Source organism: Carassius carassius, chromosome 4 (genome assembly GCF_963082965.1).
Source record: "Carassius carassius chromosome 4, fCarCar2.1, whole genome shotgun sequence".
Taxonomy (NCBI): Eukaryota; Metazoa; Chordata; class Actinopteri; order Cypriniformes; family Cyprinidae; genus Carassius; species Carassius carassius.
Window position 1 is genome coordinate 11,348,697 of NC_081758.1, and position 144,179 is coordinate 11,492,875.

The 144,179-nt window shown below is 39.7% G+C and overlaps 2 protein-coding genes and 2 long non-coding RNA genes across 4 annotated transcripts; 3 read left to right on the plus strand and 1 right to left on the minus strand.

Moving 5' to 3' along the window:
- Positions 1–22,443: 22,443 nt before the first annotated feature.
- On the minus strand, positions 22,444–79,956 carry LOC132134189 (D(2)-like dopamine receptor). The gene is made up of 8 exons (XM_059546983.1): positions 79,658–79,956; positions 52,641–52,947; positions 35,280–35,389; positions 33,462–33,598; positions 32,302–32,501; positions 31,266–31,352; positions 24,689–25,034; positions 22,444–24,571 (listed from the first exon to the last, which is right to left on the minus strand). Exons 2-8 carry the CDS (start codon positions 52,917–52,919, stop codon positions 24,375–24,377), a joined length of 1,356 nt encoding a protein of 451 aa, XP_059402966.1. The 5' UTR covers positions 52,920–52,947; positions 79,658–79,956; the 3' UTR covers positions 22,444–24,374.
- Positions 35,974–37,358, plus strand: LOC132134208 (uncharacterized). The gene is made up of 3 exons (XR_009429424.1): positions 35,974–36,081; positions 36,323–36,433; positions 37,317–37,358. It is a non-coding gene; the product is annotated as an uncharacterized LOC132134208 (long non-coding RNA).
- On the plus strand, positions 37,359–38,252 carry LOC132134198 (histone-lysine N-methyltransferase set-1-like). The gene is made up of 3 exons (XM_059546994.1): positions 37,359–37,400; positions 37,682–37,830; positions 38,018–38,252. The coding sequence occupies exons 1-3, from the start codon at positions 37,365–37,367 to the stop codon at positions 38,235–38,237; spliced, it is 405 nt and encodes a 134-aa protein (XP_059402977.1). The 5' UTR covers positions 37,359–37,364; the 3' UTR covers positions 38,238–38,252.
- LOC132134213 (uncharacterized) lies at positions 40,482–42,513 on the plus strand. The gene is made up of 3 exons (XR_009429425.1): positions 40,482–40,523; positions 41,799–41,870; positions 42,413–42,513. It is a non-coding gene; the product is annotated as an uncharacterized LOC132134213 (long non-coding RNA).
- Positions 79,957–144,179: the final 64,223 nt, after the last annotated feature.

Here is a 144,179-nt window from a genome sequence, read left to right on the forward strand (position 1 = left end):
AGTCCAAAATGCAGCAGCAAGAGTTCTTACTAGAACCAGGAAGTATGACCATATTAACCCGGTCCTGTCAACACTGCACTGGCTCCCTATCAAGCATTGCATAGATTTTAAAATATTGCTTATTACTTATAAAGCCCTGAATGGTTTAGCACCTCAGTATTTGAATGAGCTCCTTTTACATTATAATCCTCTACGTCCGCTACGCTCTCAAAACTCAGGCAATTTGATAATACCTAGAATATCAAAATCAACTGCAGGCGGCAGATCCTTTTCCTATTTGGCGCCCAAACTCTGGAATAACCTACCTAACATTGTTCGGGAGGCAGACACACTCTTGCAGTTTAAATCTAGATTAAAGACCCATCTCTTTAACCTGGCTTACACATAACATACTAATATGCTTTTATTATCCAAATCAGTTAAAGGATTTTTAGGCTGCATTAATTAGGTAAACCGGAACCGGAAACACTTCCCATAACACCCTATGTACTTGCTACATCATTAGAAGAATGGCATCTACGCTAATATTAGTCTGATTCTCTCTTGTTCCGAGGTCACCGTGGCCACCAGATCCAGTCTGTGTCCACATCAGAGGGTCACTGCAGTCACCCGGATCCAGTACGTATCCAGACCAGATGCTGGATCAGCACCTAGAAAGGACCTCTACATCCCTGAAAGACAGTGGAGACCAGGACAACTAGAGCCCCAGATATAGATCCCCTGTAAAGACCTTGTCTCAGAGGAGCACCAGGACAAGACCACAGGAAACAGATGATTCTTCTGCACAATCTGACTTTGCTGCAGCCTGGAATTGAACTACTGGTTTTGTCTGGTCAGAGGAGAACTGGCCCCCCAACTGAGCCTGGTTTCTCCCAAGGTTTTTTTCTCCATTCTGTCACCGATGGAGTTTCGGTTCCTTGCCGCTGTCGCCTCTGGCTTGCTTAGTTGGGGACACTTCATCTACAACAATATCGTTGACTTGATTGCAAATAAATGCACAGACACTATTTAACTGAACAGAGATGACATAACTGAATCCAATGATGAACTGCCTTTAACTATCATTTTTGCATTATTGAGACTGTTTTCCTAATGAATGTTGTTCAGTTGCTTTGACGCGATGTATTTTGTTTAAAGCGCTATATAAATAAAGGTGACATTGACATGAAGTCAGCGACACAGTATCTGCATTATGCACCTGTATGGAGGATTCAAATGGATTAAATAATCTGAGAATATTTGCTTTGAATTGGTTCATTTAAAAGTTTCACTCTCTATAGATATATTACTAATATCTGTAATAAAGCAAGCATAAACAGAGTTTCGAAGAGACACGCTCAAGTTCACAGAGTACGAGACGGCAGAACTGCATCCTGTTTGCTTTCATTATTTTACAAAAGTGCAATGTTTAGTTGTTAATCTGAGTGCGCACAAATAAACGTAGAGTTTTTACAGATACAAAAAATGAATTACTCTTATCTGTATGACCAAAAATTATGACGTTTTTTAAGAGCAAATGATCACTCCATCTATCCTGTTGTAGCAGTAGCCCAGTACCCCTACCCGATGTACTATATTACCACATAGACCAGCCATTAATGATTTGTCCAACATGGACTGTGTGACTTCACCACTTCATTTTTTTTTGACTAAGTGACAATACCAATGATAAAATGTTGGTAATATGCATATAAACAGCCTTTTAGTTAGCAGAATAATCATGGCTGATAGTAAGACATGCAAACATAAAAGAAAACCAAACTGGATGCGAAAACAGCTATATATATTAAGGATATAATAAAAGTTTTGGAGTTAGGATAACCTCCAAACCAAAGTCCATACATTTTTAAAAGCTCATTGTCAAATGTTTCTTAAAGTTTATATTCCGTGGTAGACTGGTAACAGCCATTTTAGGATAGTTCAGATTTGGTCTTATAGTGACTTGGGAGTCCTCTTCACTACTCTAGGAACTAATTTTAGCGCTAAAATGCTTTGTGAAATACTTTTTAGAACAAAAATGTAGGAGTCCTAAATTTAGGACTGACACGCCCATTATTTTTTACGATTTTAGAGTTATGAGCTACTTTTAGCCTTAAGATGTTTCGTGAATACGGGCCCAGATCCCCTTATTTTGAGCACTCTTTCACTTAGGATACTCATTTTTGGACATTTTTGGAATTTCTGTTAATAAAAGCCTCTCTGAGGCCTGACACCACACCCACTGCATCTTTCATTTACTCCTCCCACCACAATATAAAGATGTACTATTTGAGTTAAAAAAACAAACAAACAAAAAAACCCTCCAACTAATTTTGATATAAATTTAAAAACTACAATTAGACTGCACATTAAATCATTACATTTGATATAAATTTAAACATTACATCAGTTATTAAGTTATTACAATTAAGTATATTATTTTAAAATATATTTCTTCTGTTTTTTAAAAGTATGTTAAAGTGTATGTTTTTTTTTTTTATACAAAGAAATCGTTAGCACTTTAGATTAGGGAACACATATTCACTATTAACTAAGCATTTTCCTTCAGTAAACTTCTAATATGCTGCTTATTAATAGTGAGTAGTTAAGTTAGTTATTAAGTTTTGGTATTGGATCTGGTTAAGGGTTCTGGTTTTGCAGAATAAGACATTAATATGTGCCTAAAAATTACTAATAGACAGCCAATATGCTACTAATATACATGCAAACAATCAATTAGTTAACAGTGAGAATTGGTCCATAAAATAATGTTACCAGAAATATTTTTCGAAAAAATGGGTATACATATGTTTCAGTAAGTAACACTGCCCTTTTAACCTTATGTTGATGTAAATATGCCCCAGTGGGATTAAAATATGTCCACAGGAAAATCCCTTTATATCATTGTCAATGAATACTCAATAATTAAGGACAGAAAACAGAGGAGAGTTCATACAGTAGTTTACAGAGAACTATAAATAATTAAGCACAGGTAATAAATGATTAATGTTCTTCATAAAACAGTGCATGACATGACTTGCTAGTCTCTCTGTAACAAGCACAGTATGCTCCACATTACTTGAAGGCTGATAATTATAACAGGACTGAAAGAATTTCTTCTGAGGCAAGCAGGATAATGCACACTGGTATTTTTAGCCAGGAGACCAGTGTTTAATTATTTCTGAAGGAAGTGCTGTAAGGGTGCTTTGTTTTACTGAGTGTCTTGGCATCCCCATAATGAAGCATGCAGCGAACAAAAAAAGATCCTGCTGATGTATGAACGCGTGCTGAGAGGAGGAAAAAGGAAAAAGACTAGGGTTGTGTTACAATCCGCAGTCATGAGTCCATTCCCTATACTCACCAGCCCAGTCCACTTGGAACTATATTTCCCAGCATCCCCTCTTGTCAACACCTGCACTCAAGTCAGCCATAGATGATCTCATCAAACACTGTATAAGAGCAGTTACTATCCACTTCTTCCTTGTCTGGTCTTGTCTCTCCACATATGAGGACATGCCTGGCTACTTTCTTGGATACTTAGCAGTCTTCAGTATGCCTTCACTGCACACCTGCCTCCACCTGCAACAAACAAAGAACCAGTTATGCTCAAGCTAAGAGCTATCTATCTTCATTGAATTATATACGTACTCACCTGTTTACCACTCTGCTTGTCTGAAATACCTGGTAATAAAGACTTTGATGTTACCTCTGAGTCTTTTGCTTGTGACAGGCTGTCAGTAATTTAGCATGTTTTTTTATTTATTTTATATTTTTATTTTATGGAACTCCTGTTTCCACTTTAGAGTGAAAAATAAAAGATAATTGTGAATCCAAGTTTAAAATAAGAAATAAAATAAAATGGTGAAATTTAAAGCTAAATCTGTGGAAAGTAAGTTGATATTATGAAAAAAATAAAGTTATTATGTAATGTTGTAGTTATCAGAAATAGTCACATTTGTGAGACTGAGGGTGTTTGAACAAAAATTTACTACAAATGGAACAATTATGCAAGCCAGGCAAATAGTTGGTGATGTCACAGTTTTCACAAATTCGTGAAAATGTTTACATAGCATTTTCATAAGTTTGTTTTCAGGCATCCAAAGTTATCATGTAAATGAAAAGCCAAAACGTATACATTTTTGTTTGAAAAAGTGCAAGATATAAATTCGCTTCTTTTTTTTTTTTTTTTTTTTTGAAGCCTCAATTGCGGAATATGTAGTTACTGGAAAATAAACTTGCAATTTCAACTATTCATGGTTCTTGTAATTTTGATTTTATATTGTATTTGCAGCAGCTCAAAAATGGGAATGCATTAAGTGAATATAATGTGATAAGTTTCTGTAAAATGCATAAATGTAAATATCCTGAGAGCACAAGAAACTAAAAGAAAATATATAAATGTGATTTATTAGATCATTTAAATAGCATATCATGTAATTATGTTGATAACAAATTGTTCTTTTTAGGGCCATCACTGGGGTGGGTGAACCGGGGATGTTGTCACAGGCCTCATGAGGAGGAGGGGCATGCTGCGGTTGTCTATGTCATATGCTTTTCTGTACAATGACGAGAACTGTATTGGGTATTTTTCGTATCCTCTGTTGCAATCTGCTGACATTAGGCGGTTACACTTTATTTTACAGTACATGTACTTACATGTACTTATAGTATACTTACAGTGTATTTATCTAAGAACGTTCTGGTAATACAAGGTAACTACATGGGGTAAGGTTAGGTTTAGGGGTAGGTTCAGGGTTAGTACCTAGTTATTACATAGTTATTGTAATTACTATAATAAGTACATAGTATGTACATGGGGAACAGGACTGTAAAATAAAGTGTTACCCATTAGGCTCTGCCACTGCCACTCTTTCCACTGACTAAAACTAGACTAAAATTCTCGGACATTAGGCCAATTAAAACTTGACTTAAACTAAGGCCCCGTCCACATGGAGATGCGTTTCTGTGAATATGAACACATTTTTTATCGGATAGGCATTTTATCCACATGGATCCGGCGTTTTGGATGAGTGAAACCAATATTTTTTGAAACTGGGTCTCAGAGTGGATAAATCTGAAAATGCCGTCTTTGCGTTTTTCACGTGGACAGTGAATCCGTATATTTACTGAAATGATGATGTCATCATCCCACGTCTCGCCCCTAGTCAGACACCGCTACATCACGTAACAGCACAAAAAGCATGAACACACACTGAATGATTGTCTTTTTATTAACTAACATTAACACAGATTAATAAATGTATTGTTCCATGTTCATATGTGTACCACCCGCAAGGTTTATGCACACAGTCCATGTCTTCTTCTCCAGTTTTAGTGTATCTCTGTGGCAGAATTACAGCGCCACATGCTTGTCTGACATGTATACTACATAGTTTTGTGGTTTCGTGTGGACACAGATATTTCTTGAGACAAGGAAAAAAAAAGGATCGGATTGGGGTAAGATTTGGCTTTGTGTGGACGTAGCCTAAAACAGGACAAGTTGACTAAATATGATTAAAACTAAAAGTTACATTTGACACATGATTAAGACTTAATTTGTAATGGGACAGATGAGATGTTAGGCGTGCGGATCCATGTGCAAGCTTTATTTAAGGACGTGGTCAAAACACAGGAAGGGTTAAACAATGGGTATGGTATGGGCAAGACACAAGAATAATCCAAAAGCAGACAATGGTCTCCGATCAGCGAACAACATCCAGAGGGCTAGACAGAGAGAGATAATCCAGGCACATGAGAAAACTCCAGGCAGGGGCAAACCGAGTCCAAACAGCAAGATGATAGGGCAATCCAAAAACAAAGGCAGAGATCGATACACAGGAAAAAACAGACAAGCAAAGACTAGATTAAACTAGGACAATAGACTGGCTCTGTATTGCAACAGACACTGGAAGAGTTAAAAACATAGAACAATTCTCGGCGATCTGAGCAGGGACTGAACAGGTGTTATATAGTGAGTCTGAGCATCCTGTCGAGCTGCATCACTCTGTGGTATGGCGCCTGCAACGCGTCCTGCCGAAAGAATCTGCAACGCATAGTGAGAGCAGTTGAGAAGATCATTGGTGTCTCTCTCCCCTCCCTCCAGCATATTTACGGAACCCGTCTCACTCGCAAAGCACTCTGCATTGCAGGTGATCCCACCCACCCATCCCACAGCTTCTTCAGTCTGCTGCCATCAGGGAGGAGACTGCGGAGTCTCCAGGCCAGGACCAGCAGACTGAAGGACAGCTTCATCCACCAGGCTGTCAGGAAGCTGAACTCCCTCCCGAACTTTGCCCCCCCTCCCCTCTTCTGCCCCAGGCACAACTGAACTATGAACAACCCCCCCTCCCCAGATCCCACATCCCCTGGTCCTTCAAACCCCCCCCCCCCACCCCACTAATATACGATGACATGCACCAGTCACTTTGTGCAGCATTGGTCTGCTCACTACCTCATGGAACTTAAGTCATTCTACTACCTCAGTCAATTAAATAAAATAACTGCTCTTGAGCCCTTTGTCACTTTAATCAGACTTAATAAGCTTTTGTTTTTGCACTAAAAATATTTTATCTGCACTGTTGTTCACTTAATTGATTTGCACTCTATCTGCCATTTGCCTTGCGCTGCTTTATTTAACTTTATTTTTAATTTTAAAATATGTCTTTTTTTACATTCCCTTATTGTATAGTTGTATCTAGGTTTTATATTTGATGTTAATGTTATCTGTATGCACCGGGGGGTCTGAGAGTAACGCAATTTCGATTCTCTGTATGTATGTACTGTACATGTGGAAGAATTGACAATAAAGCAGACTTGACTGGATTGATTGCAGCTGTGTGTTATTAGGGCAATGGATTGTGGGATATGTAGTCTAGTGTGTAGTCTGAGAGTCTGTGTGGTGGATAATGACCTCTGGTGGTGATAAAAAAGAAGTTTGTAGACCGGATCCATTACAAAATTCAAAATAGTTGACAAAATTAACATTACTTTGGAGTCAGCTCCTGAACAGATTCTGACCCTTAAGGTGATGCACTGACTTCTATTAAATGCATTGGGGATTTGCAGGCTCTCTCTGTTAGTGAGTCGTGCATGGAGTTTGCTCCGGTCCTTGTTAAGGTATTCCTACAAACCCATCTTTTCAGAGGAGTTCCGTTGGAGGATATCTGTGTTTATCAGGTTTTATAGCTTTGATTTAGATGCGATTCCTGGTTCCCAGATTATTTCTGCTTGATCCAGCCATTTGAGGTTAGCCTGGTCCAGTCCATTATAACTTATTGAGTGTAAATTTAAATTTATTTTCAAAACTTTATTTTCAAAAAAAGTTTTCCAAAAGGCAGATTTGAACTTGGGTCGATCACGTCAAAATAAGTATGATACACTCTTTACCACCTATGCCACTGAATCTGACATCTGATGACAGTCAGACGTTGGTGGGTGGGGCTGGCATAAATAGCCTGCATTTGGTTTAATCTAGACACTGCGTTTTTTTTTTTTTTTTTTTTTGGTCCCACTTTATATTAGGTGGCCTTAACTACTATGTACTTACATAAAAAATAAGTACAATGTACTTATTGTGTTCATATTGTATTGTAAAACACTTTTGCTGCTATTGAGGTGGGATAGGCGTAAGGTTAGGGAGAGGGTTGGAGGTATCGGTAAGTTTAAGGGTGGGTTAAGGTGTAAAGTATGGGTCAACAGTGTAATTATAAATGTAATTACAGAAATTAAATACAGATGTAATTACATGTAGTTTTTTTTTTAATATAAGTACAATGTAAAAACGTGTATGTACACAATAAGTACATTGTACAAAATTATTAATTAAAATGTAAGTACATAGTAGTTAAGGCCACTTAATATAAAGTGGGTCCTTATTTTTTATTCCCATCAGATAAACAGTTGCCCACAAGAAAAAAAAAAACGGGGTGCTGCAGCACCCTCAGAACCCCCACTTCACGTGCCTATGTACATATTTAATTAAGTTTTTAAGTTCTCTTCTGCCAGGCTTGGGAGGGGGCCACCCCCAAGCACCCCCTTGACGATAGGCCTGGTCTCATCTATTCTGCATCAGGCCAGATATAATAATAATAATAATAATAATAATAATAATAATAGTAATAATAATTCCTTACATTTATATAGCACTTTTCTAGGCACTCAAAGTGCTTTACATAGTCAGGGGGTATCTCCTCATCCACCACCAGTGTGCAGCATCCACCTGGATGAAAGATAACATCTCGGGTTACTCACATAACTTATGTTTGAATAGGGAACAAGATGTTATGTTCACTGCCAAGCTCCTTGTATTGCCAACAGGACTAATTTGAGTATTAGAGAGGATAATGTAATGGCACCATACGGTGTGATTCCATACGGGCTTCAGACAATTGGCACAACCAAGGGGCGTACCCATTGGGTCGTAGCTATGTAGCATCTCATTCCCTGTTCAGAGAACTGGGTTACGTGAGTAACCCGAGATGTTTTCTTTATATGAAGTCTATATCAGGGCAAGTGCATCACCCTGACATTTTTGACTTTGTGCCCTCTAAAAATATCAACAGGAATTTTAATTCAGAAATCATGCTAATAGAACGTGTAATCAAGTCAATTTATGTATAAATGGCAAATTAAGGTATTTTTGAATAAATTGATGGATAGGACAAAATTTGGCCTTAATTAAGTTCCCAGTTCTGCTCCATCTCAATGCTGTCTTGGAGACCCAATAGAGATATTAAAAGATTGCATTTGTGATTTTTTTTCTCCTAAGGGACGCCACTGTGAGTGGCAAAGAGAAATCTAATCTCAAAAAGTGTAAAAATATACTATTCTGTGCAGTTTGTTCCCTGGAGTTGGAGGGTCTCAGGTCTCTCTTTGCTATGACACTTATAAAGATGATCTGCTGTTGAAAAAATGTATCTGGGGGCATTGTCTTATTAACTTGTGGGCTGTTTGAGAATGTTTGGCTCAATTACTGTACTAAAGGATTCATTCAGAACATGTGGACTCCAAGGGTTAGTCCCCTGAATTATTGACTGGGAAATTTTTTTTAAACCTGACCTCCTTTTAATGGTTAAGAAGTGTACAATCTTCCAGTCAAGACTCCAGCTCCCGATCAGTCTACATCTGATGCATTCATCTAAGCTTTAATCTGGATAATATGACAACTTCACAGATGGACGTCTTGGCAATCCAAGTAGTTGTGCAGGAAGCAAGGTAGTATTTCAGACTTTCATCTGAAAGGTGTAAGGTGGCCATATACGTGTGTGGGGGGAGTTTAATTGTCTGTGCAGTGACTGTGAATTTGATTATGTGAACTTGCACACTATAATCACTTTTATTTCTGGCTGCATTTTCAGCTTGAGTCTTTGAGGATAGGGCTACAGTTGATGATCTGGTTTCGGCATATTATTGAACATACTCAATATTGTGATATTCAGGATTTTTTAATTTTCCATAAACAATTTGGCACCATGATGCTAGGGTATTTTGGGTGGTTTTCAAGATGTTTTTATGCAGCTGATAATGTTTTTTTTCTGGCTGGTTACTTTCTGGTCAAGGTTTATTCATTTAAAGCCTGTGTTTATTCATTTAAACTGTGAATGAATTATATTGTGGTCTCTAGATATGCCTTGGGTCTATAGGTGACATGTAGCTATATTTGATTTGACTCGATATACAGGAGGTGATCTGTTATTTGGTTTGATTTGAAAGTGATCAGTGATTTGGTTTGATTGGAAAGTTACCACTTACTGAACTGAATAAAAATGACACGGACCATTTTTTTTCATCTTGTTAGGCTTAGTTTACTTACTATTAATAAACACAACTTCAAAGTACCTTAATGTTTATTTTTAATGTCTTTTTAAAACAATGTCTTATTGTAATGACTTATTACATTTTCTATTAACTAAAAGAAAAAGAAAGAGAAAAAAACACTGTAAATTCTGTAATCAGTAAGGCAAATTGTTTCTTTTAACATTTTCTATGGGGAGTATTATTATGGACAGAGTATTCACTTTTTTCAGTGTGTGTAAACTGTCTGCTTGGTGAGTGCATGGCTTCACGTTCTCTGAAAAAACATTCTCTGTACCTTTAGGGTCACAACATCTTGTCACTGGGTCCCTAAATGGTGCATATTAGAACCTTAGAATAGTAATATGTAGGGGAAATGGACAGTACAAAGGTGTATGTTTGCAAACTGTTGTACCTATAATTTTGCACCTTTATTGTATCACGCATAAAAGGTACTGTAGATTTTTCTTTTATTAAAAAAATTCCTACTCCTTTAATATGTAGGGCTAGGGGTTTTTGTCTTAGCTTTGATTCTTTTGATTTAATGATTGAATTTATTAAAGATTTGCAAATACACATTGTTGATCCCAATGTCCTAAAGTTGTCAATAATCAGTGAGAATAATGAGTGACTGAAAGGAATTTTAGTTTCAAGGCCTCCACTGTAATTAGCTTCAATCCATCACTGAAACGAGTGTGTACTTTTAGATGGTGGGCCGTAATTATGAGCTGTCTCGGTGGCTTGCCGCATCTCACAATCTAATCATAGCTGAGCTTCCAAAACCCCCTTCTGCCCTCATACAAGACTCTGTGACCACATTCACATTTATACGGCACATTATTTTATAATTATAACCGCTTATCCTTAAAAACCTTCCCTTTTTTTTTACCAATAAGGTTCTGATTTTAATTATGGTGATTAAAAATAATCAAAACAGCCAAAAAACAAATGGAAACATATGATCCGATGTGCATTTTCCAATGATGCCCTGAATTTGCTGGGTTAATAAAAGGCTTTCTGCCACAGTGTTTTCAGATTTCCCAGAATGCCAGTTGCTTTTCATCACCACTCTCTGTCAAACATTGACCTTTTCTTGCATTAGCCTTATTTTAAAGGAATGTCACACCATTTAAGAGCCAGCATATGATCGATGTAAAACAGTTTTGCCCCTTCAAATATTTTTAGAAGCCTATTGATACCCACTCCTACAAATAATGTAACGGGAATAGGAATTTTAATATTGACCCTTGAGGTACAACAACAAAAGACAAAAGGTGTATAGGCTCAATTTATTTCAATCTTTCAATACATAAAACACATACTATATAGATATACACACTAGGAAGAGAGATTAATAACGTCTACATACGTGTTCCATGATCACGCTAGAGATCACAGATGATTAAATACAAATAAGCATATTAAGCAAGTAGCACTACTGCTATAAAACCAGTGGTAACAATATGGCGCCCTCTAGGGGGAAGTGTAGTCCCAAGGTCACAGTTATCCCAACGCTGGTAGACACACCCTTAATAATTCTACACTCGTGTACAAATCACATCACACACACACACACACACACACACACACACACACACACACACACACACACGCATAATCACTTTCATGAAAACAAGGGTTAAATAACCATAATGTGACAAAAAAAATACACAGCATCTCACAGCAAACTGCTAGCACGTAAAACACGCTGTTTACCCGAGAAATACACTTTCACCATATTCACTGTTAAGAAAAGTATAGCGAGCAGCCAGACCTTATAACCTAACCATTGTCTGCCTAATAAAACCCCCCGTTTCTATACAAGAATGAATTAACAGCCCAGCAACCACTCACGGCCAGTCCACAGTTCAAAATCACAGTACAAGGGAATCGCCGCCGTCTCTGTCTCTTCGTTCCTTATGACGATGCAGGGTATCTCGTGCATCCCATCGACAGCGTTCCTCCACGGATGGTAACCGTGGAAACTCCACCCGGAACTGCGAGGAAGGCAAAGTGGATCAGTCAACTCTTCACAACAATATCGCGGGGTAAAGCCCACTCATTCGTAAGACAGTTGCAAAACTACTTCCCTTTAATACGAGGAATAGAGTGCGTTGGGATGATTCTTTCGCCGTCTTCACTGCATCCAAGCAGATAGTGGTCAGCTCGCGGCTATCTGGGGAATCAGAGGCAGAGCAATACCGGCATTTCCGCTCTCGTGGGTAGCGGTGAAGTCGTGTTCAGGCTCTGGCTACCAACCCAGGTTATCAGAATCCATCAGCTTTTATCCTCTCCAGCCACTAATCATGAAGGCTGCTGTTCGCCAGGGGCTTCATGAGAGGGGGCAACTGAGGCAGAAGAATAAGGTGGAGTCACTATAGGGTTGTATGGTACGATGGCTGGCTCTGGCAGTGAGGTCAATACAGGGTCGAGCCGATATGGTGGAGCTGGCTCAATTAGTACCACAGGAGCAGGAGGCCAAAAGGGTTCTGGGCGATTGGCTATCCCAGGTTCGTATACCCCATTCTGCTGACCTTCCGCGGTGTCATTATTGATCGTCGGAGGGTCCCCAGGGCATGGCCGCAAATTGTTATGGTGGAGGGTCCGACACAGACCATCTTTACCCTCTGGTCGTATGGTAAACACTGAGCGGTCGGGATGGGACTGCCTAACGACCAAAAATGGTGCTGGGAGCCACCATGGTGCAAGTTTACCTTGTGCCCTGCGACGAAAGTTTCTCATCAACACCCTCTGTCCTGGCAACAGTGGCAAGGTCCGAGTGTTCCGATTGTAATGCCTCTGGTTCCAGTGGTTTCGATGCTCTGCATTGTTATGGACAGAAGCATAGGCTAGGCTTGCAGAAGAGTCTGGTGGTGGCTTTGGACCCAACCCTCTAAACTATCTCTACACTGGGGTGATGCAACCTCGTACAACATATCTACTGGTAGCCTAGCTTGGCCGCCAAAAACAACGTAATGTGGAGTCATCCCGGAGCTTGCGTGCGTGGTGTTATTATAGGCTTGTAAAAGTGCAGGTAGCTGGCTTGGCCACTGGGCCCAAGACTGTGTTTCGATAGTACACAACAAAGCTAGGAGAGTGCGATTAAACCTTTCGCATGCACCATTCCCCTGTGGATGGTACGGGGTGGTACGCATCTTCCTACAGCCATACATCATGCATAGTTGCTGCACCAGAGTTGACTCGAACGCTGCTCCCTGGTCTGTGAGAATTCGCTCTGGGCAGCCAAAAGGGAGGATAAGTGCCGTCCACAGGGCCTTTACTGTGGTAAGAGCCGTCTGATCCTTGGTAGGTATGTCCAGTGCGTATCTAGAGAACAGATCCGTAATGATCAGGATGTACTGGTACGTGTCAGAAGGTCTCCCAAGTGACAGATAGTCTAAGGCCACAGTCTCAAAGGGGTAACTAGAGACAATTGGGCACAGGGGGGGCTTTTGGCTGAGCTTCTGATTTCCCAACTACACAAGTGGTACACTCTGTTGCCCATTTCCGGGCATTTGCACTCATCCCTACCCAGTAGAACCTCCTCCTCAACAATGAGACCATTTTGTCCCCACTCGCATGGGCTGCTGCCTTTTGATATTCTTCCCAAAGTGGTCAGACCGGGGCCTCATTGCTCCCCTTCCAAGCATGTAGGAGTTGCAAAGATACTGCCACCCCTGCAGCCCTCTCAACTAATATCATTTGTTCCCACACTCCTCGTACCACTGGGAGGGGTGGAGGTACGGGTCTCCTTGTATCAAAAGAATGGAAATTTGATCTTCAGCCATCACCTACAGGTAATGGTTCATTTGAATCACATGCCATTACCGTAACCCACCCTGTTAAAATCCACTTTGTGGTCATTTATCGTCCCCCAGGTCAATTGGGAAACTTCTTGGAGGAGTTGGATGTGCTGCTATCAAACTTTCCTGAAGATGGTACACCTCTGGTACTGCTTGGTGACTTCAACATCCACCTAAATAAACCCCAGGCTGCTGACTTCAAAACTCTGCTCACCTCATTTGATCTCAAGCTAGTGTCTACTACAGCGACTCACAAATCAGGCAACCAACTGGACCTCATCTACACGCACTGTTGCTCTGTGGACAACTCTTCAGTTGCTCCACTGCACACCTCAGACCACTTCCTCATTACTGCTAACCTAGCACTTACTCCTGAAGTGCCTCACACTCCAATGCAGGTCACCCTTCGACTGAACCTACGCTCACTCTCTCCATCTCGCCTATCTTCTGTTGTTTCATCCTCACTTCCTGCACTCTCTCAGTTTTCAGCTCTGGACACGAGCAGCGCTACCGAAACTCTTTGCTCCACTTTAACATCTTGCTTGGACAGCTTTTGACCACGGTTGTCTAGACCAGCACGCACCGCCCCATCTGCCCCCTGGCTGTCCGAGGTTCTCCGTGAACATCGCTCTAAACTCAGAGCTGCAGAGAGGAAATGGCAGAAATCAAGAAACTCTACCGACCTCAGTGTGTATCAGTCTCTCCTCTCTTCCTTCTCTGCAAATGTCTTCACGGCTAAAACATCCTACTACCACAACAAAATGAACAGCTGTTGTGACGCTCGGACACTCTTCAAGACTTTCTATTTTCTTCTTAATCCGCCGCCACCACCACCACCTCCTCCATCGACTCTTACAGCGGACAACTTTGCGGTTTTCTTCACAAATAAGACAAGAACCATCGCACCGAGAACCAAGAACACCGCAGACTAAGGACAACTTCACAATGACCGACGCACACGCCTTCTCCTCCTTCTCCCCACTCTCAGAGATGGACGTTTCCAAACTTCTCCTGTCCAATCATCCTACTACTTGTCCACTTGATCCGATACCCACTCACCTCCTTCAAGCGATCTCTTCCTCAGTCATACCTTCGCTTACTCACGTTATCAACTCCTCTCTTCACTCTGGAACATTTCCATCAGCATTCAAGCAGGCTCGGCTCGGATAAGCCCACTGCTCAAGAAACCATCTCTAAATCCAGCGCTTCTTGAAAACTACAGACCGGTATCCCTTCTTCCATTCATTGCAAAGACACTTGAGCGAGCTGTGTTCAACCAGCTTTCTATGTTCCTTGTACAGAACAACCTCCTGGACAGCAACCAATCTGGCTTCAAAAGTGGCCACTCAACCGAGACTGTTCTGCTCTCAGTTACTGAAGCCCTGCGACTAGCAAGAGCAGCTTCAAAATCCTCAGTACTCATCTTACTGGACCTGTCTGCTGCTTTTGACACTGTTAATCACCAGATTCTCCTGTCCACCCTCAGAAAGATGGGCATCTCTGGAACCGCACTCCTGTGGGTTAAGTCCTACCTCTCTGACAGATCCTTCACTGTGTCTTGGAGAGGTTATGTTTCAAAGTCACAACACCTTGCTACTGGGGTTCCTCAAAGCTCAGTACTTGGACCACTTCTCTTCTCCATCTACATGACGTCATTAGGATCTGTCATTTAGAAGCATGGCTTTTCTTATCACTGCTACGCTGATGAACTCTACTTGTCATTCCAGCCAGATGACCCGACAGTAGCTGCTCGCATTTCAGCCTGTCTAAGTGACATTTCTAGCTGAATTAATGACCATCACCTTCAGCTTAACCTTATGAAGACAGAACTCCTGGTGATTCCAGCTAACCCATTGCTTCATCACAACTTCTCTATACAGCTGGGTTCATCAACCATTACTCCTTCGAGGACAGCCAGAAACCTAGGAGTTGTGATGGATCATCAGTTAAGCTTCACAGACCACATTGCTACAACAACTCGGTCTTGCAGGTTTGCCTTATACAACATTAGGAAGATTAGACCCTTCCTGTCAGAGCAAGCCACCCAACTTCTTGTCCAAGTTCTTGTTCTCTCCAGACTGGACTATTGTAATGCTCTCCTGGCGGGCCTTCCTGCATGTACTGTGAAGCCTCTGCAATTGATCCAGAATGCAGCAACGAGGGTTGTCTTCAATGAGCCAAAAAAAGCTCACGTTACTCCTCTCCTCATCAGGTTACACTGGCTACCAGTAGCCGCTCGCATAAAATTCAAGGTACTGATGCTTGCCTACAAGTCGACCACTGGCACTGCACCAACATACCTAAACTCACTGGTTAAATCTTATGTGCCCTCCAGAAGTTTGCACTCTGCATGTGAACAACGCCTTGTGGTGCCATCCCAAAGAAGTTCAAAATCACTCTCATGGACCTTTTCCTGGACTGTGGCCAGCTGGTGGAATGACCTCCCAATCTCAATTCGTACAGCTGATTCTTTACTCACTTTCAAGAAACATCTAAAGACTCATCTTTTTCGCCTGCACTTAACCAACTCATACTAGCACTTTTCCTTTTCTTGTCTTTTCATTTAATAAAAAAAAAAAAAAAAAAAACTTGGCTATGCGTTCTATACTAGACTAACTGAGATTTGTCATGGCGCTTGTATACTGTTGTTGTTCTCTTGTTGACCGGATTGCTTCTATTGTTCTCATTTGTAAGTCGCTTTGGATAAAAGCGTCTGCTAAATGATTAAATGTAAATGTAAATGTAAAGCAGGATCATCCCTCTGCCGTTCCCCCCATTGTTTTTGCAGGGTAGGTGGTTCTAATGATGAAATGCCTGCAGTGGCGTACACAGTGTGCTACGCTGCCTTTCCTGGCAGCAGTGATAGGACATCAGCATTTCGATTGGCTGCCCCTGGTTGGTAACGTAGATTGTATGAATAGTTTGCAAGTTGGGCCACCCATCTTTGCTCCGTTGCACCGACTTTCGCCGTTTCGAGATGGACCAGAGGATTATTATCGGTAAAAACGGTAACCTCAGCTCGCCACAGATAATCTTTGAATTTTTCTGTAATGGCCCACTTTAAAGGCACTAGCTCCAGTTTAAAGGAGCTATAATTTTGGTCGTTAGGCTCGGTGGAGTGGAGGCTGCGGCTGGCATATGCGATGACCCTCTCTCTTCCACCTTGGACCTGAGCTAACACAGCCCCGAGACCATCCAGGCTAGCGTCAGTGTACAATCTGAATGGAAGCTGGAAGTCTGCATAGGCCAAGATGGGGGCACTAAGGAGGGCCTGTTTCAGATTATCAAAGGCCACTTGGCAACCAGGTGTCCACTGGATAGGGGCAGAGGGTCTATTGGCTTGTCCTTGTAGGAGTTGGTGGAGGGGGGCTGCTACCTTGGAGAAAGCTGGGATGAAGCGCCGATAGTAGCCGGCAAAGCCCAAAAATGATCTCACTTGCTTCACCCTCGTAGGCATGGCCCAATCACGGACAACCGCCACCTTGTCTGGATCCGTCGCCAATAGGTCCCAGATATGTCACTTTCCTTTGAAACAGATGGCACTTCCGTGGCTGTAACTTCAGGCCATGTTCTTGAAGACGGGTAAAAACCTTCTCTAGGTGCTGCAAGTGGGCTGTAAAGTTGGGTGAATAGACACTGACATCATCAAAATAGATAAGGAGATGATCATACACCTGTGCTCCCAGACAGCATTGCATCAGCCTCTGGATGGAGGCCAAAGGGCATACGTTCAAAGTGATACAGGCCAAAAGGGGTGGTGAAAGCGGTCTTCTCTTGGTCTTCCGGCGCAACCTCCACTTGCCAGTACCCACTTGCGAGATCGAGGGTGGAATACCGCTCACACTTGGTTAGGCTAGTGAGGGATTCCTCAATGCGCTGTAGAGGGAAGGAGTCTTTGTGGGTTATTGCATTCAGTTTGCGGTAATCAACGCAAAATCTCCATGAGCCATCCTTTTTCTTGGCAAGAACAACTGGAGCAGCCCACGGGCTTGAGCTCTCCTTCACCAGCCCGCTGTCCAACATGCCTTGTAGCAAAGTCCTCAGTTCTGGATAGAGGTTTGGGGGAACCGGGCGATAGCGCTCCCGGATTGGGGGCGCCGTGCCAGTTGGGATTTGATGGGTGACAACGGCTGTTCTGCCAAAATCCTCTTCATGGGCTGCAAACACATGAGGGCACTTCTTTAAGAGGGCCTTCAATTGGGCCTGTTGGTCATCATCCAGCCCTTCACCATACAGAGCTAGGGCTGGGTGATCGTCACTTAGGGTCCGTCCCACTTGCTGTACATCCACCTCGATGACTTTCGGGCCAGTATTCCGTAACACTAGTCTTGTCCGTCCCTGCACATCCTTTTGGTCGATTTGGGTGACTATGGCCAGGGGGCATCGCTGAGGCAGCTCCATAGGGAATGGGTTTGAATTACAGATACGCAGGGGAACCTTCCCTCCCCAGGCCCTGCTTAACGATCGAGCCACTCGCCACTCGCATAAAAGCGGTATCCCATATTCTTTCTGCAGAAGGGGGGGAACACAGATTTAAATGCAGCAACTCCAGGATGGCCACCTTTAAAAACTCCGGTCCAGCAATCTGCCACAACGTTCATCCCCAAGAGTCCATATTCAGTGTTAATGCAGTCATCGCGGACAATAACTACCCCCTTCCCCTTTATCTCTAATCCCCCAATGCAAAGGTCTAAGACGGCATAGCCTACATAGGGAATATACAGGCCATTAGCTGCTTTTAAGGCTAGCCATGATATACGGCTAGGGTCTTGTATACATTCATCACCGAAGTGGCGCTGGAATAGTGTTTGGCTAAACAGGGTGACTTGAGAGCCAGTGTCTAGTATGCATGGAATTCGTTGCCCTTGGACAATTACCTCGATTTCAGGGCATCTACCAACCATGGAGGTAGAGGTCTTCACAGTGCACCCGAGACCTGTCAACCTGGGACCTGACCCGGGTCTGTTTAACATTGTGTGTAATACCCGTGTGATCGGAGTCATCGGACTAGGAGAACACCCGGCCGTGATCAAACACTGCTTGTGTTTTTTGTAACTTGCAACTTGTAAAATTAGGAAAAGAAAAGAGTGAGCCAAAAAAAAAAAAAACCTATCTCTCTCTCTCTCTCGCTCTCTCAGAATCAGAGCGTGCAGACTCAGAGTAATGCAAGTACACGCATGGTGATAATGCTTGCAGACTTGACACACTAATATTTAATATATTTCAAATCAGCAACACAATCTGAGGTGACCTGTCACATGAATTTTTTTCTATGATGCTCAAATTACATTAAAGCATATTTTAGGTTGATACAGCTAGCATGCATGTGCAGTCTCGATCGCGTTTCATGTTTCTTTGGCAACCAGTGAGGGACACTTTGACCGCCAAACCGCGCTTTACATTTTCTTCCATTTTTATAATAATATAAATGGACCGTTTAATCTTAAAGTTTTATTGGTCAGATTCAGACTCGACGAAGAGCAGAGAGCACAGAGATGTTAGCAAATAAATAACATCAGCGGCCATGGCTTTGCACGAGCTATCGTTATTATAGTTCAAAAGGGCAAACAGTTGAAGTTATTATGCGAGTTAACTCGAGTCAGAATGTACATGTGCACAGTTGCATTTGTCATCCGTCACCGTGACATCAAGAGGACTTTTGAAGCTGAAATAATGAGTGGATTAAGCTTGGACTTGGAATAACGAGAGGAATAACATGGATAACTTTCTTGTCGGAGGATTGTAATGCATCACAGGCAGTCAGGTAGAGAGACTACGGCTCCTTAAATTAGGTAAGACAAAAGCCTTATTTTTTGCAACAGGTTAATTGACTTGTAATAGCAATTTAAGGTATAATATGTGACAATCGGGTCCAGTCGGGTCTGTGTCTTCCCGACGGGTTCTGGTCTAGCTTTCAAATAATAGACGGGTCTGGGTCAGGTCCGGGTAGGCATTTCTCGGATCTACATGGGTCCGGGTCCAGCTTTTGAAATATTAGACGGGTCCGGGTCGGTTCGGTGTAGTACATTACGGGTCTCTTTCGGGTTCGGGCATGAATTTTTGGACCCGTGAAGACCTCTACATGGAGGGCCTTTGTTGGGGGATAAGGGCCCCTCCAGGTTCACTTGCCCTGCTGTGACCGGGGGTGCCGAAAACCCATCTGGGCTGGGCATCACCGTGGGCAGAATCTCTGGATGTGTCCAGCATCCCCACAGTCATGGCAGATAGCTTGGCCTTGAGCATCCCATTGGTAGTACGACTGCCCAGGAGGGGCTGATCCCAGGCGTTGAGGGGCATTGGACTGTGACTGCCAGGATGGTTGAGGGGAAGTCTCCATCTCCGGCAGTGATTTCAAGCGTCCTTGTAGCTCCTCTACAATAGACTTGCCTAGAAAGGTTACCTGTTCTTTCAACTCTTGGCACAACTCAGCCCACAGAGCTTCCTTCATTTGCTGCAACTCTGTGACAGTGGGAGTACGCCGTGGGTATGATGTTGCAGCAATGGTTGGGCAAACGTTGGCTTCTTGCGTGTGACCCAGTTCCCGCTCTAATGCTTTTGCCTCCTCACAAGCCTCTGCAAAGGTGAGTGTTGAGGTCCTTCAGAGCTGCCTCTGTAGCTTCTCCTTCAAGGATCCCGTTCTCAGGCCCATGGCAAACTGTGTCCGTAGCGGTTCATCTGTCCCGGCGTCCAGAGGATCCCTGGCTCTCCATCTGTAATGCAACTCACGTAAATGGAGAATGAAATCCCTGACACCCTCCCCTGGTTCCTGTTTGCATTTTAAAAAAACTGGACTCGCAACTGAGCTACTGGTTGTTGAACTCCATACAGTTCACTTAGGGCCTCTAAAATTTTAATGTCATTGTCACGTTTGTCAGCCGCCAACAGCACCACCTCTCTTTTAGCATTTGCCTCCAATGCACTCAGTACAAAGTCCACCCGTTGCTCTACATTCCGCCCCTGGGCCCGGATAAAGGCTTCAATTTGTGTTTTCCATTCTAAAAACTTTGATGCACCCCTTCTCCACTAAACTTTGGGACCCAAGCTCCCCCATAAACCATGGCATCAATGCAGCTACCATTTGTGGCTGTGCACCCACTACTTGAGGCTGCTCGCTGCTATTCATATTGTGGTGTACGTCAAGGGTCGTGCCGACTACGCCAAAATGTAACGGGAATAGGAATTTTAATATTGACCCTTGAGGTACAATAACAAAAGACAAAGGTGTATAGGCTCAATTTATTTCAATACATAAAACACATACTATATAGATATATACACTCTAGGAAGAGAGATTACTAACGTCTACATACGCGTTACATGATCACGCTACAGATCACAGATGATTAAATACAAATAAGCATATTAAGCAAGTAGTACTACTGCTATAAAACCAGTGGTAACAATATGGCGCCCTCTAGGGGGAAGTGAAGTCCCAAGGTCACGGTTATCTCAACGCTGGTAGACACACCCTTAATAATTCTACACTCGTGTACAAGTCACATCACACGCATAATCACTTTCATGAAAACAAGGGTTAAATAACCATAATGTGACAAAAAAAAAATACACAGCATCTCACAGCAATCTGCTACCACGTAAAAAAAGCTGTTTACCCGAGAAATACCCTTTCACCATATTCACTGTTCAGGAAAGTATAGCGAGCAGCCAGACCTTATAACCTAACCATTGTCTGCCTAATAAAAACCCCCATTTCTATACAAGAATGAATTAACAGCCCAGCAACCACTCACGGCCAGTCCACAGTTCAAAATCACAGTACAAGGGAATCGTCGCCGTCTCGGTCTCTTCGATCCTTATGACGATACAGGGTATCTCGCGCCTCCCGTCGACAGCGTTCCTCCACGGATGGTAACCGTGGAAACTCCACCCGGAACTGCGAGGAGGGGAAAGTGGATCAGTCAACTCTTCACAACAATATCGCGGGTTAAAGCACACTCGTTTGTAAGACAGTCGCAAAACTACTTCCCTTTAATACGAGGAATAGAGTGCTTAGAATAGATGATTCTTTCGCCGTCTTCACTGGCAGATAGTGGTCAGCTCGCGGCTATCTGGGGAATCAGAGGTGGAGTAATACCGGCATTTCCGCTCTCGTGGGTTGCGGTGCGTGAAGTCGTGTTCGAGCTCCGGCTACCAACCCAGGTTGTCAGAATCCATCAGCTTTTATCCTCTCCAGCCACTAATCATGAAGGCTGCTGATCGTTCCCCATTATCAGCCGCACCTGTGCATGATCGTCTCACACACACATACAGACATGTGCACAACCCCGCCCCCCAGACAGTTTATTCGACATCTCAATTACGTGTAGCCCCACTACAATAACACTTATTTCCTTTGACTTAAATAACACTGTAGCAGATGTGTAGCAAGATTTTTGTACAAAAGATCAGTTCACAATGCGTGACAAGGACTTTTATTCATTCAATATTTACATTGCTATTACAAAATATCTGACAGACCATAAATTTACTTGGACCATAAATTTACTTACTATGTAAAAGGTGTCCATTGCATGTTTTTCTTTTTTTTCAAAGCCGAACAAGTTGATAGGACTTTATGTACAAGACCATGTTGAAAAACACATACAGCAGGAGTTGATTAAAAACTGTACAGCATTTACATTCCATTATATTTGCATGAGCACATACTGATAAAACTATTGATTAAATCCTGATTGGAAATAGGGGTCATTAAAAACAAAGAAGTGTAAAGCAGTAAAACAACATACTGTTTTTCTTGGGATGCAAATGCACATCATGAAAGAAATGCAGTTATAAATATAAAGTAAGCAAGTGAATCAGGGGTCAGCAACCAAGTTAGTAGCTATAAATACTATCAAAGTGGAGTGTCACTGAATGGAATTGCAAGAATAATGAACATTTCAAACAACAAAAAACTAAACAAACAAACATATACCCCAAACTCGCCCTAATTGTTGACCTAGTGTTGCTGTGTCTGGCTGGTCGGTGATGTTTTATAGCTTCACACCATTTATAAATATTAATAGGCTTACTTATAGTTTGCGTAAGCTGTGTCTGCATAAGCTGTGATGGCATAAACTATTTTAACACTGAAAAATTACACTATTCAGCATTAAGATGACTTACATCAATGTCTATTTTTTGAACCATATCATTTTCTTTCTCATGACTGCTTTCAAATCGATCACTGAGAAAGACAATTTTATACATCACACCAGTAATGACATTTTTCTCAACAAAGAAAATAAAAGAAACTAAATTAAAGTGCAATTATTACCTTCACAAGCAACAAAGTTAATGGTCATTATCATGTACTATATAATAAATCACTCTGTCCTGAAACTTTTTTTTTCTCTCATAAAAGATGATTTCAACATTTTTATTATTCAGAATTTTGATCCAGCAGTGGATATCTATGGCCATGTTAAAATGGAACACAGTTATTAACATGGGAAATTGCACCACCCCCACAAATTAATTGTGCTTTTTTTTCAACCACAAAAATGATCTGTCACGTCAAATAAAAACACCTACTTCAGTATAAAGATACAACTTTATATAGCTCAGATAAGTTTGTGTACTCGTAATGTACTGTACACACACACACACACACACACACACACAATCACAATAGACATACATTGGCTGCAGTGTAGTGAAGTACAAATGCAACATGCATGATAATTTTTGTCATGGGCTTCAATAAAACTATTTAAGTCCTATTTACATTGTCCTTAATAGTCGGTAAGTCAAAGGCATTCATTTCTGTTTGCTGAAAGGTGCATTCTGTTTAAAAAATAAATAAATAAATGTATTGTTCTTAAAAACATTTTACACAAAGTAATAACTGAAAAAAAATTATACTGTATGCTCTGATAAAAAGTGCGGAGCGAGTGGGTACCTAATTGGGCAGACATGCTGAGATCACATGACCAGACAAATACTAGTTTATTTTGGCTATTATCACATCATTAGCTCATGAAATAATTTATACACAACTGACCACAAACAGCACATTTCTACAAGACGCATTGTTAATTTAAACCTTTTTCTTAAAGGAATAGTTAACCCCAAAATTGCTTAACATTTATTAACCCTCAGGCCATCCAAAATGTAGATAAGTTTGTTAGTTCATCGGAACGGATTTGTAGAAGTTTAGCATTATATCACTTGCTCACCAATGAATCCTCTGCAGTGAATGGATGCCGTCAGAATGACAGTCCAAACAGCTGAGAAACAAAACATTACTGAGTGCACCTTTAATATCTTTGAGTCCTGGCTTTATAAAACCATAAATGGCATTTTCACTTTATGTATTTTTCTTTACAATAGCTATCTCTTAATTAACAAGTTCCCAAACAAATAAATAGATTGGTGATTAAATAAATACTTGAATAAACAGAGCTGCAAGCACTTTGTAACCAGTTTGCCACTAAATTGATATAATGATGTAATTACGACATTCAGATCTCTGCTTGCATAAAAGTCTTTGTGGCAAGATCCAATTACTGATCATTTCAAATGTAATTCAATTCTACAATTAATCACATTTACACTCCAGTGCCAAAGAGAATAAACACGTTCACATGTGCACTCCGCTGGCAGAAATAATGGAAATTCGCAAATAAAATTCTACGGTGACATTCATTTGAACCTCCATTTTCTGTAATGAGTTCTTCTGCTCTGCCCTAAAAGCATGGCTTTTTAAATCCTTCATTTCACATGGCGTTGAAAGATGGCACTAACCTCTTTCGAAAACCTCCATCTCCACCTCCTCTATGCGTGCAGTGAATAATGTCCTCAGCAGTGCAATATCTTTATGAAAGCCTTTCTGAACTCCACATTGAAAGTGGTATATATGATGGGGTTGACGGCGCTGTTTACATATCCCAGCCAAGTGAAGGCATTGTACATTTCCAGTGGCACCACGCAGCTTGTGCAGTGAGTTTTCAAAATGTGAGTAATAAAAAAGGGCAGCCAGCAAATAATGAAAACACCTGCAACAGAGAAGAAAATGCTGAGGTATTCTTGGAAAGAAACTAGGACTTTTATGTAACCCGTTTCGGCATACGACTGAGGAATACTTGTATAAAATGACATCATTGTGACCTCACCTAGAACAATAGCCAGCATCTGAGTAGCCTTCTTTTCTTTATGCTGCGAAATCTTCCTCTTGCTCATGGTTTTGGTCACTGTAGTTCGGGTTTTGCCATTGGGCAGTGCCTGAGTTTCAACAGGTTTGGCTTCTTTAGGGGTCTTAACCTCCTTGGTATGCCCATTTTTCTCATCTCCATTTGACTGGCATTCACCATGGGTGGGAGAGGCATGGATTGGACTTGGTTTGGGCAGCAGGTCGACGACCAGAGTGGATGCCAGTTTCTTTTTCTCAGGAGGGCTGGTGCCTGCCACGATGTCCACTCCAACATCAGCACCTTGGTGCAGGACCTCCTTTATCAGCTGCTGTTGAAGACATGTTTACCATTAGTTGTATGATTACTCTATGAATGCAATGTACTAGTTTATTTTTAATTCTAGATTTGGTTTATATTTTTTGTATATATTTTTAGTTCATATTTGCACAATATAAAATAAATATACAATAAAAGGCAAAGAAATACAATTCATGTACAATGCAGAGAGAAGCTGAAAAACCTCTACCTAAGAATAAATAAAACATACAAAAATATATAAATGTATATCGCTGAATAATGAATAACAGCATGAAAAAACAAATATAGTATAAACCAGAAACAAACATTATAAGATATAACAACATGAAATAAGTAAACAAGATTATAAGGCAGTGATAAAATGCTCTTTTAAGTATCTTTTTTAAAAACATTAAAGAAGAACTTTATTTTAGGGACCAATTCACACTAAAAACTAGTTGCTTATTACCATGCATATCACTTGCACGGTGGCTGTTTATTAGTTTTTATAAAGCACATATTAATGCCTTATTCTGCATGACCATATTTTAGATCCCTTAACCCTACTCTATACCCAAACCTATTAGCTACCTTACTAACTATTAATAAGCAGCACATTAGGAGTGTGACCTGTTTTTTTTTTTAAACCAGATTTCATAAACCATTTTAAAGTTTGATTCGCCTACATTTCATTCAGTATTGACCTTCACAACTGAGAATTTAGGAAGGGTGAAAATCTGAGAACATAAAGTTATATAACAATGAACCTGTGAATTTGCTTTAGAATGTCTTAAATTGCTCTGAAATATTCCCTTCATTTGAATAATTTTTATAACTGGATACAAATATTGTCATGATTCTGCCTTCATGTCCTGATTTTCCTCTTGTCTTGAGGCAGGATCATGACAGGCCCGTGTTTTGTGTACAAGCACATGGCCATGTGCTTGTGTTGTCTCGTTTCCTTGCCCTGCCCCCGTTGTTACCCTAGTTTTGTCATTATTGATTTACCTGTGCCACCTGTTGTGTCATTATTAGTCTCCCTATTTATATTCCCTTGTGTTCACTGACTTGTGCGGTTCATTGCTACTGTTGATGCAACTTTGTCACTCATTGTTACCCTGAGAAGATACGTTGTGAGTCCTGTGAGAGTTTCTCTGTAGTTTGTGTTCTAGTGTGAAGAGTCTCTTGTTTATTGTTAGTTCCTAGTCTTGTTAATTCAGTTTTGTCTTTACCCTAGTTGCTGTTTTCCCCCTCGTGGGCTCTGTTTTCCCCTTTTGTTTATAAATAAAACCTGTGTGTTGTGCATCCTGTCTGTGCTTGAGTTCATCCCCGCACCCCATCCTGACAGAATGAACCGCCCAAGAAGGAACTCCGCAGACGGGGGTCCTCCGAATTTCAGCGACAACTGGAGTTCCGCAAGCAATGCTGGCTGTCATCCCCTACTGACAAGAAGAGGGTCACCCTCCCATACTTGTCCGAGGGTGAGTGGATCCTGCGGAACTATGCCCGGCTATGGGAGAGTTTCTCCCAGGAGGAGCCGCAGGTCTCCCCCTCGAGGTCCCCACCTTCGGCCAAGCTGCCAGTGATCCCAGAGGGTCGTCTCCTGGCCGTTGCAACACTGGGGGATCAGGCACATCCCTCCTCGAGTCCTGAGGCACCTCCCACGGCCATCAGTCTCCACAAGAAGCGTGGGAGGCGGTTTTCGTGGGAATCTGCCTCGGAATCCTCGGCGTCAGAATCAGCCCTGCCTGAGACCGAACCTCCCCAACCAGTCTCAGACCCAGCTGTGATCTCTGAACCGCGGCCAAGGAGAAAGAGGAGGAAGAAGGGGTCTTCCGGTCCTGCGTCTCTGTCTCAGCCTGAGTCCGCAATGCCTCTCCCACCCACAGCCGCGGTGAGTGCTGATCCCGAAGCAGCTGCGGTGAGCGCTGATCCCGAACCAGCAGCGGTGAGCGCTGATCCTGAATCGGCTACAGAAGGTACTGCGTCAAAGTCAGCACTCGTGAGCGCTGAGGAGAGAGCCGCGGCCGACACTGCAGCTGAAGCAGTGTTGCAGTCTGTCTCGGCCAGTCAACAGATGCCTGTAGTCATTGCTGCCAGGACCCTGTCAGATTATTTGTCTCGCCTTGTCAAGATCCTTGAGGTCCCCGCCAGCCCTGTCTTGTCCCCAGACCCTGTTCGTAGTGATCCCGAGCCAGCCGCAGTGAGCGCTGATCCCGAGCCAGCCGCGGTGAGCGCTATTCCCGAGCCAGTTTCTGTCTACTCCGATGTTGTGGTGTGTCCAGAAGATGTTGTTGTGTGTCCAGAAGATGTTGTCGTTTGTCCAGAAGATGTTGTCAAGTGTCCAGCGATCTCTCCCCACCCAGACCTGCCCGGACCCCTCGTCGTCAGCCTTCGTCCCGTCCACCTAAGACTCCTGTAGCACCCACCCACCCAGGACCTCCCCCCATGAACTTTGTTGTCCCGCTTCCCCCCCTTCCTTGTTTGTTTTTTTTTTATTTGCCACCCTAACCCTGTCATAGTCTATTCATGTTTACCTTTATTGCTATTTGTCATGTCTTGTTGGTTTCTGTCTCTGTCTCAGTCAGTCATGTCCCGTGTTTGATGTTCCCTTGAGGAGCATCTGGAAGCCGCTCCTTAAGGGAGGGGTTCTGTCATGATTCTGCCTTCATGTCCTGATTTTCCTCTTGTCTTGAGGCAGGATCATGACAGGCCCGTGTTTTGTGTACAAGCACATGGCCATGTGCTTGTGTTGTCTCGTTTCCTTGCCCCGCCCCCTTGTTACCCTAGTTTTGTCATTATTGATTTACCTGTGCCACCTGTTGTGTCATTATTAGTTTTCCCTATTTATATTCCCTTGTGTTCACTGTCTTGTGCGGTTCATTTATACTGTTGATGCAACTTTGTCACTCATTGTTACCCTGAGAAGATACGTTGTGAGTCCTGTGAGAGTTTCTCTGTAGTTTGTGTTCTAGTGTGAAGAGTCTTTTGTTTATTGTTAGTTCCTAGTCTTGATAATTCAGTTTTGTCTTTACCCTAGTTACTGTTTTCCCCCTCGTGGGCTTAGTTTTCCCCTTTTGTTTATAAATAAACCCCTATGTGTTGTGCATCCTGTCTGCGCTTGAGTTCATCCCCGCACCCCATCCTGACAAATATTTGACAGCAATTAATATCATGTTAATAAGAATAAGCATTTTGAAGTTTCTGAAATAAAGGAACAGATGAAATATATGAAATTTGATGTTTCTGAAAGATAATTATTGGAGTAGTAAGAAAAATGCTTGAGAAAAAAATGAAAGAAATATATAAATGACCTATTATAAAAAGTAAGAAAAGACTCTGTGGTAACAAGATGCCAAACTCTTCTCATACAGGTAGATGTATTTTACTGCTAACCCAAACTGTTTGTTTACTCCATCTCTCCTAAACAAAAACCCCCAATAGTTTTGTTGTTGGCTCTTGAGGCACTCCAACAGACTCAACTGTAATTTTAGATAAACCCTTGGAATACTTGAAGTAGACCAACATGGGAATAAAGTACACAGTACAGTACACACCAAACAATATCGAAAATGATGTTACGTGTGAAAATAATAGGGCATTCAAGCTTATTTGCACTAACCTGAAAGTTCCTGACAGCAGTAATTGGTGACCTTATGACTCATTAATTATTCCCATTTAAAGTAGCTGCTAAATCAACGCTTGTTTGATGTGGTGTATGACTCACAGTAACCAAACTGTAATAAACATGCAGTTTGAAAAAGAGAAGAATCCAAAGAGAAGATTTTTCCTGTTATATTTATTCACTTACATTTATTCACTTTTTATCCATTATAAACAAAAAATGAACATGCTACTGTAAATATTTCTAATACAATTATAAATGAAAAGGAGAACATCAATGGCACATTCTCTTAACACACATGAAATAAATACTACTTTGACTCAAGTCCTACTATTCTTTTTTACAATCTGCATTACATTCCTAATAAAATGCAAATAAAATCTTAATAGATCTATACAAAATAAGAGTCTTAAGAGTCTTCCTGTTATATTGTAATATATAATCACATTGTATAGTACAGGTCGGCAGCAACACATCCAGCACCATCACACTGAACACTGGGGCCCCCCAAGGATGTGTGCTGAGCCCCCTCCTCTTCACTCTGCTGACCCATGACTGCACACCATCACACAACTCCAACCTCTTTATTAAGTTTGCAGATGACACGACTGTGGTGGGTCTCATTAGCAACAAAGATGAGACAAACTACAGGAGTGAGGTGAGCCGCCTGGCCAAGTGGTGCAGTGACAACAATCTCTCTCTGAACGTGGAGAAGAGAAAGGAGATTGTTGTAGACTTCAGGAGAGCACACACTCAGCACCTTCCTCTGACCATCAACGGTGCGACTGTGGAGAGAGTGAGAAGCACAAAGTTCCTGGGTGTGCACATCACAGAGGACCTCTCCTGGACTGAAAACATTGCAGCACTGGCCAAGAAATCACAACAGCGTCTCTACTTCCTCCGCAAACTGAGGAGAGCCAGAGCCCCGGCCCCCATCATGTACACCTTCTACAGAGTCACCATCGAGAGCATCCTGACGAGCTGCATCACTGTGTGGTATGGCGCCTGCAACGCGTCCTGCTGAAAGACTCTGCAACGCATAGTGAAAGCAGCTGAGAAGATCATTGGTGTCTCTCTCTCCTCCCTCCAGGACATTTATGGAACACGTCTCACCCGCAAAGCCCTCTGCATCACAGGTGATCCCACTCATCCATCACACAGCTTCTTCAGCCTGCTACCATCAGGGAGGAGACTGCGGAGTCTCCAGGCCAGGACCAGCAGACTGAAGGACAGCTTCATCCACCAGGCTGTCAGGAAGCTGAACTCCCTCCCGAACTTGCCCCCCCCCTCCCCTCTTCTGCCCCAGGCATCACTGAACTATGAACACCCCCCCTCCCACACACACACACACACACACTAATTATATGATGTCATGCACTAGTCACTTTGTGCAGCATTGGTCTGCTCACTACCTCATTCAGCATGGAACTGACGTCATTCCACAACCTCATCAGTCAGTTAAATAAAATAACTGCTCTTGAGCCCTTTGTCACTTGTCACTTTAATCCGACTTAATAAGATATTTTAATAAGGGATTTTTTTTTGCACTAAAAATCTTTTATCTGCACTGTTGTTCACTTCATTGATTTGCACTCTATCTGCCATTTGCCTTGCGCTGCTTTATTTAACTTTATTTTTAATTTTATTATATGCCTTTTTTTTTACATTCCATTATTGTATAGTTGTATCTACATTTTATATTTGATCTAGATTTTTTAGGCTTTAATGTTAATGTTATCTGTATGCACCGGGGTCTGAGAGTAACGCAATTTTGATTATCTGTATGTATGTACTGTACATGTGGAAATTGACAATAAAGCAGACTTGAACTTGAACTTGTGAATATATATGAACTAAGTATCTGTTAAGCATTATATAATGTTTGTTAATGATTTATAAATGAAAGATATGTTAAAGATATGAAATATATATATATAAAAAAAAAAAAAAAATATATATATATATATATATATATATATATATATATATATATATATATATATATATATATACATTTTTTTGACATTTTTTTTTGTCTTATAACCCGGCCTCAGTGGAAAAATTACCAACATTTTTGCAAAACTCCAAAAATATACCTATACATACATTTCCCTGCAGGTTTCGGCTGAAATAAACACTCGAAGTAGTAAAACACCAGCAACTTTTCAAGCAACTTTTCAAGCAAATCATGATTACAGGACAGATGATCAAGACTCACTTCTGCGCGGTTCCTTGCACAAGTTCCTTGCATTTTTTAATTTTTTGGTGCTACAGAAGCAACGCAAATTTAAGGTCAAAAAGGTCCCCATAGGCACGTGTTTTTCATGAATTGATTATTTAGTTGTCTTTGTATATTAAGCTGAGATACAATTTTTTTTATGTTATATATAAACTGTCCTTTTAAAATAAAGGATTAATAAACAAAAACTATGTAGACTATATTTAGACTTCCAAATGGCCAGCTCCTTTTTCTGTACAGATTTAGTTTTATAACTGCACTTCTCTCCCCATAATGAGGCAAAGAGCACTGATCTATATTGGATGTAACAGTGCAAATAACTACATACATATATCTACAGAATAACATGATATTTTACACAATTTTTATGACTTGTTTTATAAGCAAAGCACACTTACTGCTTTCTTGTTTTTGGCAGGTAAACCCCCGTTGGTCTTAATGATAACTGTGCACAGTTTCACATCTTCAGGATGAGTGCACTTTTCCTGTGGCAAAGGTAATAAGAATTTGATTCAGCATGTGGTCGACATTAAATTCCAAAGACAGCATGGCGCTTTGAACATCATTTACAGGTATATTTGGTGCCTCTTCATGACAGACAATACAAATAAATCCACTGAACACAAAAGAGCCTTTCTAGCACTAAAAGCCAAATGAAAAAGAGATTGCTTCGGTAATTTATAAGTACCACTTAAAGTCATTGGGAGCCTTTAAAATTTGATGGCTTAACTCATTGATCCAAAGTGGTCACTGAAACCAACTGGTGCAAGAAATCGATGATAAAAGAGTGCAAAGGTCAGAAGAATGAATAAAAAAAAGTAGCTCTTCTGTATTGTGGTGAAAATAGAATATGAATAAGGGGTAACCGATATATCATATTCGCTTTATGCTCTGACACATAAATTGCATAGGGAATTGTGTTTAAAAACCTTACAGCTTAGGAAAAATGGCAATGGTTTCTTTTGCTTTAACATATTTACTTTCACAGTTTCCAGTGGGTAATGCATATTCAATTAAGGCTAAGGCAATGCCCAAATAACCAGATACCAAATATACATTGGAGATGCTGAAATAAGACTGTCTAAAGATCAAACCACCATTAATTTTTATCAGTATACCTATACGTATATTAAGATATATATCTGCCATTGACCACAATCATGCATTAAATTAATCTGACAACTGACCAGAATATTGTAACACAATACTGATTCCAGGGGCGAGTAAAGATTTTGGGGTCACTGTATTTCCGGCAGTGTCCTGCAGGTCCTGGCATTACCTCAGGAATTCTATAATTAACACTGACAGCTGCTCCCCATATTTTCTAGAAAGAGGGCAACTCCATTTTTAAAACAACACTGACACCAGTGTCTTGTCCAGTGGGGAATGCTGGGTAGTTTCCCTGAGGCTACTGTCTCACATGGTGTATATCACCTTGAGAGGGGGCTGAGCATCAGAGTCTGTCTTCTGGCAGCTCCGTTTAGTGTTGACCCGTTTTCGCCGCTTGCGAAGAACCACGTAGATCTGCACGTACACGAGAAGGGTGACGATGAAGGGCACATAGAATGACATTATGGAGGAGTAGACAACAAAAGCGGGGTTGGCGATTTCACATATGGTCTCATCCCGTGTAGCTAAGAGAGAGAAAGAGAATATATGGTTAGACAATTAACAAATTAGATTAGATTGCAAAACAAATTATTTCATTGAGGCTCAAAACCTTAATTAACTCAAAACTCAAAACTGAATGCAAATTTAGAAAAAATTTTAAAGTTTGGGATCAGTAAGATTTTTTATATTTGGTCATGCTGTTGTAATTGCACAAAGGAGTACTTATAGGTAATATTAACTAAAACGTACTTAATATAGATTTCGGTTTTGGGGTTAAGTTTTATTTTAATTGCAAGCAATAATGCTTGTACTACAGAACATTTGAATGCTTGATTCTGGTTGGCTGATGAATGTTCTAAGGTGTGCAATTATTTTTCAGGGAATGCACAGCTAAAGTAGTTTCAGGCAGGTCTTGACAGTAATACAGTTCAATTTTACAGTAGCACTTGGCCAAATGATTTCAGTTAATTCAAAGGTATTTACAATCTACAACAGCAAAAGATCCAAAATCTGAAAAGACATTGATCAAGAAACTAAATATATCAAACAACAGGATAAAAATGACAAATAATTTCCTTGTTTTTGCAATTAATTTACATCTTACTATCTACGGAAAGCACATTTTGTTTCTTTTTGAATTAGCAAAGGAGTCTTATGATGAAATTATTAGAAATGTATCCTATGGAGCAGAGTATTTTAATGACAAAAAGCTGACAAGTTTCTTAAAATAAAACACCTGAATGATGCTTTGAGGTGTGTGACTTAGATTTTTAGTGATTTTGTTGCATAACATAGACATGTTGTGTCTGGTGTGGACAAACAAATTGCTTGTCACTGGAATCATACTGCATGGTGTTTAAGTAAGACATGGTTTAATAATGGAATTATAGACGTTGGGCCATTGGACATGGCATTGGAATTACATTTTTTGTGTGAACTGTTCCTTTATGAATAGTAGGGAAATGAAAAACTCACACACTTACCTGTGTTATTTAATCCAAACAGCAGGGGGCAGGAAATAGTGAACGAAAGCACCCAAACCACCGAGATCATTACCGTGACTCGTTTCTTGGAGCTGTAGCGTGTGTTGTACAACATCGGCATGGCAACAGCCGTGTACCTGCACAGGAAGTCCAACGGAAAGGAGATGAAGAGGGGGTGGATTTGCATTCAAGCAGTCAAACAAAGAAAGAAACAATGATGGTTACACCTGACCAGATGCCTCTGATACCAGCTGCCATTATTGTGCTATCATGTCTCTTGCTATTGTAACTGTAATAAACCTAAACATCATTATGATCATCACCATACTTTCCAAAGCTTTCAGGGGTCTTCCTACTCTCACAAAGAGTTTTTAAATTATGGGGAAGTTCACTAAGCTTGAACTACACAGTCTGAAAGTATTGTTTGATAGTGATATCTGATTTGTTGTAGCACTGAACTCAACACTGAATCGAATCTGCATGGCAGAATCCTCTGTTTGCAGCAAACTACTGCACACTTCTGCAATCTGCCATACTTCACTGGGATTCTTCAGAAAGCCAAAATAATTCCAACAGTACCTGTTTATATTGTTCTTTTCCAACAAATAATCATGATTAGATGAATTACATACAGTACATACAACCTGCTTTCTCTGGATGGGAATAGCACAGTCAGTTTAGCACCCGATTAAACTGACTTTCATGTGCAGGGTTGCCAACTTTTAAGTTCATCTTGGAGTTAGATGTGTTTTTTTTTATGGGGGATGGTTGGGGGGGGGGGGGGTAATCAACATCAATTCATGTGTATATACTGTAAAAATAAGAGGATAAAAATATTTTGTTGACTGCAGTTGAATGCCTTTTTCAGCAACATTTTAAACTTTAAATTCGGTATTTGCTTGCATTTATTGTGTGTAATCATGTGAGTATCATTACAAAAAATCTAGTGTTTAATCATGTCTAAATATATATATTTTTTTAATTAAGCAGGTATGACTTGCAATATTTTAGATATATTTAGTAAAGAGCCACACAGGTACCTAGTGGGTAAATCATGGTACTATAATGTTTTTTTTATGACAACAAAATGACTCTAATTTGCCTCTTGAATGGAATTTAAAACCCTTTTCTCTATTTTAACCTTAAATACTAAACTAATTGTAATATAAGTAATATAAATATTAGAAAAATATTAGCATTTTAAGTCATTGATGGACCATAATTATTGCACAAATAGTATTTAGTACCAATAGATCTCCTCAAAATATTAAATAAATATTAGCCTATTGAACTAAAATATACAACACTTGTTTAACTGAAAAATAGTTAAGCTGTGTGGTCACATTACAAGTAAGCAATATAGAGACCTTATACAATATATAATATACCTTATACAGACTACTTTCTTCTGCGGAACATAAAATATTATATTTAGAAGAATGTTGGTAGCCAAACAGTTTTGGTGAACTTTGACTTCCCTCATTTGGAAGAAACATCTTTCTTTTTGTTCCACAGAAACAATTAAGTCAGGTTTGAAACAACACGAGAAAGAATCTTCAATTTTTTTCAAATATCCCTTTTGCTGTCTTTCATTTTCCTCTGACTATTTCTAACAGCTGACTCAACTGATGGGTTGAATGGCATTTGGAGGCTAGCACATCTGTTTAAATCAACAAAATACAAGATGACAATTTCATACAGTACATACAGCACCCCCCCCCCCCATTCCACTGCCCACAGAGATATGTGATTGATCTATGGTATTCTTGCCATTTAAGAGAATCATTAAAAATTTCCTGAACTGACAGCAGAACCTACCTGTCAATACTAATAGCACACAGATTAAGAATGCTGGCTGTGCACATCATGACGTCCAGGGTGACGAACACGTCACAATGGATTTTACTGAAACGCCACTCCCCCACCACCTGCAACACAATTTAATTCCAACATTTACTGATAACTTTTTTGTTGTTTGTTTTAAGATTTAATGCATTGTGAATGTGAAGTAAAATGAACATTTTTATTAATGAAAGGTTAATAAATGATTTACAAATATATTGCTCGTTAACTGATGTTCAGTAATGCATTACAATTGTCAATGAATGAAATCTTATTGCAAAGTGCTACCTGAATATTTTATATATAAGTATATGAAAGTACAAAAAAAAAGAAAAGAAATGTATATATATATGTGTGTGTGTGTGTGTGTGTGTGTGTGTTGGTTTTTGTGGTTTACAAGGACTTTTGACCTGAATACGCACCAGCATTACAGGGACATTTGGGTTTATGAGGACAGGGCCCATGTCCTTATAATTCCGACAGTGTAGATGCCTTTCTCTATGTCCCAGAAGCTCCCTCTCAAATTTTCGCGCCATGTCCTAATATACCATAAAACCCTGAAATTTTACTATACACTGTGTATCCTCTGAGCTCGGGAGTGCGCCCCTGCAGCCCGGACCCGGTACTGCATCCGCGTCATCGAACATTTGCATATTTTACACTTGTGTAAGTTTGGAGGCCGCTGATTGGCTAGATCGGCATCGGAGGGCGGGAAATCTCGAAAACAAAATGGCGGCGATGGGCGGGGCTACATTCTGCCGCTAATAGCTCCGTACAAGTAAGTTAATAATGTATCGATTGTATATGATTATATCAATGCATAATGATCGTGCAATTAAACATATTCCTTAAATATCATCATATAAAGTATGAATGTGACCTCAAAGCTGTAATTACTCAGTTTAAAATCAGTATATTAATGTAACGCTATTAATGTAACGTTTCATATATGGTTATTTAAATATATTATTATTATTATTATTATTATTATAAATCCCGTATACTCGTGCTTTAATCAGCGAGGCAAGTGTGACGGTTTGTAACTTCCTGTTTGGACCGGACGCAATCTGTGCACCTGAAGCGAAGACATCTGTGGTGTGAAGCTGTTAGAGACAACTATTATATTAAAGGTTAGTAATACTGCTGTTAAATCGTTTCTCTGAGAGTTTGTGGCTCAGTTTGGCTTGTTCGTGAGTGTCTTCAGTGCTCTTTAGAAAGCAGCTAGCGCATGATGCTAATGGCGCTAGCGTGTTTACACTAAGAGTAACATCAGACGAGAATCAACAATGCTTGTTAGTTTAACTTCACAACTGTAAATGTAACCGAACAGTCTAGCCATCATAATAATCTGTTGTCATGGCCACAGTCTGTGAAGAGGAGGGGCAGTTCTGTTTAATATTATTACTGTTCAGCTTGCTTTCATTAATAAAGGCAAGGCAAGGCAAGTTTATTTATATAGCACATTTCGTACACAATGGTAATTCAAAGTGCTTTACATAAAAGAAAGTAAAATAATAATGAAGAAAAATAATAACAAGAATAAAACAAGCAGTTTTAAAACTTTTAAAATTATTAAAACTGTACTTATTTAAAATGAATTTAAAACATTTAGAAAATGATTTTACATAAAATAAAATAAAAAAAAACAATCTATTGACAATATATTATATTGCAATTATATATTTATAAAACAATATATTGCAATCAGTTCTGACATTGCAGAGTGCTCATTAAATAAACACAGAGATGTGCTCCTTTCACTTCCTAATACTTACTGTATAATAAGTAAAGTCACCTTTATTTGAATAGTTCTTTGTAGAATACAGATTCTGTCAAAGCACTTTTACTAAGATAACCAGTCAAAGTAGTATATTCAGCATATGCTCAGAATACATCATACTTACCATATATTCTGTTCATTAGAACTGTCATTATTAATTTGCATATTAAGTTGAAAACAAACACGTAATAATGTCAGATGGAGGCCAACAGTTCTTATTGTTATTAAAGCAGACACATGAGAGGATGGCTGAAGGTGCGAGGCGAAGGAGAAAGAGCAGAATGGGCTCAAGGGCAGGTTCATCACTGATCTTAAAGGTGAGTTCATTTATTTAGTCATCATATAGTCACCATTTAGTTGTCTCAGTCCTGTATATCTTTTGTTGGGCAAAATAAGACATTACTAACCATTTGATGGTTTGTAAATGATTACAGACTTTTCTTCCTATGCCTTTAAAGTGTCTCGTGTATTAAATCTGTCTCTGGTTGATGACGTGTGGTTCTCGTGATGGTTTCACCTCTCTGTTGTTTTAAAGTGTCTCGTGTACTAAAGCTGTCTCTGGTTCTCGTGATGGTTTCACCTCTCTGTTGTTGTGTAGGGAGGGGTGTGTTCAGCTGTACTGACTTTGAGAAAGGAGATTTCCTGCTGGAATACTGAGGAGACCTCATCAGCAAAGAAGAATGTGAGCGGAGGCCATGCACTTAAAGTTTTCATGTTTGAGTTTGGCTACAATGGAAAACTCCTCTGGTATGTACACGTGTTTGATCTACATGTTTACTGATAATTAAATTACATGATTCTAAATGTGTCAGTGGACATGTCAGTGGTCATGTGTTTTCAAAGCTTGGTGATGAGTGTTAAATGATTGGTGATCACAGAATATGACATCTGCTGGTCCTAAGGTTTCAGTGCTGATATTGTCTCTCTTGTTTAGTGTCGATGCAGCTCGAGGTGACGGTTCTCTTGGGCTTGTAAACGATGACCATATTAACCCAAACAGCAGGATTAAGACGACTCGTGTGGATATAAAACCTCACTTATGTTTATTTGCCACAAGGAGCATCTGTCCTGGTGAAGAGATCACATACGATTATGGTGATTCTGAGTGGCCATGGAGATGCACGGTACTGACACCTCTATACTGTCAATTCTGATTTATTGGATTATAGTAAAGTTATTAAACGTCAGTTGCTACCAATTAAGTTAATGTTAATTACTCTGTATGTATTACATTCCATGCATATTCATTCCAGTATGTCAGGATGTGTGTATGTTTACACCTGTGTTACGAGGACCCTGTTTTATGAGGACCATCATAAGAACATAGTCTTAACATGGTATTGATGTCACATTGTGTGTATATTTACACCTGTTTTACGAGGACCCTGTTTTATGAGGACCATCATAAGAACATGGTCTTGATTGAAGAATCTCAAGGTGTTTCTCAATGTCAAGGAAGGATCCTTGGAAGCCAGAATTTCAAGGATGCTACGTCATCTACATCCGTCAAAGGACTGTTCCAATGTCGAGGATCCTCGGAATTTCAACCAAGGACTGAGTCCTTCGTTCGAAGAATATCCCATACACAGGAAAGGATGCATATGTTTAGCCTTCGCGCTCTCAAATCACCCACAATCCTATGCGCGCAGCTTTGCTATCTTGTTCAAAAATGTCGAATGTTAGCAGAGTATGAGCGTTAACGGTTTTTATTTACGTTACCAAACATTTGTTATAACTGTAGTAAATATAAGTTAAGTTTGCCAGTACAAATTACTACCATATTGATATTGTAAATTATACAAATACAAATTACGTTATTGATGGCTAACTGAACCGGACCTGTCATTTAACAATTGTTAGCTTGGTAACCGGCATTTCTTTTATAAATAACTAGTTAAGTTGTCCAAAGTAATTTAATGTTAGTATTATACCACAGCATTATTCAAACTGACCTTTTCACTGACGTAATGAATCAATGACGTGCACTTGCTAGCCTGTTCCATTTACGTGTTCTCCGAATGCTAAAGAGGAGCCTCACCTAGCCTCTGAAGGAAGTGACTTGAAGGACCAGTCCTGCCAAGGAAGTATCCTTGACATTGAGAAACGCCTTCAGTGTGTCGTTTGTTTGACAAAAGCCAGGTATTTGAAGACCCTAGTTCTCACCATGACATTGGGCTGTGTGGATGTGAATATTAGGCTAAATATGGATCATTCACATCTCATTGTGGCCGTATGATATTGAAAACGTCTAATTGTTATCTTTAGATTAAGTATATTGTAATATAAGTTGGTAAAAAGTCGGTCCCCTTGTTTGAAATTGACTTTCAGGCAGTATACTACTGTATTCTGCAGTTTTATCATATTTGTGTCATCATTATTATTATTATTACTATTTTGGCTTTTTTTATTTAAATAACATTCTCCAAGATTGCATATTATTTATTCAAAACGTTCAGTATTTTCAAATGATAACGGAGTAGAATCAGTGTCTAAAGAGTCTAAAGAACTCTGAACAAGGCACAGCAGCTATAAAGGTATCCAAGAAGTTCTTGAAATAATTGTGTTAGTCCTTAAAAGAGTAGAACAGATTACGTTGTCCACATGTGTTTCTAAGAGACATTTGTTTGCTGCATTATTGTGGGTGTTAAAAGTGAGGCTTGGTTTCATGCTGTATAACTAACACAGACACTGTGTCTCAAATCACCAGTTTTTCTCATACACAGAAATGCTTGAAATAAGCTGTCCACATTTGTCTAGTTACCAATGTCCCGGTAATAACAAGGATACAAATAGACCAGACGTTTTTCAATCTAACACACTGAGACTCTTCAGTCAAGTCAAGACCATGTTCTTATGATGGTCCTCATAGAACAGGGTCCTCGTAACACAGGTGTTAACGTGCGCACAACCTGACACACTGCAATATACATGCATGCAATGTAATACTTACAAAGTCATGAACATTAACTTGGGTAACACTTGAAAATTTAAATATTGATTTAAAATATTGTAATCTTACTTGTAAATTACATTGATAAAATAGAAGCAAGATTATAAAATAATTTAATGTTTTAAATCAGTATTTTATGCACTCATTTATTGTCACAGATGTCTAATTTGATGTTCTTTTCTATAGTGTGCTTGAACCGTCCACTCTTGAAGTCAACACTCTGTCCCAGTCAGAAGACACAGACGTATAGAAGGTACTACGACTGATTGATTGATTGATTAATTGATTGATTTAATTTAAAATGTATTTTTTGATTTCATGTGTCAGTGATCAGTCAGTGTTTATGGACTCCAGTATACGTGCATTATCAATTTGTACAGTCCCTGAATCCTTTGTCTGCAGTAGAATGTTTTTTTTTTAATTTCTGTTTCCTTAATTTCAGGTGACAGAAGAAGGACCGGTTACTATTGGATGATCCGGACTGTGTTGAGTAGGTAATAAAATGTGCATTGCATATTTTGTGAAATGTTAGATTGATGTTGTAAGTAGTGCTGCAACGACGCGTCGGCGTCATCGATTACGTCGACCACAAAAATACGTTGACGTGCGTGAAATGCATCCACGCGTCACACTATTTACATCTCGTGTAATGGCATACTGGGAATGGAGAAAGTTGCATTCCATCACAAAAACAGAGACCACTGTTATCAAAAGTATGGGAATACTTCAAACAGAGGCCAAATAAAATGGCCATTTGTTCCCTTTGAAAAAACGATATGGTGTACCACGGCAGCACAACTGCGATGCACGAGCACCTCAGAGGAAAACATCCTGGTGCTCACCGGTGTTACGGTTTAACTGGTTACCGTGTGATCTGGTGACCAACTTCCTGGTTCAGGTCTCTGCTGCAGATGTGATGGAACGACCGCAGCAGATTCGGCGATTCTAAAAGCACAAACTGATGTGATATTATTAAGTGTCTAATAAAAGCAGACTTGCTCATTGCATGATTCTGATATTCTTGTAAAGATTACAAGTTATTGGTATGATCACCTGTAGCGGCTGAAGTAAGGATAAAATAAAGTAAGTCTGTGTTGGTGCGGGTTTCGAACAAGCGACGCGGTCGCGACGCGCACGCACCGCTTTCATTATGAGCGCGCATACCGCGCGCCTACATTGGAAATAACGAACTTGAGCGCGCAAAAGACGCGATATGTGAATGGCCCCTTAAAACACAGCGCGCTGCGAGACAACAGTCACAGACCACCGAGCTACCCAGAATCAGCTCCAGATCTCTGGAAACCATGCTAATCCATAGCAGAACCCTGACCACATTTTATGGTTTGTGATGCTAAAGAACATTTCATGACGTCTCAGACAACTGTAAATTTGTGGCTACTGTGGTTTAATTAGAAGCGCAAATGTAAACTCATATTAACCATAGTAAAATAATTTTCTTTGCCTCTTTATTTTTGTATACTGTAAAAACTTCAACCACATTGGTTGAAAATGAATAAAGGTTGAAATATTATATTAGAAGTTGTACTTATAATTTTTTGTAAAGTTATCCAAAGGATTCATTATCTAATCAAAAAAAGAACATTAGATAAATTATTTATTGAAATAAAAATAATCGTTAGAGTAGTCGACTAATCGCAAAAATAATCGTTAGATTAGTCGACAGAAAAAAATAATCGTTAGTTGCAGCTCTAATTGTAAGAAATCATCTCTACATGAGCCTTGCTTTTTTTTTCATTGTTTTCAGATGTCACCTGTCAAAGAGCATGTGTTGAATGAGGAGCAGAGCGTTTGTGCCCCTGCTGAAGGAGTTAAGGAGGTATTCACATGTTTCGGATGAACTGTTATTTCAGTGCAACAGTGAATGCTCTGAAGTCTGATGTCTTCATGGGCTGTGATATACTTAGCTGTTACCAAATGTATGTAATTTAATGACCTGTTTTCACTTTCAGTAATATTAGTCGATGTCTGAATCAGGAGTGTCCAGACTCGGTCCTGTAGGGCCAGTGTCCTTCACACACCTGCCTGGAGGTTTCTAGTATTATCTGCTTCAGGTGTGTCTGGGGTTGGAGCTAAACTCTGCTGGAAACCGGCCCTCCAGGACAGAGTCTGGACACCCCTGCTCTAAATACAGATTTGTAGTAATATATTGACCAGTACCTTTTAAGGTCTGTAACGTAAATGTTCTATTATGATTGTAAGTAACTCACAGGGAGGTTTAAGGAAACTCTTCTCTGAAATATGTCTTGTGTTCACTGTAGAATGTAGTGTCATTAGGTATGGTTTATAAATGGTGTGTGATCGTGTTTGACTTCTGAATGCATATGTTTTTCATGTTCTGAGTTTTATTTTTCATTGAAGAGGAGATCAACATGACAGATTCTGATGGTGATCCTGAAGAAAGTGATTCTGATGATGATGATACTCTTGCTGGAGCTGCAGGAGACTCCAGTAATGCTGGTATGTGTCAGCTAAGTGTTTTTTAAAAATAATCAAAGTTAAAAATATTATTGGGTAATGCTCTATTTTAGAGTCTCTAAACTACAGTGGTGTGAAAAAGTGTTGGACCCCTTCTGGATTTATTTTTTGCATGTTTGTCACACTTTAATGTTTCAGATCATCAAACTAATTTAAATATTAGTCAAAGGTAACTAACATAAAAGTAAACACAACATGCTGTTTTTAAATGAAGGTTTTTATTATTAAGGGAAAACAAAATCCAAAACTACATGGCCCTGTGTGAAGAAGTCTTAGTGGACTTTGCTATCCTAGGAACTACCAAAAGTCCAGCGTTTTGTGACCTTAGGGAGCGTGATGGGTTGTAGTGTGAAGGCTAGTTAGGTACGCAGGAGCTAAACCATTTAGGGCCTTATAGGTAAGTAATGATAATTGATACAGAACTTAATAGGTAGCCGGTGCAGAGACTGTAAAATTGGGGTAAAATGGTCATATTTTCTTGACCTGGTAAGGACTCTAGCTGCTGCATTTTGGACTACCTGTAGCTTGTTTATTGAAGAAGCAGGACAACCACCTAGAAGTGCATTACAATAGTCCAGTCTAGAGGACTAGATTGTCTTAGACGAATTTAATAGGAAAAAAATATTGGTCATCCAATATTTTACATTTTTAACACACTCTGTTAGCTTAGATAATTTAGAAGTTGAACCTGGTCTCGTTGACATATATAGCTGAGTATCATCAACATAACAGTGGAAACTAATCCCGTATTTTCTAATAATATTACCAAGTGGCAGCATGTATATTGGAAATAGAAGGGGACTTAGGACGGATCCTTGTGGCACTCCATATTTTACTGGTGATAAATGAGATGACTCCCCATTTAAATAAACAAAATGGTAGTGATTGGACAGGTAGGATCTAAACCATCTTAGGGCCTGCCCTTGAATACCTGTATAGGTTTGTAATCGATCTATGAGTATGTCATGATCTATGGTGTCGAACGCAGCACTAAGATCAAGTAAGACTAGAAATGAGATGCAGCCTTGATCTGACGCAAGAAGCAGGTCATTTGTAATTTTAACAAGTGCAGTTTCTGAAATTCTTCATACAGATCATTTTTTTGCAGGAAGGTGCTCAATTGAGCAGACACAACTTTTTCCAAAAATTTTAGAAATAAATGGAAGATTTGAAATAGGCCTATAATTTGCCAGTACACTAGGATCTAGTTTTGGTTTCTTAATAAGAGGCTTGATAACCGCCAGCATGAATGGTTTTTGGACGTGACCTAAAGATAACAACGAGTTAATGATATTGAGAAGCGGTTCTTCGGCTACTCTTTCAGTAATTTACTGGGTACAGGATCTAATAAACATGTGGTTGGTTTAGATACAGTGATAAGTTTATTTAGCTCTTCCTGTCCTATAGTTGTAAAGCACTGCAGTTTATCTTTGGGTGCGATGGATGAAACTGAAGTATTAGACGCTGTAGAATCTACATTCGCTATTGTATTTCTAATGTTATTTATTTTATTAGTGAAGAAATTCATAAAGTCATTACTATTAAACGTTGATGGAATATTAGAATCGGGTGGCGTCTGGTTATTTGTTCATCTAGCCACTGTGCTAGATTTGTGGAACAGCACTGGAGTGGCTGGCCGACCAAAATTACCCCAAGAGCACAGTGACGACTCATCCAAGAGGTCACAAAAGACCCCGCAACAACATTCAGAGAACTGCAGGCCTCACTTGCCTCAGTTAAGGTCAGTGTTCATAACTCCACCATAAGAAAGAGACTGGGCAAAAATGGTCTGCATGGCAGATTTCCAAGACAAAGACTAAAGGCTCGTCTCAGTTTTGCCAGAAAAAATATTGATGATCCCCAAGACTTTTGGGAGAATACTCTGTGGACTGACGAGACAAAAGTTGTGTGTATGTAATGTCTGGTGTAAAAGTAACACCGCATTTCAGAAAAAGAACATCATGCCAGCTGTAAAATATGGTGGTGGTAGTGTGATGGTCTGCTTCTGGACCTGGAAGACTTGCTGTGATAAATGGAGAATTCTGCTGTTTACCAAAAAATCCTGAAGGAGAATGTCCAGCCATCTGTTCGTGACTTTAAGCTGAAGCAAACTTGGGTTCTGCAGTAGGAAAATGATCCAAAACCCACCAGCAAGTCCACCTCTGAATGGCTGAAGAAAAACAAAATGAAGACTTTGGAGTGGCCTAGTCAAAGTCCAGACCTGAATCCTATTGAGATGCTGTGGCGTGACCTTAAAAAGGCTGTTCATGCTTGAAAACCCTCCAGTGTGGCTTAATTACAATTCTGCTTAGATGAGTGAACCAAAATTCCTCCACAGTGCTGTAACAGACTCATTGAAAGTTATCACAAACACTTGATTGCAGTTGTTGCTGCTAAGGGTGGCCCAAACAATTATTAGGTTTAGGGGCAAACACTTCTTCACACAGGGCCATGTAGTTTTGACACTTGTTTTCCCTTAATAATAAAAACCTTCATTTAAAAACTGCATGTTGTGTTCATTGGTTTTCCTTGACCAATGTTTAAATTTGTTCGATGATCCAAAACATTAAAGTGTGATAAACATGCAAAAAATAAGGAACCAACACCTTTTCCCACCACTGTATTTTCTTATTAGCGTGCATATTATTAGTAGTAGTAACTAAGCACTTATTAATGCCTTATTTTAAATGACCTTATTCTACATGCCTAATCCTACCCAATACAGTAATGTAACAACTGCCTTATTTACTATTAATAATCAGCAAATTAGGAATTTATTGAGGGAAACGTTGTAGTTAATAGTTCATAAGTGTTCCCTATTCAAAAGTATTACCTTATATTGTATTAATCCAGCATTACTAACAGAATATTACTAAAATTAGGGATGCGTCAGTGTGTGTGTGTGTGTGTGTGTGTGTGTGTTACATTAAAGGTATTTTTTCATACTATGAAAGTCAGTAGTGACCAGCAGCTAAGGGGGAACTATTCCTTTAATAATGCTGCATATTGAGAAAACATTTCACTGTATGAAACCATATAAAAACAACATGAAATTATTTTCAAATAAGATTACTCATGATTGAAAAATACCATTAACTTGTTATATTATGTAAGGAAAATTCCAGTTTTTTTCCATAAAACCTTTCATTTAGGACCTGCATGTGCTTTTGTATGGAGAGATATTTAACACCACACAGAGCCTTAGCAATATTGCTGGGAAGCCATTAATACACACAAATCAGTGTGACGATAAACAGCAGTATTTCTATGAAATATTCAATTTAGCAGTTTAACAAAGAGATGAAAAGATAGCTCACATTTATGCATTTAGCAGACACTTTTATCGAAAGTGACTTACAGGCTATACATTTTATGTTTTTATGTGTGTTCCCTGGGATTTGCGCTGCTATCGCAATACTCTACCACTGAGCCACAGGAACACCTCACATAAATAAAAAGAGGTGGAATATATGAGTATATGATATACTCATGCCTTATTAATGTATGAAAGGCTATTTTCTCAATAATACACTCAACAATTTAAAAAAAAAACCTTCTATGGTTATTTAGCATTGGTTTTACATTTTATCTCTTAATATATGCTTTAAAGTCCACCATCTTTTCATTTAAGTACATTCAACAAGCTTTTAGTGGAACTCTTCAGCTCTTAGTATGAATAAGAAAAGAGGTACTTAAACTATATTTGAAGTATGTAGTAGAAAGATAATACACTAATAACTGGCTAATTGTGCATTATACATTTATTTAATTTTTTTTTCTTAATCTTTATTCACTTTCAACTTTCCATTTTCTTTTAACTTAGTCAAAGACTTACAGAGTAATCGGTTACTGAAGGTGTTGTTTTTCATTGGAAATATAAAATGAAGAATAATGTTAAATTACCTTCAGTACAGTACAATCCTCAATTCCAATACCTAGAGCCATGGGCAAAAGTTTTGGCAATGACATCAATTTTGTGTTTTGCAAAGTTTGATGCTTAAGCTGTTGTGGTGTTCATTCACACTGTTTCAAGATTATTGTGTAGAGTGCTCAATATGCATTTTCAATAATTGCTAAAATCTTTATCGTAAATAAATAAATCACTGTTTTTTGATTCTGACACAAAATGACAAGCTAACATTAATTGACTAATCATATCAGCAGCACATGTGAACATGTGAATGAGTATTAGTCAGGTAAAATCACTATCATACTAATTATACACTAATTATACATAAATTAGATTGTAAGAGCAGATTGATCACTATAAAAGAAGGGAAGATGTGCTTCCAAATCATTGTGTTCTTGTTAGCAATGGTTACCTCCAAAGAAACACGTGCAACCATCATCTATTTGCATCAAAATGGCCTCACATGTAAGGTAATTGCTACTAAGAATATTGCACCTGAAAGAACCATTCACCGGATCATCAAGAACTTCAACTAAATAGGTTCAACTACAGTGAAGAAGTCTTCAGGATGTCCCAGAGTGTCCAGCAAGTGCCAGGACCATCTCCTTCTGAGGAATCAGCTACAGTCTCCAGCAGTGCAGAGCTTGCTCAGGAATGGCAGCAGGTTTGTGTGAGAGCATCGGCACACACAGTGAGGCCAAGACTTTTGGACAATGGCCTTGTACCAACAAGGGCAGCAAAGAAGCCACTTTTCTCCAAAAAAAAACCGTCAAGGACAGACTGAAATTCTGCAGGAAGTACAAGGTTTAGAGAGCAGAGGACTGGTGCAAAGTTATTTTCTCTGATGAAGCTGCCTTCCGACTGTTTGGAATATCTGGAAAATCAATTGATTGGAGAAGAAAAGATGAACGCTATCATGAGTTCTGTGTTGTGCCAACAGTGAAGCATCCTGAGACCATCCATGTGTGGAGTTGTTTTTCAACCAAAGGAGTGGGCACTCTCATAATTCTGCCACAAAACACTGCCAGGAATAACGAATGGTATCAAAACGTCCTGCAAGAGCGATTTCTTCCAAATTAAATTTTGGATCCATGGCCAGGCAACTGCCCGGATCTCAATCCCATAGAGAGCCTTTGTTCAGTCCTCAAAAGGTGAGTGGACAAGCAGAAGCCCACACATTGTGATCAACTCAGAGAACTAATAAGGTCAGAATGGATTGCCATCAGTCAGGATTTGGCCCAGAAGCTAATATCCAGCATGCCAAAGCAAATTGCAGAGGTTATTAAGAAAAAGGGTCAGTACTGTAACTATTTTTGCCAATATATATATATATATATATATATATATATATATATATATATATATATATATATATATATATATATATATATATATACCACAATCTGTGCACCATGCAGAACTGAATTGAGAATTAATTTTAAATTCAATTCCTGAACTAAATCTGAATTCAGGTAGTAAACAGGATGTTAAAATTGAACTGGAATTTTAATGTAAAGAATTAAAATAAATTGAAATTCAAACACAATGCAAAATTTGAACGTTGACTTGATAGCCTTGCTTTATTGGCCATGGATAGATAGATGTGATAGAAATGTGTATTTATCTTATAGAATGTGATAGAAATGTGTATTCATCTTATATATTTTATCATATTTAACAAAATAACCTTTGTAGACCAGGGTGAAAGAACATCCCAGAATGTGTTGAATTACTGAAGAACCCATTCTGACTTGATAAAATACATACAGCTTATTGTTTGTGTGTGATTGGTGATTTTTTTTTCTACCATACATGCAGTAGTGACACAAATGTTGTTTTAAATTAGTCCAAGTATTGCCTTCCAAACCTGCAGGAAATTTTTTATTTTTTTTTACATTGCAATTAATATTCCTATATTGTCCTATATTATGAACACTATATTTACTCATTATTCAAGAGTCAAGACCTTTATAAACTCTCTAGAGAAATATCTGTTATGGTAGTCCCTTTCTGCACGAAAGAAATGATGAAAGTTTTCACTTGGGAGAAGTCATTGATTTGGTATTATCTCACTGCTTCAGCCTAGCCATTTACAAATCCCTACTGTGAAAACACAAAGCAATGAACACTTTGTGCAATATCATCACTATTTTTAAATCCTAGTAAATCATGTCCTGTCAGCTTGAACTGTCAACATAACTCATAGCATAAATTTGTTCCAATATTTTTCCGCTCGTCACTATATCTTCAGTTCTTCTCAACACCGATCCTATTACCTAGATGTAGCTTCCTAAATCGGTACTGGCATAATTTATCAGCCTTCCCTTTCTCCATCCTATCCATCATTAGATGCAGAAATCACAGTGAGAGCATTTTTGCCCAAGCACATCTTTATAAAGCCATTGATTATTTACAGGTAAAAGGTGACAAGACGACACCGTCTAGGTCGACAGCTCAATATAGTGTGTCTGCAACACTGCCAGGAAAGTGATTGAAGACATCTACAGTATCTAAATTTAAGCCTTAAAGTAGCTGCCGCAAAAAAAACCTAAAAAAAAATAAATAAAAAATAAAATGCATACACTGTTGTACGTTGGATCTAATCCAGAATCTGCCAAATACTTTTTGATCTCAAAATATTTTTTTATTCAACCATTTTCAACCAAAGCTAAATTTTAGAAGCTGCAGTTTGAGTTTCATTGCCCCCCCCTTACACTATATCAATGGCAATGGTAAAGAAAGTGCTTTTTGGTATGTGAGACTTTAAGTGCCAGTTTGTGACGTGTACATTGTAGTGGTCTACTAAGGAAGTACAGGTAATTTGCCATATTCGCTACTAGGTGACAGATGAGTATATAAAAGATGAGTATATTTTGCATGGTAAATCTAGTTTTTTTTAGACTTATTGTCATCATACAAGACTAAAAACTATTTTTATGACAATATGTTGTCATTTAATGGCAAAAGCATGCTTTCTCTCGCCCGTTTAAATGCCATTTTTTATTATGCTAATTATGAATGACTGAATGTTTCTGTCCTCTTGGTTTTTGCTGATGCTTACTGATGTGCGTATTTGCATCACGTGTTGTCAAACTGATGAGGATGTTTTCTTAATTTGCATGTTTTTTTTTACTTTTTACATGTGTTTTTTCACTTGCAGCGTGTTGAGTTATCTTGGCCAAAATAAATAGAGCATTCTTTCACTGTTCAAGAATGTAGGATAACATCATTCATGTTTTCAGTATGAGCTATGAGCTACTTTTGGGCTACATTGTAAAATCTCCAGAAAGCATTGCATAAACCCTCCTAATCATTAATAAGGTGGTCAAATTTTTCAAGGATGTTGAAAGAGCAGCTGAGCCGACCCTGCAAAGTTCAGCAAAAGGCTAGTTTCACAGACTGATGCGGATTGAGATGGACATTGATAAGCGACATGACGATGCCAAGTGGGTCTCTCTTTTCCGTTGACCTGCCGGACATGAAAAGCCAATTGTGCAGGGCCACAGAATTTCACAGTTACCACCGGATGAAAATGTCAACATGCCTTCATTTTAACCATGAAAATGCTTCTCATGTATCTTTAAAAATACTGTGCTACCAATGAGGTTTTTCCACATCTGATGTTAGACTGAAAATTTATATGGATGATATTTCAAGGCCCCATGAACATTTCTGCAGAGAGTTTGTAAGGTTTGAAATATGCTGGCACATGGTTTATCATTATTCAATTTGTTTTATTTTCATAAATGTAAACACTTTAGCTCTGTTTTGATGGTCTTTTCTGTAGAGCAGGATGCCTGATGAGTTTGTTTCATTGATATCTCAATAGTACTGAATGGACTGAATAATGGACTGCACATTAAAATTCTCAATTTGTGCTACGAAAAGCACACATTCCTTACATTCCCAGTGATATTATCATTATTTGTGGTTAATGGTGCAACAGAAAAACAATTCAACAGAGAATGCCCGTCACATTTTAGCAGTTCAATTGTAGGCTTTTGAGATAATATTGCCCTGAGCACAAACACAGTTTTAATAAATCCAAGAGTTGGCTTCAGCTACAACTATATCAAAAAGGTAAAAAAAAATAATAATAATAATAATAATGATAATAATAATAATAACCTCAGCTATTTGCCAAGGCAACGTTTCTCTCTTTATTTAGTATAACTGGATGCACTAAAACTAAAACTGAAATAAACATTTATAAAAGCTAACAAATTAATTATACATTGAAAATATGAAAATAAAAACAAATTCAAATTGTAATAGTATCTCTTTGATACTAAAATAATTGCTGCCAATCTGAATGAATCAAATGATAATGATGGCATACTCGAACTAGAACGACAACGAAATCAAGGCAAAATATTAGTCAATTTGTTGTAATTCTATGTCACTGGATGTCTATCAATCTATCAACGAAGGTTAATATATCATTGTCAAATGATCCCTTTACCATTATCAAATGACCTGCAAAAGTGATCCATTAGAGGAGGGAAGGACTTCAACTGCTACCTAACCAGCAAGATTAAGATTTACGAACATTATAATGTCCACAAGGAAATTATATAATCGAGTGCAATCGGTTACCATGCACATCAGTTTTCTTCATGCTCAAAACCATGGCAGAGACCTTTTTTTGTGTCACAGAGGAAAACCGAATGATATTGCATCTATACAAATGCATGGTTGATTGACAAATTTTTATTAACTGCTGTAGGCCCATCTTGTCTCATTTTAATATTGAACAAGGCTGCTGATTTGTTAATGGTTAAGTTCCCAGAGTGCACTGAAGCATGCATAAATTATTTTTAGGTTTACATGTTAGGTGTTGAGAAGGGGGCATAATATACTGGTACCAAATCTGTTAACAACACTGGATATACAGTATAAGCCAATATTGGATTTTTAATATATATATTTGATATTTAATTGTGCCCTTTTACATACTTTTTTAAATTTAGGTGATATTTTCTATCATTAAAATTTCACTTAAATCTTCTGAAAATTCCAAAATAAATATCCATTTTCATACAGTACACAATTTCACCATGAAAATGAGACAATGACTAAAAACCAGTTTGACAAAACTATGATATTGAACATTTTTTGTGAATTGAAAATGTTAGGAAGTAATCAGAACTAATCTCCTGCATAGTAGGGAGGTTAGATGTGGACATTTGAATTGCAATGTACTAATCTACCAGCAGGACATAAATTGGCTTACACTTGATTTATGTCTCATAAAACATTAAAAATGTCAACGTGTGGGAAAAAGACAAAAGCAGACCTATGGGTTAATTTGAAAAAGTGTGACAACGTGAAAGAGAACTCAATTTGGTACAGCTGGCTGTGCTACACAAGCCCAGAATAAACAAATTAAGGCAAAACTATGCCAATATGTTTGTTTTGTTGAGCATTCACATAAACAGTGTCGACTATGTCTTAAGTTAATATAAACAGCTGGGAGAATATTGGATGTGTATCAGTGTATTGGATCTGTGCATTAAGTCTTAAAGTGACAGCAGCCTAATAAACCTGCTACTGTGTGTGTCCATAATGTTAATTCAACAACAAAAGAAAGAGACAAGATCACTAACTGCTCTTGACTGAATAACTTAAGTAGTTTTAAGAAGGATTCATCTATATAGAATTTATACAAATAAATATGGGTCAAAATATATTGCATCACAGTCCCACAATGCATACTCTATTGGTGGTCTTATACGGAGTGTAGTACCTAAGGACATAAGGAGAAAATGTTAAATTACCCTACTGATGCATTGCTGCAGCTCAATTAGTCCTCTATTTCCTAGGAAACCTTTGTGGTGCTACAAATTATCTGAGGTGCAATATGTTTCAAGGACAAAGGACAGATCAATTGACTATCTGTGAGTTGGAAATCACACAGCCGACACAAAAGCTGTTTGGTGCCATGTGCATTATAAACCCGAAAGCTGTAAGGCACAAGCTTACTGCAGCCTCTGGGACATGTCCTAAAGGTGTAAAGCTGATTATCCTACTAAATTAATTTAAGAGAACATATTTAAACAATAGTGAGGCACTTTGAATCATGCCTCATATCCTTAAAGTGTTTCAAAGGTAAATGTTGAGGCTCATTTTTTTTTTATTTTTTTTTACATATAATCTCAATCCAGAAATGTGGCTCCATTTGATACAATTAAAGTTTCTTACCTCAAGGTACACCACCCAGGGCATAACTAATGTAGCCACAAGAAGATCTGCCACCGCCAGGCTGACAATGAGGTAATTAGTGGTGGTCTGCAGCGCTTTCTCTCGGGAGACAGCCATGCACACCAACACATTGCCGAAGACAATGACAAAGATGAGGAGAGTCAGGAGCATGGCATAGTAGTTATACTGATGCTTGGCCTCACAGCTTGTGCTGTTGAGTGCCCCGGTCCTGTTGTCATAATAAGTGTCATTGTAGGGATACTCCGTGAGGAAATCCATGAGCTGTGGCCAGGGAAGAAGCCTGAAACTGAGAGACATAATTCACTGTCAGTGAAGCCACAAACATGGAATGAAACCAAGCAGTAGTACACCAACACAAAGGAAAATATTATAGATCAGAGGTTGTGATCATATCACAGTACAGTTTTCGGGTATGTTTCATTTATAGCAGAAGTGTGTAATTTACAGATCATGTTCATCACCAAATGGAAAGAAAATTTGAATTTTCTTTTAAACGTCTTACCCAAACACTCCTAGGTCATAAGTGTGAGATATAAAACTGAAAATTCTGACCGTTTTCTTGCAATTTTGAGTTTGTATATTACAATTCAAAATTTTTTTGGTTCCTGCCATGGAATACAAAAATCTCACAATTCTGACCTTTTCCTTGCATTTCTGAAATTATATTTTACAAGTCTGACTCTTTTCCTCAGAGTTCTGAATTTACATCTTGCAATTTAGCTTTTTGGTTTCTGACACAGAATAAAAAAAATGAGAATTTTGAGATAAAAAGTTGGAATTACTTTTCTTATTAATTCTTTTTTTTCATGAACTTCCATGTTCCTAGAATTTAATGAGAAAGTTTTGAGTTTATACAGACTTCTCAGACTTGTAATAGCATCCTGGCATTTCAAGTTTGTGATGTTGTCAAAAACTCCTAAAAAAAGGAGAAGTGTTTTTCTTAGAACCAAACTGAGAAGCCTTCATTTACATTTAATCTCAATGCAATCTTGGAGAAATAAGTGAGATATTGAAGAGAACTCATTTAGCCTATGTTTTTTCCTTCCAACTGGAAGCTTGGTGTAAACCGTGGAACAGGAACAGAACTAAACTTAACAGAATTAATGGATTAAACAGTCATTTAATGAGAGATAATTTATATTCACATGACTGTATGAGGACAGATTCAATATAATACAGTTATAAAAGCAGCAAGACGCTAAGGGAAATAAAATGAAAGAGAACGGGGAATCTTCAGCACTCTTGCGCACTATGGGTAACACTGAGCATTGTAAATGAACAATCAGCACAATCACAGCATTCACCTGACACTCTCGAAATCACACCTATCATCATTTCCTAAGTAAAATATTTGAGACACACACATTACAGAAAATATCTTCTATCCTTCCTCCAGTTTCTCCTCTAAGCTCCATAACATTGGACAGCCGCTGAAACATGGTTGATTTGTTCTGTGTGAATAGCGGCATAATTGCCGTCTTGTATTGATTTGGAATTTACACAGCAAGATCTATTCCAGTTCCAAAATCAATATCTCAAACCGACAGGAAATAGCAGTGAGACTGAGGATACAAGCTACCAAAGCTTAGGGACAATTATCATATATATTATAAATATATAATATTTATTAAAATAATGTTTGAATGCCTCCATTTAAAACAAATTTTCTTAGTATGCCCGGCGCTGACTGTCACAAGGTAAATTATGGTTGTCATAATCAAGTCAGAAATACAATATATATATATTTGTTTGTTTTTATAGAATTAAGTAATGTGAACACAATCAAACACAAGCATACATGAGAAAAGAAGCAACTATACAATAAAGTATAACTGTAAAGTTCTTAGAACAAAAGCCAATTTTCATTAATATCATCAAATCATCAAAAATTAATATAATAGTTTCTTTTGACCAAAAAGTATTTTAGTATACTATTTTTCTATTTTCTTTCATATTTTTGCTCATTTATGAATTGTTTTGTGTTTTATGACTCTGAGCCTTCTTTCTCGAATTTTGAAAAATAGACACATACTGACAAATATTCATTAGAGTATAAGAGTGTGAAGCTATAATATACTACTCGTAACGGTATAAACCAACACACACCATGCTCTTAAATCTCTTGAATTAGATAATGCATTTTGGTGTGAAAATTCAATCTGATCTATGTTCATCGTCAATCAAATGCTTTGCACTTGTGAGTGACAGTTTATCTAATCTGGCATGTCAATGCCTCCATGCCCTTATCCACTCTGTTACACAGGATTTCTCATGTTTGCCCTCTTTAAGTCTGAATTGATGTTGAGCTTTAGAATACTCAGCTCCTGATTAAAGCACTGAATCCTCCAGAGAGTCATCATTTTATCTTTTGTCAAACTCAGTCAATCAATAATTAAACACATTCTTGTGATGACAAGTCAGCACACAGATGGACCATATGCTGCACTATAAGACACTCACAAATGATAATAGCAAAGTCTAACAAACCAATAAAAACACAAATGTTCAAGCATCAAGGCAAAAACAATTAAAAAGAAAAATCAATATAGAATCTTTTTCTTTCCCAATGAAAGAAAAATTACGACAAAACCACAAAGAAAGAACAGGCAGTAAAACAAATGCCCTTTCATAGAAACAATCTCCCTGCTCCTTTATAGCATCAATCTATATTCGCTGCCCTCTACCCTTACCCACAATCACTTCTGTGAATGTGTGTGTGACGGTGGCGCCACAGACTCAATGGAGCAAGTGAAGGCCACTGATTGATGCAAACTGCCTGACAAAATGATGTCTTTGTCAAACACAGCAGAGAGGATCCTCCATCCAGCTTTGATCCAACAAGAATCAATGAATACCTTCGAAGCACTGAGCACCTTCCCTTTGCTCAGGATTGCCCATCTGAATTGCTTGTCTCACTTATTTCAAGTCCTAAATGACTAGGATGCTAATTTTATGGTATTTTAATTTTAATACTTCTAATGAGTTTTATTAGAAGAAAATAACGTTATTCAGGCATATTCAGTCAGTAAGCAGTTCTTTCATTGTTGTGGGAGTTTATTTTAACTTTAATATTCCTCAGAGAATGTTACTTATGTAAAAAAATATTAAATATACTCTTGACTTGAGACTGAGTTGAAAGGTAAAATCGTTCAGTAAAAAAAAACAAAAACAAACAAAAAAAAAATCATAATATTTAAAGTTTGGCTACTGTAATATTTTGGTCATGTTTTTGAAACAAGTCTCTTTCCAAACCTGCTTTTTTTTTGTTTAGAAATGAAGTAAAAGATTACAATTATTACAATTTAAAATGTTTCTATTTTAATATGTAATTTATTTCTACGATGGCAAAGTTGAACATTCAGCATCATTACTCCAGTCTTCAGTGTCACGTGATCCTGCAGAAATCATTCTAACATGCTGATTTGGTGCTCAGAAGACATTTTATTATTAATAGTGTTATTATTGAAAACAGCTGTACTGCTTAATATTTTTATGGAAATCGTGATACATCTAAGAGGAATTATTTATTTATGTATTTATTATTATTATTATTATTATTATTATTATATATTTATAGTTAAAAGAACTGTATTTATTTGAAATGGAAATATATATATATATATATATATATATATATATATATATATAATATATATAAATATTTTAAAGTAACAATGTAATGCAAGCAGTTAAAATAGATACATTATTGATGTAACATCCGTTTACATCAATAATACAAATATAAATATGATAATCCAATATCCTTGATCTAAATTATGACTGGCAGGACCATGTATTTTGGTGCTCCAGGACTAAAGTACATCTGTTATCAGGGATTGACTGGCGGTCTACACTTTGCCTCTTGGGAAATCTAGGCGAGGGCAGAGATGTATTAAGCTTTTGAAGCAAAATTAATTCTGGGGAGGAACAAGGTGATTTCTGCTTCTGCTAGGTAACAATAGCTGCATTTACATGGATCCAATTCAATCGTAATAGGACTAGAAGCACAATCAGAACAAAAAAGTCATATGTAAACACATCAATTGGACTGAATTGGCCAGAGCAAACTATAATTTCGATCGGATTGTAAGGGTTAGTTTATTCCTTTTGGTAATCCGAGTGAGAGGACATGTAAACATTTGATCCTGTAAAAGTACTGCATATGCACAGTGACGTAGAAATAGTGTAATGACGTATTAGGCGTGGAACGAGCTGTTCTTCCTGGTGAATAAAGTGTCATAAATAAGTGTCCCATCATTTTAAAACTCCCCTTTCACTCAGTGTCTGTGAAGTGGAGGACAACATTCCACCAGAGTCCTTGTTTAAGACTCTCATTAACAAATGACTGGTTTTGGGTGCGGGAAGGGGCACTTTTACTAATTTTTTAGTTCATGTGTTGGTCGTTACCTAATAAGGTTTAAACAGGCATATCCACCCAATCTCTTTATTTAGCGTTAATGTAAACACTACGTTCGGATTCATCAATCAGAATGAATTCATTCTGATGGAAGCAAAAAGTGTCCATGTAAACGCACCTAATTAGCCTCAAACATCTTTCACCAATCAATAGCATGTGACACTTTGATTTGACTGAATGAAGATTTCCTGCAGCAGAAGATCTCTGATATTCTGTTGCTCCCTGATTAGCTGTCTAGTTGGATACAGTTTTTGACATGTTTTTCATGGCCAAAGAGCTGTGTTTCTGTCAGTGTATGATAGTGATCACAAAAATGAGAACTGACCCCCCAGACAAACCAGTGGCTGGTAGGATATAACAAAACACATAGGGACTCCAGCAACAGGACAGTGTGGAAACTACAGAGAAAGAAAAAGCAATTTCAGTATCATTTTCTTCATATCCACCCCCACCCACAATAAAAGGGGTCTTTTCGTGATATGTACTTGAACATATGATGGGGGGAAAGATTGTATTGCAGTTTCTGCAGGCAAAGCATCATTCAACTCTATCTCACAGCAACCAATATGTGTAGTCCGTGGCACCGAGAGGAGGGAGGATATCGTGGACATATATATATGGACATATATTTGTATTGAAAATTAATCGAGAACGTTTCTTTTCAAAGCCCCAGAGTGAAGATCTTTCTGAGTGTTGATACAGTTTAATCAATTAACAGTGCAAATACACACACACACACACACACACACACATATATATATATATTATAATGTCATAATATATGTATTATATTATAATTAGCAGACATTTAAAAATATATTTATCGTGGTCATGAATTAAGAATTAATTTTCTTTTTTTTTAATTCCCTCAATTAAGTAAATCATGACACGTTGTACTGATTCGTTCCCTTGTTTTAATTAAATCAAAATGACGGAATTAATTGGTACAATGTGGCCATGATTTATTAAAACCAGAACACAAATTAAACATGAGAAAAAATTCTTAATCAATGGCCATGATATAAGAATTTTTCTTCTTCTTCTTCTTTGTCAATTGGAAGCTGCATTAAAAAGCCCCCTCTGTTTGAATGGGCATGATGCCTCTTATAATTATCTTTTGCATTCAGTCACCAGTCTTTTCTACCCAATATAAGCATTAGTACGTAGCCTTTAAGCAGAAAACACTGTGGCAAGGGAAATGTGTGTTTTACTCAAGATATTACCTGTCCAGTAATTGATAATACTTGAAACATGAAACTAATGAAAATGTAATGTGATGAATGCCGTTATAAACTAAGACATGCTCATGTCGAATCACAATTTTTCAAGTGTAATACAGTGTTGCACATTATAATCACACATGATACTTCGGAGTTCATAAACACAATGACCAATCAGAGGCATCCACATTAGTCATCCGTGAAACCTCTGAGTTTTTGCGTGAGAGTACTAAATGAATGTCACAAATTTTCTCATCATAAGCAACAAAGTGCAGATGTATGAATTATGCAAGTAAGAGATGCATTTATCATACAGTGTACGGACAGATTCATTATTTTTAACAAGAATTTTGTGTGCTTAATATCTGGCTAGAATATATTCTTCTATGCCAATGTTCTTTGCTCACTTTCTCCATAATTTACTCGCTGTTTGAATAATGTAAATTTGAATATGTAAAGCATTATCATTTGTAACTTTGAATGTTTTTACTGAGTTGTGATAACTTTAAATACAAATTCAGTTGTATTCAAATATTTCCTGATATCATATCAGGTATACTTGTCTAATCAGTGTCCAAACATAATGTTAGGTTTTCTGAGCGGAGGAAGCCAAAATAAAAGAATCATATTTAATTTAAAATGATTATTTATTATAACAACTATATACCATAGACAGAGCTATAAGCTAAAGCCAATTATAGTCAGGTGAGCTATAATATGAAAGTAGAATTTTGATTTAAGATAAAACTAAAAACATTTTGTTAGTCAATGTTTAATTTCGTGGACTTAGTATAAATAAGGACAACTTCAAAAGACCTTAATGTTTGCTGTGATGTCTTCTTATATATATATATATATATATATATATATATATATATATATATATATATATATATATATATATATCATGTTTTATGTTATGCACTAAAAAAAAGGAAAGAAAGGAAGTCGGTTCTTAGTGCTCCTGTGGCTCAGTGGTAGAGCAAAGGTTCAATTCCCAGGGAACACACATACTGGTAAAATGAAATGGTATATCCTGAATGCACTGTAAGTCGCTTTGAATAAAAGTGCCTGCTAAATACATAAATGTAGATGTTTTCAGTTTATATGTCTTTCCAGTGTATTTTAAGTCAGTTACACAGCAAAATTAAGAAACAGTCTAACATACTTATTTTGGGTTTCAAGTGATGTGTTTACACATGGAAACATAAAGAGACCTCAGCTGAACTTAAAAGTTGAACGCTAAAATTAGAAACATGTTTAAGAAAATTAGTAATTGTATATATAGTATAAAAATTATATTACAAGTTTCTTTTAAATTGTAAACCAAGCTCACAGCACAATTTGTTAAGTCCTGTACTCAGGGGCGAACTTACCCATTAGGCAGGGTAGGCGACTGCCTTTGGCCCCCAAAAGCCAAGGGGCCCCTCTAAAATGCTTTTCATATACGAGATGCGCATTAAGCACAGACACGTGAACGGTTGCTGTTTACGGTGTTTATTACCACGACAACCGTCTGCGTATCCGAGCTGAACGTGCTTCTTGTGTATCCTGCTTGCAAATGAAAATATTATGTATCACGAGTGCGAGGTCTCTCTTTCTCAGAGCGCACACACTTCTCTCTCTGCATCTGCTCAGTTCAGCGAGCGGCTGAAAAGAGCTGCGTTTTCAGTTAAAACACAGATATGTTGTTTCTCAAATTTTACATGCAGAAATGCCGAAATCACAGCACAGCTATTGTCTTTATCTTGTCTGTAGCCTATTTGATTTCATCAGATGATGGCACGATTATATATCAGGATTTCTGTACAGATTAACATCTCTTAAGGGAGAGCTGGTTAGTCTAAATGCAACGCGTTTCAGTCACTATTTCATATTCATCCCGTTTTCTGACAACAGTCAAATATATCAATAAAAACAGTTTCTAGAATTTAGCTTTATAAAAATACAGTATGTGGCACAAAGATGCAAACAAATAAGTGTAGTAAATAATAAATGTACATTTTGCATGTTCAGAAGAAGTGAGCTGCTCTGTCTTGCAGAAATACAAACAGTTTGTGTGTGTGTGTGTGTGTGTGTGTGTGTGTTTTTCATGAGTCTAATAGACATGAACAAGTTCTTTGAAAAACATTTATGACCTATGAAACATGTCTACTCCTTATGATCTGTTAATTATGGTTTCACTAATAATAAAAATATATTACATAAAGTATCCATATTTGTCCATGCCCATGTTGATTAGATTAAAAACTTGAAGGTCTGGTTTCACAAACTAAGATATTTAAGCAACTTTTACAAAAATGCCTTAGAAGAAAATGTTACAGGTGTGCATCTTGACACAATGACACTGACATATTTTAAGATATGTTAGAGCAAGATATTTTCAGTTGAGACAGCTCAAACCTGTATTTTAGTCTGGGACTAGCTTAAACCTTGTCTGTGAAACCAGGGACAAAGTATTAATTTAAGGTACATTTAGAACAGATAAAAATGTGTGATTAAATTAACTCATGATAATCATTTGATAAGTCACGATTATATATTTTAATTAAATGACAGCCCTAAGTTAAAATTATTAAAATTAAATGTAGGCTGATGCTGGTAACTCATCAGTGGACTTTGCTGTCAATATAGGCTATATTTTTTAACACTTTTCTCATTCTTACGAATTCAAGTTTTTATATGAATGAACCTCTGAAGGGAACTGGTTGTCTTCAAAATAGTTTTGATCACATTTTCATTTTACCTGGATAGGTGTCTTTTATGAGATGAGCTGCTTTGTTTACAGCCATTACCAGGGAAACCCCTATATTTCTGACGTTCCAAAAGCACCTCCTACTGGCAGAGAATGAATGTGCATTTTCAATAATCCAGTCTGCAGTTTTTGTTCAGACCAATGCAAAATAAATCCGTTTTAAATGATATAATGATTTATATTTCTGATTCATCCCTTTTCTTAAAAATGGTTTATGGTTTTATTTTATAATTAATTTAGTTTTTTTTTTTTTTTTAAACTTGTATCTCAATGGTAAATCAATTACTATTTCGTGGTCTACAACATTAAATAATAAAAGTGTCTGCTAAATGAATAAATGTCAATGTAAATGAAAGAATCCCATTATAACATATACATTAAAATATAGATACATTGGACACAACAATGTGGCACCATTGTGCAGCAGCAAGCATCACAACAAAAAAGGAACCTCAAGGTTGATCTAGGTAAATGTGTGCAAATGTATAGGGCCACATTCCTATATTTCCCTGGGGACCCCAATTCACTAAATCCACCCCTGGCTGTACTTGCTGTTTAAAGGGCGAATTTGTATAATGATGCAGTGACCTTTGCTTATTTTTGGTCCTATAGTGTGCCGGAAGTACATGAAGATGTGCAATCCTCTGGGGACAGCAATTTTCATATTTCTCTCAGAACTGTTAAGGTCAACAGAAGGAAGGTAGTTATTAGATAACTACAAAAGGGCACTTATACCTGAAGAATGTTGTCACACATTTGTATCTCACTTGCCATATTATGAGGGAAAAATCACACTTAATACTCGAGGGAAACAGCTGACAGCTTCCCAGGGTCTGTTTGCAGTAATGACACTCAGTGTTTCACTCAATGTACCACGTAAACATGCCAGTTTGTTAGGTCATGGTGACATAATGTATGCAAGGATGTTGTGGATTGCTAAGCTTGTTAAGGCTGGGTAAAGTCAGAAAATGAATAGCACACCTTTGTTAGATGAGCTACATGTCAAAGTTTAGAGACTCTTAGGCATAATTCAAATGGAATCTGAGAACTACCTATTGTAACTATTTTTGATTCCGTCAATTTAATTTATTTGATGTTTGATTAATTGCGGCTTCCCTCTTACATCAAACTCTGCAGTGTAAATACAAATAAAATATAAAATTTGAAATGTATGTATAATTAAATGCAATGAAAGATGTAGAATATACTGAATATTAGCAAAGAGCATAATCTGTTAAAAAAGACTCTATGCTTTTAAGTACAGGTCGAGAGCTGTAGTTCCAGTCACACAAATTTGGTTTCGGGAAGTATGTCAGCAACAATGGAATTTGCTACCATAGCTGCTTAACGATGGTTTTGGGAAACACACCTCCAGACAGTTGTTGGTTCAGTGTGCTGACTGCCTGTCTTAATGTACTCACAAATTAATAAAGCTGAAAAAAATATAGGAGTCACACTTTATTTTAATGTGTCCTTGTTACAGTGTAATTAAACAAATAGGTAATGAATAATATTAATTAACAAGATTGACTTACTATAGGTTTAGTTTTAGGGTTTGTTTTAGTTGCGTGTAATAACACAATTATTACATAGTAAATACACGTAGCACATGTAACAAGGACATTAAAATAAACCTATTTAGATATTACTTGTCAGGCTAAAATACACTACATTACTCTGGCCTAGATTTTTGCCCTAGAGGAGCTGGCACTAGTTTCTGAAGTCAGATCAAGTCTTCAGATTATAAGCAGGCGCAGTGGACAGATATCACAGAAAATAACATTGTGTGTGATGGGCAAAGACCCCCCCCCCCCCCAATTTTTTTTACTTTGAATTTTATTTTTGGTCGAATTCAGAAATTGTTTTCATTTGCCATGCCTCTCCTAAGAGGATGAAAGTCTGGTGGTGTTTGATCCTCAGTCATTCAGTATTTGATGCCCATTTTTCTTTGTTCTCTTTACAAAGCCAACAAGTATATGATAACTATAGAGGGCATCTTGTGTTTCTGTCAATGACTGGCTACTAGTATACAGGTTATTTGTGAGAAAATTGGTTGCCATGGAAACAACACTAATGATTTTTTTAAATAAGGAAACATTATGCGATTCTTAAGATCATATGATGAAAGACAGCACTTTATTCTAAAACGCAATTATTACTATACAGAAAAAAGTTTCCTAGACATATACAATCCCTCTGCATATTGTTTACTGCAGTTAAACAGTGTCCTCACCTCATGTATTGCCATTCAAAGGTGCTGTACAATTTATATTATTTCAGAAATCTGTTACAGAAACCTAAATATATACTATATCGAGTAGCATAGAGTAAATTTGAGAACTCATGTCTTGCTGTGTGTTGGCTCCAAAAACAACCCATCTGAGACCTCATGGTCGACATCCTCCATCCAAACATGATAATGCACCTTCTCTAAGTTCTGTGCGCATGTTGTGTGTCTGGGGTCACATCACAGATTCTAGCCATGGAATCGCTCACTGTCTCTCTCTGTCTCTTTGAGCAGTATGTTGGAATATTCTAGTGCCCCGGGCCACTGGAGCTCTGGCTTTGCCCCACTGACGCCCCTGCTCTGTCTCATCTCATTAGTTAGCTGGGGTGCAAACGAATGGAAGGAAAGAGGGAGAAGAGGACAGGGGAGAATAAAAGGATAGGAAAAGAGAAAAGAGATGGGATACATAATTATCTTTCACACAGACTCTGATTCAAATGAAATGTAAAACAATTAAAAACATATGAATTTAAATCTTTTACCAGTTTCAAACCTTTCACCATCTTTAACCTAATTTAGATCGGTTAATTCAGTTCTCGATCTACTTCCACTTAACACTCAAGGACTTAGAAGTAATATTCATAATGTGATTCATGATTAATGATTCATGATTAATTACGAAAATATTATATTATAATATATTACATTAATAAGAAAATAATAATACAATTTCTGAAAATACCTTAAAATAACTTTCTGTACTATTCAATGAACAGTTTCTGTTTGTGAGAACAATACGAGAAAGTCTGACCACTAATGTTCAGTGTATTTTTTCTGTGTTACATATATTTGTGGAACATTTATCTAGGGGGCAATCTGTGGAAGCAGTATGACAACATTGGGGATTCCTGGCATTGGCAGCGACAATAGCACTCTCTCTGTTTAATTTCATATATGATTTTTCTTTGTGTGTGTGTTTTTTTTTTCTTCTTAAATTCTTTAATCAGTGACGGGTAGTGGATTTAATTGTTAGTTCATGGATTGTCTATTTAGTAAGCTTAGTGAGGGAAGCAGAGGCCCGTAAGACTCACCTGTTTAGGTAAGACTTGCTTGTGAGAACAGCTTTAAACAGGCATTCTTTGTTTCCATAGCTGCCCTACCTGATATGTCCTTTGCTATTATTCATTAAAATATGTATGTTAATATTTTGTGTTGTGGATCGTTATGCATTGTTTATTGATTGTTAGAGTTATGTTTCATTATTGAAGTAAACAAATGCAAATGGGATCTTGAAACTAGCAACAAGTGTCTGTGACTTATTCATGTGTTCGGTCTGTGCCCATTATATGTGTTTTAACAAGCTGCTATTTTTGGTTATGGGCCATAACAGCTAGTCTTAGGAAATCAGTCTTAAATTTATGCATGTTTAAAATTTGAGAAGAAAAGAGAAGAGAAGAGAAGAGAAGAGAAGAGAAGAGAAGAGAAGAGAAGAGAAACTCTTCTTTCTTGGTTCATGTCAGATTTCTTATTTAGTCCTAATCATTGGCTGCTCAACTCCAAAATCCTCCTTTAAGGTGTTTTTTTCTTTCTCCACAGCGAAGGACAGTTAGAAAATAAATGGTATAAAATGAGAGTTTGCAGCCCTTCCTGGTGGATAATTCACAAGATACATCCTCAGGTGGCCTGATTAATTAGTTTATAAAGCCTGGATTCAGAAGGCCAAAGCAGGCTGGTCTTATATCAACCTAAAGTAATGAAGCACCATCAAACATCACACTTTATATTTTTAACCAAGAGGAAATTTTCCCTTTAAAATCTAGCCAGGTAATTTAGCAAAAATATATTCAGGTAGGCAATTCACTGACAATGCTTGTTTCATAGGAGGTGCACCAAAATGTTCACCCAGATGAGAGATACTCAAGGGAAGCATAAACAACTAATCTTCAGTTGTAAATTGGGTTTAGATTGACATGCGGGAAATCATAACCATCCAATAATTTAACAACTCCATTCAACCGATCTCTGCAGACTGCATTTAATTTTCTCTCTAACAGCCAGAAAAACTGTTATTCAGAAAAAGGTGGGAAGCTGTCAGCAAAAGAGGTACCTGTAAAGTGAAACTTGCTGTGAATCTTGTAAACTAATCTTAGATTACTGCTTTTTTTTTTTTCAATCTAATCTCATGGGAAAATATGACCATGTATATATTTTTGCAAAACCTGAAAATGTTGCCACTGAAAATCACTACAGTTTTATAGGTGAGTTTTATTTTCTGTGATACATTAGAGGTTTTAATAATGTTCTATCAATTTTTAAATCAACCAACAGAAATGCATTTTTTTTTATCTAGGTCTGGACCCCTAACCCTAAACCTATCTACATGGATTCAGAATCTATTTTTAGATTTAAAACTCAACCTCAGAGGAGAGCACAGCATTTTCTGATGCATTTAAGTCACTTACAGAGCATTCAAGGTTTGTTCTGTGATCTGGGAGTCAAAGTCATGGCATTTTTGTTGGTAGTGCTATGCTCCATTAGCACAGCTACAGGATGCCCTTAAAAATAAGTGGACAACAACATATGTATATGGGGATAGTTCACACTATCACCTGCTTACTCTCAGGCAGCTCTTTTTCATATGACTTGCATGGTATTTTCAGGACTTCTGGATCCATTCTAATCCATCTTTTTCTATTATTATTATACAAAGTTGTTATTAACAAAAAAAAAATTCTCTAATCTTGATCATCTCAGTCAGACACCTCAGTTTTCAGCACCACCAGTGGTAATTTTATATGGAAACTGCAGCAATGTATTTTATTTACCACCCCCCCCCCACCCACCCCAGTATGTTTACATATACGGTATGTAAAAGCAGTCTATAGTATGAAATGTGTCACCTTGTCCCACATACAACCTTTTACCGCAGCAAGAAGATACCCTGATATAGAAAGTCACTGAACAGATTAACCTTGATTCTAGACATTTCATAGTGCCTTAAATTACATCAGTGTGGACATTGCCAGGTTCTATATTACTGAAATCTAGTAATCTGCACTGAGTCTACCTCCAGATTCACTATTCAATATTATAGTTTCAAAATAAAGCTCTAAATGAATTGATGTCTTTTGTTTTGTACAAACTGAATACCAATGCTAGTAAAATCACATGGTCCTGATACCAGTTTGTGTACCATAGCAAAACTTTTATTTCAATATTTTTTATAATAAATTAATAAATAAATAAAAAGTTAATTATTAATGCTATTAATAATTAGAAGTAAATAATACATTAAAACATTAGCATTTAGCCTTCAAATATTGTTCAATTATGTAAGCATTTCATTAAAAAGGTCAAATTAAAGTAATAAAATAAAGTGCAAGCGCACATACTGACTGAAAAATCTGCCTATAATCAATAACCAATCAACAACTGGTGTATAGAACCAAGTCCCTACCCTACATTTTTTTTTTTACCGACAACAGCACAGGGCCCAGCTCCCCGATAATGCTCACTCTTAGCGCGCTAAGAAGACTCGAAAGATATATCTTACCAAAGTTGTTTATTTTCCTAAGTGTGTTCCCCGAAGTGTCCCGTAGGAAGCTTAACACGCTGCCTTTTATGTTCAACGTTACAAAGGCGCTGTCGTAAGTGAAGGTGCTGAATTAGTTGGCCTCGATTGCTCAGGAATCAATTTTCCACTTCACGCGAGGGTGCATTATGGCATTAAGAAAAACAACACATTCTATGCAAATGAAACATTCCTCAAATTATTACAGTAACATTTATTTTAACATAGTTTAAGTTAAATTAAATTATCAAATTGTGAGTAATATGTTCACACGATATGTTGTGACGGGTAGACAAACCGGGTATCCCTCGCTAATCATCCACCCTCCTTATCCCATTGTGCCACTTGTGCCACTTCTTGACATGGGTTTAACGACTTCTAAAAATTATTTAATACACTTTTATATTAATGGTAAGGTACTTTACAATCAGAATTGATTGGCAAGCAGCTGCAGTTACTCCTGTTTAATGCAGTTGTGACAAGTGGGGCAGGGCCGAGAGACGTGGGAACAGGAGGAAGGATATAAAACAGGAGCGACGATAGTGACGGACAAGAGAGGACCAGGCCTGGGTTTTATATCCATCCATCTCCTCCGTGGGACTCGAGACCGGTGGGTCGAGCAGGTGTCACTCATTTCCAATCACTCCACCGGCCTCGCTCCTGTTCCCACGTCTCTCGGCCCCGCCCCAGTCGTCACAGCAGTATTGATTGCCATTAGTTAATGTTTTCAATAAAAAACAACCTATCTACAAGGAACAGAGAAAGAGAGAGAGAGAGAGAGAGTTAGATACAGAATATGGTCGGGAAGCAACGTATAAAATGGCACCTAGCTTAGGCCGTAGCCCTCTCCCATGACCTCAAATGAAGCTCCCTGTAGCAAAAAACCTTAGCGCTGCAAGCTTAAGCCTGGCTCACACTACAGGATTTTAAAAATCCTAACCAATTATGAAATCTGGATGCAGCACACACATTAGGAGAATCTTCGCAGATTATCTTCCCTCAAATCTTAAACATGCACACACTACAAGATTTGAACATTGTGGCGCAATACACATGTAACAATACAACCTTCACAATCATCGGGAAGTAGGAGGCGGGAACCGGCGGACAATCAAAATTTAATTACAAAATAAACACAAAACAGCGCGTCAGCCCCTCACGGACGACTGACGCGCACAAATGAAAACCAAACACAACTAAAACCCAGGCCTGGTCCTCTCTCGTCCGTCACTGTCGTCACTCCGGTTTTATATCCCTCCATCTCCTCCTTGGGACTCGAGACCGGTGGGTCGAGCAGGTGTCACTCATTTCCAATCACTCCACCGGCCTCGCTCCTGTTCCCGTCTCTCTGCCCCGCAAACTTGTCACAACACACTACAAGATATCATTAAGATTATCATACCATAAGGAGCGCGTCACATGATCTCACGCAGCAGTTCGTCACTGATATTTGTTTACATATGTTAGCTAGCGTGCTAGCAGCTTTTTGCACTCGCCCAGTGCATTCAAAACTGAGGCGGTTTTTACTCCAGCGCTTCTCTTCTCCTTACGGTTGTGATGCGTTTTCGACACATTATACAGACTGTCGTGTTACTACAAAATGTCAAGAAACAGTTTCCTCTGTCTCCACTATCCAATGGAGCCATACATCAGCTGTTTTGCGCATTGGCTGTGAAAGTACTGACGTAATCATATAGCCATCATCATCCCGATTTAAATCCTAAATATCAAACATGTTTGATATTAATCGGGGCTGCCCTGATTTGTGTGCGAGCAGATAGGGAGGTGCAAGATTCGATCGGTGAACGCCTCACATTACCATATAATCCACGCCAAACATCGGGACCGATCGAGGTGCTTGACAAGATGTTTGCTCCGATTCTCAAGAGGGGGAAATCGGGGCTAAATCGGGCAAAAAATCCTGTAGTGTGAGCCAGGCATTTGCTGGACTTCAGGGCTTAAAGCGAAATTCCGCAGGTCTGAGAAAGTCCAGCAGCTCCATAATGAGTCTTTTTGGGAGGCAATTTTTTTTTAATATAGCCACGTCAGGCAAAATGTAAAAAGGGCTTAAGTTTTGCCGAAATTATTTTTTGACATGGACTAAATGGTTCCGCGGCCGGCGCTGTCTTTGATTCAATACAAGGACACGTTCGATCGCTGCCATAGTTGGTCGCTTTACTGGACACCACCATGCATACCCATTTATAGATCTTAGCCATTTAGAGCCAAATAGTTTGCCAGATTTTAATTATCAAAAGTGATTGCCAATTTAAACACTATAATGACATTATGAAAAATCTTAGGCTAATTACCACCATATTAAATCTGAAACCATACAAAGTCAACTTCATAAATAGGCCTGTATCCATTGCGAACATATTTTATTATTAGTCTTAAAATGCCAATAACATAAAATCATTGTTGAGCCACAACATTGTCAACATACCATAGTTTGACTTGTACTGTGCTGAGCTGATTTCTTAAGACTGCTGCACAGTGATGGCGACTAGCGTCTTGAGATCAAACAATGCTAAGAGAGAGCTTACGAATGGTCCAGACCAACATTGCGAAAGTGTGACTTACAGAAGATATACTTAGCATACGGACATGACGTGAATCGTGCCATAACGTTAAGAGAGAGGTTAAGGAATAGGTTAAGAACTACTTTGCGATAAGAGCGTTTTGGGGAACCGGGCCTGGGACAATATCACGCAATCTGATTGTACGCATAACAAATGCCAGTTATGAATTACACAGATGGGGAGCACAGCATTTTTTATAAAAATAACGACATAGCTGGTATCATGATGCCTTCGTGTACTATCAAATTATGAGCTTGACAAATTCAAGCGGTCGACTTCATATTGCTTTCATATGCAATTTTTAACTACCACATTCCTATTTACGATCATTCTGATAGCACATGAAGGCAGCATCAGTGAAAACAGGCAGAGACAATGGTAGCTTTAGCAATATTAGCCTTACAGAGAGCTAGGAAGATTTTCTGTTGTTGTATTTTTTTAAACTCTTATTTTGAAGTTTGTTTGGTTCTGTTGTATTTGTATTTAAGTGTTTTCAATTAATAAACAGTTATTGATTGAAATGTTATTAAAGAATCATACATTTAGACTGGTATACAAGTATATTACTGAAATAATGAGAAATTTATTTTTTTTCTTTTAATTTTTGAAGCTTGACAGCCCCATTCAAAACCTTTAAATGGAAAAGTTCAGCATGTTTTCTATAAAGCTAGATATAAATGGGAGCCATCAGTACTGAAAAATCAATAAGCAATTTTCTTAATATTTAAGTATGAAAACATCCTTATAAATTATGTACGGTAAGCAAAGAGTTTCTGAAAAATAACTGACTGCACCATTTTCCCCTGTATGTCCTAGGTGGATTAAGTTACCAGTCCACATTCAATATTTAAGGCTCTTGACTGACAGTCTTTCCCAATGAAATGACAAGGCAAAATTCACTGTATCGATATGCCTAGACATATCTGTAGGTGCTAAACCCTCTGTTTAGCTGATACACATTGTACCACAAACACACAGAGATACATAAAAAAGTCTGTACACGGATGCATGAAATTTGCTCCAAAACTGTGTGTACAAAAAAAAACCCTTACATACTGTGTGAATACAGTACAGCTCCAAAAAAGCATCTAAATTTCAAAAGCAATATAGAAAATTAGAAAAAGTGGGAGGAGGTCTTACATTTCAAGAAAAAGTTACAAAATAGGGCACCCTTATTGCTAAAAAACATATGATGATACACACTACAAGAGAAATGGATATTGAAAATGGGTCCTTTCATCCTACTGATATTAAACTAAAAATTGAAAAACCACCTGCACCTCTGACATTAAATCACACCTATAGGCATCTGCACAAGAGCTGGATGGCTAAATTATCAAATTCATTCTATAGACACTAAATATCTCCTTTCACTGCTACTGTTGAACCAGAAGCTGTACCTGAATCTACAAAGAAGCACAGTGACCTGTGTGAAAAGGTGGAAATCTCTTAACATTTAACCACAACCAGTCAGTTTGATTCAATATAAAAGACATCACCTCTGCTGACCCTGCACGTTAATCTGAGACATAATGGCTCTCTATTTCTCTGCTGTCACGGGATCTTAAGGTGAATTGTTTTTTGAAATGGTTGAGAAATTTCCAGATACACCCCAGCAACCTCGACACAGAAGGTTAATGTAAATGGATTTTTCATTTAACAAGCTGTTGGAAGAATAAGATTATAATAATGGTTGTCGTGCCATAATTTTACATGCGTTTAAAAAAAAAAAAAAAAAAATTTTAAAACAGATTTTGATCTACTATATTGACATGAAAAGATCTTTAAATTATACTTTAATGATAGTTCAGTGTATATTCAATTCAATATAAGTTTATTTGTATAGTGCTTTTCACAATGCAAGTTGAAAAATAAGATAAGGTACATATAGACTGTAGAATAGGGTAAGATACATCAGTTGAGCCACAGGGAAATATATAATTTTCAAACCCATTTATATTTAAGGAATATTTCTTATAAATAGAAATTATAAACAAACATCTCAAACACAGTGTCATATAAATGTTCCTAAAAATGCTGGGCTACATTCTTTCCAGAAATGTACTACGATAACCATAATTTAATAATCTAATACAGTTATTACAGATACATATAGAAATGGAGGGGGGGGGGGGGGTAAATTTACATTTACAAAAGAGCAAAAGAATAAAAAAAATAGCAGATTTTATAATGTCAAGAAATTTTGACAAATGTGTAAAAATCTTTTTTGTGTAAAAATGTGTAAAGAGCTTTTGTAAAAAGCAATAAATTCCAATAAGAAAAAAAGTCATTATCTTTGGACATAATTGTAAATTAACTTTCAAGGTTTTCAAGGTTAACTTTCAAGGTTAACTTTTCAAGGCGGAGAAGCACTATAACAAGCCTCAGATGAGCTCATTAGGACTCTGTGACCATGCTGTATCCTAACAACCATGTCTTGAGCAGCCCCTGCCTGTTTCCTATATTGGAGGGTGCCTTCTAGCCTCAAGGGTCAAGCAAGACCTCTCCTGTTACAGGAGTTTGGGAAACAGCATGAAACAAACGATGATTTGGGGCTGAAACACCCCTGATGATTTCCTGACCAGTGTTTAAGGGAGTTTTTTTTTCATGGTAAAGCAACTTGATCTATTTATAAAAATAATTGTTGTACAGCATTTTAAATTATGCAGCGTTTATTCATCCGGGGCAGGCAGTGTGTAAAGTTCATCCATATTAGAAACATGAGGATGTGATGACGAGTGTGTCCTAAGTTAATTTGCTATATGCCATTAACATATACTGTAACAGATGTGACACATTAATCAAGTATTTAGTGGACAGATGTGTATATAGCATTTTTCTTCTGTGTGTCAAGTTTGTTGGTTAAAGTAATATTCAAATCATTTTACATTTACATTTAATCACTTAGCTTTTATCCAAAGTGACTTACAAATGAGAACAATAGAAGCAGTCAGGTCAACAAGAGAACAAGAACAGTATACAAGTGCCATGACAAGTCTCAGTTAGTCTAGTATAGAACGCATAGGTAGGTTTTTTTTATATAAAATTAAAAGACAAGAAAAGGAAAAGTGCTAGTGTTAGTTGGTTAAGTGCAGGCGAAAAAGATGAGTCTTTAGATGTTTCTTGAAAATGAGTAAAGACTCAGCTGTACGAATTGAGATTGGGAGGTCATTCCACCAGCTGGGCACAGTCCAGGAAAAGGTCCGTGAGAGTGATTTTGAACTTCTTTGGGATGGTACCACAAGGCGTCGATCACTTGCAGAGCGCAAACTTCTGGAGGGCACATAAGATTTAACCAATGAGTTTAGGTAAGTTGGTGCCGTGCCAGTGGTCATCTTGTAGGCTAGCATCAGTACCTTGAATTTGATGCGAGCAGCTTCTGGTAGCCAGTGTAACCTGATGAGGAGAGGAGTAATGTGAGCTTTTTTTGGCTCATTCGAGACAACCCTCGCTGCTGCATTCTGGATCAATTGCAGAGGCTTGACAGTACATGCAGGAAGGCCCGCCAGGAGAGCATTACAATAGTCCAGTCTGGAGAGAACAAGAGCTTGGACAAGAAGTTGGGTTGCTTGCTCTGACAGGAAGGGTCTAATCTTCCTAATGTTGTATAAGGCAAACCTGCAGGACCGGGTAGTTGTAGCAATGTGGTCTGTGAAGCTTAACTGATGATCCATCACAACTCCTAGGTTTCTAGCTGTCCTCGAAGGAGTAATGGTTGATGAGCCCAGCTGTATAGAGAAGTTGTGATGAAGCAATGGGTTAGCTGGAATCACCAGGAGTTCTGTCTTCGTAAGGTTAAGCTAAAGGTGATGGTCATTCATCCAGCTAGAGATGTCACTCAGACAGGCTGAAATGCGAGCAGCTACCGTCGGGTCATCTGGTTGGAATGAGAGGTAGAGTTGGGTGTCATCAGCGTAGCAGTGATAAGAAAACCCATGCTTCTGAATGACAGATCCTAATGATGTCATGTAGATGGAGAAGAGAAGTGGTCCAAGTACTGAGCCTTGAGGAACCCCAGTAGCAAGGTGGTGTGACTTTGAAACATCACCCTTCCAAGACACACTGAAGGATCTGTCAGAGAGGTAGGACTTAACCCACAGGAGTGCTGTTCCAGAGATGCCCATCCTTCTGAGGGTGGACAGGAGAATCTGGTGATTAACAGTGTCAAAAGCAGCAGAAAGGTCCAGTAAGATGAGTACTGAAGATTTTGAAGCTGCTCTTGCTAGTCGCAGGGCTTCAGTAACCGAGAGCAGAGCAGTCTCAGTTGAGTGGCCACTTTTGAAGCCAGATTGGTTGCTGTCCAGGAGGTTGTTCTGTACAAGGAACATAGAAAACTGGTTGAACACAGCTCGCTCAAGAGTCTTTGCAATGAATGAAAGAAGGGATACTGGTCTGTAGTTTTCAAGAAGCGCTGGATTTAGAGATGGTTTCTTGAGCAGTGGGCTTACCCGAGCCTGCTTGAATGCTGAGGGAAATGTTCCAGAGTGAAGAGAGGAGTTGATAACGTGAGTAAGCGAAGGTATGACTGAAGAAGAGATCGCTTGAAGGAGGTGAGTGGGGATCGGATCAAGTGGACAAGTAGTAGGATGATTGGACAGGAGAAGTTTGGAGACGTCCATCTCTGAGAGTGGGGAGAAGGAGGAGAAAGAGTGTGCATCGGTCATTGTGAAGTTGTCCTCAGTCTGCGGTGTGGAGAATTGGTCACTGATGGATCTTGTCTTATTTGTGAAGAAAACTGCAAAGTCGTCCGCTGTAAGAGTCGATGGAGGAGGTGGTGGCAGCGGATTAAGAAGAGAAGAGAAAGTCTTGAAGAGTGTCCGAGTGTCACAACAGCTGTTAATTTTGTTGTGGTAGTAGGATGTTTTAGCCGTGAAGACATTTGCAGAGAAAGAAGAGAGGAGAGACTGATACACACTGAGTTTCTTGATTTCTGCCATTTCCTCTCTGCAGCCCTGAGTTTAGAGCGATGTTCACGGAGAACCTCAGACAGCCAGGGGGCAGATGGGGCGGTGCGTGCTGGTCTAGACAACAGTGGGCAAAAGTTGTCCAAGCAAGATGTTAAAGTGGAGCAAAGAGTGTCCGTAGCGCTGTTCGTGTCCAGAGCAGAGAACTGAGAGAGTGCAGGAAGCGAGGATTAAACCACAGAAGATAGGCGAGTAAGTACTAGGTTAGCAGTAATGAGGAAGTGGTCTGAGGTGTGCAGTGGAGCAACTGAAGAGTTGTCCACAGAGCAACAGCGCGTGTAGATGAGGTCCAGTTGGTTGCCTGATTTGTGAGTCGCTGTAGTAGACACTAGCTTGAGATCAAATGAGGTGAGCAGAGTTTTGAAGTCAGCAGCCTGGGGTTTATCTAGGTGGATGTTGAAGTCACCAAGCAGTACCAGAGGAGTACCATCTTCAGGAAAGTTTCAGTGCAGTGCAGTGATTTTTTTTTTTTTTTTACTTTTAAGGCATAGTTCGCCAAAAAAAGGAAGTTTCAGTCATCATTTACTTACCCTCATGTCATTCCAAAGACTTTTGTATTGCGAAAACCAGTGAGGTTTGTTCTTGCATGTTACGTATGTTTGTGCTTCAGTTTACCATATTTGATGTGCTCTATGTATGTATGTTGATCAGAGATTATGTGAATAAAAGTCTAATTTAAATCTTTTTAATTATATAAAGTTATCATGTTTCCTCACGATAACAACTAGATAAAACTTCTCAACGGATTACTTTTATGGTACTTTTATGTACTTTTGAAAGTTTGAAAATTTTGATTACATAAAGGGGGTCATCTGATGCTGCTAAAAAGAACAATATTTGGTGTAATAAAATCTGTTTATGTGGTTTTATTACCACATAAACAGATTTTATTAAAAATCTGTTTATGTGGTTTTATTAACATATTTTATTAGGTATTTTCCACATACTTGTTCATTTTTATTTCCCCGCCTTCTGAAACGTGTAAATTTTTAAAAGGCTCATCGGACTGAAAAGCGAGGTGTGCTCTGATTGGCCAGCTATCCAGTGTGTTGTTATTGGCTGAATACCTCAAGCGTGTAACAGAAATGTTACACCCTTAACATATTGTGATGCCCTGTCTGGCCAGAGTGACGAAACATAAACATAAAACCCATTATAATCATGATTTAAACATGATTTCTAGTCGTGTCCTCTTTTGGAAGGCAAAACAAAGTTGTTTCACTTTCTCAATGAAACTGTGTCACACTGCGGCCTTGCGTGAGCAGAGGCTGGAGGCCTAGAGTGAACCAGCTTGAGTATGCAGAGGTGGGCTTGAGAACGGCGTGGTCGGCTGGTTCTACGAAGGAGCGTCCGTTTGGCTTGAGGCGTTTGGTTGTGACGACCCCGGGCTGGACTCTGCTTCGTTCACAGTGAAACCCGATCCGACAATCCACAGTGCAAAGTTGATGTTTTTCCTCAGCGACCAGCATGGATCAGCTCCAGGCATGACGAAGCGGATACCATCCCTTTTTAGGAAGGCCGAACAAAGTAGTTTTACTATCACAGTGTAACACACAGCGTGTATACAACATGGCGCGAACATTTGGGCGACGTTATGCAAATCTTCCCACATAGTGATGTAGATATTGTGGGGGCGTGTTAGAGCGAGCTATTTAAGGGGGTGTGGACGAGTCTTAACTTTTATAAAGATAATCTCTTTGGATTTGAGACTTTAGTCTTTGCAACTTCACAGATCTTCTTTATGCACCAAGAGCTTGTAACACTCCAAAGAGAAAGGAAAATTTTAATTGCATCATATGACCCCTTTTATTTATATTAGCAAGATAAATTAAGTCTTGTGAGTTTGGAATGACACTAGAGTGAATAAATATTGATAGAGTTTAAATTTTTTAATGAACTAACCCAATAAGGAGTAGAAAAAAACATTTTTTTCTCTATTCACAAATAGAACAGAGCAGCTGCAATGTTACAATGTCAGAAATATGAAAATCCCAGTATATAAATGCATGTTTAAATACTGCAAGAAGTGCAATTTTTTTTATTTAATATAATTTCTTAAAATGTTCTATGTTTACCTAACACCAAAAAGTTACTATGGTAAAATAATAATACAATAAAACAAGATATTTTTTTAAACAGTGTAAAAGTTTTTTAAAGACATTTATGTAGTTTAATCTCATAGTGACTATACCTGTGTAGCTCCAAAAAGGACACAAAAGCACCACTGAAGTAGTCAGAATGATTAGTAGACTTCGTTTCAAGTCATCTGAGGTTTTTTTGTGAGAAACAACATGACATTTCAGTAGTTGTTAACTGAAAATATGCACTGATGTCAAATGTCACTTAAGTAAATAACACTTAAGCCCATAATACGGCATTTTTTCTTATGACATATATTTGTCGTTATCATTATGCTATTAAATATATTTTTTTATTATTATAGTTTAAATTAAAATAATAATTATACTTTTTTTTGCATTCAAAATTTCCTCCAATGCAACTTAAGAAATGTGCATCTTAGTTTAGGGTTTAACATGGTTGTAAAATGTCTGAATGACTCTCCAGCTGGGCCTGCACTTGCTGAAGCATGCATATTTTTGAGACAGCATTTATTTAAGTTTGCCCATGGTTATGATCCATAGCATTAGTCATGGTCTAAAGCCCCTTATGTCTCTGCCCTGTCCTCTAAATTAAACAGAATCACGTAGTGGACAGCAAGGTAAACAGAAAACAAGAAATGTCTTGAAAGATTCAAAAATGTCTGTTAAAATTGGTCTTCCTATGAGTTAGATGTCATGTCCGATATACAGAGGTATAAGGGTATAAAGTCTTTCATAACACTGTGACCCTTGAAATGCTTTCACTGTAGTGCAATCTGTAAATAGCAATCTATCGTGAACTGTATAGTTAACTAAATCACTGTGGTGACATTTACGAGACACCGATTTTCTGAGACGACTTGTGTTCAGCAATACTAATGTTTTTTTTCACCATCTGCTATCAAATATATTTAGACCATAATGTGCTGTATTCAGATCTGCTGATTTTTCACAATAGGCTGAGTTCACTACTTCCAAAGAAAGGACATAAAATGAGAGACTTATTTTTTTGCTTCTCATAAAATCTGTGAAATCCATGGGTATATTTTCAGTCTGTGCACTAAAACCATATAGTGTACTTAATTTTGCTGTGAGAGCCTATCGCATCTGGTATAGAGATACGCAACATGGCCGACAGCCCCTGCTATCTGTTGTCATATTTTTAATTATAGCTGAACCTTGCATCAATACCAGAAACATTTTTGATCAATAAGTAATTGTCACATTAATGCGGCTCATTATCTGTTCTACTTGATCTCAAAGGTTTAAAATGTTCTTCTTGATAGCTGTTGTGTAACACTGCCCCCTGTTCTACAAGCCCCTAAAAACAGGCTCTGTTAAATAACAAAAGGGCAGTCTGTAGTGTGTGCCTTTTCCTCCATGGAAATGTCAAGAAAATGCTCTCAGGGCCACGCCTCTCCACGCAAGAAGCCCCAGGGTTAGAAAAATCTCCTATAGACATTTTCAGTTACTTTTATTTTTCCACATAAAAGTAGTTCTCATGTGCTTTATGCCTATACTGGCATTCTTCAATGCACGCTTGTTCTAAACATGAGATCAATTTTGAAGCAGAGGCAGACCATTCCATTCATCATATTTTCTTCCTCATGTCAAACCGAGTCAGTTTCACATATTGCACTCTTGCAGAGATTAATATTACTAAAAAATCTGCAGGTACTACAGAATACTATTATGTTCTGTAAACAGACAAGCACTCCATTAACTTATGAACACCGTCTCTCCTACTTGACTGGATGTAAATTATTTAGGACAGATTATTCTTGGCAGTAAATAGATTCACTTTGCCAACTGTCTAAGATTAGGGAACTTGGTAGATTAGTAAAAGAAGGAAAGCAAGCGTTTTTTAATTTACTGTAGTAAAGGGTCCAAAATGTGAAAAAGCGCAAACTAAAATGGTGCCAGAACATGTTTGTGGCTAATCTAAAATGATAATTAAGAAGTGATTATGTAAATGACCCCCCCCCCCCCCAACCCCACACCCCAAAACCTCTTGGAATAATGCCTGGGTTCACATAAGATGCTCTTCACCTCTCTGTTTATTAAACAATGTTTAATCAATTCTGTACTCACACATCTATTTACTCAATAATACCTCAACCCACTATGTCCAAATACAAAATACTGTTAAATATAGAAGTATATATATATATATATATATATATATATATATGTGTGTGTGTGTGTGTGTGTGTGTGTAATATTATAATTATAATTATTATTTATTTTTTTAATTAGACAATTAATTTAATGTTTTATGAAGTATAAAGTATGAATGATATAATTTACTGTGAAATCTATACTACACTCAAGTGCTATCCAAAAGCTTTACCCACAGTACATTTCTCAGTGTCAAAGGGGTTTAAGTGCAGTTACGCCCTTTTGGCACCAACTGGTTTAGTGTTCAGTGTTAAGTCTTTTGGTTTCTAATGAATATCTCCAAAGTTATTTAGAATTTACTTGTGCCCTTTTGGCAGTAAAAAGAGCTCACCAAGAGCTTTCATTATATATATATACATATATACACATCTCCATTTCACCCAAAATGTCACTTACACCCTTCTGGTTCTCACCCCTCATTTTTGTGAAACGCAAAATCATCATGGCTATATTTTGATACATATTAATATTTATATTTATTACGTTATGTTAATGATGTTATGGCATAAAAGGCTACTGTTGTGTTTAGCAATATATTTTAAGATACAAAGAGATTTTAATAGTTTGAGAAGGTTGGAATATAAACATTATATGTTGTATGCGTTTGTGAACTTTAAAATATACAGGCAGCAAATGCCAAATGATAATATGTGAATTTCTGGCAACCACAGCTGGTCTTCCCTGTAAATCTGACATAAGTGCATTCGGGCAGTCTAGCCTACTTCAGTTGCTTAAGTAATCAGAAAACGCATTTTTATGCATGGCAACCAAAAAGTTACGCTATACTAATTATTATTATTATAATTAATTATTATTATTAATTTTTTACGAAGACTTAATTAATTTTTTACAAACAGAAGCAATAGCAAAACCTGTCTAAAAACCTAATTCATTTAACTGATAATTTCAAACAAGTAGACTCGTATTTGTTTTTAGAGGGGGAAAAAAGATCGAATTTAATAGTTTTGTAACATGCACCTCACCTTCAAGCCATAGGATTTTACGAATGAGCACAGTTCTTCTGTCCTATTATATCCACAAGTTCTTGATGTTTATCATCTTTTCCACGCACATGCTGAAACTGTCCATACTCGTTTGTGCCAAAGCGTTCTGTGTTCTCGAACTATGCAAGATGCTAAAGAATTTCACTTGACTGAATCAAAAGTCAAAGTTTATTTTTTTTATTCTAATTTATTCTAGTCTTGCATCTGAATTTAAGAGCCAGTTTTAAATAGTTACATCAAGTGCGTGCTGTCAGCAGCAGAGTGCGAATGCCGGGCGCAGCTCCTCTCTCACATCCAGCAGTATGAGCGCGTGGCAGGTAGGAGGCGGAGTTAACTGATCTCAACACGAGCGCGTGTTCAAATGCCCAGAGGATCCAACGACAGACGAACACAAAGTACAATACAAACCCAATTCCGGGAAAAATATAAAAATAAAATAAAAATAAAAAACTGTCAAATGTAACAGCGGGAATGCATGAATGCCACTTGGGAAAATCAAAATACTATTGTAATAGTACAGAAACAATTCTACATTCCCAGGAATAAAGGTACAAAAAGCTGTTCCTGGAGCTGAATTATAAGATTTAGGTACTAATAGGCAACTGCAAATAAGGTAAATAAGTATATAATATATAAACATCACTTACAATATCAAAAGTATTTCTCTTATGAGTGATATTCTGTTAATTATGTTCATCTGTTATTTTTGGCAGTCAACTTATTGTCGGATCATCAGTCATGAAAACCTTTTTTTGAGTGAGCCGATTGCTCACATAAAAAAATAAAATAAACTAATAATAAATATATAGTTTCATTTTAAAGTGAAAAGTGGTGATATATTTGACATATGAGTGGGTATGTTGTTGACTTAATTTTTAATTAGTCTTCTCATTATTACCATCATTTATTTTGTGGGTGTTTACACAACACAAAAGACAACAGACTAATATGTTTGCTTACATGCTCATGCACTACAAATCATCTTGCACCATTCCCCAGCCAGCTGGTTGACTTACAATGTTTATCTTTGCACATGTACAGTACTATGGGAAGCATTCATATTGTCTATATATTTTTCTTTTTCAGTCTATGTATAAGTAAACATTTAGATATAGCATATTTAAAGTCAAAATCTGTCAGTAGGTTAGTTGTTTATAGGTGTAGTATTATGTGAAGCATGCATATAGTTTGTATTTGTTAGCTTATGAAGAGGTAAACATTTACTGTATATATAGTATTTATAGTCAAAATCTTTCAGTAGGTTAGTTATGTATAGGTTTATACTGTTTTACTTAATTTTTGTATGTCTGTATTTATGTAGCACCATGGTCCTGTGAGGAACGACATTTCATTCCACTGTATGTCCACACATGTAGCGGAATGACAATAAAGCTCGACTTGACTTGAACACATTTTTCAACTAAAAACAGAAACAATTTTGTGCATGTTGGCCATTCATTTACACGACAAAGGCATTTTGGGGGCCTGAAAATGCAAACTTTTTAAAATAGGTTTCAAAGTGCAAATGTTTGAAAACGATACCGTTATTGTCTCTGTATAAAGTACGAAAACAATAATATGTGAAAATTATTTGTTCTATAGGAATATTTTTGTTTACGTGTGTAGGTTTTTTTTCTTTTTAACAAAGTGACATCCCCAACTACTGGTCTGAAATGCATAATAAAACATTTTCATTCGTTTTGACAATGTGGCCGTCTATGCAAACATTTTCAAATATGCAAAGGAAAAATGCTTCCATTTTTAGTCCTAATATTGTCACGTAAACGTACTCTCAGACTGATTCATGAAGGCAAAATTTATCACCTGAACCAATCAAAACCAATCATAGCACAATGGAGACAGTGATTTTTTCTCACATGACTTTGCCCATTCATTCTCAATTACCCCCCCTCCCCCCCTCCCCACCACCAAATGGTTGTCATATATTGAATCATTCTCAAATCATGTGATGAGCTATACCGTGTTTACACTGCTTCATACAGTCACTAAAAATCTAATCCCCTGGACACTATTTGGTTAAAAGTCACAAAAAAACAAACAAACAATCAAACAAGCAAAAACATCTTCAGAGGAATTAACCTGATTACTGTATATTAAATCGGACTCAAAAAAAAAAAATTGTTACCGGTTAGATCATACATAAAAGATCATTAAGGAACCAACTGCACGTCAGCTTTGCTGTTATGTTACCTTGTGTGTGTGTGTGTGTGTGTGTGTTGATGACAGCACAATAAACACAGTCATGCGTCTCCTTTGACAAAAATGTGCTAGTGTTTATACCACATCTAGAGAGCACACTTTGCATTCATGAATTTTGTTATTGTGTAGGATGATTGCTGAATTCATTTTGATTGTATTCATCACAGCATGTCCGGAATGTAATCAGGGCTCATGCAGTGCTCCCATCCATCATGCAAAATTCATAGTATGCGGGTATTGTGTTTCCAAGCCATGTAGTTTCCCCTGAAACACTGTATACTGTAGATCACTGAAATTGTTGTTCTTTGTCCTTGCTATTTCTGATAACCTTTTATCTGAAAAATTATCATTCTTTTTACTGTAAATAAGCTGATAAATTTTCTTGGATTCTCACATTTTTTTCATTTATAAGTACAAAAGTACAAAGGCAATTTGATTTATTCATTAAGCCAGCTGAGAATAGACCACTATAATAAGATTCACATTATGACACCCATGATATTCACATAACAAAACTCAGGCATCAGGGTCAAACCTTTTTAACAGTTTACCACAGCTGGAAGACTGGCTTTAGTGGATATCCTTTCACCATTTCCTCTTTGTCTAGCGCTTGAAAATCCCCAGAGAGCAATTTTGTATGTAGAAAAATAGCTTTTAAATTAACCTTGCATAGTAACTAATTAAAAGATGAATGAGACTCCTATCAGATGCTAAAACTGTTCAAGGTTGTCCGGCACTGAGTGAGGAAAACAAGTTCATGGTAATTTTGGATGAGTCAATATCATTTAATGTGTCACTCTAATTTAGAGACCCTTAATGCTACTCATGGGACACCATGTTCTGCATCTTCACATCTGGATATGTCCTTGCTTAGCACTGTCCTAAGGAGATTAAAACAAATGAGAATGATAGAGATAAATTAATTTGTTATACTTGATTACACAACTCACTTTTCCATTATTCAAAATAAGTCAGTTGCCAAATTTTGGCTAAAAAAAATAAATAAATAAAGGTCTAGGTTCTATAGCCACTAACTATATTAACACATCTCTTTTAAATTAAACTACAATCAAAATGCTTGAATGTCTTTTAAAAGTTGTGAAGTTTAGTTAGCGTTTAGCACTCACTGATGCAATCCTGGAACTTACTTTTGTTTCTGGGTGGACTTTTAAAGATTCACACAACAGACTCCCTGAAAACCTGTAAAAAAAAACAGCCAATTAGATGTGTTTCCATATTTGTTTTCCATATGCATCAGATGCTCAGTAAATGGAGCGTGGTCAGCCCATTAGTGTGACATCTGAGGCTAGGGATCAGCAGGCTAGGACCTCCAGGACCACCAGAGCAGGTTCCTCAAAACTTTTCCACATTTAATGGTAAAAGACAAGGATCACTTTTGTTACAGCTGTAGCACTTTAAAGAAAAATTATTGTATGCCTACATTTACTTTTAAAAAATGTTAAATAGATGAAGACTAATTTATAATTATAAAACACTCAGCTTTTTTTAATGACCAGGCAGGAATAATGGTCTATTCACAATAAACAAAGAGAAAGAAAATTAAAAATGTACCAGCCAGAAGATAAAGAATGTGAACTATGCACTTTAATTGTTAAAGTGGATGCTAATGTGAATGTACAAGTAGATAATGTGCCAATAGATAATGGCAGTTTAATCTTCTAGGAGGAGAGAAATATTAAGAGTTAAGGTGAGACACTGCAGGCAAAAACATTGTTTTTTCAAGCACCTGTCAATTTTGAGATTTTGGGCTTTTTGGTTTTTCATAAAGTGCTTTTTCAAACTAGTGGAAGGAAAACATCCAAAAAACACTGTTAAGTGTTTCTTTTATAGCCCTTTATCTGTTTGTGTCAATAGATTTCAATTACAATACATATTTTTAAAGGCCGTTTTCTCAAAATGAGTTTTTTCTTCAACACTGAGCCATAAATCTCCGCTTCAGTAGCACTTACACACACCAAACTTGACATTTTTATTCCTGTCTATATTCTGAAGGTTTTTACATAGGGATTTGTTCATATATATTTTCTTTGATTATATACAACATTTTATTCCCCCCAAAATTGTGAAAATATATTGTTTTCTGGCTGTTCAAAGTATTTTCTGAATTATGGAGTGACAAAAAAAGATAACCAGAATTCCCTCTGTAAAAACATTTGATTCTAATATGTCAAAAAAATTAAAAAATTTTTTGAAGCTGACTTCATCTAGTGTTCAGATTTTTGTACTAGACATTTATGCAAATTAGCACATATTTCATTAAATAATGCCTCATTTGCATATTTAAACATAACATTTTTGAAAACTTGTAATACAAAAAATGTTTGCAATAATCAATGTAATCAATCAACTGGGTAAGTAAGGTGATAACTGTTAGTTATTTTTTTTGCCCTATTCACCTGCAGTGTCTCGCCTTAATGCATGTAGCTAAAAAATAACTTCCATTTTATGAAATAGAGCAGCTTGAACATTTGTCTAAATAGTCATAATGCAAGTGCAAAAAAATTAAAAATAAAATAACCTTGTTTACAAAATTAAGATCAACTCTCCCAATGAGATCAACATATAAATCAGAAGATAAGCACTTAAAGTAATCTGTATGTTTTTTTAATTCCTTCCTTCCTTCCTTTTATTTCTTTCTTTCTTTCTTTTTTTCTTTCTTTCTGTAATGCTTACATTTGCAACCTTCAGCTAGTCTTTGTTGAAAGCATACTTTAAAAAAATGTTTATTACAGAACTCAAATACTTGAACTAGTTGAACCTAAGAGTCAATTTTTTAACCGCTGATGTAGGACCTGAGTACATTTTTATATGTGTTTTCATAAGTAGCCTACTTCTATTGTTTTTGAAATATGGCTACAGTGTGCACTTTTTAAAAGTATGCCAAAGTGTTTTAAGAAACATACTCATGAAAGTGTGCTCTTTAAGTAAACTCTTTCGTTCATATTATATTGTCTGCAAGTACAGTTTTTTAAATGTAATTTCAGTATTTGAAATAAACAACAAGTGCACATTCATTACAATTAAGTACACTTCTTTTTCACAAGGGTATGACCTAGAATGTTTTTATCATTCCCCACATCATTTTGTCCACCTGATTGTGACATGTCAATTGTACTTCGCCCTTGACCTCAGCCAATGCAAAACATGTGGTGAAAGATGCAGTATTTAGGTCAAACACGTGAAAAATAGAAATATATAGAGAAAGCCAAGATGTCTACATAGTCAATAATGACTGACAGGTCAACACTAAAGGTGAACTGAATATACTGAATTATCCACTAAACTGTTTCAGATTTGATCATACAATTTCATATATATTTTTTTCTTTACTGATTCAGTTAAACTTATTAATAGGACACTTAAGGTGATATCAGATATTTATGCAGTAAAGAGAATGTGTGCTGTTACTGAAAATATTAAATCAGATTTTTATTCAATTCAATTCAATTCAAGTTTATTTGTATAGCGCTTTTTACAATACAAATCGTTACAAAGCAACTTTACAGAAAATTATGTTTCTACAATATTTAGAAGTAGCTAGTAGTTTGTGCACGTTTGACAGGATTTTAGAAAAATAAAAATAATAATAATAATACAAGACGTAGTCAGCTAGATGATGAACTATCAATATTATTAATTAATAGTAATTATAGGATGCAGTCACACATGTAGCAATAATTGTTAGTTCTGTTTGTTGATTCAAGGTTAGCATCATCTGGGGTCCTCTGAGGGTCAGCATCATCTCTTCTCAGGTGTTCTGGATCCAGACTCGAGCTTGTGTAAATCCTAGTTACCACGGGATGTAAATCCCGTGGCAAAACATAGAAACAAAATAGAGACATCATTAGCATAGCTGCTGATCCAACAAAGTAAAATTAGTTTAACCCAAGCTAAAGAATAAAAATGCAGATGCAACTACACTCACAATTTAAGAGATACATTATTCGAATGCTTGGCGAAAGAGATGCGTTTTTAATCTAGATTTAAACAGAGAGAGTGTGTCTGAACCCCGAACATTACCAGGAAGGCTATTCCAGAGTTTGGGAGCCAAATGTGAAAAAGCTCTACCTCCTTTAGTGGACTTTACTATCCTAGGAACTACCAAAAGTCCAGCGTTTTGTGACCTTAGGGTGCGTGATGGGTTGTAGCGTGGTAGAAGGCTAGTTAGGTACGCAGGAGCTAAACCATTTAGGGCCTTATAGGTAAGTAATGATAATTTGTAACTGATACGGAACTTAATAGGTAGCCAGTGCAGAGACTGTAAAATTGGGGTAATATGATCATATTTTCTTGACCTGGTAAGGACTCTAGCTGCTGCATTTTGGACTACCTGTAGCTTGTTTATTGATGAAGCAGGACAACCACCTAGAAGTCCATTACAATAGTCCAGTCTAGAGGTCATGAAAGCATGAACTAGCTTTTCTGCATCAGAAACAGATAACATGTTTCGTAGCTTGGCAATGTTTCTAAGATGGAAGAATGCGGTTTTTGTAACATTGGAAATATGATTTTCAAAAGACAAATTGCTGTCCAATATAACACCCAGATTTCTGACTGTAGAGGAAGTAACAGTACATCCGTCTAGTTGCAGATTGTAATCTACAAGATTCTGTGTGGTGTTTTTTGGTCCAATAATTAATATCTCTGTCTTATCCGAATTTAATTGGAGAAAATTATTTGTCATCCAATCTTTTACATTTTTAACACACTCTGTTAGCTTAGATAATTGGGAAGTTTCATCTGGTCTTGTTGAGATATATAGCTGAGTATCATCAGCATAACAGTGGAAGCTAATTCCGTATTTTCTAATAATATTACCAAGGGGCAACATGTATATTGAAAATAGAAGGGGACCTAGGACGGATCCTTGTGGCACTCCATATTTTACTGATGATAAATGAGATGACACCCCATTTAAGTAAACAAAATGGTAGCGATCAGACAGGTAGGATCTAAACCATCTTAGAGCCTGCCCTTGAATACCTGTATAGTTTTGTAATCGATCTATGAGTATGTCATGATCTATGGTGTCGAACGCAGCACTAAGATCAAGTAAGACTAGAAATGAGATGCAGCCTTGATCTGACGCAAGAAGCAGGTCATTTGTAATTTTAACAAGTGCAGTTTCTGTGCTATGGTGGGGCCTAAAACCTGACTGAAATTCTTCATACAGATCATTTTTATGCAGGAAGGTGCTCAATTGAGCAGACACAACTTTTTCTAAAATTTTAGACATAAATGGAAGATTTGAAATAGGCCTATAATTTGCCAGTACACTAGGATCTAGTTTTGGTTTCTTAATAAGAGGCTTGATAACCGCCAGCTTGAATGGTTTTGGGACGTGACCTAAAGATAACGACGAGTTAATGATATTGAGAAGCGGTTCTTCGGCTACAGGTAACAGCTCTTTTAGTAATTTAGTGGGTACAGGATCTAATAAACATGTTGTTGGTTTAGATACAGTGATAAGTTTATTTAGCTCTTCCTGTCCTATATTTGTAAAGCACTGCAGTTTATCTTTGGGTGCGATGGATGAAACTGAAGTGTTAGACGCTGTAGAATCTACATTCGCTATTGTATTTCTAATGTTATCTATTTTATCAGTGAAGAAATTCATAAAGTCATTACTATTTAACGTTGGTGGAATATTTGAATCAGGTGGCGTCTGGTAATTTGTTAATTTAGCCACTGTGCTAAATAAAAACCTTGGATTGTTTTGGTTATTTTCAATGAGTTTGTGGATATGCTCTGCCCTAGCAGTTTTTAGAGCCTGTCTATACCTGGACATACTGTTTTTCCATGCAATTTTAAAAACTTCCAAGTTAGTTTTTCTCCATTTGCGTTCAAGACTACGAGTTACTTTCTTGAGAGAGTGAGTATTACTGTTATACCATGGCACAGTACGTTTTTCTCTAACTTTTTTCAATTTGATGGGGGCAACAGCTTCTAATGTATTAGAGAAAATAGTGCCCATGTTGTCAGTAATTTCGTCTAATTCATGTGTATTTTTGGGTACAAATAGCAGTTGAGATAGATCAGGCAGGTTATTTGCGAATCTGTCTTTGGTGGCTGGAACAATAGTTCTGCCCAGACGGTAACGCTGAGACATATAGTTAATATCAGTTATACGCAGCATGCACGATACAAGGAAATGGTCTGTAATATCATCACATTGGGGTACAATATCTATAGCAGTAAGATCGATTCCATGCGATATAATTAGATCTAGTGTATGATTAAAACGATGAGTGGGCCCGGTGACATTTTGCTTGACTCCAAAGGAGTTTATTAGGTCAGTAAACGCAAGTCCTAATGTATCATTTGCATTATCAACGTGAATATTAAAATCTCCCATGATTAGCGCCTTATCAACTGTAACTAGAAGGTCTGAGAGGAAATCTGCAAATTCTTTTAGGAATTCTGTATACGGCCCTGGTGGTCTATACACAGTAGCCAGAGCAAGAGATACATTAGATTTCTTTTGCATGTCTGACAGTGTAACATTTAGCAGAAGTATTTCAAAAGAGTTAAACCTGTATCCTGTTTTCTGTGTAACATTGAGAATATCACTATATATTGTTGCAACACCTCCTCCACGACCAGTCTGACGGGGCTCATGCTTATAACAGTAGTTTGGTGGAGTAGACTCATTTAGACCAAAATAATCATTTGGTTTTAGCCAGGTTTCAGTCAAGCAGAGTACATCAAAACTATTTTCTGTGATCATTTCATTTACAATAACTGCTTTGGGTGTGAGTGATCTAATATTTATGAGCCCAAACTTTAAAAATTGTTTTTGTTCATTTACTTTACATTTTTCTGGTTTAATTATGATAAGATTTTTTCTAGATCCTACATTATATTTTGACCTCACTATTCGGGGAACAGACACAGTCTTAATAGTTTTTACAGCACAAGTACTTTTATCATTTAAGCGGGTGGAACAAAAGTCATCATAATAGTTATTAGAGAATTGTCTTACTAGTCACATGGAGCGAAGTGTCCTGGAGATGTTGTCAGAGAGCAGCTCCGCTCCGATTCTGCTGGGGTGTAATCCATCAGCGCGAAACAGCCTAGGACGCTCCCAGAAAAGATTCCAGTTATTAACAAATAGCAGTTTCTGTTCTTTACACCATGACAACAACCATTCATTTAAAGCAAAAAGTCTACTGAACCTTTCGTGTCCTCGTCGATACGTGGGCAGTGGTCCAGACACGACGATCGTCGCCGCGGGCGTCATGCTGCGAACCGTCTCGATCAGGCTGCTGAAGTCCCTCTTCAGCGTCTCCGTCTGCCGCAGCGTGGTGTCGTTAACCCCGGCGTGAAGCACGACCGCTCTGGGGCTCTCGTCGACCTTCAGGATCGCGGGTATCTGCGCAGAAACATCGAGAACACGAGCACCAGGCAAACAATGAGTGTGCACTTTACCTTCGGCTAACGTAGCACTTACGTGTCGGACGATGGAGTCTCCGATGATCACAGCGTCGCGTCCTGTCTCGCAGAGGGGAGTGAAGCGGTTCCGGATGGAGATGTCGAAGGCAGGAGGGGGAGAAGTCGTCGCCCGGGACCCGGCTCGCGTCCTCCGCTGTGGATGCACCCAGGGTCTGTGGTGTCCCGGCGTCGCAGTGAAGGACATCTGGGAAGATCGCGTCCTGGGTGCACCGGGCCTGTGCAGAGAAACACACGGAGTAGACGTGGTGGGACTGTTAGCAGATCGCTGTATACTTACCCCGGACTTGTGAGCGTCAGCCCGGGATGATTCCAACGCGGCTCTCCGCTCTCTCAGCTGGGCCTGCCTCACCTCCAGGTCGCGAATCTGCTTTCCCACGGCCTCGAGCTCGAGCTGCACAGAGTGGAGACATTCATCCGCCATTAAAGCAAGTAACAGTGAGTACAGCAGTGGTAATGTGTGTGAATAGAGTATTAGCAATGTTAGCGCAGTTAGCTGCAACCACGCCGCTGATGCTAATGGGCTAAAAGCTAATAGCGGACCCGGGAGATCAAAATAAAACTAGTGATAGAGAGGCGCTCTGATTGTTTTTGTTGTAGAATACAATAGAGGATATATTCACACGTTATATAAACGGAAACGATGATGTATAAAATTGATTTTTGAGTTAAAAATAGTCAATGAAAAGAATATAGTGACGGAGCTCAAACGCAGTACAGCCGCCAACAACAAACAGGAAGTGACGTGACGATATTTTTATGTCTAGCTTTAAACACTCTGCTGAGCAAACTACTGTGGAATACTAAACATGATGTGATAGACAGGGAACAACTAATAGCTAATTCAGATTTAATGGTTTTTAACTTAAAAAAGTTACATTCCTGCACAACTGTTGTCTATTAAATGTTTTAGCATAATGGAGTTTTAATCTATTTTCTATCATGGTTGTGCCTTAGATAAGAAAGGACAAAAAAAAACAGCACAAATGCAAATAATTATGAGATTTCAAAACGTGCCATGTGAACTACATAAACGGAACTATGTTTGGTTATATTTTGTGGAAACAAACAGTACAGACCAAAAGTTTGGAAACACCTTCTCATTCAAAGAGTTTTCTTTATTTTCATGACTATGAAAATTGTAGATTCACACTGAAGGCATCAAAACTATGAATTAACCCATGTGGAATTATATATGGAATTATATATTGTGACGGGAGGAGCACAAGACAGACACAGTGGGTGTGGCGTCAGGCCTCGGAGAGGCTTTTATTAACAGAAAATCAAATAAAACAGGGGATGAAGGTGGCCAAAGGGGAAGAGCGTCCAAAATAAACAGGGAATCTGGTGTCCTCGTCGTGCTGCGGGGTTCGTGTAGGTCGGGCACTGTTCGTGGAGGAAGGGTCCAGGTAAGGGGCGGAGTCCGGCGGCCGCTCGCGCTCCCCTCTTCGGTCCGGGGCGCGTGGGGCGGCGGCATCCACATTCCCCCTCCCAAGCGACATCCCCTTCATCAGGGCGCCGCCCACAGGGGAGTGCTACCATCCTCAATCAGGCTCCAAACGGTCGGAGTGGGCGGGGATTCCTCTCCGGGCAGTCCTCCCTCTCGCAGTGCACCGGAACAGGGACAGAGAAACCGGGTTTTAGTGACAGCCTCAACCAACCACAGGGTAAAATAACAATAACAGAGAAGTCACTTACCCCTTTTGTGGCTGGGAGGCTGTCCCCGGTTTTCCTCCATCCCAGTCCGGGTTCTCACGAACGTTTGGAAGCAAGAGGGAGTGACGTCACCAGATGTTTCCCAACTGCGCTGTCTAGGCTCCGCCTTGCCCGCATTCTCCACCACTGTGGCGGGAGGAGCACAAGACAGACACAGTGGGCATGGCGTTAGGCCTCGGAGAGGCTTTTATTAACAGAAAATCAAATAAAACAGGGGATAAAGGTGGCCAAAGGGGAAGAGTGTCGAAAATAAACAGGGAATCTGGAATCCTCGTCGTGCTGCGGGGTTCGTGTAGGTCGGGCACTGTTCATGGAGGAAGAGTCCAGGTAAGGGGCGGAGTCCGGCGGCCGCACGCGCTCCCCTCTTCGGTCCGGGGCTTGAGGGGCGGCATCCTCTAGTGGCCGCATCAATCTCGTTGGCCGCGGCGCTGGCAGGGGATGGACGGCCTGGCATCCTGGCCTGACGGCCTTGTAAAAGGGTGCGGTTCCCATCTGGATCGCGGGTCCGGCAGCTCACGTCTCTGGTGGTGCGGGAGTCCCTCAACGCACCCTTCCTGGACCCACGAGGACACCAGTGTGCATGCACGGGGAAGAGACCGGTCTCCCGAGGAGAGGCGCGTTGGGCTTTTAAACAGCAGCGGTGATGAGGCTCCATTTCCTTCAAGTGTGCCCCATCACACGCCACCAGCCCTGACTCGTCCAGCGCCCCTCCTCTCACACACCCACTCCAGTCGGGAGCCTGGTGAAGGGCGGCGATTTAGGACGGGGTGCCGGTGACAATCAGGGAGGAGGCAGCTGACTCATCACAATATGTAAAGGGAAACAGGTCAATGTAGCTCAAAGGGATTCATTTAAGATTTTAAAGGGAATTTGAACAGAATCACTGTTTCACGGCTGATCACTGAGGCGCCCTGCGATTCACTGAATGAGCCTTTTAACATCAAATCTGCGCTGGATATTAATATCCAAAGTACAATGGTGGCCAAAAGTTTTGAGAATTACATAAATATTGGAAATTGGAAAAGTTGCTGCTTAAGTTTTTATAATAGCAATTTGCATATACTCCAGAATGTTATGAAGAGTGATCAGATGAATTGCATAGTCCTTCTTTGCCATGAAAATTAACTAAATCCCAAAAAAACCTTTCCACTGCATTTCATTGCTGTCATTAAAGGACCTGCTGAGATCATTTCAGTAATCGTCTTGTTAACTCAGGTGAGAATGTTGATGAGCACAAGGCTGGAGATCATTATGTCAGGCTGATTGGGTTAGAATGGCAGACTTGACATGTTAAAAGGAGGGTGATGCTTGAAATCATTGTTCTTCCATTGTTAACCATGGTGACCTGCAAAGAAACGCTTGCAGCCATCATTGCATTGCATAAAAATGGCTTCACAGGCAAGGATATTGTGGCTACTAAGATTGCACCTAAATCAACAATTTATAGGATCATCAAGAACTTCAAGGAAAGAGGTTCAATTCTTGTAAAGAAGGCTTCAGGGCGTCCAAGAAAGTCCAGCAAGCGCCAGGATCGTCTCCTAAAGAGGATTCAGGTGTGAGCGCATCTGCACGCACAGTGAGGTGAAGACTTTTGGAAGATGGCCTGGTGTCAAGAAGGGCAGCAAAGAAGCCACTTCTCTCCAAAAAAAACATCAGGGACAGATTGATCTTCTGCAGAAAGTATAGTGAATGGACTGCTGAGGACTGGGGCAAAGTCATATTCTCCGATGAAGCCCCTTTCCGATCGTTAGGGGCATCTGGAAAAAGGCTTGTCCGGAGAAGAAAAGGTGAGCGCTACCATCAGTCCTGTGTCATGCCAACAGTAAAGCATCCTGACACCATTCATGTGTGGGGTTGCTTCTCATCCAAGGGAGTGGGCTCACTCACAATTCGGCCCAAAAACACAGCCATGAATAAAGAATGGTACCAAAACACCCTCCACCAGCAACTTCTTCCAACAATCCAACAACAGTTTGGTGAAGAACAATGCATTTTCCAGCACGATGGAGCACCGTGCCATAAGGCAAAAGTGATAACTAAGTGGCTCGGGGACCAGAATGTTGAAATTTTGGGTCCATGGCCTAGAAACTCCCCAGATCTTAATCCCATTGAGAACTTGTGGTCAATCCTTGTGGTCAGGCGGGTGGACAAACAAAAACCCACTAATTCTGACAAACTCCAAGAAGTTATTATGAAATATGGGTTGCTATCAGTCAGGATTTGGCCCAGAAATGATTGAGAGCATGCCCAGTCGAATTGCAGAGGTCTTGAAAAAGAAAGGGCCAACACTGCAAATACTGACTCTTTGCATAAATGTCATGTAATTGTCGATAAAAACCTTTGAAACGTATGAAGTGCTTGTAATTATATTTCAGTACATCACAGAAACAACTGAAACAAAGATCTAAAATCAGTTTAGCAGCAAACTTTTTGAAAACTAATATTTATGTAATTCTCAAAACCTTTGGCCACGACTGTATAGTGAAAACACTATCAATTAGCACAGTAACAAGATCGGCAGTTTAAGACATTAACTTGTAAGCACAAAACACAAGATACTTCTCTTTTCAATATGAATAAGGCTTTATTAGATAAATCTAAGACATATAAACTAATCTAGCACATAAACGCACGCACTCACACATTCACACAAGTTGCAGGAAGATCGAAAGTTAGGGAAAGATGAGTTTAAGAGAATGGAAATGTGGAATCCCAAGTTTACAGCAATACGTGAAATTGCATAGACATGAAAAACCATCAACCACTTAATTAACCCTCGCACTGAGTTCCTCAATGAGGTTAAAATTATATGAGATACACCAGTACAAATGTCTGAAGGTACATTGCCTGTGTTCCTTTGTTGTCATTGAAAGGGGGTTTCCGTTGTCGCTGATTGGCTGGAAGTTCAGTAGTCGCTTTAGTGACGTCTTGGGAAGCCCGTGGTTGGGCGTTGGTTGAAGACGCGGAGTTGTGTGGGCTGGTTGAAGTTGAACGGGCAGTCGAGGTCAGACACGGCATTACAAAACTTAACTCAGAACACGAAACTCTCAAACGAAAAAGAAAAGAAGTAAAGTTTGCCGAGACTAGGTGGTGTTTCTTCTCATTGTGGCTAAGTAGCAGCAGGTGTGCAGGCCGAAGCATGCTGGAACCGCGCTCAAAGAACGCTTAAAGCATGGCTAAAAGCTAAAGCTAGGAAGCAAAGCTGCAAGCTGCAAGCTAAAAGCAGGCATGACTAATAGCAGAAGCAAGGCTAGAAACTAAAAGCATACATGACTAATAGCAGAGCAAAGCTAGAAGCTTAAAGCAAGATTTTATGGTGTCCTAAGTATTTAAACTGGCCTGTTGGCCACACCTCAAATGTTGTCTTGACCAATGAGATATTGTCTTGGCTCGAGGCTATCATAAATCATATGTTATCTTATAAAGCACATGGTCCGAATTTTCCCGCTCTTGCAGGGTCTAATTTTGGACATGATTCCTATAACAAGAATATGATACATTTGACAAATAACTGATGGTCATGACTGTTTCAAGCAAGCAGATTCAAGCACATACATATGAAACATGAATATGTATCCTTAAGCTATCCAATACTTATCAAAAGACATACACAATAAGGGATTATAAACATGATAGTCAAATGTGTGGGTTACACATAAATTAATATGGAGTGAAGCGATGGACTGATATTCATTTATAAGTCTTTTTGAGTTCATCTTGGTCCATATATATATGTAGAAAAGACAGTTTCTGTGTCATTATCTTTGACAAAGATTTCTGTGGAGACCAGAGGTTCAAACCCCCCCCCCCCCCCCCCCCTTAGGAATTTCAGTATGGTTCTGCTAGGTGGGGGAAGTGTTTAAGGATATTGTGTATAACTCTCATGGGTTTACATGTGATGTCCGACATTGCATCTCACTTGCCCCAAATTTGACAATCTCTTCTCCGAATTGAAATTGTCAATAATTGTTCAAGTGGTGTTAATGTTGAAAGCTGTTCTGTGAAAGCGTTGGTTGGTTGGATATCTTGCTTGGGACTTGTGGCACAGAATGTTTTATGACTTCCTGTTTCCTTACTGAGGAATTCGGCTCGTGTTTCAACCACAGTCCTAATCCACTCTTTAATTTGTCTGATTCGAGTCAGATCGGCTACATATACATAACAAAAAAGTGTGAAAAAACTGAAAATGTCATATTCTAGGTTCTTCAAAGTGCTTTGATTACTGCTTTGCACACTCTTGGCATTCTCTTGATGAGCTTCAAGAGGTAGTCACCTGAAATGGTCTTCCAACAGTCTTGAAGGAGTTCCCCGAGAGATGCTTAGCACTTGTTGGCCATTTTGCCTTCAGTCTGAGGTCCAGCTCACCCCTAAACCATCTCGATTGGGTTCAGGTCCGGTGACTGTGGAGGCCAGGTCATCTGGCGCAGCACCCCATCACTCTCCTTCTTGGTCAAATAGCCCTTGATGCCTTCAGTGTGACTCTACAATTTTCATAGTCATGAAAATAAAGAAAACTCTTTGAATGAGAAGGTGTGTCCAAACTTTTGGTCTGTACTGTAGTTCAAACAATAGTTCACCCAACAATAAAAAAATAGCTGAAAATATACTCACCCTCAGGCCAACCGAGAATTTTTATTTATTTTTTATCATTGAAACAAATATGGAAATATTTTGCAATACATCACTTTCTCACCAATGGAACCTCTATAGTGATTGGGCGCCGTCAAATGAGAAACAACAAAAACCCACAAGTAATCCACATAACTCCATTCTATCAATTAACATCTTGTGAAGTGAAAAGCTGTGTGTTTGCAAGAAACAAATCTAAATTGCTTCTAGCTAAAGTAAAATAATGTTGCTTTATCCAGTGAAAAAGTTGTCTCCTCTGAATCAGGAGAGAAACATGCACGAATCAAGCACCATTTACAGTAGAAGTGAAACAGTCCAAAACAATTCCATGCGGTGGATTTTGGTGTGAGAGGACAACAGACATGGATTTATTTATTTATTTTTTTCACTGGAGGAAGTGTTATTATGGATTATGGACTTATATTTTGACCAGAAGTGACTGTTTTGTTTCGTAGAAGCATTTCACAACAAAAGATGTACATTTACATTTAATACTTTTACATTTAATCATTTAGCAGACACTTTTATTCAAAGCGACTTACAAATGAGAACAATAGAAGCAATCAGACCAACAAGAGAACAACAATAGTATAGTATACAAGTCCCGTGACAAGTCTTAGTTAGTCTAGCACAGAACATGTAGCCAGGTGAAAAAAAAAGGTAAGTGCTAGTATTAGTTGGTTAAGTGCTGGTGAAAAAGATGAGTCTTTAGATGTTTTTTGAAAATGAATAAAGACTCAGCTGTTCGAATTGAGATTGGGAGATCATTCTACCAGCTGGCCACAGTCCAGAAAAATGTCTGACAGTGATTTTGAACCTCTTTGGGATGGCTCAAGGCATTGTTCACTTGCAGAACGCAAACTTCTGGGGTGCACATAAGATTGAACTAGTGAGTTTAGGTATGTTGGTGCCATGCCAGTGGTTGTCTTGTAGGCAAGCATCAGTACCTTGAATTTTATGTGAGTGGCTACTGGTAGCCAGTGTAACCTGATGAGGAGAGGAGTAATGTGAGCTTTTTTTGGCTCATTGAAGACAACCCTCGCTGCTGCATTCTGGACCATTTATGGACTGTCATGTGGATTAACTGTGGATTATTGTGATGTTTTTATCAGCTGTTTTGACTCTCATTCTGACAACACCTACTTACTACAGAGGATTGTGCAAGTGATGTAATGCAAAGTTTCTCAAAATTGCTTCTGATTAAGAAACAATTTAATCTACATCTTGGATGTCCTAAGAGTGAGTACATTTTTAAGGGAAATGTTCCTTTAACACGGTATTCCAGTGAAGCACCCTTTGAATTTCCTTTCACTGCCTTCAAAACCTTCTGCATTTCTGGTGGCTTAAAAAAAAAAAAAAATTCAATATACAATTCAATACACTTGGGTCGCATTGTACAATCCTTTATCTTTGAGATTTCATTCTGTAGTTACCATACTGAAGCTATTCCCATGATAAAACTTCTGTCTACATGATGTATTACATTCTATTTATCTGGATTCTTTCTTTTTCCAATTTCAAAGCAGTCAAAACAGTAACTCATAGTTAATCTTTGCGGAACTGCTGAAAATGACTTTTATTGAATTCTGGAAGACCTCAGAAAAAGATAACCATGAACCGTGTCACTGTAAATGAAAACCTTCAAGCAGTAAAGCATGTTCGTTTTCAGTATTATGTAGATACATTTTGACTCTTAACAGCAATACACTATGCCTTTATTCACATTATTATTTTTTTCTACAGCAATTAAACAGATTCTGTAGGCGTTTAAAAAATCAATCAAAACTGGTGACACTACTCAATTAAATATTACATTAGAAATTAGAAGTGTTTGAGGGAAAAAAAAACTTTTGATTATTGGACTTTGAAGAAACAAACAAAAAACAACGAAAAAAACAACAACAAAAAACAAGGTCAGATTGAATACTTGTATGGGTGAGAAATTTTAAAGGCACGCACCAAAAAATATTGTACTAAGAGTAAACTTATGAATCTCACAGCACATGGTTTTCCTGAGTGGATCTTTTCTCATCTGTTGGCACATAAAAAAAATTCTGTTAGAGCCAATGTAACAGATGGGTGTAACAGGCTAACATTTAACTTCAAAGAAACGACAGCTTAGCGTAAGGGAAAACTGTAATAATCAAGACTTCATTGCATTCTGACCATGTTGGAAAAAACAACAGGTGTCACAGTATCAATCAAATTACAGTTTTGTCAGTTTAATTTATCTCAGTAACAACTGTGAAGGGACAATTTATATTTGTCAATTTTAAATACACAAAAGCATGTTTAGGGATTTGATTTTTTGCCACTGACCGTCTTTCTATTCTCTATATAGTATATATACACAGAAAGATGGTCAGTGAAACACACGCACACACACACACACACACACATTCCAAAAATGGCTTGTGCTCTTACTGAGTGTATTTAAATATTAAGATTAAATGTACAGTTAATGGTAACCACAATGATAAATGTTTATATTATGGATAGGATATATGCTAGTAGAGACCTTCACAGAACACATTATTTTCATAACAATAATATGTCCTAGAAAAACAACAAGATAATTTCAGTAATTATAATAAAAACAGGCAGCAGAACAAGAACAGGAACAAAGAAATAGTCAGAGATATGGTGACGGCAGACCATCACACATTAAAGGGATGAGTGTAATACTAAGTGTGTCATTTAAAAATAATGCTAATTACAAAGTGTACAGTTACTAATACTGAAATGTGCTGTATTAAATTGAAATGGGAAGATCATGTTGCTTTCATGTCACAAGTGGCAAGTTTGTTTGTTTTTTGCTATTTTGCTTGTATATTTTAGTATGGCTTTTATGAAACATGTCACGAACAAAAACGTCTAAGGTTACATATGTAACCCGTGTGTAATCAGTCCAATGGATGGGCGAGACATCATAGGCGGGTGACGTCAGAGACCAGGAAGCATAAAAGCACTACTATCTACTATCCACCGGATGAGGGTCTGTTTAGTAGCAGGAAGACCTCTCTTAGGGGGACCATAACAAACAAATAACTGGTCCGCCCTTCTCCACAGGGCAGCTCTGTAGACGTATGTGTCCAATGCTCGCACTAGACACTTACAATTAAACTTCTTATGGTCTGGCTCCCTGAAGGGAGGAGGACTGAAGGCCTGGAGTACGACAAGACATGGTGTAGAAGAGGGAACCCTTAGGGAAATAAACCGCACAAGGGTAAAGGAAAGCTTTTGTCAGACCAGGCGCAAAGTCTATATAGGACGGGGCCACAGAGAGTTCCTGTAGGTCCGCAACTCTCTTGAGAGAAGATATCACCAACAGGAAGACAGTCTTAATAGAGAGAAGGTGATCAGAGATCTCCTCAATAGCCTCGAAGGGCAGCCTACAGAGAGCTTCTAACACCACAGCCAGGTCCCAAGTGGGGATACGAGAACGTACTGGAGGCCTCAGTGCACCATGGAGGAAACGTGTAATAAGGAGGTGGCCACAATGGCCGCCACGTAGACCTTCAGGGTGGAGTGGGTCAACCCTGTGGAGAAACAGGCCTGCATGAACTCCAGCACTGTACCAAACAGGCAGTTAACTGGTTTGAGCTCTCATGGTCTCACGGTCTCCACAGCAAGAAGTGAAAAGTTTCCACCTCAAGGCGTACAGTTTCATCATTGAGGGAGCTCTGGATTGGAGGATGGTCTCAACAACCTTGGTTGAGAGATCAGAAGCTACTCAGGGGCCACACCCATAGCTTCCACAGCTCCAGGCAGTGATGGACTATAGTGCCCTGCGCCTGTAAGAGGAGATCCCTCCTGACAGGAATCTCCCAGGGAGAGCCGTCTAGGAGGGAAATCAGGCCCGAGAACCATACTCGACCCGGCCAGAATGGGGCTACTAACAGCAGCCGGACTCCGTCCCAGCGTACTCTCTCCAGAACTCCCAGGAGCAGAGCAATCGGGGGAAAAGCGTACAGACAAAGCCCCGGCCACGTCTGTACCATGGCGTCCAGCCCCAGTGGAGCTGGATGAGTCAGAGAGAAACAGAGGGGACAGTGTGATGTCACTTGAGTCACAAACAGGTCCACCTGAGACTGGCCGAAAACTCTTCAAATCTGCTTCACCACCTCGGTGTGATGCCGCCATTCCCTGGGTCTCCGCCCCTGCTTCGACAGGATGTCTGCTCCCATATTCATATGCCGGGAATGTGAACTGATTTGAGTGACAGGAATTCATCCTTGGCCCACACAAGGATCTGGTACGCTAGTTTGTATAAACGGCGTGAGCGCAGACCTCCTTGGTGGTTGATGTAAGAGACCACCACTGTGTTGTCGGTGCACACCAACATATGGTGGCCTCTTAGGTCTGGGAGAAAATAACAAAGTGCACAAAGCACGGCCAGCATCTCCAGGCAGTTGATGTGCCAAGTCAGATGGCGACAACTCCACAGACCGTGGGCAGGGTGGCCACTCATGACTGCACCCCAGCCGGTGAGGGATGCGTCCGTCGCTACCATCACGCAGCGCACCACTATAGGGGTCTCATGTACAGCAGGCCAATAGGTATCATGCTGGACGAAGCTGCCATTAGACCCAGTAGTTTTTGAAACTGCCTCACAGTCAGTGACCGGCCTTCTATCACTCTTGTGACTGCGGCGAGGATCGACTCGATCCAAGCAGGTGACATGTGTGCCTGCATTGTGGTTTGAATCCCACACCACACCCAGATAAGTGGTTTTCTGTACTAGAGAAAGCACACTTTTCTAGGCGTTTAGTCTTAACCCCAGCTTTGACCTGGTATGAAAGCAAGATGGCTGACGGCAGGTGTGGAGTTCTAATCACACTTTGCATCTTCACACTATTTTATACGTTTTTATGGCATTTTAATGAAGTTGAAAATCGTTTTTTTACTTTAAACAATGAAATTCAGCAATCTACCTCAGGATATAAACATCTTGGTTTTGGAAAGAACGTTATCTACACGCTGATCTATCGCCCTTGGACCACATGTTCTAGAAAATCAAGTCGCAGCCAAAGACGCGGCTATAAAAGACACTTGAGTGATTGGTTAATCATTTTAATGTGTTTGCTGGTGTCGGGAGACATACATCAATGTCCAGGGCCGGGGTCATGTGAAGGTGGTGAAGGAGTTAACGCGATTTTTGTCGAGGAGAATCGTTGGAACATGGCTATGGAGCAATGTCGGCGTTCGGAAGTTGTGACTGCATGGAACCTGATGGCGGATCAGTGGAGTGATTTGCATCCTTGTCATGAAACATGAGATGTGTATCAAACGGACTATGGTGTGTCTGAATTTTTTTCGATCACGGAGAAAGAAGGAATGAAACAGAGGAGCCAATTGACTAAATCTTCTGTGAAGGATGAGGAAGAAACGCTACTCAAGGATGCGAGGACGTCCTCGTTAAGCGATTACAGAACTTTTAGATCAATGAAAGGTTTGCATATGGCTCACCTCAACGTCAGAAGTCTTCTTCCAAAGATAAGTGAACTACGATATTTTTGTCAAGAATTTAAAGTGCCGTTGTTTAGTTGCAGCGAAACATGGCTTGATGATTCAATATTGGATGCAGAGATTCAAATTGAAAATTATTGTTTGTTCAGAAGAGATCGAAATCGGAAAGGAGGTGGTGTATGTGCATATGTAAGGTCAGATTTGGTGTGTAATGTGAGAAGTGATTTTATAAACTCTACAGTGGAGGCGATTTGGCTTGAAGTTTTGTTGCCAAAGAGTAAACCGATTTTGGTTGGTATCTGTTATCGTCCTCCGGATCAAAGTGATTTTTATGAGAGTCTGGATGAGGTCTTAAATAGGTCTAATTATGTTTTAGGTCAAGAATTGCTTATTCTGGGCAATTTAAACACAGATATGTTGAAGAAAGATTCATCAGTGTTTAAGCAGTTCAGTTCATTTTGTAAATCATATGCATTGAATCAAATTATCAGTGACCCAACCAGAATTACTTCTAAAAGCAGTACAATTATTGATGTTATATTGGTTTCAGGCATTTCTAGGATACATGAAAGTGGTGTTTTGGAGCTTGGTTTAAGCGATCACAATATGGTATATGTTTTTAGGAAATTAAAGAGAGAGGCTATTAGTCATCATAATACATTAAAAATTAGATCGCTTAAAAGATACAGTCCACAAGTTTTTGTAGATGAACTTAGCAAGGCTAATTGGGAAGAAGTGATGCAGTTTGATGATGTGGATACAATTTGGGACAGGTTTAAAAAGTTATTTGTGCAAGTTTTGAATAAAGTTGCACCTTGCAAAGAAATAAGAATTAAGCAAAGAACAGAACCCTGGATGACAGATAGTATTTTAAAAGATATCAAGGAACGTAATAATAGCTTAAAATTATTCAAAAAAGTTGGAAATAAAGATAATTATAACAAATTTAAATGTAAAAGAAATGAGATAAGATGCAAGATTAAAGAGGCCAAAAAAATGTTTTTGATGAACGAAATCAGGGAAGCTAAACAAGACTCTAAAAAACTATGGCGAATCTTGAGTGGTTTAGGCTATCGGCAAAAGGTTAAAGGTAAAGATTCAAAAATCAGTCTCAAAATTAATGGTCAATTGATGACAGATCAGAAAAAGGTAGCTAATTGTTTAAATGAGTTTTTTACTATGGTGGGCGATAATTTAGTAAAAGAGCTTCCAGCAAAATCAGATTTATATGATGATAATTTGGTTAAAGAATATTATGACAAATGTGGTGTTGCCTTAGGAGGTTTTTCATTTAACAAAGTAAAAGAGGCGACAGTTTATAAGAAACTAAGTGAATTGAAGTGCAATAAAGCCACAGGGTTAGATAATATTCCGGCCAAGTTTACTAAAGATGCTGCTAATTTTATAACTCCTATGGTTACTCACATTTTAAATCTCTCTATCTGCCAGAATAAGGTACCGGCTGAATTTAAACAAGCTAAAATTTTTCCCCTGTTCAAAAAAGGGAGTAGGCTAGAGTGTAATAATTATAGGCCTGTGTCAATCCTGTCTTCGTTATCTAAAATTTTTGAAAGAATATTATTTGACCAAATTGAAGAATATTTTTCCAATTTTAGTATTTTATATGAATTTCAGTCTGGTTTTAGAAGGTTGCATTCCACAGAGTCAACTATTCTATATTTGACGGATCATATAAAGAAAGGAATAGATAAAGGTAAATTAAGTGGGATGGTACTGCTCGATTTACGAAAAGCCTTCGACACAGTTGACCATAGTATTCTGTTGCTGAAATTAAATGCTATGGGTTTTGACTCTAATTCATGTAAATGGATCAAATCCTATCTTACGAACAGGTGTCAAATGGTCGATGTAAATGGAGTGTGCTCAGACTTTTTGCCGATCACTAGTGGAGTACCTAAAGGTAGTGTATTAGGGCCCTTACTTTTTTTTAATTTATATAAATGATTTAAAGATGGCTTGTTCTAGCCACTTATCATTATATGCGGATGATGCCATAATAATAGTTACTGATGAAAATAAAGAAACAATAGAAAGCAAGTTAAGTAGAGAAATTGTAGAAGTGTCTAATTGGTGTTTTCAAAATAAGCTATTTTTACACTTAGGGAAGACTGAGGTTATTTTATTCGGTTCTGCTGCAAAGTTGAAGAAATGTCCCAACTCAGAAATAAGGGTGGGAGATGAGTATTTTACTTTTAAACAAGAAGTAAAATTTTTGGGATGTGTTCTTCATAACAAAATGACTGGAGATAGCATGGCAGCTGTAGCTTTATCAAAAATAAATAATCGAATAAAATTTTTAGCAAGACAGGCTGCTTATTTAGATAAACAAACAATGACAATGTTAACTGGTGCATTAGTGCAACCTCATTTCGACTATGCAGTAACTTTTTGGTACAGTGGCTCTAAAAAACATGTTAAAAATAAATTACAGACTGCACAGAACAGGTTGTGCAGAATCGTTTTGGGGTTGCATCCTCGTATGCATCTTAACAATAACCATTTCAGGGAATTGGGTATTTTAAAAGTGGATAAAAGAGTAATGTTTATTAAAATTATGATGGTGTACAAAATAATTCAGAGAACTGTTCCTAAATACTTGTGTGATTACTATGTTTTTGTGAGAGATGTACATTGTATCTCTACAAGGGCAAGGATAAATAATATATATCTGTACCGGTTTAAAAGTGTAGTTGGGAAAAATTAATTTTTGTACTCAAGTGCAGTTGCTTGGAACGAATTGCCTGATCATATAAAACAGTTACAGGAAGCATGGCCCTTTAGAAGTGAAGTTAAAAAATGGCTTTCCAATTAGGATGCCTTAGGAATTTGTAAAGTGTGAGTTGCTTGTTATTTGATTTTATTCCCATTTGAACTGTTCGTTTCATTTTATGCATGTAGAGGACCACAATGGAAATAAGTCCGAGGCTTTTTTGTGTATTTTATCCTCAACAAATTGTATTCAATGTATATGAACTGCCTCTGGCATGGTTGTATAAGTTTATGATTATTGTTGAAATAAATCAAATCAAAGCTCTTTCATATGGGTGAGAACGAAATCTCGATGCCGAACACCATCTGCTCTGATTAAGCTAAAATCAACCAATCGTCGATACAGTTCAGTATGCGGATGCCCTGGAGTCGTAGCGGAGCGGGTGCGAGTGCGAGTGCAAGGCCAAAGGGAAGTACTCGATATTGGTATGCTTCACCCCCGCAAGCAAACCTCAGAAACTTCCTGTGTACGGGAAGGATGGAGATATGGAAATATGCATCTTTCAGATCTATCATGACAAACCAGTCCTCAGACCTGATCTGAGACATGACCTGTTTGAGTGTGAGCATCCTGAACTTCAGTCGCTTCACTGAGCGGTTCACTAGATGCAGATCTAAAATGGGACGTAACCCCCCCATAGTTTCCACGCTGCTAAATAATCTTCTAAGTGATCTATCTCCGGCAGGGTTGGCAGAACGATCTCCTGAGGGCACTGAGGTGAGATGGACACTGTGTAATGCGGTGTAACCCACTGCACCACAGAGGGGACTGCCCTCATAAGCCCCGGGCCAGTGGTGTCAGTGGTGTTATTGGTCGAAGACCTCTTAGCCTTAAGTACGGACCGCAGATCCGGCTTAGACTTAGAAGCCCCCAACCCAGATCATTGTCTGTTTGTCCCTCCCTGTATGAGGAGCTGGTACTCGGTGGAGGCTGCCCCCGCCCAGCAGACTCCAGATTAAGAGAGCGACGCGGGAGGAACCGATGGAATGCTGTCGTCTGCTTGCGAGCCTCCTGGTACCTGTCAATAACAGAACTAACAGTGTCACCGAACAGGCCCAAGGACAAAAGTGGGGCGTCCATGAGACAGACCCTGTCCTTTTTTTCTCATGTCGGACAGGGTGAGCCACAAATGTCTCTCTGCTGCTACCATTGCTGCCATAGACTGCCCAATTGCACGAGCGGTCTCTTTGGTAACGTGGAGAGACAAATCAGCGGTCCTCCTGAGCTCTGTGATATCCTCAGATCTCATGTGGTCTTGCTCATCTAAATCTTTCAGCAGGTCGGCTTGGTATGCCTGTAACACTGTCCAGTGTTGTGCCTGAACGCGTTCATTGAATGATAGTTCATGAACTCGTTCATATTATGGCGAACGTGAACTGAACGTGCTGTATTACTGCCTGATGAACGTTACTGTGAACTCGTTCATTCTGGTGTCTGTGAACAGCACGCTCTCTCAGGTTAACTTCGTTCAATAGGGTGCCAGATTCTATAGAGCCTTCCAGGCGAAAACCCGGCTAAAACACACCGTAAACGGGTCTTAATATATAGCGGAAAAACACCCAATCTGGCAACACCACCAGTGTCGCACCGCCGTCCGCCGCATGCATGACGCGTCATCAAAAAAAAAAAAAAAAACATCAAACGAAAGCAGCATGTAGCAAGAAGGTGTATGATCATTTAAAATAATTTTATGATGTTTATGACAAGGTCGGTGAGAATGGGAGACAAAGCATTAAAGCAACAATGGGGAAATGCTGTCTCCTCAATGCTAATGTAAACTCTGGTTGGATAAGGATTCAAAATTGGATATGAAGATGAAATCTGACGCATAGCTTCATTGTTAAAACTGATAAAATAATTGCTGTCTGTGATTCTATATGGGCTGTGGCAATCATTTTGAAAAATAATAGCTCGCAGCAACATATGGAAAAAAAGAACTATGAACTAGTTCATTTTTGGAACTGTGAACTTTAGTTCAAAATTTTTGTAGTTTGAACTATGAACTGAACTAGTTCATTTTAAAATTTGTGAATTGAACTTTGAACTAGTTAATGTAGAAAGTGAACTTTCCCAACACTGACACTGTCATGGTGTGCAGACACGCACAAGCCTGACCCGCTGCCGAGTACCCCTTGCCCACCAGTGTTGATGTTGTGTGCAGTGGCTTGGAGGGCAGCGCTGGAGCCGTTAATGACGATGCAGTGCTGGGAGACAGATAGCTCACGAGCGTCTGTTCAACCCGGGGCATCGCTTTATAACCACGTTCATTCTTCCCTACTACATTGCCGTGGAGATCAGAAATGGGGACGAAGAAGTGGGCCGAGAATGGCTTTTCCCACGTGTAAATTGGGGGAAAAAGTCAGGCTTCAGCGCGGAGGTGGTGGCTTAGTTCAAAGAAAATGCTCATCCAATTTGCTTTTCTGCGGTTCAGTCTTTTTCTCGGCAGGCCAATCGATGTTTAACTTGGCCACGGCATGAGTAACCACCTCCAAAAGCTCCTCATACTGGGGTGATTGAGGGGGCGAATCCTAAGCGATGTTCACATTTACATTTAATCATTTAGCAGACGCTTTTATCCAAAGCGACTTACAAATGAGAACAATAGAAGCAGTCAGGTCAACAAGAGAACAACAACAGTATACAAGTGCCATAACAAGTCTCCATTAGTCTAGAATAGACACCTGAGTGCAATTAACAGGAGTGCAATTACTGTGATGAAGGGACAAAGCATTGTGGGAATTGTAGTGCCTACGGTGAGGTGCCTATGGGGAAGTGAGACCACTAGTGGAGACTCAGGGAAACAGAGACCAGACCGTGTGACATTAACCCCTCCTCCACGGAGCAGCTACCAGAGGCTCCACCCGAACCCAAGAAGAGACCAAGGAACACAGAGACCAGGAGGGAGGTGGAGCAGCGGAGGACCAGGGGGAGGGACGGAGGGCCAGGTAAAATGGGGAAACAGAGACAAGAAGTGCATAAACAAATCAAGGAGCCCAGGAGGGAGGTGGACCGGCGGAGGATCAGGGGGAGGGACAGAGGGCCAGGTTGATAGAGGGAAACAGAGAGAAAAACAAAGACAAGGAGCCCAGGAGGGAGGTGGACCAGCGGAGGATCAGGGGGATGGACGGAGGGCCAGGTCCATAGATGGAAACAGAAAGAAATACAAAAACAAGGAGCCCAGGAGGGAGGTGGACCGGCGGAGGTTCAGGGGGAGGGACGGAGGGACAGGGACAGAAGTCCACCAGGGTGGCGCAGAAGACCACCATATCCGTGCGGTCAAGGCAGAAGGCCACCCGGGCAGCGCAGAAAACCACCACAGTGGGATCGATGACACAGGAGAGCAAGTCTGGTTAGGCAAGTCTGAAACAGAGAACATGAGCAAGTTAAGGGTGGCCTCCGTGGCCAAGACAGGATCAGTCGAGCACTCAGAGAGTTCGGCTGAGATGTGACGAGAGCCTAGAAGTTCCGCAGAGACGAGGAGAGGCTCTGGTAGTTCAGCCGAGACGAGGAGAGACTCTAGTAGTTCAGCAGAGACGTTGAGAGTGTCTGGTAGCTCAGCAGAGGCATGGAGAGGCTCTGGTAGTTCAGCAGAGGCGTGGAGAGGCTCTGGTAGTTCCGCAGAGGCGTGGAGAGGCTCTGGTAGTTCCGCAGAGACGTGGAGAGGCTCTGGTAGTTCCGCAGAGACGTGGAGAGACTCTGGTAGTTTTGCAGAGCTTAGACTGGATTCAGGAAGATCAATGATGACTTGACTGTGCTCATGAAGATAATTGGTGACCTGACTCTGCTCATGAAGATCAATGGTGACTTGCCTTTGTCCATGAATATCAATGGTGACTTGACTCTGCTCATGAAGATCATTGGTGACTTGCATTTTTTCATGAAGATCAATGGTGATTTGCCTTTGCCCATGAAGAACACCGGTGACTTGACTTTGCCCATGAAGATCACCGGTGACTAGCCCTGACTCTGGAGAGTCAACGGTGACTAGCCCTGACTCTGGAGGGTCAACGGTGACTAGCCCTGACTCTGGAGGGTCAACGGTGACTAGCTCTGACTCGACTCTGGAGGGTCAATGGGAACCTGACTCGACTCTGGAGGGTCAACGGGAACCTGACTTGACTCTGGAGGGTCAACGGGAACCTGACTCAACTCTGGAGGGTCAACGGGAACCTGACTCGACTCTGGAGGGTCAGCGGGAATCTGACTCGACTCTGGAAGGTCAATGGGAACCTGACTAGACTCTGTGGCTGTCATCCTGTGCAGAGGCGCTGGACAAGCAGCCATCTGGTGCCATGACTCTGGACTGGCGGCCATCTTGGGCCGTGGCGCTGGGCCGCCGGTCATCTTGGGCAGTGGCGCTGGGCCGGCGGCCATCTTGGGCAGTGGCGCTGGGCCGGCGGCCATCTTGGGCTGTGGCACTGGGCTGGCGGCCATCTTGGGCAGTGGCGCTGGGCTGGCGGCCATCTTGCATCGTGACGCTGGACTGGCAACCACCTTGTGCTGTGGCGCTGGGCTGGCGGCCATCTTGTGCAGTGGCGCTGGGCTGGCGGTCCTCCTGTCTGTAGACCCCGGTCTAGAATCGGCCATCCCACCGGGAGAGACAGGTCTGGCTGGGGTATTCCACGGAGACCGATGTTGTAAATAAAATACAAACTCCCAGAAATTATAGGCGTCCAACTGCTCCATTTCAGTTCGAGGAACCGGGTCATCCAGCCCGGTGTTGAAAGTGTCCTTTAGGGCCGCATCATTATATCCCATCCCCTCAGCTAGGTACCAGAACATTTGTGCCATGGCACCCACCTAATTTCCCTCTTGGCGTAGGGTGGATAATTTTAAATATTTCGCCCTCCGCTCCACCATACTGGCTGGGGAAAGGGAATGAAGTCCCACACCGCTGGATCTTGACATGGATGGAGTCCTCCTGTTATGATCAGAGACCCAGTGAAACGCAGGAGATGAGAGATCCAATTGCAGTAGGGTTTTAATGGGTAATCCAAAGAGAAATCAACAAGCAGGGGTCAAAACCAAAAATCCATCCAAACAAATAAATAAACAGGAATAGGAACAGGAACGGGAACAGGAACAGGAACTCGGAAGACGAGGAACTCGGAAGGCGAGGAAACTGGGTGACGGAAAGAAAGGACTCCATGCAGACAAACAGAAAAGGACTAGTTAATATAGGTAGGATAATGACTAACAAGTGAAGACACCTGAGTGCAATTAACAGGAGTGCAATTACTGTGATGAAGGGACAAGGCTTTGTGGGAATTGTAGTGCCTACGGTGAGGTGCCTATGGGGAAGTGAGACCACTAGTGGAGACCAGACTGCGTGACAGCTATATGGAAATAAAAGTCAGACATCATTGTTCAAAAATGTGAAGAACACATTTAGAAATGTAATTTGTTTTAACTGTCTATAAACTTCTCTTTCTATACAACATTTTGTGTTTGACCCTGAGGTCAAATAAGTGTCACACTTGTTTTCTGCTTTGAACACTCCAGTCTCTGCCGCATGGATAATATAAATAAAACACGGGTTACCAAAATGTTACCTCTAAGCTGTGCACACTTCTAATGGCACGATCGCACAGAAGAAATAATACGCGGCACAAAGGTCAATAGATTAATTGGTGAAACACACAAAATTAGTTTGGTAAGCCATTTAATTGAATTCTTGTAAATGCTAAATAATTGCACTGCTCAGGGGAAACCGCTATAAAGTAAAAACGGTGAATGCCATTTAGGATTCATAGAAAGAGAATGATGCTGTAGAAAGTCAAAATCTAATACTTTAATGCAGGAGTGTCAAACTCAGTTCCTCAGTTCCCAATTCATAAAAGTGGAGACAAATTTGACCCTAATAACTATTGCGGAATATGGGTACACAGCAACTTAGGTAAACTCTTCTGTAACATCCTAATCAGCAGACTCCTTCATTACCTAACTGACAGAAATGTCAAATCTGCTTCCAACTAAAATACCTCACATCAGACCATATATACACTCTATATACCCCAAATTACAAAGAAACCAAACAAACAAAAAACAATCTGCTTTGTTGACTTCAGAAAAGCTTTTGACTCCATCTGGCACGAGGGGCTTTTACTTCAATTATTCCAATGCCAAACATCATCAAATCCATGTACACAATTAAAAAATATGCAATTAAAATTGGAAACAAACACTTTCCTCCCCCAGAGTCGTGGCATGAGACTGCTGTAGCTTAATCCCTAATATCTACATCAATGAACTAGCAAGAGCCCTAGAAAAGTTCCCAGCCCCACTTCTTGCACTTTTAGACACTGAAGTTAAATGTCTTCTGTTTGCAGATGATCTAGTGCTGCTGTCAACCAAAAAAGAGGGTCTACAGCAGCACATGTACCTCTTGCACACCTTCTGTCAGACATGTCAGGTAAACTTAAAAAGACTAAAATTATGATATTCCAAAAAAGGGCCAGTCACGAAAACCAACATCACAGTTTTAAATTAAACAAGATGCCCTAGAACAAACAAAACATTACACATACCTCGGAATAAACATCAGTAAAACAAGGAAACTTTAACAAAGCTGTAAATGGCCTGAGAGACAAGGCACAAATACTGAGACCCTCAACCATAAAGCTTTAAACTACAAGAATTGAACCCAGAGAAAAGCCCTCGCAGCCAGCTGGTCTCAGAACTGACTTTACAATCCGAATCCCCAGCTAGACTAAATCAAATCATTAAACACAGAAAGGAAAATATCTGAAATGTCATTTTGGAATTTCTGTAGTCTACTGTGATATTGTTGTTCATGTTCTTGATGATAATATAATTTTATTTTATTGCTGTAATTAATTTATAGCATTAACAAGATGACCCGTTGACCCGTTAATTTCTCTTGGCAAGCCTGCCAGCCGTTCCTCAGTCAAGCTCGCCGGCCACACCATTCTCCCTTAGCCAAAGTAGAAGGATGAGGAGAAAAATACTGTTCTCCACCATCATCCTATCCCCAGAGCTTGCTCCAGTGTTGGCTCCAGCCCCAGATCTCGCTCCAGCCCCCAAATCCAGTCCAAAGAGGACTCCAGTTCTTGAATTTAGCCCAGCGAGAGCTCCAGTCCCAGAGTTTAGCCTAGAGAGAGCTCCAGTCCCTGAGTTTAGCCCAGAGAGGGCTCCAGTCCCTGAGTTTAACCCAGAGAGGACTCTAGTCCCTGAGAGGGTTTCATTCCCAGAGTTTAGCCCAGAGAAGGCTCCAGTCCCCAAGTCAAGCCCAGGCAGGGAGACAGTTCCCGAGTTACGCCTACGGAGGGCCTCTAAAGACGATATTCTCCCTAAGGATTTTGTTGTTGTTGTTGTGTTTAGTAGGGGTCCATCCATGGAGGCCGGGTTGTGTGTAGAGGCCAGTCTCCCTGCTCCACCATGGCCTCCTGAACTGTCTGCTCTGCCATGGCCTCCTGAACTTCCAACTCCACCATGGCATTCCTGAACTGTATGCTACACCATGGCCTCCTGAACTGTCTGCTCTGCCATGGCCTCCTGAACTTCCAACTCCACCATGGCATTCCTGAACTGTATGCACCTCCATGGCCTCTTGAACTGTCTGCTCCACCATGGCCCCCTGAGTTCCCTAATCCACCATGGCCTGATTACCATCTGTATTATTGATAATCAGCACAAGTATGACAGTGGGATGAAAGCGATCTATATGAATAGAATGTGATTATTGAATATATGGCACATCTGTATGATTACCATCTGTATTAAGACCATCAGCATGTGATTACTGACTGTTTGAGTGTCTATCAGTGTAAATGCTGAATTTCCAACAATCTCAGAATGTACTGTAATGGGCATATAGTTAATTCTTTTTTGTTCTTATTCTTTATTCTTATTCTTTTATTACATATTTTTATTATTATTCTTAATGTATTTTTCTAGTGCTCAAATAAATCACTTATACAATGTCTAAGATTCTGTCCAATGATTTTTAATTGGAGAATTATGCAGTTGTATCCCAGCCAGCAATGACATGTGGGGCCCAGATGGGTTAAGTATGGGTTCCATGGTTACTGTGTGGGCATGGGCTTTGGCTGGGTGAAATCAGCGGGTCCCATGTAGGTTTTGTTGTATGAGTCCCACATAGGAAGCCCATATGAGCTGATTACAAGGGCCCCATAAGGGACAGGCATGGGCCAATTGGGCATGGGTTTGAACTGAGAACACATATATGGGTCCTGCATAGCATATTTATGGGCCAAGTGGGCATGGGTTTGATCTGGGAACACATATATGGGTCTTGAATGGCATATTTATGGGCAAAGTGGGCATGGGTTTGAACTGGGAATGCATATATGGGTCCTGAATGGCATATTTATGGGCCAAGTGGGCATGGGTTTGAACTGGGAACACATATATGGGTCCTGCATGCAGGGCCAGATTAACACTTTGTTGTACCCTGGGCAACAATATTCAAGGGCCCCATCATCACGACCCCGGGATCACCATAATATGGTCATATACAGAATATATTACTGTAATATACAGTAAATATACTCAATACTTCAAATTCTAACTGTCATCAGGTGTATTTTGATTTACAAATATTTAAATGCTCATAGAACTACAAATGCACTACTATGTCCCCTATCAAAGACATTCACTCACATATGATGCTATGAAAACAAAACACATCAGCATCTGTATAATCTGGTAAAATTGACCCACTACATTGAGAGGGAGGGAAATATCCTCCATTTTCACAAAAATGAATAAATAAGCAACCACTTTCAAACCATTGTTTATTTAACAACATTTATTCCCAATAGAAATGTATTGAATTGATATAGCTATAACAGAAGACCACAGACAACACATCAAGAAACATTTTGTTCCTCAGCTCATTTTAAGCAGAAATCACCCTGACAGGGTGACCCTGTTTCCTCAGAATTCAACAAGGCAATCAAGTTATTAGTCCAACACAAAAAATTTGAAATCTGCCAGTTATCCCTCCACAACAATATACAGCATTTTAATAAAGCTGGCACCTCAAGGAAAAAATAAATAAATAAAATGCAGTATCTCTGTTATCTGCTCATAAACATTTTTATCCTAAGCTCATTTTAACTTGTTTTAAAATAGAACAACAACATATCACAGCACAATTAACCAGTTAAACATTGTAGTGCTACATAAACATTTAGAAATCTGTCAGTTTCTCTGAAGAAGACAAGACAGAAATAAATGCTACATAATCTGGCAAAACACACAATTTTAGTCCTAAATAATGAGGAAGTGCATGTTTGAATTTGAAATGCCTTCATTTGGCAAACACATCTTACAATGGCTTTTTTCTGGACTTTGACTGTGCAAACGTGTGTACAGTATAACATATTCAAAATCAAGGCCACTAACAAGTTCATGTCCAATAGCTAAAATAGAAAGTGCAGAGCCGTGTCTGTGACACAATTTCTCTCTAGAAGACAAGATAAAAATAAATTCTACAAAACCTGGCAAAACACACAATTTTAATCCTAAATAATGAGGAAGTGCATGTTTGCTTTCATTTGGCATCTTGAAGAAAAGTCCTGGCTAGCTGAGTTGTCCTCGTCGTTGACGGAAGCTGACTTAACAGAACTGTCGGCAACATTAACAGGAGTGAAGAAATTACCTATTTTAGGTATATACTTTACATTTTCTGCGTTTCTGATGTCCTTTTCCTTTTTTAATTTCCGCTTCGCGCTCCCATTTAGCTTCTCCATGTCAGATTTTTTTCTGTTGTAGCAACGCCTGACGTAACCCGCTCGGCGTAACATTTGACCAACCTCATGCGGACTGACCAATGAGGAGAGGGTCTTAACTTGAGGCCCTCTCTTCATTGGTCATTCCGCATGAGACTGACTCTCAACCGCTCTCAACTCACGTTCAAAGTCATAGGCAGCGCAGCGTCTCTCTGTGCAGCGCAAAAGCCCGTGTTGACAGTTTGTTTAATGTAAAGCGGGAGATTACCAGATACAGTATTTTGCTCGTGCCCTTGCTGCCCTGGGCCCTTTAGAGGTCTTGGGCCCCCTGGGCAATTGCCCAGTTGCCCGTATGGTTAATCCGGCCCTGCCTGCATGGTGCATTTATAGGCAAAGTGGGCATGGGTTTGAACTGGGAACACATATATGGGTCCTGCATGGTGCATTTATGGGCCAAGTGGCCATGGGTTTGAACTGGGAACACATATATGGGTCCTGCATGGTGCATTTATGGGCAAAGTGGGCATGGGTTTGAACTGGGAACACATATATGGGTCCTGCATGGTGCATTTATGGGCAAAGTGGGCATGGGTTTGAACTGGGAATGCATATATGGGTCCTGCATAGCATATTTATGGGCCAAGTGGCCATGGGTTTGAACTGGGAACACATATATGGGTCCTGCATGGTGCATTTATGTGCCAAGTGGCCATGGGTTTGAACTGGGAACACATATATGGGTCCTGCATGGTGCATTTATGGGCAAAGTGGGCATGGGTTTGAATTGGGAACACATATATGGGTCCTGCATGGCATATTTATGAGCTGAGTGGGGATGGCCGGATGGGTTTGATCTGAGAACCCATATATGGGTCCTGCATGGCATATTTATGTGCTAAGTTGGGTTTGAACTGAGAACATATGGGTCCTGCATAGCAGAGGCGCAAAGTAACTATGTAGGCCTATTGAGTTATGTAATTACTTACTGTAAAATTTGTAGTAACTCTTCATGTAGGCTAATCAAGCATGTTGAGATTGAGTAATAGTAACTCAATACTTTCAAGTCACGCTAGTCACCAAAGAACAAACATTGCATACATTTTTTGCCAAAACAATCCATAAGTCATTTTTGTTAGTCGTGCAGAAAATGAAAAATGTAACTTCCCAAAAATGTAAAAAACATCCAAATAGGTCAAAGTTTACACTGTGTTGAATTATGCTGATTAGTGGACTCTCAGAAAGGTTGCAGGCCTACCGTAACGCTTCAAATAATAGCCCAGTCCCAGACACCTGTGTCTTGGGGCAGAAACACATATTTAGACAACTAGGGATGCTCGATATTATCGGCCGATATTGGCTTTAAAATTCAATATCGGTAAATATCGGTATTGGTTTAAAGATCCTTACAGAGCCCATAAGTCCATAGGGGCATTCACGGTTGAATCCTGGTGCAAGCCCACTTTAACCCTTTGGAGTCGATTAACGCGGATACGCGTTATGAGTCATTTTCTCCTGATAACCCCGAAAAGAACTTACACTTTCAGTTTTAATCGTACAGATAAGAGCAATACATCAATCAAATCTGTAAAGGGTCTACTTTTTTTGGATACAGACATAATAACAACAAAACTTTGTGCACTTATAAAATAAAGATAACAAACAAGGTGTGCTGTCTGCAGCCTTTGTCTGTGCTGATCTTCATTTACAAACATGTCATTAAAATAAACTGTAACTCCGTGAATACTCAACGAAGAGACATTAGAGAGATATCTATAGAAAGCTTGACGTGTCTACTTTTAAACTAAACAAACTTTTAAACTGCCGCCGAAAACAGATATTCTGTGATAAAGTAATCCATATGAAAACAACGCGATGTCTGTTTTTCACGTCTCCCTTCATTATATCTAATGTGACCACGCCCCCTCGCTGAACGCGCTATTCAGATTCAAACTGAAGCGCGTGGAGAAGAAAAAGCAGAAGAAAAAGCAGCCAGACTGTTCTTCAAGTTTTTATTTTACTGTTTGCTTCGCGATGAGAGGAATAAGACATAATTCACCCCAAAAAGATGTGATGTGGTTGAGGATTCGAGAAATGGATTTCCTCAGAAAAAAAAGAATGAAGTCCTCTATTCAGCAGAGATCATAAACATGAGTAAGTCTCTTTTTATTTATTTATATACTTGTACTAGTTTACACATAACGTGTAAACATTTTACTAGTTAGACTTTTTCCAAACTATAATTCCTGACTAAAGGTATAATCAAGTGAAATATTATGAAGTTTCAATAACAATATGCAATACTATACCATTCAAAAGCTTGATGTAAATAATATAAATGTAACAAATAAATGTTACTGTAACAAATGTAACAAAAAATGGTTTTTAATTTATCGCCCCTAAAAAACCTGAAAAATATTCTCAGCTCTTTTCAACATTAATAATAATAATAATAATGGCAATAATAATAATAATAATAATAATAATAATAATAATAATAAATGTTTTTTTATTTGGTAGAAAATAAGATTGTTAAAAGGATTTCTGAAGGATTGTGTGACTGGAGTAATGATGCAAAAAATTAGTTTGAAAGTCAGCTTTGATTGTTCCTAATAAACTGTTTAACTGCTCCCCCAAGTGGATATTAAATTATGTTGTGGGATAATTAAATATATTCTAAATAAACTACAAACATAAAATTATATAGATTTATTTTGTCCTCGCATTCTTTCTTGTAACTCTTCCCTCTCAGTGGCACAGATGACTGAATGGCTCATTATGCGGGCCTTTGTCTTCTCAGGTGTAAATCACAATGATATTCATGATAGTTGACGCCTACTCACATATGACTTTTGCCAACAAAAGTGTCTTAGAAAACTTAAATCAATATATTGTTTTCTGTAAGTGAGTAAACAAGATGATTTTCACATAATTTAGAAAGAAAAATTCTAGGCTACAAGTTCCAGTTCTCAAAAATCCCGGGAACCATTGTTCTTTATGTGTGTTTTTTTTTTTGCCTTATTCAAGCGTTTTAACATTTTTAGTTTTTCACTAACCACGCATAACATTTTTTTTTCTCAAAAACACAATCATGTACATACATGCTGCTCACATATTATTATAGCCCAGTTTGTGCTGATTACAGTAAGCTTAGACTTTAACCATTTAGATATTTATAAGAAACTGAAAAAAGCACAAATGTCAGGGCATGACAAAATTTCTCCAGGCCCCAAAAATACCCTTAGACTCCAGAGGGTTAAACCCCTTTAGGCAGGTGGGGCCCAAATGGGTCTGTCATGAATTGCCCGGTTAAGATCCCACATAACACTCTTATAGTTCCCTTTTAAAGCCCATCTGGGCATCCACGGCTGGGTCCTAGGTGCAAACCCACTTTAGACCCATTTGGGCAGGTGGGGCCCAAATTGGTCTGACATGAATTGCCCAATTAAGACCCGTGCAGTACCCTTACAGGTCCCACTTTTAGTACATCTGGGCTTCCACAGCTTGCCCCAATGTGGATCCCGGGTGCAAGCCCATAATGGGGCCCACATTTTCCGCCCATAAAGCCCTCATCTTGGCCCCACGTCATTGCTGGCTGGGATGTTTAATGACTAAAATTTCTTGTAGAACCCATTTTCTTGGTAAATATTTGACTTTCAACCCATTACTTTTCTGGATTGCTCCAGGACTGATTTCATGCATTTTTATATGAAATTAAAAAAAAATTATTAGGCCTATGGTACAATGTTTTTTTCAAGGCACTTCAGTGTCTATAGCTTTTTATAATTTTGAGCATTATCAACTCTGGATGATGGACAGTAAAGCCCAAAGGGTCTTCTTTCCAAAGACACCAAAATTGAAATCAGAAACTGTTACAATTTTAAGTTAGGTACAGGTAGGTCTTTTTTAGCTGTAAGTCCCATAATGGGGGGTTGCTGGGGGTTGCTAATACTGTTGTAGTAGTTACTGTTTGTTTGGGTACTGGGCAGGGTTAAGGGATACTCCACCCCAAAATGAAATTTTTGTCATTAATCACTTACCCACGTCGCTCCAAACCCGTAAAAGCTTTGTTCGTCTTTGAAACACAATTAAAGATAATCTGGATGAAAACCAGGAGGCTTGAGACTGTATGAAAAACGTCGTCAGAATAGTCCATCTGCCATCAGTAGTTCAACCGTAATGTTATGAAGTGACGAGAATACTGTTTGTAAGCGAAGAAAACAAAAATAACGACTTTATTCAACAATTTCTTTGTCAACAGTCTCCTCTGTATCTTTCCACATCACTCTATGCTCTTCTGTGTCAGCCGCGTCAAAAGTATGAGCTGTTTCTACATGTATTTATGCTTTGATTTAAAAGAAAACAGCGCATTGTGTACTAATGGTAAACAATACGAATAAATAAATGCCTTGCACACATACAGAATGCTTGATCTCTGTGTAGCCCAGATGTACAAAACAGACACTCCCACCTCTGTAATAAACATGGAGATGTTAGTCCCAATTGGTACATGAAAATCACAGACGTCAGTTGGTAAGAATCGAAACTCAAACGTAGTTTAGAAAACTATTCCTGACTGAATAGGGCTTTAGATGTAAGAAAGCAAGTAAAATGTATATATATAGAGAGGGGTAGTTTACTGCACTTATATTGGCTCTGAAATACAGTGGCTAAATCTCATAAAATAAAGCAGCTCTTCACTTACTGCTTGCATAAATTAGATTTATTTGTGCGTTTGTAATATTGTATGAAAAAAAGCTATTTTGGATTCTCCACACAGGCTGTGGCTGAAAAATCTGGCTTGGGGAACATTATCAGATACTCACTGAGCCTTCCATAATGAAAGGCATTATCTGTTGATCACAACATGTTCTGGATAGAGGGACAGTGCCTACACATACCCCATCTCTCAGGGTGTCTTAGCAACTGGGATTGCATCCAAGTCACATGACAGAATTTTTTTATTTATTTTTTAAATACAGTGGGGTGATGTCATTCATCCAGTCAAACTCAAATGCACAGCTTGAAACCCGGGATCTTCTTTAAATATTTCAGAAAATTTTAGGATTATCAAAGTATTCCTTATTTTTCTTAAGCTCCTTACTTTCAACATTTGAAATGTAACAGCAACTTTTATTTGGTCTTGACTTTGTTCAGCACTATGACGTAATGTGAGAAGAAATAGTTGCATTTATTAATTACATTTATAATAAAATGTAATAAATTTTGCTCTTTTTGTTGTTTTTGATTGCTTCCACTGTCCTCATCTGTAAGTCGCTTTGGATAAAAGCGTCTGCTAAATGAATAAATGTAAATGTTAATGTAATAATAACAGTATTTATGTATTTGTTATTCTAACTTTAATTCATGGCAAATTTAATTTTTTTACTTTTTTAATGTGATTTTAAACCTTAAAAGTAGACTTTTCTTTGTGCAAAGCTATTTTTTATTATTATAGTTATTTTAGGGTGACATTTTGTCTGGACAAGTTTTTGTGAGGCATTTGCATTATGAAAGAGCTTTTTTACTGAAAAAAAAGAAAAAAACATTTTAATTTTAACAACTGGAGAGTTTTCAGATTCTGTATAATCCATAATGTGATATTTCATATTTCACAGACAATATTGAGCTTGTTTCATTAAAAATGTAAACTCTTATTATTGTCAGTAACTGTCCACTCACGTAAATTAACATAATGAAGATAGCTGGAATGAGCAGTTATGACTCAGCATTAACTTTCCTATTGTTCACCTCCCACAACATGTGTTGCCCCATCCCAATTCATAGGAACACACCAGGACTAGGTACAGAGGGGAGAAAATGTGGTGACAGCACCAGTGCAGAGACCAAAGGTCTTTTTATAAGCAGATGGTTGACTCCCAACTCACACAGCACAGTGTGAACATAACTTTATTAAATTGTCATCAAAGTGATGAGTCAATATACAAGGACAGGCACCAAGCAGTGAAAAGGGTGCTCACCATTTTAACGCAGTGGATCATACTGACAACTGAATAAGACTATTGTCTGCATGCTAAGGATAGATTAATCAGCAGGAGCTGCATAAGGACAGCTTGTTGGAACATATTGTTCTGATTTTATTTTTTTTTTAATCAGGATTGTTTAACACTTTTATCTCATTTTGATGTTAACAGAATTGCAAAGAGCTGCCAAACAGCTGCTGTTTTGTCTTCAATTGACTTTCATCAAGAAAGCCCTCCTGGATATATTATAATTGACTAAGAAGTTTGTTTTGGCCTAGGAGAGCTGATTTACTGCTTTGCAGTTGCAGATTATTCATGTTGTTCTCTCAAAGTCAAAACACAAAAGTGTCAACTGTAAATTAATAAAGATTTTTATATGATACATGTCCTGGAACTAGAGTTTTAAGCCATGATGAATGCTGACTATAAACCAGGCCAAACAGGATAGCTACAAGAACATTGGGGCACACAACAGGGGTTCTTTACAAACAAGAAGTGAAGCTACAATAATACATTCATGAGTGTACAATGCAAGTGACAATTTAATCAAATGATGAAATGGAGCAGTGTCATTGCCAAGTGCTTTGAGAGGCTGGTTGTATCCCATTTTAAAATTCTGTCTCCCTGCTAGACTAGACCCATTCCAATTTTCCTATCGCTGCAATAGGTCAACAGAGGACGCCATTTATACGGCACGTCAATCTGCTCTCACACACACGGACAGTCAAAATACACATGTGAGAATGCTGTTCATTGATTTCAGTTCTGCATTTAACACATAAACTGTATAAAAACATGGATGTGGTGTCCGTGACGTCACACGTAGACTCCTGAAGAGCGTTTTTGAAGCTCAAAGTGTGCAGAGCAGGCCATCACCATCTCGACAGCGCGTCACCACGTCACTCTCCTGGACAATCGAAAATGGGCAAAAAGGCAGAAGCCGGCTGCTGAAGCCACGCCCACCTAGCTTTACAGCATTTTCAGCAGTGGCAATCCACCTGTCACTCAAGTGGCCACGCCCTTAATTATGCAGAACGTTAAGGCTTAATATAATTTAAACGGATGAGTTATAAAAAAATTCACCCGCCTCACAGTTGTCATGAAGGGCAAAATTAGCTATATAGACCAATACTTTTTTTAACCAGGCTGTAAACATGTTTTTTTTTTTCTGCTGTAAAGTTGGGCATTTTAACATAGGGAGTCAATGGGACTGACTCCCTTTTGCAGCCAGCCTCTAGCGGCCAGTCGATGAATTGCAGTTTTAGTCACTTCCTTGTTGGCTTCACGAGGGAGAGCGGGAGCTTGCCGCTAGGTTTATTGACAATAAAGTTGAATATAATCTAAAAAACAAAAATAAAAATAAATAAACACAAAGAGACCTCAGTCAGTAGAAGATGTAACATTGTAAAATGTACAGAATAAAGGAAAAGAAGTTGGAAAGTGGAAAGTAAGTTTCCAAGCATATTTATATATTTTTCTTGTACTTTCTTATTGATATAATTTTGTGAATCTTTTGCAATTATACTGTGAAATTGATTATGGCTGTGAGTTTTCATCAGGTTTGTTTAATACTTTCTATTTAATAAGAAATTCAGTTGAATTTCCCAACAGCCATATAAAAACAATGCACAGACTGTCTACAAAATTTGGAAGTTAGAAATGCATTTTCATTCATTAATAATAATGGACATAAGGCTTAAACATCACAATTATTTGATAAAATAACAAAACTCCCATTTGCCCAGAATATGGAAGAACCAAGTAACTTTAAAAAGAAGCCTTCCAGCACTGTGATGGAAGAAATTACATTTAAATTAGTAATTTATGTGCAAGAGGACAGATATTTTGGGGGGAAAAGTTACATCAGTACGATTTGCTAATACCAATGTTTTATCAACTCAGAAAAGGTTTGTTAGGTCATACAAACTTTTCACAAATACTAAAATGCTAATGAATGGCCTTACTTTCTGCTACCTAAAAAGGCATCTGCCCTCTAAGGTTGCATGCTAATTATCGTATAACCTAACTTGACTGATTTGAGATGAATTTAATAGGCAGCAATTTTACACAACACAGAAATAACACTCACAGAAGATGACTTAAGTCACTGATTGAAATTTGTATTTTGCTAAGCTAACAGAGTTATACTCTAATAATCAAATAAATACATAGCACTTAAAATATTTATTTAAATGGTAAAATACTACATTTATTTACAATGAACTATTTTCTGTATATACTTCTCATGCTTTTGCTTTAGCTGCCATTTTGGATACATTTTTAAGTTCATTCTGGAACTCTATTTTTGTGATGGAATAGTATTGGGCTAAAACTAGGTATTACAGTATGGCTAAACTAGGCATTTTAGTACCCATACCCATTGTGGCGTGCATCAGGGATGGACAGAAGAGGGAGTACATAAGCCTAGTAGATGACTTTGTGATTTGGTGCAGAGCCAACCACCTGCAGATGAAAACCTAAAGAGATGGTGGTAGACTTCAAGAGCCCCAGGCTTCACCCACAACCTGTCTACATAAAGGAGAACATTGTGGAGGTGGTCAGGTCTTACAAGTACCTGGGGCTGCTGCTGGACAGAAAACATGATGCCATCTATAGAAAAGGGTAATGCAGGTTTTATTTTCTGAGGAGGCTGAGGTCCTTCAACATCTGTCAGAAACTACTGCTGATGTTTTACCAGCCTGTTGTTGCCAGTGTCCTCTTCTAATCCATGGTATGCTTGGGCTACTATAGAGGGATTGGAGACAGGCCTTACCCTTTCTGTCACAGTTATATTAAGTTTATCATAGTTCTCTTTTTTTACGATTTCACAGAAAAGGCTTAAAGGTGCCATAGAATGCAAAACTCACTTTTATAAGGTGTTTGAACACAATTGTGTGGCCGCAGTGTATGAAAACAAATCCAACCACTCATTGTTTTATAATCCTAATATATCATAATCAGTCTCTCCACACTAGCAGTTCCAGATTTCTCACTACTATGACATCATAGTTAGGTAAAGTCTCACCCATTTGTGATTCTCTTTGCCCTATTAGCATATACACAGCCCTGACAGAGAAACAGCAGTCCGCCATTAATGTTTTCTTGCTGTAGCTTCTGGCGGTACAATGTCAGTGCCAAAGAGCCATTAAAAGCATTGTGTGTTGGGATGCACCAACAAACATAGGAGTCTCCATTGACCGCTGAGGACACAGTGGCTAAATTACATTTTTGAAGGAAATGTCCCTAAAAAAATGGAAATGTCCTGTATGTTTGTGCTAACATTTTACAAACAGCGATGATGTTGTGCAAAGATTTCTTCTGAAGAAGGGATTGATACCAACCTGCGCAAACGTCGAGACAAAGTAAGCATCACGCCTCATATTTTATTTTCTAAAAGAGCTTCTTGGCTCTCTGTTAGGGTACTGTTACTAATTTCGATGGAATTATTAAAGACTATTTACCTTCATCTTTGTCTTTTTGCATGTTCATTGACACCTCAGTTATGTCACTTTCTCCTCTTTCACCCTCTAAATACAGCACTCTCTATGTACACAAAGCACACTCTGTGTTTCCCTCTAGGGTGAGAGCAGGGTGCTTCACCTCTCTTCCTCCAAGGAGGTTGATGTGGTCAGCATATCAATACAGAAGAGTTAGAGGACACATCACCTCAGTCCATTGCATATGAAGAGTTGGTGGAGGTTGTAAGTCATGCTGTAGCCAGGATAAACATTGCCTAGCCAGCCGAGAAGCAGGATGTTTGTCCTAAGAGTAAATTGGATGGACACTACTTGTGTGTTAAATCACAACCTTCACATTGGGACCTACTGGTGTTGAGAGGTGTTGAGATCATGGGTTAACCCATTTTCAGTCCAGCTCTTCAGCACTTATGTAGAATTGTTCTAGAGTGAGGGGCTGAATGAGCAGGGCTATGGGGTGATGCCAAAGGTGGGACAGATGCTTGCAAGTTATCTGTTCCCCAATACAGCTTCGTCCCTGAAGGCCCCAACATTACCTTTGGAGGGAGCATCCCCTGCCGCTTGCCAGTTCCTCATATCGGTGCAGTAAGATGTCCTAATTCCAGTGGCATCAGATTTCTGAGGGCAGGCCCCTCTGAGGAAGTGTGGTTTACACCTCATTATACAGAAACCCGGCTCTCCTCAGTGCCCACAGGAGGCCGGCATGTAAAACCTGCCCCTTGTGGTGCGTTAAGGCTCTGCGGTTCTCATTGTTCACCAGGAAACGTGGCGGCACTGGGATCACATCCTCTAAGGAGGCCAGTTCGTTTTATCCCTGTCTCGAGAGACTGTGGTTCATACCTCATTATACAGTGCCCATTTCTCCTTAGTGCCGCTACCTCTGGTGTGAAGGTACACAGCTTTCTCCAGTGAGTCCAGCTTTCAGTTATCAGCCCGGAAATCCTGTCACTCTAGGAGGCTTGCAACTTCCAACGGGCTATCAGAGCAGCCAGTTTGGTTAATCCACGCTGTTCATCTGTTTCTGGACAGCGAACTGACTACTCCAAATATAATGGCAACAAAATGTCATTCTCATTCACATAAAAGAGCTGGGTTTAAGGCAGAATGCCAAGAAGAGTGTGCTTTTGTCCAGAACAGAGAACCACTATTTTTGTTGTTGTATGGGTTTCAACAATGATACAGGCATGTTTGTCTCCTGCTAGTATTATTTGATCCCCACGGCTGTGAATAGCGTGAAACTAGGCCAGACTCTCACTGTAAAATAGTTCCAGAGACTGCTGGGTCTGATCGCAGCAGCATCCAATGTGCTAACTTTTAGCCTAATATACATGAAACCTTTGCAGTGGTGGCTCAGGACCAAGGGGTTTTCCATGAGGGACAACTCGTTTCAAATGATCAAGGTCACATGGTGATATCTTCGTCCCTTAGTCATGTGAAAGAAGCCTTGGATTCTGTCCAAAGGCCCTGTGTTGGGAGCTCCTTGTCATCACATACGATTACGAAGGATGCAGTCCTCATGGGGAGGGAAGCCATCATGAACAGACATCCTGCTGAGGCCTGGGGAATAGAGGATCCACCCCGATGTGATGGAGCAGCACGAGAGACTTCATACTATCCACTCTGGTTCTCCCTCTCACATCCAGCTCCTCTTGGGCTGAGTACCATAATACAGACACAATTGAGGCTGCATCTGTACAACCTTTCCCAAAATTGCTCTGCTCCTGGGAGTTCTGGACAGAGTCTGCCGGGATGGGGTCTGTCTGTTTCTAGTATCCCTATTCTTGCAGCCTGATTTTGGCTCCCTGACTTAATGTCGCTCCTCGATGCTTCTCCCTGGGATATTCCAATTAGGAGGGACCCTCTGACTCGTTCAGGGGATGGAATCATTCATCCCCACCTGGAATTATAGGTCTTGCCCCAGTGGGTGCCCAACTCATAGAATAGAGTTTGGTCTCTCAACCTAGGTTGTTGATTCCATACTCAACTCCAGAGCTCCCTCCACAAGGAAATTGTCAGCTGGTCCCAGCTGGTCAGTAATTGGAAAGAAACCATTTGGTAACATGCTTCCTTCGTGGTGCTATGAGGCTTTCTGTTCTCCCCTGTTCAGGGATCCAGACTAAAGTATGGCAGTTTTTAAGCCTTTTCTCAGGGTTTTCCCTGCAAGACGTGTGTGATGGTCCTTTCTGTTCTGTTACATTTTACAATTTAGATTTGGAAACCACTCCAGACTCTTAACTGCTTCTGTCTTAGATGTTCTCGCCATTGTCACGCTCTCTGGTCTCTGTTTCCTTATGTGTCCACTAGTGGTCTCACTTCCCCATAGGCACCTCACCGCAGGCACTACACTTCCCACAAAGCCTTGTCCCTTCATCACGGTAATTATACACCTGTTAATTGCACTCAGGTGTCTTCACTTTCATAGTCATTATCCTGCCCATATAATCCAGTCTGTTTCCTATTGTCTTTATGGAGTCCTTACTTTCCGTCACCTAGTTTCCTCACGTTTCCTAGTCCTTGAGTTCCTGTTCTTGTTCCTGTTTGATTGTTTGTTTGTTTCTGTTTGGATTATGTTGGTTACGACCCCGGCTTTTTTTTGACCCTGATTTGGATTACCCTTAATAAAACCACACTGCACTTGGATCTTCCGTCTCCTGTGTTCCCGCATGTTACAGAAGGACTCCATCATGCTAAGATCCAGTGGTGTGGGATTTCATATACGTTCCCCAGCCACCATAAAGGAGCGGATGGGGAGACTTTCTAACCTAACCACTCTCCGTCAAAAGGGGAGTGAGGTGGGGGGCTTGGCGCAAGTGTTCTGGACAATGGCAGTGGGGATGGGGTATAACGATAAGGCCCTGAAGGACCTTATCAACGACTGCCTGGATGACCCTTTACCTGTGTGGGAGATGAAGGGGCTGGAGATACTGGACTTTTGGGGGTTCACCAGTTACCTACAGCATCGATCTCGGTGGGATGACTCAGCCACACCTGACTCTCTCGGTGGGATGGCCGACCCTAGGTGGGATGGCCAGCCCAGCACCACTGCACAATATGACCGCCAACCCAGCGCCAAGGCGCAAGATGGCCGCCAGCCCAGCGCCACAGCACAAGATGGCCGCCAGCCCAGCGCCACAGCACAAGATGGCCGCCGGCCCAGCGCCACTGTCCAAGATGGCCGCCGGTCCAGCGCCACTGCCACAGATGGCCGCCGGCCCAGCGCCACAGCACAAGGTGGCCGCCAGACCAGCGCCACTGCCCAATATGGCCGCTGGTCCAGCACCACTGCCCAGGGTGGCCACCGGTCCGGAGTCATGGCACAAGATGGCCGCTTGTCCAGCACCTATACACGGCATGACAGCCACAGTTGACCCTCCAGAGTCGAGTCAGGTTCCCGTTGACCCTCCAGAGTCGAGTCAGGTTCCCGTTGACCCTCCAGAGTCGAGTCAGGTTCCCATTGACCCTCCAGAGTCGAGTCAGGTTCCCGTTGACCCTCCAGAGTCAGGTACAGTCACCGTTGACCCTCCAGAGTTAGGTCCAGTCACCATTGACACTCCACAGTCAGGTCAAGTCACCGTTGACACTCCAGAGTCAGGTCAAGTCACCGTTGACACTCATGAGTTAAGCACTACCACAGTTAGACCTCAGGAGTCAATTCAAGTCACTCGTGATCTTCAAGGACAGAGTCAAGTCACTGGTGATCTTCAAGGACAGAGTCAAGTCACGGGTGATCTTCAAGGATAGAGTCAAGTCACTGGTGATCTTCAAGGACAGAGTCAAGTCACTGGTGATCTTCAAGGACAGAGTCAAGTCACTGGTGATCTTCAAGGACAGAGTCAAGTCACGGGTGATCTTCAAGGATAGAGTCAAGTCACTGGTGATCTTCAAGGACAGAGTCAAGTCACTGGTGATCTTCAAGGACAGAGTCAAGTCACTGGTGATCTTCAAGGACAGAGTCAAGTCACGGGTGATCTTCAAGGACAGAGTCAAGTCAGGGATGTTCTTCATGAGAGAATTCAAGTCACCATTGATCTTCATGGCCAAAGGCAAGTCACCAGTGTTCTTCATGGGCAAGGTCAAGTCACCATTGATCTTCATGGGCAAGGGCAAGTCATCATTTATCTTCATGAGCAAATGCAAGTCACCATTGATCTTCATGAGCAGAGTCAGGTCACCAATGATATTCATGAGCAGAGTCAAGTCACCAATGATCTTCATGAGCAGAGGCAAGTCGCCATTGTTCTTCCTGAATCCAGTCTAAACTCTGCGGAACTACCAGAGCCTCTCCACGTCTCTGCTGAACTACCTAAGCCTCTCCACGTTTCTGCTTAACTACCGGAGCCTCTCCACGTCTCAGCCGAACTTTCTGAGCACTCGACTGATCCTGTCGTTGCCACGGAGGACACCCTTAACTTGTCCATGTTCTCTGTTTCAGACTTGCCTATCCAGACTTGCGCTCATGTATCATCGATCCCACGGTGGTGGTCCTCTGCGCCGCTCTGGTGGGCTTCTGTCTCGACGGCACGGATGGGGTGGTCTTCTGCGCCGCTCTGGCGGGCTTCTGTCTCGATGGCACGGATGTGGTGGTCTTCTGCACCGCCCTGGTGGGCTTCTGTCTCGACCGCACGGATGTGTTGGTCTTCTGCGCCGCCCTGGTGGGCTTCTGTCTCGACCGCACGGATGTGTTGGTCTTCTGCGCCGCCCTGGTGGGCTCCTGTCTCGACCGCACAGCTGTGGTGGTCTTCTGCGCCACCCTGGTGGGTTTCTGTCTCGACCGCACGGTTGTGGTGGTCTTCTGCGCCGCCTTGGTGGGCTTCTGTTTCGACCACACGGATGTGGTGGTCTTCTGCGCTGCCCTGGTGGGTTTCTGACTCAACCGCATGTCTCCAGTTCCACCTGGCTCCACCCTGGATTACTGCCCTGTTGGTTCGGCCCTGGGCCACTGAACTTTCTGTCCTGGACTTGTGTTTTGTTGTTGTTATTTTTTTTGCCCTTTTCTCTCTGTTTCCCTCTATGGACCTGGCCCTCCGTCCCTCCCCCTGATCCTCCGCCGGTCCACCTCCCTCCTGGGCTCCTTGTTTTTGTTTTGCACTTCTTGTCTCTGTTTCCCCATTTTTACCTGGCCCTCCATCCCTCCCCCTGGTCCTCCGCCGCTCAACCTCCCTCCTGGTCTCTGTGTTCCTTGGTCTCGTCTTGGGTTCGGGTGGAGCATCTGGTAGCTGCTCCGTGGAGGAGGGGGTAATGTCACGCTGTCTGTTCTCTGTTTCCTTATGTGTCCACTATTGGTCTCACTTCCACATAGGGACCTCACCGCAGGCACTACACTTCCCACAAAGCCTTGTCCCTTCATCACAGTAATTGCACACCTGTTAATTGCACTCAGGTGTCTTCACTTTCATAGTCATTATCCTGCCCATATAATCCAGTCTGTTTCCTACTGTCTTTATGGAGTCCTTACTTCCTGTCACCTATTTTCCTCGCATTTCCTAGTCCTTGAGTTCCTGTTCTTGTTCCTGTTTGTTTGTTTGTTTCTGTTTGGATTATGTTGGTTACGACCCCGGCTTGTTTTTGACCCTGATTTGGATTACCCTTAATAAAACCACACTGCACTTGGATCTTCTGTCTCCTGTGTTCCCGCACGTGACAGTCATGGTTTCATACTAGACAGGCATCTGTCAGCATGGTGGAGTGGGTATTGCCATTCCCAAAGCATTTCTGATGCAGCGCGAGTTCCCTGGAGGGAAAAATATCTAGTTTATGGTTCCCAGAGGGGAATGAGACATTGCCTCTCCCTGCCATACTTCCTGCATCTGTTTGAGGACCTTGCTTCAGTCTATCAGAAGCTAATGCTGTTTGTTTCGGATGGGCTTTTAAGCTTCCTGGTCTCTACGTGACCCCACCTGTGATGTCTTGACATTCCTTGGGCTGATTTCACACATGCTTTAGGACACGGTCACTCAGAGGCATTCCCAAAGCATTTCTGATGGTTGGGGAAGCATGATTACATACGTAACATAGAGATGTTAATTCAATTATCTACCTTTGCAGCAGCCTTCAATTTGGGAATGAATATACACTGCTCAAAAGTTTGATAGAATTAAGTTTTTTTTTCATGTTTTTGAAAGAAGTCTCAGACAATATTATTGTTAAATATTATTACCTAAAATAGTTCTCTATTTGAATATATTTTCAAAGTAATTTATTCCTGTGATAACAAGGCTGCATTTTCATATTAAAACGATTTCTGAAGGATCATATGACAAAATTTCGGCTTTATAAATTAAATTATATTTTAAAATCTATTAATTTTTTATTGGAATAATATTTTACAATATTACTGTTTTTACTGTTTATTTATTTATTTATTTATTTTTATTATTAAATAAAAGCTTTGGTGAGCATAAGAGACCTTCAGTTCCCCTTCAGGAATGCTATGGGACTGCCCCCAGCATGACCACGCTCTGAATCACATGTATTCAGTAATCAATCCAATGGAAGGGCAGGACATCATAGGCGGGTGACATAGCGACCAGGAAGCTATAAAAGCATGTGAGGTAGAACCGGCATCAGCTAGCTGTCATTCAGTTAAGCGCTCTGTGTTGTGTTAGTTAAATCTCTGTTGTGAATCTTATTTGATGTTGTCTGTCTAAAAAAAAGAAAAGAAATAATGTCCAAGGCCACAGAGAAAACTAAAAATAAGGGCGAAAGTTGTGTATTCCTTTGTGCCCTCACTACATCACTATCTGTGGTCTGTGCACTTTTTGCTTGGGGGCAAAGCATGCGGAGTCTCAGTCGGCCCCCAGTGTGAGCGAAGGTCACTATGCTCGCTTCGCTCCTGGAAGGCTCTCTTTGAGGAGGGAGCATTCACCAGCGTTCCTTGCGGTGCTGGTCCTGCTTCAGCCGAGGCTGGTGGTAGCGGTAAGGGTCCACTGAATTATATATCATAGAGTATGTTTAGTATAACAAAGCAATTACATTGTAATATGGATGTTAATTCCTTTTTTTACGTTTCAGTTCTTCAGGGACAGTATTGTCTGTGTCTGTTATGGAATAACTCACACTCAGAAAACTGCATCTTGGTAGTAAAAAACAGCTTGGTTTTGTAGCATACATTGTCACAAACAGAATGAGTTGATCCACAAAAAAAAAAAAAGTCAAAGATAGGCGGAAGATTGTTTATTTGAATTCTGGCACTCTTTCGTGATGCGCACTGTGAAGCACCTTTCATCTGATGAAGGCGTGACTTTGCAATCTGCTTTTGCACAAGTTATTCTTTTATTTTTCAACATTTTTCATATATGTGTGAGTGTGTTTTATGGGGAATGTGGCATGATTACAATCTGCATGATTACTATTATTTGTTTGAGTGCAAATCAGCATGTTATTACTGTGTAATAACAGCTGTCAATTTGAACGCCGTATAAATGAATAGAGTTTGATTATTGACTTTATGGCTTATTTGTATGATTACCATGTCTATAACTGGCCATCAGCAAGGCAGCACATGATAATTGACTATATGAGCAGAAATCAGTGTAAATTCTGTATTTCTAGCAATCTCAGGATATACTGTAATTGGCATACATAGTTTACATAGTACATACATACATAATTTTCTTTTTTTTATTACTTAATGTATTATTCTTATTATTCTAATTGTATTTTTATAGAGCTGTTGCTTTCTGCATTTCCACCATTGTCTTAAGTACCATGAATATTAGGAAAACAGTTTGGTGATTTATGTCTGCATGTGTTTCTCAATACAAAGTATGCAAATTTTGGACTTTGCGAGTTCGTCTCAGGAGTGTGACTCCAGTGGACGGGATGATGCAAGTCCGGTAATTCTGCAAACAGCAGCTTGGCTACTGTTGTTTTCCTCACTGTATATAAGGGGTTGCACAGACTAATCGACTAGTCGACTTCAATGCTCTGACTTGATGCTTTAAGCTCGACATTGACTTTTTGCTTGTCCTATATACAGGATAAGAAATATTTGAAGGACTTCCACGTTTACGCTCCGTTTCCTAACAGTTAAAATAACAAATACATGTATACTCCGAAAGCTCCACAAGACATTTGTGAATATATTACTGGATGCTCAAAATTGAACTGGAGAATGAACATTCTAAACAGCTTATTGTAGAGGTAAGTTAATAGCCCTTCTAATGTAATGCGCTGCTGCACTGTAATGCACACACATAGGCTACAGACAGTAGCTTGGTGCACAGAGTCATTCAGCACGGAAATCTCCTGTCAACACTGTACTTTGAATTCTCAATAAAATAGCTTAGACACTTTAACTAAATAATAACTAAATTCCCACAGTGTCACTAATACTAGAGAGATGCTGCCATGTAGAATTAATTCACACAAGCTATCGCTCTCACTAATGTATTCATAAAAATTTAATGTTTACTGTGCTACTTTATCTATATCTGATTTAGAATGAGCAAAAATCTGTGAGAAATAAAATGACCCAAAGGCAAAAGAATTGATAAAAATGAGCTGTCATAGAAGCAAAAGCCAGGACGTCATCAGCAACTAGTCAACTTCGACTCGACTTACATCACATTAAAGTTGACTTTATAAAATCAGAAGTTGTTCAACCCCTACTGTATATTCACAATAAGATGAAATATTATATAAATCTCAGAAGGACTAGCCGAGTTGAGACTGCTCTCATTGGTAAACATGAGCACTGAGCTCCCGCTGATCATGAGCAGGGACAATTCTGAGGGGCAATTTTTTACCCAGAACTTCACTTAGAGCCTGGTTCCTGTGGTGGAAACACACTGAGTACCAGCCCAAAGTCCCTAGTTCCTGGGTAAAGTTCCAGCGGTGGAAACAAAGCTAAAGAAAAAGAACAGGGTCTTCCTCATGGACAACCAGTTTGCACGTTCTGGCCTGTTCAGTCATCAATTCAATTCAGTCATCAACAGGTACCAGGACGCCATAAAACAGGTAGCATCATTGCAGCGGTTCCTCCCTTGCCGCCCTCTAGCTCCAGGGACTGTTGGGCGGGAGCAGCCCTCCCCGTGTACCTCCTCCTCATACCATGAGCAGCAAAAGGAAAGCGTCGCTTCTCGTGCTCCCCGGCAATGGGACCGAGGTCAGCGGATCTCTAGGTCGAAGGCTTCACAGTTGAAGCCCGATCTGAGGGTAATGCTCAAGAGAAAGTCCTTGGCCAAAAGGCCCTGACATGAGAGGTTCAGGGCTGTTGAGGGCGGCCCCTACTGGGGAAGAGCGGGGGTGCACCACAGTATATGGTGTCCATCTATCCTCAGTGCCCTCAGAAGATATTTCTGCCAAACCTGCCATCAATGATGCTTCAGGACGCAGTGGTCTCTTGCAAGTGGTCCCCTCAGTATATTCCGCCCGGGAACGTAGCAGAGCTGAGGGCCTCGCTACCCCTTCTGGTGTCTCCAGAGCACTGAATTAGCAGGCACAAGTATACCGAAGGCCAGTCTTGAGAGACTGGTTGCTTTAGTAGACAAATTAGCAACATGGAAACTACTGCCAAATGTGTCTACAGACTGTAGAGGGAGCCTATCGCATTCAGTTCGATGCTCATGTTGGGGTGTTTCAGTTGGGGTGCAGTCATGAGTGGCCACCCTGCCGGCGGTCTGTGGAGCGATCGTCATCTCAGTTGGCACATTAACTGCCTGGAGATGCTGGCCGTATTTCAAGCTTTGAAGCACTTCCTCCTGGACCTAAGAGATTGCCATGTGCTAGTTCACATACTACAGAGCTGTGGTATTCCTGTTCCCGTAGCGTTTCGATGCAGCTCGAGTTCCTGAAGGGTAATGTCTCAAGGTTATGTATGCAAGCATGGTTCCCTGAAGGGAATGAGATGCTGCATCTCAGGGCCATACTTCCGGCATCCCTGCGAGCGCTTGCTTCATTCTTAAAAGGCTGACCCTAGTTCCACCTCACATGCTTTTATAACTTCCTGGTTACTACGTCACTGTAATGAATTAAACCTTTCCTAGTCAACGGGAAGAAGGCGGCGGGAACCGGCGGACAATCAAAAACATTTTAATAACAAAATAAACACAAAAACAGCGCACCAGCCCCTCACGGACGACTGGTGCGCGCAAATAAAACCCAAAACACAACTAAAAGCCCAGGCCTGGTCCTCTCTCGTCCTTCACTGTCGTCGCTCCAGTTTTATATCCTTCCATCTCCTCCATGGGCCTCGAGACCGGTGGGTCGAACAGGTGTAGTTCATCTCCAATCACTCCCCCGGCCTCGCTCCCATGTCCCTCGGCCCCGCCCCACTCGTCACATAACCCCATCGCCCCTCGCAGGCCGGGGGGTACTCCCGAGACTGCGCTCTACTCCCCCCCCCCCCCCCCTCTGGGGGGGCCGCTCACGGGGACCTGCGGGAACCTGGGGGTAGGACAGACGAGGCGAGAGAAAAGGAGATGGAAGGAGGAGCGACAGAGACGAGAGAGGGGAGAGAGAAAAAAAAAAAAAAAAAAAAAAAATTCCGGTTCCCAGGACGCACCGCTGCTCGGCCCTCCACCAGCTGGGCAATCTCCTCCGCGGTGCCTGGCGGTGGCACTGGACGGCCCTCGGCGGACGGCACGACACTCCTCCGCCGCCCGGTGGACGGCGACGGCTCCTCCGGTTTTGGGCAGCCGGCAGGAGTCCCCCGTTCCCTGCTCCTCCCCGTTCCGGCGGATGGCAGCAGGCTCCGGCCACCTGGCGAACGGCGCCGACTCCTCCGCTCCCTCACGGACGGCAGCCGTCTCTCCACATCGTGGGCGGCCGGTAGCGAGCTCGCCCATCCCCGGCAACTCGCTCCAGTCCACCGCCTCGAGCGTCCATGGCGGCACACTCCTCGCCAGCTCGATGGCACCGCGGATTCACCACAGCGGCGAGGGATCTTCAGCAGCGCGTCCCTCCTTCTCCCGGGCTTCGGCACCACTGTAATGAATTAAACCTTTCCTAGTCATCGGGAAGAAGGAGGCGGGAACCGGCGGACAATCAAAAACATTTTAATAACAAAATAAACACAAAAACAGCACACCAGCCCCTCACGGACGACTGGTGCGCGCAAATAAAACCCAAAACACAACTAAAAGCCCAAGCCTGGTCCTCTCTCGTCCTTCACTGTCGTCGCTCCAGTTTTATATCCTTCCATCTCCTCCATGGGCCTCGAGACCGGTGGGTCGAACAGGTGTAGTTCATCTCCAATCACTCCCCCGGCCTCGCTCCCATGTCCCTCGGCCGCGCCCCACTCGTCACAGTCACCCACCTATGACATCTCGCCCTTCCATTGGACTGTTCCAGTAGAGTTTCGACAGATTGTGTCTCATTCCCTTTGGGGAACCATGATTGAATACATAACCTGGAGACGTTTTTTAAGTTAAAAAAAAGTTAAAACTTAAAACCTAAAAAAAAAAAAAAAAAAAATTCCAAACTTTGACTGGTATAGTGTCTAAAAATGCTGTTTAAGCGGGAAGATTAACGAGTTTTAGGGCAGAGTAATGGCAGAGCTTCAAGTTGGTTGCTAAGAACAGAAGAAAAAACCTTGTGTTAGAGCAATTCCAGATGAAAGATATTTCAGAGAAAAAATACAATTTAAATAAATATAAATATAATATATATACATAACATTTCTGACAACTTTGAGAAAAGAATTTCTGCCAACTCTTGTGAAAGAATCAGTCTACTTGTAAGTGAGATGGCATGCTGGATGTGTAGAAGCAGTGACAAGTCACAATTAGCTTCAGTCACATCTCAACACCACTGACTGCGGTGCACCTCATGCCCTCATGCCCTATCTTCAGCCTGGACATGAAGGCAGGAGAAGGAAGGCAAAAGTGACAATGATTTGAAAGAAGCATTTTTTTTTCTTATTTTTATAACCCCTATAGAAAAAGAGCTGAATGCTACTTATTAAACACGCCCTCATTTTTTCAATTTTCATTAAAAAAGTAAGTAAGAAAGAATCCCAAATCACTTCAAACTATTTATATATATTCATGAAAAATGAAAACTTAATCATTGTGGAAAAAACAGTCTGCCTGACCTTCTATTATATGCAGCCTTTCATTCTTGACAAAGTTATCTTATTCTTGATGGCTAAGGATGAGGTGTTAGAGACATTAAAGGATTACAATGAAGGTCAATTAATATATCTTCTGCTCAGTCAATTTTGTATTTTAGTGCTAATCCTCCAGGAATATTTATTCAATATATACAGTAGAGTGACTTGTAGTGGACTTTTGAAAAGAGGGGGCAAAATCCACTCTCTTTTTTCAATCATTTTAAATTCATGCTCCATTTTCATTTAATGTTGCATTTCAAAATATCAACGTTTTCATATTAAAGGTACAGTATATGGGAAGCAATCTACCTTTCTTTATCAACAAGCAACCAATGCTTTATTATGTTTGTATGTTTCTATCAAAATATTTATTATTAAAAACACAGTCAAATAATTACAAACAATTTGATAGTCACATGTTATCTGTTCTTTAGTTTACATCAGATTTTAGTTTAATATTGTCTGTCAGTGAAGTCTTGCAGATTGTGAAAGGTTATTCCAAATCATCAGTTCTAACTATACTGGATCTATCTGCCACTTTTGACACTGTGAATTAGCAGAGCCTCCTGTCCATCCACTCATCAATGGGCATCACAAAGATTCCACTTTGCTTGTTTGAATCCTATCTCACATGTAGAAATGATAGGGGTGGCCTGGGGAGGGGAGGTATCCAAAGCACATCAACTGGTCACTTGGGGTTCCTCAGGGTCTGTTCTTGGACCACTCCTCTTTTCCATATTTACTACATCATTGGAGCCCATCATACAGTGGCTTGTGTCAAATGCAAGACAATGATGCTTGTGTATAGAACAGCCACGGGCTCAGCACCCACCTTATTCCCCGGAATGCTGAATCCCTGACCGTTTTCAAGTGACTGATGAAAACGAATTTCTTTCATCAACACTTGACAGTCCAACACTCTATATATAGAGATCAGTAAGTGTCAGAAAAATCTGATTTTTTTTTCAAATCAGAAAAATTTGTCTGATTCAGCAAGGAATATTAGAAAGCCAAGTCCTGACTGTGTGAAAGGAGGAGTTGGGGATGGAGGAGGGTAATTTGCTCCTGAGCAAGCATAAAAGGTGTTTAATAATTTTTCCTCATGACCTCAGTTTTAAATTGGATCAAGTGCAACTCATTGCAGTATCATAACTGTTGACTCTGTTTAATTTATAACTGTTGCTGGTCGTATTTTGAGTGATTCAGTTTGTAAAAAAAAAAAAAAAAAAAAATCGTATTATTTTTTTTTTTACCTACATTTATCCCGAAAATCTGGTTAGTATGGAAGTATCAAATATCATAAAAACGTATTTGTACATCTTTCAATCATCAATGCATTGCTTTGCATTGTACATTCACTGTTCTGGCCACAATCTGCTGAAGTTCTGCGGGCAAAAATAATGGTTGATGCCAGAGGTCAGAGAAGAATGACCAGACTGGTTTGAGCTGATGGAAAGGCAACATGTTTCTCACCGAAGTTGACCTTCACATCAACTTCACATCAGCATAACTACATTGTCACTGCAGCCGCAGACTTGCCAGAGTATTCACACTGAAAGCATTTATACAGTGTCACAGAAACGATTCCAAAGCTACACATTTCTTTACAAAAACAACTATAAATTTGTTTTTAGAAGTTGGTCATTAATAAACTTGAAAGTTTTAAAGTCTTGAAAGTTTGTTAACTTTGGCAGGTTAACATGGGTATTTGCATATAAATGGTAAATTACAAACAGAATCAGGAAAACAGCTTAGATCATGTTGTTCAGTCATAGATACTAATATAGAACGTGGCATTTATATTTATATATATATATATATATATATATATATATATATATATATATATATATATTTAAATAATACATAATTAATAATACATAATGTCAGGGGTGGTCTGGGGAGGTGAGGTATCCAAAGCACATCAACTGGTCACTTGGGGTTCCTCAGGGTCTGTTCTTGGACCACTCCTCTTTTCCATATTTACTACATCATTGGAGCCCATCATACAGTGGCTTGTGTCAAATTCAAGACAATGATGCTTGTGTATAGGACAGCCACGGGCTCAGCACCCACCTTATTCCCCGGAATGCTGAATCCCTGACCATTTTCAAGTGACTGATTAAAACGAATTTCTTTCATCAACACTTGACAGTCCAACACTCTATGAGATCAGTAAGTGGAAATCAAGTCACTGGAGAAAGCGCTATAATGGACTGGTATTTTGGCCTGGAGTGATGGTTTAAATTTGAAATGCCTTAATGATGGATTTGTTATTTATAAACATGCAGCTTTTCACTTCTGAGGACATTAATTGATAGACTGGAACCTTACTTGTGATGATTTTATCAGCAGTTTGGACTCTCACTCTGACACACCCATTCACTGCAGAGGATCCATTGGTAAGCAAGTGATGAAGTGATGTTACATTTGTGTTTTGATGAAGAAACAAACTCATCTACATCTTGGATGGCCTGAGAGTGAAGACATTATAGCAAATTGTCATTTTTTGGTGAACTATGATTTAAGTAACAAAAACACTTTGTTACGCCATGTATAAATAATAAGTGATAGAAAATCATGTATTCGTTTTACTTTTTAATTATTTATTTTTATTTTAGGTTCAATCCATTTAATGTGTGACATTTAAAAGACAAATATTCATTAATATGATAAATTTAACTGCACTGACACTATCAGATGAGAATAAAACTTGAACTAAATTGAGCTGGATAATGACACAATTGTCTTCTGTAGAGCTTCCCCACTCATAGGTTTGAGTTTCCAACTGTTGATGTACTTGGAAGAGGCAGAATATGCACCCAATACTACGTGGCAACACTCCTGTTCTTGTTTCTGAAATAGAATTCCACATAGCTTCATGCCTATGCTTTGGAATAAGCTGTTGCCCCATTTCCTGAAAACCCCCCCAAAAAACTGAAACATTACCCATTTTCACCCTCATTTTTTCAGTCTTACATTATATACTTTTGACTCAGATAAAAATACTATCATGTACCCATGGCAAGGTTATGTCATTGTCCTGTTGAAACTAAAGTGACCATAGCAGAGGAAGGATGTTGCAAAGTCAGCGCTTTGTGCATATACAGTACCTTCTATTCTTTGGTTCAGATTTCAGATGTCAGCATCTTCTAAGGCAAATCAACATGCTGTGCCACTTTAGGTATTAAAAACATACCAGTACATTCCTGCAAACGTGCACAATTCATGCCTCCAGAGACATGCTTGACTTCAGGAGGTAAACAAGAGTGACAAGCTCAAAGCTATTGAGCTTTTGTGCATAAAAAAGGTGTTGAAGGGTTTAGAAGATGACAAATGAGAAAAATCCTTTTACACCAATAAGAAATCTCCTATCAAGCTTTCTATTTCCGTTTTTCATATCTCTGTCTAGTTTACATCACTGATGCTCCTTGAAATGAAATGGAAAAATGTCAAGCAAGCACATTCAAAGGAAAACAGCCAATATCACATATGCTTTAAGCATGTGCTTAAGGTGGTGGTTCTTATAAGCAGGAATACATACTGTATGATTCATTTGGGCACTGTTGAAAGAAACTGCCCCCTGAGAGCAAAGCTGCTCCTTCTGCCACCCTGCTGGATGATAACTTAATTTTTATTGACTTCTAATGAGCCTCTTTGTCTCACTCCAATGAGTCACAGGTCTATAACTCCTTTAGAAGTGCTATTTTAAAGATAGTCAGCCCACGTGTTTGCTTTCCTGAGAGTGAACTCTTCTGGATAGTTGTTTACAATGAATTACACTAATGACAAATCACTGAAAAGTATATTACATCACACAGTTGCCTTCTGTTGTCTTCATGTTATTTTATTAAAGATCAACTGTACCGTACTGTACTCATTTAAAAATGGCCACAACAATTTGAAAGAGAAAATCTTTTCTAAATGATAACAACCTTCATTTTGCCTTTCACAGGCCCAGACAACACAATTTCATGCAATGGAGGTAGATAAATCAAAGAATAATTTACCAGGACTGGTCTATTTATTAGGGAAAAGGCAATGGCATGTCTGTTTGAATTTATTGAATCAAGAAGAAAGCTGATCTCATTCTGCTTCGGTTCTATAATGTATTAATTCCGCAGAGATTGAGATTAAATCTATTTATTTGACTTTCATGGAATTTCATTGGATTCATGGAATTACATTTTCTATTCTGTGATATTCCTTTAATTGGTTCAGTGTCCTAGGATGGCCACAGTGTCCACAGTTCAGTGGTTTTCAAATGGTTTTGTCAGGACCAATATCATCAAAATGATAGACATTTCAGCATAAAGTTTAGTTTGGAGGTATGGTTCTGTTCTGGTCAAAAACTCCCTGCCTATCCATGCAGCCTGTCATGAATGAGCAGGGAGAGCAGCAATAACAACCCCCCTTAGGGTAAACAGAACAGAACAGAACAAGGCAGATATCATTAATGTACTTAATGATATTTAAGTGTATACGTTATTCAAGAAAAATTTGTCTGATTCAGCAAGGAATATTAGAAAGCCAAGTCCTGACTGTGTGAAAGGAGGAGTTGGGGATGGAGGAGGGTAATTTGCTCATGAGCAAGCATAAAAGGTGTTTAATAATTTTTCCTCATGACCTCAGTTTTAAATTGGATCAAGTGGCAACTCATTGCAGTATCATAACTGTTGACTCTGTTTAATTTATAACTGTTCCTGGTCGTATTGTGAGTGATTCAGTTTGTAAAAAAAAAAAAAAAAATCGTATTATTATTTTTTTTACCTACATTTATCCCGACAATCTGGCTAGTATGGAAGTATCAAATATCATAAAAACGTATTTGTACATCTTTCAATCATCAATGCATTGCTTTGCATTGTACATTCACTGTTCTGGCCACAATCTGCTGAAGTTCTGCGGGCAAAAATAATGGTTGATGCCAGAGGTCAGAGAAGAATGACCAGACTGGTTTGAGCTGATGGAAAGGCAACATGTTTCTCACCGAAGTTGACCTTCACATCAACTGTATTTTCATTCAAACTGAATAATTAAAAACAAGTTTAAATATGCAACTATTCTATTCATATTTGTCATTTTTAATTTTCTGACATACTCAATTCTTTTTAAACAGACCACACGTTCATTCTGTGCATTTTTTGCACTTTTTGTGTGAAATCATATAATTATTTTGTCCATTAAAAGTGGGCTGTCACTTTAATTGAGTGTGAGCAGCGCAGCAAAAATAGACTCATGAAAAACCATCACTTCAGTGCTGCTCATGCGAGACGCTCATGCTGTTCCCAGTGTGAAAGCACTCATTTGTTAAAATGCATGCTGAAAAAAAAAGACTCACACACCACTAATGTGGTGTGAAACTGGCCTAATTCAAATAAACATTCATTATAACCATGGAATGCAGAAGAAAACACAACACACTGAACCTTGAAGCAGATGGGCTTCAGCAGGAGAAGACCACACCGGTGCCATTCTTGTCAGCTAAGAACAGGAAACCGAGGCTACAGTTTGTACAACATAAAACCATCGATCTATCCTATGTTGTATCAATAGTTCAGGCTGGTGGCAGTGTAATGGTGAGAGGAATATTTTCTTGACACTTTGATCATCTTAGTACCAAATGAGCCACCTGCCTGTGTATTGTTGCTGATGATCACTTGCTAGCTGCTTCCCAAAAAAGAATGGTATCCACGCCGAGACTGTCCAGCTGATCTGGAGACATTTCTGGGATGCTCAGGTAGACCTGTTCGCCTCCCCGGACATGTCTCACTGCCAACTGTTCTACTCCCTGTCCGAGGGGACCCTATGCAAGTATGCATTTCCCCCAGTGAGCCTTCTCGCACAGACACTGTGCAAGGTCAGGGAGGAAGAGGAGCAGGTCCTCTTAGTAGCGCCATACCGTGCCAGTCAGACTTGGTTCCCAGAACTGATGCTCCTTGTGACAGCCCCTCCTTGGTGTATTCCCCTGAGGAAGGATCTCCTTTCTCAGAGAGGGGGCACCCTCTGGCACCCACGCCCAGACCTGTGGAATCTCCACATGTGGTCTCTGGACGGGACGAGGAGGTTCTAAGGGGTTTACCTCCAGCAGTAGTAAACACCATCACTTCAGCTAGAGTGCCCTCTACTAGGCACACCTATGTGCTGAAGTGGAACCTGTTCATCGATTGGTGTTCTTCCCGCCGGGAAGACCCCCGTAGATGCCCGATCGCGGTTGTGCTCTCCTTTCTGCAACATGGGCTGGAGCGAAGGCTGTCTCCCTCCACTCTCGAAGTGTATGTTGCCACTATTGCCGCACATAACGATGCAGTAGATGGGAAGTCCGTTGGGAAGCACGACTTGGTCATCAGGTTCCTTAGGGGGGCAAGGAGGCTGAACCCTCCGCGCCCTCATCTGGTACCCTCTTGGGATCTACCCTTGGTCCTGACGGCCTTGAAGCAGGAGCCCTTCAAGCCTCTGCAGTCAGTAGAGTTTAAGTTTCTGTCGCTGAAGACAGCACTCCTCACTGCATTGGCTTCGGTCAAGTGGGTCAGGGACTTGCAGGCGTTTTTGGTCAACGATACGTGCCTTGAATTTGGGCCAGCCAACTCTCACGTTGTCCTGAGACCCTGGTCCGGATACATGCCCAAAGTTCCCACCACACCCTTCAGGGATCAGGTGGTGAACTTGCAAGTGCTGCCCCGGGAGGAGGCAGACCCAGCCTTCGCTTTGCTCTGTCCCGTTCGTGCCCCGCGCATTTATGTGGACTGCAGGCAGAGCTTCAGGACCTCAGACCTGTTATTCCACATGTTACCTCCAATGCGCAGGATGTGGTTCCGCAGCGTCCCCCGACTTCGGTATGCTTTCCCAGTATTATCTAATTCTTACTGTATGGAACAGCAGTGCGGGTTCCTCTGCCTAAGCCCTGTCCTGTCTTCCGCCCCACCTGGTGTGGGGGTACTTGCCGGCTTTCGCAGGCAACCGTGACAGAATACTGGACCAAAACTTGAACCATAATTTATTTTTGTTTTCTTTTGTTTGTTTTCTGTGTTTTGTACATTGTTTTTTTTTTCCATGGAGCCCCTCAACGCTAAATTCACCGCCCTAGCCCGTAAGGACCTTCCCATCTTGGAGTATGCAGTTGAGTTTTAACAGTTTTAACAGTTAGGGCCCCCTAACTGTTCTGGATCAGGTCAAATTACCACCGCCCTGTTGACCTGCCAGACACCACTGGACTGAACTGGAAGGGAGGCGATCATCCAGTGTCTAAAGAGCATCTTGCCCCGATCCAGAGCACAGCCAGGCCCAGAGCACACCCAGAGCCCTAGCCTTCCAATGATGGACAGCCCAAACCTGCCACAACCGATGATCCATCGTGGCATGGAGCAACATAGCTAATATATAAAATAAGCAAACAATTGCAAAAATTAAATAGTTTATGTGTGTTTTTCAAGTTATCTCCAGGTAAAATATAAATAAACTATATGGATAATTATAATTTAGTATAGCAGTGTTAATTTATATATATATATATATACATGGCAGACATCCCAACCTGCAAAAAGTCATTTCAGGGATGTATCCCGAAGATTTATGTTTAAATATGTAGATTACTTTTACTATTTTTATAATCTGCTTATACAATTTATGTAAACTGCTTTTATTTATTTTCCATTGCAACTTTAAACAGGTCTAAGGAGTTTGTTGTTTTCATGTAGTCTTGGCAACTAGCCTGAATAATATGCAGATTAAATGAAACTTGTCAACTCACCTCAACATGCCTTTTGCAATCATATAACCCGCCATGGGCAATGCTTGAGCAAGACTGTCATTATGTTTGACACCTATAAGACAGGGGTACACTCTCGTGTAGTCTGCCGTAAAATGAGTCTTATACTTTTTTTTTTTTTTTTTTGTGGCACTCTCCCTCTGCCATAGTGCTCTTGTTTCTAGATAGACATAACTGATTAATTTTGTTCGGGAGAAGAGATAAAAGCCCGCCCACACTGACAATTGATTGGTTTATTTGCAGAAACAGGCCAATCAGGATGCTCTCTGTCTTACATGTGCTTCGCACACACGCACATTAGCACGCACACGCAACAGTGTTGCCAGACGTACAATAATTTTAACCTCTGTACGATGTACGATCAATAATGAAAAAAATCCCGTAATGTACGATAATTTCAGAATTTTATGAAAATTCAAATGATGGTAGGTGCAGTCATAGGGCTTCTATACTCATACCCGAAATCGGCTCATTTCAGACACTCTTAAATGCGTTCGTGTGCACTTCAGGATGTGTTAAGAATGCAGGAGGGTGCCCTGCTTTAAAGCCAACGAGCAATAGTTGCGGTCCATGACAGCAAGAACCCCTTCAACATCTGGCAACACGCAGGATTCCGATGACAGCGGCTCAGATGTGGAGTTAACTGCACCACACAGCAACAGTTAAATTCCTTCTTCACTGGACGAGACAAAGCAAGTGTTAAAAATCATTTTAATATGTTTTAATATGCGCCGCGACGCAGACAGTGAAAATAATGGGATAGTATTTTGTCGCACTGCTTCCGTACAACCATACGGCTAGTTATTTATTGTGGAAATATGCAGGTCGTGTCAAAATGTTGTTGGTTTAGAATAGATAAATAACTGTTTTCACTCGTGTACAAAAATGTTTTCCCGAATACGATAATTTTGAACTTCTGGTAAGATACTTGGGCATTTACAATCTGGCAACATTGACACGCAAGGTCACTCGCTCCCTCTCTCTCTGCTGTGCCTGCGCTACACGGTTTGAAACACAGTATCTGTTTCGCATGCACGCTCTTGCTCGCTCAGTCTAGATTCCGGGAGATTTTAACTAATTTGCGGGTCTCAGGGAGCCGCTTTCAATATGCGGGAGACTCCCGGAACTTCCGGGAGACTTGGGATGCCTGCCATGGAGGCCATCCAGGGACTCACCGCCTGCCCTGTCATGGCCATGGAGACCATCTACCATC

Bases quoted from the DNA above. Each gene is read 5' to 3' on its own strand.
- LOC132134198 (XM_059546994.1), top strand. From the start codon at position 37,365: ATGGGCTCAAGGGCAGGTTCATCACTGATCTTAAAG. The intron at 37,401-37,681 runs GTGAGTTCATTT...GTTGTTGTGTAG, and splicing joins GTTCATCACTGATCTTAAAG to GGAGGGGTGTGTTCAGCTGT. The intron at 37,831-38,017 runs GTATGTACACGT...TCTCTTGTTTAG, and splicing joins TACAATGGAAAACTCCTCTG to TGTCGATGCAGCTCGAGGTG.
- LOC132134189 (XM_059546983.1), bottom strand. From the start codon at position 52,919: ATGGATTTCCTCACGGAGTATCCCTACAATGACACTTATTATGACAAC. The intron at 32,502-33,461 runs GTAAGTGTGTGA...TCTCTCTCTTAG, and splicing joins GTTTGGATTAAATAACACAG to CTACACGGGATGAGACCATA. The intron at 24,572-24,688 runs GTGAGGTCACAA...TCTCTGTTGCAG, and splicing joins GATGCTGGCTATTGTTCTAG to GTGTTTTCATTATTTGCTGG.